We start from the raw sequence: 122,948 nt of genomic DNA, 5'->3' as shown, positions 1-122,948 counted from the left end.
TTGGTCTTAAAATCCTAATGCATGCCAATAAATTGTTTCCCACACCACAATCAGCCTGTAATACAGATAATGATGGAACCATAAATTATGGAATGGGAATGTCTTTGCAGCATTTTACATGGGATCTTTAATCATCATATTTTGCTTTCACCACTCTTTTTATATTGTGATACACAGTTCAACAGATCATCTCAGTGGGATAAAACACACAGCAATCACGAACATTTTGAAAAAAAGTCCAAAAGTCCTAGTAATATACCTTTAATAAGAAAAGTGATAATGTGGAATTCTTTTTTTCCAGCCCTTTTTTTTTTTTTTTTTACAAATTACAGTGATGATTGCCATATTTCTCTCCTGTAATGAAACACAGGGCATGAAGCAGAACGTGGCTACCAGATCAGCACAAGCTTGATCCAGCACTCCAGGATGCAGCCAAGTTTTGGTGAAACAAAGGTTACCACAGCTTCCAACACCCTGCTGGAAATCAACGTGGCCAGAAAGCAGAGTCAGCACAGAGCGCTAAGTTGATTTCCCTGCCCTGAGAAACAATTCAGTCCTAAGGTGGATGCAGAGATGGTATTGTTGGTTCATGCTGTATGAGTCCTTCAAACCATACAACCCCATAGGTCAAATGTTCCTACTCTAAACTGCCCACAGGAGCAAATTATAATATTGTGATATAAACTTAATTCTAAACATGTTGTTACGGCTTTGAAACAGTTTGATCTGGTTAGGTTTAGGCAACCACACTACTTACCTAAGGTTAGGGGGGAGTACATGGTTCGACATAGAAAAATATATAATAAATGGAGCTAACTACTAGAAGTAAGGTATTATGTAGGTAAAGTAAAGCGTGACGTAGATGTGACATAGATGCACAGGTGCAAGTTGCATAACATCAAATAACAATGTTGACTTTGGGTTTCACACGGGACATGTACACAAGTCTCCTGGGTCCCCTCTACCAGCCCTTTCGCCCTGTCCTAACTGGATCTTTTAATTATTCTTTAAACACAGTGTCCTTTATAATCAATACAACCACCAGAGGGTGCCTCTAACTACAAAGCTGGCGGCAACCTCTGGGTCTGAGCAGGGAGGCAAACCAGGAAGTGCCTTAAGCTGCATTCTACAAAAAATTCCAGCAGGTGGTGCTAAGTTTGGCTGCAAAAGCATTTCTGTCCATTAATTTCAATGCAAAATGAGAAAACTTTTCACTTGATTTATTACCTCAGAAACAACACTATAGTCTCAATCGCTAGTAAAAAAAATCTTCTTCAAGACAATTTGATGTTAATAGTGTAAATATTGGACCCATTTAGAAGAAAATAGAAGATAAATAATCACATGATTTGGGGCGTGGCTACCTTTGATTGACAGGTCACTAACAAGGCGAGCTGTCATCAGGAGAGAAGCAGAACAATGCGTATCCACGGCAACATGTCAAAAAAGTTATATATAACGTTATATAGATATAAAAAAGGACGTTTACCGATTTGGTCTCATAACTTTGAGGCTTTCACTTTTTTTTCTTTTCACTTAATGACAGTTTATTTGAACGTATGGTCTGCTCCCTGTATAGGAAACAGGATGGTGACATGTGTAATGCTTCCAACAGGCAGTCCACAGACCAATGGGTGACGTCATGGTCACTACGTCAATTATTTATACAGTCTATGCTAAAAACATACATATGGAGCATTTTAAAGTGCTGTACAAACGACACCTGGGGTCGTTGAAAGAGAGCAGTGTCCTGCTGTAGCACTGCGACAAAGAAGTCTGTGTTATTAGTTATTACAGTAGAAGTTGATCTGAGACCGTCTGTACAGATTGACTGTGTGCTTTATATCGCAGCCATGTGATTTATTGTTTGGATGAGCTTTTCTATAAGACTAGGTTGATTTAATCATGTGACCGTACCCGGATTTGCCAACAGGTGTGGTCAGAACTGTGCACTGCTGCACCCTTATCCACACCTAACGGTTATGTCATGTCGTACTGAATACCCCCTGGGTAGGGTGAGAGTGTGAGAGTGTGGGGGTCGCCCCTGACCTTTTTATTTCTCAATGCTGAAGGTTTGCAGTTAAAAAAGACTGATTGAGAAGATTTTGTTTGGAAAAACTGAAATCAAATCACATCGAAAAGTTTCTTAAATGCTATGTATTAATGTTACTGGCATCAATAAAATCATTGTGAGGGATTTTCTTAAGGAATCATCGCTCAGATTCTTCTCAGTGATCGTCCATATGGCGTATGGATTATCCTTGGCTGTCCCATATTTCTTCCTGATTCTCCCAAGGGAAGTGATAAAATGGGAATAACCTGAGTGGAGAAAAAAAAGTAATAATTTTGAAGGAAGTGGATTTTCTAATTATATTTATATGTCGCCGTGGAGACATAGAGAATCCAGTAATCCAGGCAATGCTGTGCTAATAACCAGTGTGGGGAAAAAGGCTGTGGTCGTTTGGGGACTATGTGTGAGGCTGCACGTATGCCGGCAGACAGGGAAGGAGGAGCAGAGGCTCTGTGTGTGTGTGTGTGTGTGTGTGTGTGTGTGTGCGTGCGTGCATTTGTGTGTGTGTGTGTGTGTGTGTGTGTGTGTCTGTGTGTGTGTGTGCATGCATTTGTGTGTGCATGTGTGTGTATGTGAGAGATTAGATGCAGATGATACATTTATTGTCTGTTGGAGGTTTCAGATAATTGTGTTAAACAGTGTTACAATTACATTAAAAAAGAACCTTGCATTGTGTGTGTGTGTGTGTGTGTGTGTGTGTGTGTGTGTGTGTGTGTGTGTGTGTGTGTGTGTGTGCGTGTGTGTGTGTGTGTGGGTGGGTTAGTATATGGGTGTGTGCCTGTGGAGTGTGGTGTCAAGTCACGTTTATCTTCATGTGATGATGTCACTGACCGCCTGACAGGTTTTCCACAGATTAATTTCCTCTGCTCTGGCAAGACGTCCAGTCTGAAGTTGACAGACACACACACACACATTACACAGAAACACATTTCAAAGGATAAAGTTGGTGATACTTTTCAATACTTTTCACTTAGTGTACAAATCCCTTGAAAAGTCAACAGCAAATGTCTCTACTGACAAGTGGAACTGACATTGCTTGTGTATTAATGTGATTTACCTTCTCCCATTGTTGTCCAAACCCATTTATAACACATCAGTGAGCCAAATTGTTGCACTGAGTGACATGTTCCTTTATTACCACCATGAACACACACTGTAGTTTATTTTGACTCAGTCACACATACCCTGTCCTGCTGCCACAAATACTCACTATAACACCAAATGTGGTGTCACTAAAAATAGTCCCAATCATCATCATGGGATTTGTTACCAAAAACAAAATATGTTTAAAGCAGCTGTAAGGAACCTTTATGTTGTGTATGGTGTGTTGGTGCCTGTGTACAAACCGAGTGTTTCCATGAGCACCAGAATGCTGTTTGAAACATTGTACTACAGCAGGGTCACTTTGACACTATTATCACTTTTCACCCAAGGCAGTTCAAGGGCTGGTTCGGAGGCGGAGCCTAATCTTGAACCAGTTCCTCGACAGCAAAGAACTGCCTCTCGGCCAGGAGAACTGGTTCCAGAGCAGCACCAACTCTTTGCTGGTCTCAAACCACAAACCGCTTACGTCAGGGGCTGGGGCCGGGATTATCGTGACCAACTTGACCAACTAAAACATGTATCATTCCTATTATTTTATTTTTTTAACTGCAATGTGATTGATATGTGATTAGCGGGCTAGCATTATCGGGCTAGCATTAGCTTACAACAAAGTCTAACATTAACATCTTATGTTCAGTGTTAATAAGAAAGTAATCGCAGCTCATAGCATTCTAGACGAGCAGCACAAATGTGTTTTACATGTCGTGTTTGTATGCCAATGAAGGCTCGCAAAGCCAGGAGCGACATTTGTAGAGAGATGATGTAGTCTGCCATTGTTGTTATTATACTTTCTGAGAGAGGGAAGACATATACAGATGTTTCCAGTGATGTGCAAAACATAGGTTCACCTTGGTAGAAAAAAGCGGTATGTGGCATTATGCCCTGCTCAGTCCTGGTTCTGGTTCTCCAGTGCTTCACTTCACTTCCATTCAGAATTCAGAGTTAGTATTTGCAAATCACAAACGTTCATCAGTAATAATATTAACCTATCCCACCTGCCCATACAGTTTAGGGGTAGGGGAAGGGTTAGGATTAGACCAAAAGAAAATTTGAGCCAAAGCTTGTAACAGAAGAACTATAAATACATGTATGAGGCTTCATCTGAAAGGTACAAAAAAAATACATTAGTTAAAAAAATGAAATTTAAAAAGTCACAAAGGAATAGCAAATTATCACATTATCTTTTATCTACATTTTTTAGACAGTGTTCTGGAATAAAGAAACAGCCAGTGTTCTTGCTGACACTGTAATGCTTTTAAGGTAGTTTGGATGTTTTGAAGTGGGGTTGTATGAGGTACACAGTCAATGTATTACCTGCAATAGATGATGGTCTGTGTGTCCCAGTTTGGAGAACCAGACACTCCAGCAATGTATTGCTGCAGGCGGGGCAGCAACAAAATGTATTTTAACCACCTAAACAAAGGCCCACACTAAAAATGTTACACCCGTTTATTTAGAATATGTCCATTCATTTTTATTGCTATCCACAGACCAAGACTTTTTCCCAACCTTACAACTTCCATGATCCTACGCATAAGTGCACTTATTTGCTTTGCATACAGATCAACTGTTTTGTTCAGAATGGCATATCAATACGGTTGAGTTCTACAGTTCTCCAAACTAGGAACATGCAGACCATCATCTGCTACAACCCAGACTGTATAAAAATGCAACCCCACTTCAAAAAATCCAAACTGTCCCTTTAACACACTACTTAGCTACTGTGTCAAACTCACCCACCCTAACAAGCGAACAAAATGTTTAGCAAATAAGAACCACTTGTGTGACAAGGCTTTTAAACCATAATGAATGTTATGCAATCCTCACAAGCCACAAAATACTGAGAAGCTAAGCTAGGTAATAACTACTTCCGTTTGTATGTTTATCATTACCATAACCGTCAAATAAAATGAAAATATTCATTTGTTATCCAATTTTAAAGATGGATAGAAAGAACACTGCTGGGTCTTTCATGCAATTCGCCTATAATTTGAAAAATCTGGAATAATGCAAACTTATCCTTCAAGGGTGGGTTTTTTACACACCTTTCCATGCAGTCACATACACAGCAGCTGCATACCAAAACTTGAACCTCTTCCATATATACCCATGCCCTCGCCCCACAGTATACGTTCTCTCATGGCTTCCTTATTATATGTTACATAATAAAGCTATTTCAGCAGCCTAAAATATATGACTTTAAAATGCAGTGATCCCTCTGACCCTGAAACCTGTGAACCTACAGAATACCTAAATTTACACCTCACTATTACAGTCAATCACTGTAGAGCTGCAGAGTTGTGGGGCAAGCGGTTACGTCCCTCCTCCTCCAGACTATGTTTGACACAACATGCCACTGCTGTGTCATGTCTAGTGTTCCCTAACATGAGCTGTCTCAAAGGTTCCCACAGTGGAAATATGTGGCTTGGATTCCACGTGTTTCCACCCACACATTAAAGTCTAAAACTGTGATCAGTGTAAGTAAATGATGTTTGTAACTGATAGCAGCCAAACTCATCTTCCTCCTGTGGTGGTGTATTATGAAAACCACAGCCTGTTCTCTGTATACATTCAAAGTAAATGAAAAATGACAACAGGAATCCGTTTGTGGTGCTCTGTGTGTGTGTGTGTGTGTGTGTGTGTGTGTGTGTGTGTGTGTGTGTGTGTGTGTGTGTGCACTTTTGCTTGTACATTCAGTAGTTTCATGGATCAGTATGATTGCATTGTGGTTTTCCCAGGAGCTCATTTCAAATCCCTGCCCTGGCTCACTGGCTCATGTTCTTGCTCAAGTCAGTGACTCACTGCCATATTCATGTCTCAGCAAAAACCACCTGACACCAGGTAACTATAGAGCGTGATTCCTGAAAGCAGAGTGAGAATGTAACTGGGCCAAAGGGTGAAAACGCTCTCGCCAGTTGATAAAAAATGAAACTACACTGGAAAGTACCTGTTTGGCTAAGGGCCATCATTGAGCATTTTTTAAGTTAAATAATACTTGTGGTATATAATGTTTCAAGCCTACTTTAGTTGAAAGCAATGCCCACTGCTGTAGAAAAAAAAGGCTTGTAGCAGCATCAGAAGCTATGTCCTATTGAATTCCTATTGAAACTGTGTTTGGATCCTGCTAAATGTGTCAGCTACGGGAGCTTGAAAAAAGTGATATGAGACACTAAATTGACTTACTACTCTGGGAGGAGATGGACCTTCAGAGATGCTGTCAGACTGCAGGCAAAAGTGGCCTAAATCTGAGTTTTTTTTGCTCATATCTGACTCAGCTCCTTTGGTGTACAGCATAAATGAGCCTCTCATATGTGGTCCTAAATCAGATACAGGTCTGATGTTTTCGAATGCGACCTGAGTCTGAACAGTCACTTTTACATCACTCTAGATTGACAATCACCACAATTCTGTGCGTTGTGTGAATTGACAAAGGCCAGACCAGATATCCTTTTGGAGGCGATCTCTGTTTATTCTGACAGATACAGCAAACAAAAACAACTAAAATCAGTCCTGCCCTCAACTTCAGCTCCTACGCAAATGTACAAAAGTATAGAACATTTAAGTATAACGGTCGATTTAAGGTAAACGAACATACACAGGGAAAATGCAGCTTACCTCTCCCATTAACAGTGACAAAAGGGGAAAAGAGGAGAGGTCAGTGCGACGGCCAAATATATATACAGTAGACGGACACACAAAAATGACATGGGTCACAGGAGCTTAATGTAAAACATTCCACAAGGAGACTAAGGAAGATAACATGTCAGGTAAGAACTATATATACAGATTTGGGGTAATTATAAAACAATAAATCACAACTAAATATTTACTCTCTTATTTGCAATAGTTCTGTACAATTAGCCTTGTTACATATGTTCGAAAGCATATTGAAATAAATGGCCGAGCGAGCCACGTCATGATCCAACCACTCCTGACTCCAACCCCTCATCCACACACACCTCTGTGCAGCCAGAGCAGCAAAAAGCTATTGTTAAAAAATGTTGCTCTCTTGCTCCTCATCCTTCTTCTCATTTGTAATTTAGGTGAAAATGTTTTCTCCCTGACTGAAACTATTGTGAGGAAAAACATCTGTTGGCAATGTAATGTTGCATGTCTACACCCCATGTTGTGGGCTTTACTGTATATCAGCAGATAAGTGGTTTAGTGTAGACAAACTGAGTCTCAAACACAGTTGTCAGTCATGTCAACCACATGAACTGCAGTCAAACTGTCAAAGCAAACTCGACTTCAAATTCTGCCGTTTCATTTTGTTTGCCTTTTCCAGTTGCCTCCCTACTCCAGCTTTTCGGAGTTCCCACGCTGCTAGAATGGAGTCAGATAGCAAACAATTTTACTGTCCAAAGTGTTGATGTAAACATTGTCAGCCTTTTGGAATCAAACAGCCAGAGCTTAGCTTTGACCCAGGTTAGAGTTTCATATTGCTGAGAAGGAGCCTTAAAGCCTTGAAAGCAATCTCTAGTTCTTCATTATCTAGTTCTTCATTATCTCAGTGTTACAGCCCAAACTGTTGTCAGCTGACAGATAACCACTGTGCACACTGTTCTGTGTATCTACACTGGGCAAGTCACTGATATTTTTTTACACACATTGTATCAAACCATGCAAGCTAGTCATTCAATCGTAGTCAAAACTCTTTATTCAACCTGTTATCCAGGCTGAACTGCTGATATAGCTAATGTAGAAGTCACACATTGTACTGCTGAATTCACTATAACATTTTTGTTCTCTCGTCAGTTCTTTTGAATCGCCAGAAATGCATTTTGTTAATTGCTAACGATTCCAAAATGTGCTAAATTTAGCTAGACTGGGTGCTCAACAGTGGATGAACAATAATGATATTTAAAGTAGGCTATTCCTTTAATTTAAATTATTAATTCAACCAGTCAGACCATAGCAGGGCAGACACAGAGAGGCAACCATTCAGGCTGACATTTACACCAACAACATAAGGTCACCAATTAAATCTAACTATCCTAACCTAAGCCATATGAAAATGTTATTTTCATCTTTAGCACATTGACAGATTGATTTGATGTTTAAGCAAAAACCTCCAGGCCCGAAAAGGGAAACATTGCAGAAGTATTCTTTCTCTATGGAATTCATACCGGTCACATCTGCATACACCCCAAGACCAATGCGGACCCTCAAAGAACACACGTGCATCTGTGTCGATCCGCAGCTGTCCACAGACCCAATGAGACTTCAGTGCGTATGAAATTCTCACTTGATTTATTACGTCAATAAACATTCTCCAAATTAGTTTATGGTCTCAAGTTAATTAGAGTATTTTAGAGTATACATTTAGAGTAAAATAGATGATAAAGCAGGGTATGCTTTCAGGTTCTAAGATACTCTACTAAGTGGTTTCAGCTTAAAATTTTGACCCTTTCACAGTGTGTTTTAAGTTTATGAATGTCAATTGTAACATTTAGGTCGCCTAAAGATGTTTTGTTCGGTGTTTGGTTTCTCACTTGTAAGGAGTTAGCTGTTAATTTTATGCAACATGCTAACAAAGCTAGCTAGCAAGCTAGTGCTAGCACTAGCTCATAACTTAGCTCCACCCTTTTGTTTAAATATAGTCACTTCTGGCTCAAAAAATAAACCCAAAATGGCGACAGCCAAAATGCCAAACTCAGGACTTCAGAACAGCAGTCCACAAACCAGTGGTGACGTCATGGTACAGTACATATGTCCACTTATTACAGTCAACGGGTAACTTTCAGCCTAAATTAGCCTAGCAAAGCAAGGGAAGCTACAAGTTTAGATTTGTCCACAGTTTGTCCTCTTTCACACTCCCTTAGTTGTCAGCAATAACGACAACTCTTAGCTTCTGTACTTTGTGGATGTTTAGTGGAGCTGACAAAGCCGTGAGTCACTCTCAATATGAACATCAGCTGCATTCCAACAATGTCAGATGTACATACAGGAACATCTGACCTTAACAGGTGTTTCAGTCCGAAGTATATGTCAGGGCGTGTGTTTGAGATACAGTATATCAGTTAGTTACATAAAGGTTGGCCCCGAGTCCTGTTGTGTGTTGGAATGTAAATGTTATGACAGTGAAAGGGGGTCAGTTGGATCCAGAGGCCTCTGTGGACAGGTGCGTGAGGTGAGGACAGTGTCTGCCTTCTGTCTGTTTACCAAACTCACATCAATAGTCACTGTGTAGTGTGAATCTGGTAAAGTGTGGTCGTCCTTTCCATGAATAGAATATTTGTGGCCAATTAGCCTTTTAAGGATGAGAGAACAGATAGTCCTGCTATGACCTAGTGGAAGAAATGGACAAAAAGAAACTGACATCATCTGGTTTCCCCTGAGTCCTCCAAACACCTTGATGGAGCCATTTAGAGTTACAGCCCAACTCTGGTTTTAATACGTTCTTGTTATTAATTGTTTGTATGGTCCACAAATTCCACTCTCACTTCATGTCCAGTTGAAGTGCACAGCCATTTACAGCATGAACCAAATTTCAGCCAAAAGTCAGCAGCTATCAAGAGAACATGGTCATCCAGCTGCTTAAGACACAATATTTTTTACGACATTCACATTTGAGTGGTCGTTGGTTGCATACAGGTAAAAAGAAAGTACCCTTTTTTAGAAAAAAGGTCCTGTGTTCCCTTTTTTTCCTGAAAAAGGGTCATATGCTCCCCGCAATCTATCAATCTTTACGGTAGACTCTCAGCATGGCCAGCAGGCCTACCGTCACATGGCCCACCTTAGCTCAAGAGCCCAAAAAAAACTTAAATTTGCACAGCAGCTACTTTCTGGTTACTTTGCAGTTCATTTTTTGGCTTTTTAAATAGGGTTAGGGTCAGTTAGGGTTAGGGTTAGGACTATTTGCCATGGAATTTGGCAGTAATGGTGGAAAAAGTAACAGACTGGGGATCATAGGACCCTTTTTGGGAAAAGCAGGGAAAAGGGTCCTATGTTCCCCAGTCTCATACAAAGAGGGGAACATAGGACCCGGGGAACATAGACACGCTCCCCTACTTAGTAAGCTTGTTTTACTGTGCTGCTAAACCCGGTGGCTGTTTCAGAGGTGGCATTCAGAGGCTTGGAGAACATGACGGGGTGGCTGATAAGTTTAGATCTGCCTCTGCTGCATGAGGAGAGATTGATTAGTATCAATTATTTTTACCTTTGAAATGATAAACAACTGTTTTGGAACAGCCCTATAACAGAAGTTCTGGCAGTTGCGGACCAATAGCAAATGAGTTGGGGAGACCAAGCTAGATCTTATTGGACAAAAACAGTCAACTCTAAATCAATAGTGTTGCTTCATGTTTTCATGCTTAATAATATGCTATTAGCAGGTGAATTTCAAGTTATTGTTTTTGTCAACACAAACCTACATATATCCCCTTATGAAGTAGCTTTTGGTTAATGTGCTAGCAAACAGTCACCTATTTATCATTCAGCAGAAAATGATCCACCTGATGCATATAAGTCCAATATTCACTCTTCTTTTAGCTTTGTTTTTGGTCTCCACCAGCTGCTATCTGTCTCTTTAGCTGTTGAATGTTCCACTTTGTTCACCAGCTAATTTCTACTAACTGTTTGTCTGTTGTTTGATGCTGGGCAGGTAGTGTACAACAAGCTTTATCAGGGCTTTTTCACCAAAAACAGCTACCTGCTGCAGCTAGAAGAACACATTGATATGGCCTGTGAGTGAACCAAAACAGTAAAGTTTTGGCTTGTTAAACCAAAACAGTAATCAGTAACAGTTAAATTGTCAAGTACCTTGTTCTTTTGGATACTGTGTCAGTTTATGGAGAAAATAATTGATAATGAAAACTTTCATTATTTTCAGCCCTAATTCTACTCTACCCTTCTTTGTTAATTCCAAATGGTAAAATACATTCACCTCTTCACTGTAAAAAAAAAAATAAAAAAAAAAATCTGTTTAATTTACGGTAAAATACCAGCAGCTGTGGTTGCCAGAACTTCACCATAAAAAATACAGTGAGTGGATTTTCTACTGTAAATTTAAATGTAAATATCAGGGGGGAAACTGTTATTTAGACTGAATAATCCTGCTTTTTCAGGGTAATTGTGTCTTTGTGACATTATGGTATTTCTTTATTAATTTTACAAACATTTTAAAAAATATTTTTACAATTTAAGTTGTGTACTATTCCTTGATTTACAGTAATTAAGTGTCTACTACAGTAATATACAATTTTAAATTTTACACCTCATTTCTAATGCAATTTGACAGTGTTTTACAGTAGTTTCTAAAAAAAATTTTTTTACAGTGTTCTATACTAGATGCAAAACCATTATATGAAATACAGTATCCTACAGTATGTGTTAAAGATGTAGTTAGAATTCGAACAGTGCACGCCCTGTAATTTTGACAAGAGCAGACCTGGTTGGCCTGGATGGAATTTGTTTGCAATGTCCTTCTGCTGGAAAATCTCTTGAACCTTTTCAGAAAGATGAAGACCTCCCAACTTGACTAACGAGGTGTACCTTAAAAAGTGGCCACAGAACTTGGGCTTACTATCCCTCCCCATATATATCTTCTTTTACTTCCCCTGTGTCTGATTTACACAGAGTGTCTGCAGGATTGCATTCCACTTAATGCTTTGGAACATTTTGCTGCTCTCGAGTTTGTACAGATCTGTCATGTGTAAATTGTTGTTGGGTATTTCTAAATTTTCCATTAGGCAACATGAACCAGATCTGTGAGATTCCACTAGTTTAAAAATCACTGCAATAAGTCACCTATCTCCAGTCACTTGGTCTGACCAATGCTTCAGTTAGTGGTTAGCGTAGATACAATATGCTTTTGACTTTCAAGATGATTTATCTACTTTTTATTTTTATAACACTTGGATGTTAGCTATTTTGCTGGCCTGGAAACTGAAATGAATACTTCTCTAGTCTTTATTTCATGTGACTCCAATGAGAGCCAAGTGTAAGCCTAAATTGTAGATTGTAGATTCCCTGGTATGTGACACAGATTCTTCTGGCTGGCATACATCAGCTGCAGGCAGGGTGACATAATTTGTGCTGTTGGACTTTTTGGTATTTGTTATTTACATAGTGATAAAACGTAAGAGCAAAGTGATAACGAAAAAAGAAATGGGAACAAATGAAATATAGACAGGAAAGGAATGCATATTTCTAGTTTTAAAAACCCAGAGAAGGGCCTTTCAAAACCATTAAGACGTGCCCATAATAATAATAATAAAAGGTCAATACTAAGAACAGTCTGAGCATTAACAGGAAACAGAAAAAAACAACAAAGTATAAAGGGGGACTAATGGATTACAGATTACTACACTGCAAGAAAAGAAAAGTTGGGTGAACTCAAAATTTCAAGGCAACAAACTTGGATAAAATTTTAAGTTGGACAACTAAACTAAATATTTTAAGTTTTGTTTTTGAGTCTGCTCAACTCTGAATTCAGATTTTTGTCAACTCAACTGCAAGTTGTACTAACTTACAATTTTACATTGTAATAACTTTTAATCCTTACTTCTGCTAAGTTCTGCAATGTGACGATTGTAACGCCTCTATGAAATGTCAGCTAATGTTGCGACCACAATTTTGAGTTAGCATTGATACGCTAATGGCTACTCTTGTAGCTGTAACAAGCAGCGCCGCTAGCATTAGTTAGCCGCTAGCATCAGTTAGCCGCTAGCATCAGTTAGCTGCTAGCTTTTGCTAATGACCGAATTTAACCGCTTTCACGCATTTCACAACAAAGAAATAAGAGTTAGCATAACTTGTTTTTGAGCATACAACTGACTTCCTTTGTTGTGCTAACTTACGTTATTGCCCTAAATGTCAATAATTTATATTTCCAAGTTTAAATCACTGTTTTAGGCCAAAAAATACAAGTTGGCTTTTTTTGCAGTGTAGGTGGATTTTAAGGGCGGTTTTGAAATAGGGGAGTGTGTGGGAGAATATCTGATGTGATGGGGCAGCAAAGAAGAAGAAGGCCTTGTCCCCCTAAAGTCCAGTGTTCGGATTGGATGAGAGGAGTGAGGAGGTTGGTCTCAGCTGATGTGAGGCTGCAGGTCGGGGTATGTGTGTTTAAGAGGTCTGTGAGGTAGGAGGGGGCCCAGGTTGTGGAGGGCTTTGTAGGTGATGAGGAAATTTTGAATGGGATTCTTTATTGAGTGAGCCAGTGGAGGTTTTGGAGGACTGGGGTGATGAGATCTCTGGTATGGGAGTGGGTGAGCAGATTTGCAGCAGAGTTTTGGATGTATTGTAGCTTGTTGAGGATTTTGTGGAAGATGTACTGTACAGAATTCTGCTGCAGTATTAGAGTTGTGAGGTGATGAAGGCATGGATGAGCCTTCATTAACTCATGACTTAAAGGTATGGATGAGCATTTCAGCAGCTTATAGGAGTTCATAATCTTTAGTAGTAATATTTTAATCTCTGTGTAATGGGACAAGATTTTTCAATCGCAAGCAATCTGGTTTCCATTATGAGGTCTGTCTGTAGTCCATTTGTAGCCTGAGTATTAATAACCAATCAAATAAGCAGGTTTTGGTTACATGCAGGTAAATATTCCATGTGGAGAGCAGGAACACATCGTCCAAAATGCAATTTTTGAACCTGAGTGTGAATTTATCTGCTTTTATATATCCATCATAAACTGGCTACTTGTGAAACAATCTGGTTGTAGATGTCATCTCTCAACTCCATCCTTGCATCTCAAGTTGCTAATCAGACTCTAAATAATAAGCCAGCTGTCAGGGCAGGCGACCAGAACTCAAACACAGACCAGAGGTACGAGTGATTACGGTGAATTTATTAGAGGTTCACAAAAGACAGGTCGTGGTGAGAGTTGCTGGAGATTCTGATGTGACTGAGTGTGGGAATGGGGTCCGGACTCCAGAGCTCTCGGTTTTGGCTGTGCTTGCGGGCTGGACTGGGTGCAGGCTGGGGTGAGACAGTCTGAGGTGAAGACAGAAAAAACAAGTTAGATACAGGTATTCACTTAAGAGTTAACTTCAATATTGGCTGGCGTGTCTCATACGAGCTGATACGACAATCCGGCGGGGACTGGAAGGTCGGTCTGGTCTTTATAGGAGAGTTGATTGTGGGATGAGGAACCGGAGTGCAGGACTGGTGAGATGAGTTGCAGGTGTGTTGGCTGGAGTTGCAGTGACCACGCCCACCAGCGGTTCATTCATGCAGCTGTCAGATCACCTTGACCCATCTTTCCCAATGTTTCATAAATATGTCTAACTTTAGGTTGAGAGAAAAAGTTACCTTTTCCATAGTATATATATCTATTGTCACATCTATCCAGTTATTAATTGTAGGTCCAGTCTGCAACATCCATCTTTTATTTAGGGCCTTTTTTCCAGCTCCCAGTAATGCACCCATTAAATATTTGTCAATGACACTCAATTCTCGGGGGATATAACCTCAGTACATGATTCTGAAATCAAATGGTATATGTGTGTTGAAGATATCCTGTATTGCTTTATGTATATCTTTCCAGTAACTTTGTATGTTTGGACAATCCCAGAACACATGGTAATGACCTGCAGCCTGACATCCACTGGGGATTACCATTACTTTGGTGCACCTTCATGAGTGATACATGGTAGTGATAAAATATCGAGTTACATTCTTCCAGCAAAATTCCTTCCATGCATGGGATTTTGTAATTTTACATTAAATGTTATATCAAATAGGATGCTAATTTTGGTTACAGTGACAAACATAAAACAATATGTACTTACCAGAAAAAATGAAAAGCTGACTTCTTGACCTGTCTTTTTGCACAGCAGAAGAAGAAGAAAACATGAACAACAGCCAAAACAAGTTCATAGATAGATAAATCTTAATTGAAATTAATTTAAAATTAATTGAACTTTAAATCTTAATTTAAATCGACACATTGCACTGTGGTTGTGACTTGTCCATCAAAAGGTAAGTTACACACGAAAGCATAACTTGATCCATCGTCTATTTTACTATGATTTACAAAGTTAACATCATGCTGAATTTAAGAAAACTTTACACTAGCAATTGAGAGCATAAATATATTCGGAAAAGATTTAATAAAGTAATAAAATAAGTGAGAAGTAGGGTCATTTTGTCATAGACTTCTATACAATATCATTTTTGCAGCAAGTGGAGTCACCCCCTGCTGGCCATTAAAAAAAAATCTCACTATAATGTGTGGTAGAATTGTAGACCATAAAAATTGAGTGTATTAACTTCCTCCTCTCAAAAATGTGGCCTTTTTTTTTTTTTACATGGCCTCACCTTATGGTACAAAGTCAAACCCACAGGACTTTATTTTAGATTCCATGCAAGATCCCAAAACACTGTTTCCAAGTTTCTAAAACACTGTATGTCTGGTTTTATAGGGTAAGTTACAGACAGGATATCACAAATTTGTAATTTGATGCAATGGATCATCTTAAAAAAGTAGATGAAAGTACAGTGTTTCATTCTAATATCTTTTCTGCTTTGACGTAAGCTCCTGTCACTCATTAACTCTGTCAAGTCATACGACCTTTACCGCTAACGTGGCTGCTGATGTCCTGATCATATCATTCTCAATGATTCATTCACCTTTTCTCCACGCTTTCCCCCATTAGATTTGTTAGTTTGTCATGCAGTGGCTTGTAATGATTGACTTCCTTTTGGAGATTATTGGGTCAGAACAGTTTGGTCTAGGCCAGGGGTCAGCAACCTTTTCCATGAAAAGAGCCATTTTTGGCCAAAAGACAAAGAAAAATCCCTCTGAAGCTGCATCTTTGAGCCTTATAATGAAAGTAATCTGCCAATTTCTCACTGCAAATCAAGCAAATCACTCAGTGTGAAGCACTAGCAAGTAATTTAACTCTATGGATTCTTGGGCTATTTTGTTGAATCCTTTTCATGTCTTTTTGTGTCTTTGTATGTCATTCTGTGTCTTTTTTGGTCATTTGTGTCTTTTTTGTGTCTGTTGTGTCTTTTTTTTTTCATTTTGTGTCTTCTGTGGTGTTTTTTGGTCATTTTGTCTTCTCATTTTGTGTCTTTTTTTTTGTCATTTTGTGTCTTTTTGGTCATTTCGTCTTTTTTTTTGTCTTTTTTTGTCTTTTTTAGTCCTTTAGTCCAACACTATCATGCTCAATAAAGAACTTTAAATGTTGCAAATGTGAACAAATGTCATGCTTTGGAGCTTTTGGTGACTCCAGAGGGTTAACAAATCTGTCTTTTCTGTTGTAGCTAGTTTTGGCAAAAATTTAGAGGATAGGGCGAAGGGCCATATGGTCATAGGCTATGATGCACATTTCAGTCGACTAAAATATAATTTTCCCCCGTCTATCGGGTACATATTTTTTACAATTGGATAATGGAAGAATCACTACAATGATGTGTATTGAATTGTAGACAAATTCCACATTTTTTTTTGTCAAAGCAACAGGGAGCCACTGCGAATGGCCTGAAAAGCCACATGTGGCTCTGGAGCCTCAGGTTGCCTACCCCTGGTCTAGGCCACAGTACCACAGTAACATGGAGGAGGGTGGAAATGATTAGAGAGAGTTTTATAACAAATATACTGAATCACTTAATTAGCATTTTTTGTGAATTTTGTACATTTTCTTGTGAATCTATCATGTATGCCTTTATGGGTTTTAGAAATGCAGACACACACACTCTTAAATCATACTCCATACTCCATCACATTACAGTATAGTTCTTTATTTTACAGAGTAAAGGACATTGACAAACAGTTACATTTTAACTACAGTTAAGACTTTCCTACCATAAGGTCATGTTTAAGGAGCACTAGAAAATGTGAGATAAATAGTCTTTGGTGACAAACAGATATTAACATACAAAGATAACTTAAATACATAACTTTCTTTAAATAGTTTGGCTGAATATATATATTCACAGGTGCACACGACGTTCACAGTCATCCTGACGCCACATGGAGTGCACTGACGTCTTCAAACACACTCGCAGACAATCTCAAATGCAACATTTACAAGAGGAGCCATGTCAAACTTTTACAAGTTCATTACAATGAGTGAGATTCAAGTTGTGAGAAACTACTGACACGTGTTTGCATTTAAAGTGCTTTCCTGTGACCCTACAGGAGATCATGTGACTTTCTGAGGCCGACCACATATCTTACAAAACTAACAGAAACAGTTTACACACTGCACTCATTCCTCTTTGCACCAGAGAAGCTCTAGGTGTTTCTACGGGGAGGTATTCGCGGTCGTGCACAGTTTGCTCACGCAACTTAATGTGACGCAACTTCTGACGTCACAAAAACATACTGCGCAAAAAAAAAAAAAAGGAGCACAATGGTCCAGAGCGCAGATCAAACACAGGAGATAAGTGTCTGATAGGCCACATACAGCAGCTCAACACATAAGCACACATAAAGTGTGTCTGAAATAGGACATTTTTAAAAAGTAGACAGATCCACCAGGATTTTTCAGCGTTTGAAAAGCCTTTTTAATGATCCGTCACGAGACATCGATTAGCTCCATTACAGCAGAGAGAATGGCATGTTTCACCTCAGCAAGCCTTTGAACAGATTAGATTTAAGACTTAAGAACCACTGATTATTACCCTGTGACCTCCATGATTACAGACAGATGAGAAACAAGAGCCGAGATGGGGCTGAGAGACTAAATGTAAAAAAGAAAAAGGTTGATGAAAAAGGAAAAAGACACAAGTAAAATCAGAAGATACAGATTAAGATATAAAATAATACATTATTATATGATGTAGATCACATGTAAAGTCATTTGATTTGTCAAGTATTACCAGGTATTTGGTGGGTTTAAACTAATGCTCTTCAGAATACCAAACTTTCAATTATATGCAAAATAAACACAAGATATTATCATCTAAATGGGACAACAGTTTGCTATGTATTCCTACTATAAAACACTCTGCACGTTAAGATCAGGCTACCCTAAAGAAAAGTCTTGGAATAGAAGTTTAGAAGTATGTAAATAATATGTATTTAATTGTTTTTTGCCATAAAATGTGAGTTTTATACTTCTGCTTGCATATTTTGGAAAGTTTAAGGCTTGTCAAATTTTAGCATGCATGGTAAGTAGAGCTTGACCTCAGTTATTCTCAGTCCATCGCACGCCCACCATTTTAGAGTGGGACATATATAGAGAAAAGGAAATATATTTTTGACTGTGTTTTGCTTTTTTGTGTACATATTTGAACTTGGGCACACCTAGCATTTTGGTTGCTGTGGTGTCTCATAAGAAACCCACAATGTAACAGTAGAGCTTTTAGCCGCCTTAAGACAAGTTTAAACCCATTTAAGTTACAATCCCAAATTCCAAAAAAGATGGCACGCTGTGAAAGGTGTAATAAAAACAGAATGCAGTGATTTGCAAATCCTTTGCGACCTACATTCAGTTGAATACAGTACAAAGGCAAGAAATGTAATGCTCAAATTGTAAATACGTACACTCATTCTGAATTTGTTGCATTCTGTTTTTCTTTACGTCTTACGCAGCATTCAAACTTTTTTTAAATCAGGGTTTTAGTACAACAAGGGTCCCCACAGCAAGAAGCGCTGAACTTTATTTCTCCATTGTTCTGCAACATTAAGTTGACTTACTGCTGGTGTATTTGCCAACTTTTAGAGATTTCCACCTCTAGCCCAACACAGAGGAGTTGCATGGACTGTTGTCTGTGGGGCTCCCAGCATTAGAAAACAGCATTAAAATTATTCAGTAACATGTCTTTTCCAACTTAATAGTCTATGTTACTTTAGGAAATGTAAAGTATTTTCATGAATGGGTTTACGTTTTCTTAAAAAATGTATGCAACGCGGTTCGTATTATATCTTACAAAATAATAGTCGCTGTTTTAAACCTGTGATGGTCACTGTTCAAAACGCGCTTGTAACATGGTAATGGGAACTCCTTGGGTAAATTTAGTATAAAAAAAAATTTTTTTAGGGTTAGGAAAAAAGAAAAATTTCAGTCTTAAAATAACAAAAACGAACACCTTGGTTTGTGCCTTCCAATCTTACGGGGATAATTACGAAATTCAGTGCATTACTTTTCATAGGATTAACTTTGAAGAGCCTGGAAAATACCAAAATATGCTTGAAGTAAGGGGAAATGTGTGCATATGTGTGGAAGCCTCATGCCTTGCTCTTTATATTTATGTATAAGCACTGCATGTGCAGACCGTGGGAGGCTGAGGGCCCCCCCTCCTGCTGTGGCGGTACATATGCCAGAAGTGATTGGGTCAGTTTTATTAAACTGCTGTCAACCCAAAGTCCCGACTTGCAAGGGGAACTTATGAATCACGTGAAAAGGCTAATATTTCAGACTTGGCCTCTGGCAGGGAAAATGCCAGCAGTGGGACGACGGAGCCCTGATCCATGGCTCCAAGGCTCACTAAGCCCCCTACTGTGTTGGCCACTAGGCTACTGTAATGCAACATTGAAACTGATCCTTTAGGAAATGAGTTTCTGCACACATTCCCTCCAAGGCACTGGATGCTGACCCTCTTCTTTCTCATTCTCAGTGTGGAGTTTATGTGGTTAAGTCCTGACTCAGAATGCTCTTAAACTCGGGTGTGACCCGAGTGCTGTGGCTGGTTTCAAATGTAAACTGTGGTCCTGGAACAAAAGCTCCTGCTGAGTGATGAATTCTCAGTTCAACTGAAAGTGTTCATATTGTGAAACAATCTGGGAGTTCCAAGGTTGACAAAAAGGTGGGCTCAAAAAATGGGGTAAAAGGGTTCATTGAGTCATTTTCGTGGTCATTGGTTGTGACAGGGCTCCGGCTCTGTGTGCAGGTTGAAATCCACATTAAGGGCTTAAGTGTTTGATCAATGAGTTGCGGAATAACCACCGCTGGGGAGGTCAGTTGGCAGACAGGACCAGGCCACTGGAAAGTGTTGAGGACAAGCCTTCACTCTTATATTAACAGGATTAAGACGTCAAACTGAGGCCTCTTGGCTTCTTTTGAGCGTTCAGGAGGGTGAACCAAAAAGACTTTGACGAGTCCTTCAAAAGCTCTCAGGATGGTGGGAGAACTCATATTGGATGTTTCAAAAAATGAATCAGTCAGTCATGATCTTGAACTTGAATCTTCAAATCCATCAATCCACACAAAGAGAAGAGTCATTTATGGGGAGTTTAATTGTCATTTTGAGACAGATTAACAAAAGTTATGGACTACATCAAACTGTAATGCAAAGACTACCAGTAATACATTAAAAGATAAATAAATGGAGATATAGACAGACTTGCTGTGGGTGTTTGGGGGAATCAACTCTAACTAACTCATCCATAACTATGGGGGCTCCTGGGGTTGATGGGGGATGAGTCTTCTCTGCCGCTCTGACCAATGAGCTGATAGAGCCGGTGGCTGAGGTTCTGCACTTGGCAGGTGCCCAAGACGCAACCTACTCTCATCAGCTGGGCGTGGTGGGGGTTGTGGTGACCATTCCGTGATCCCGAGTGGGCATGTCGACGAGCTCTCAGCGCCCTCCGCTCGGTCGGTGCAGCCTCAGCGGGTCGGGCCCAGGCCAAGCTTGGCGAAGCTGTTCTCACTCCTGAAGCTGGTTGGTGTTTCAGGAACTCTGGCAGCCATTTTGGGGGGCGGCTGGGGGCTGAAGAGGGGACGGCGATGTGGACCTGGATTCCTGATGCCGAGGCTTTATCCTCTCTCGGGTCCATGAGCTCGTTGAGGAGGTCCAACCTGAGGAGAAGACACAAATCATTTGAAAAATTGTCAACTTATAGTAGGGCTGGGTGAAATTATATAAAAAAAAACATAAAAATGTCAAATATATTTTTCAGTTTTGTCTTTATCGCAATAGCTATGTATGTCAACCAACCAACAATGCCATTGGTTAATAACCTTTATGTCTACATTATGACAGAATGAGGCTTAAAAAAAGGGTTCTAAAAAACACAAGACTCTTAGTCATGCAGGCCATGTCAACATTGTTACTATAACAACTAACTTTTGTCAGGGTACAGGTAATTCTGCAGAAATCCGATTAACTGTACAAAGCAGCTTTGATAAACAACCCATTTTTGCCTGCTGTCTGAACACAGCATGGCTCTTTGCACAGTCACCCATTCACGTGGACACCATGCTCATCTCCTAATGTCCAACATAAAAGGTAATGGCTTTTCACATGTTCCCTAAAACAACAGGTGCTCCGAGTCTGGCGCTCTTATTACATTACACAATCAAAATCTGCACCTCGCTGCATTTTAATGCCCAGCTGGGTTTCAGCAAACGGTAACTATGGGAGATTTAGCCTGGCCAGCCGTGTCTTAGTGGTGCTGATGGGCTCAAGAGGAGGACATTACAATCTCAGTTGAGGAATAGAACAAACTGGTTGAGTTAGATTTGCATTTCTTTAAGGATTTTATAAACCTTACTGTGCCTTTCGTCAAAACATTATACTATAAGTAGAACTGTAGGCCCAATGGACCCACACTATGTAAAGGGTCAGTTCATCCCAATTCTAAACTGTCATATTTTCTCACGAACACTAAGTAGTATCTAGCCATGCAGATATTTTTGCATTTTAAACTTCTACCACCACCCTTATACAAAGGAATGGACATTTAAGGGAACTCAAAACAAAAACAGTTATAATAGGGACTATTTTTTCCAGTTGAAAGTAGTTCTGCCATAATCTGTTGTCAGTGAGGACTTATGATTGTGAAAAACTTCTCAAGAATCTTAAACCCCTGCCAAATAAAACAAAAACTAAAGTACAAAAGTACACATTTACATAGAGTTAGATTGAAATGTGTGTGTCACAGACATTGCAGACCCTTACATAAAACAGGTTCTGAAGAGCAGTGGTCCAGTTGGTACGGGCCGTTCAGCAAACACAACGCCCACCAACCCGCCATCTGTTCATTGTTTGCAAAGAGAGTCACTTCTCTCAACTTGAGCCTGCAGCTCATCGCTGAACTGTCACCACTGTGTTTGTACAGCACAGTGTGACTCAAGTCCCTAAATGTTGACCCATCACCACTGCTGAAGGTCGGGGACGAAGTAAATAGTGCTGTTCACTGAGCAGCCAGTGGATGAATAGGATGAAAATGTTAAACGTTGGTAATAGATTCTTCTTTTGTAATGAGGTTTAAATACAGCATCAGGGCAAATATATCTGCCGTTTGCTTTTCTCAGTCATGGGAAAATATCTTCCACTGCCTCAAGTTTGGCATTGTTTCATGTTCAGAGAGGCAAAAGCCACGGTTGATCTAATTATAAAGAGTGTGTTCCATTTGTGAAATGCTGACTTGTGTTTCTCACCATGAACACTCAGTCTTGACACACGGTGAGAGGTTTAGATGAGAGACATCACAGCAGATGGCTACTGTTACAGTTAGTGCTGTGGTGGCTTTGGGATTCCTCTGTGAAATGTGGAGCTTCTAGTTTATTCAGCCAGTTCAGCTGCTGGCTCAAGGCTTCCAGGTCTGGTAGCCTGGAGGTGACCTGCTGTGTACCAGTGGCAGTGGCTGAATAAATAGTTGCACAACGCCAGGCCACAGACGGAGGCGAGCACTATTTCCAGGACAGGCTTGGTGTGCCATGGTGCCACATCACCAAGTTACACCCACCTGGTCTGCAGAGGGAAAGTGGCATTTGACTGCAGTGCAAAGCTATTCACAAGGCAGCAGTGGTGGCCCTGCACCAAATTCTTATTCTGACTTTATTCTTCGAAATCATACCGAACTGTAATCTTCATTTATTTGGATCCTCAAGTTCAAAAGTTAAAGTAAGAGAAAAAGAAACCAATGATGTCTTAAGCAGAAACACATACCCAGGGATTCAACTCAACTCATTGAACAATGTTTTCTGTTTTTTCACTGGCTAAAGTTGTGAAAAGTGTTATTTTTCTTTTTTTGGTACTGCCATTTGACAAGCTCTCCATCACTCACCCCGGCAAATAGTGCTTGGTCCCCCCCTCACAACATTTTTACAAAATTCTAACACAAATCCAGTAAAGGATTCAGACAAGATCAGACTTGCAGGTCTGCAACTTGATCAGCTCTAAAGTGAACGGCAGCAGTACAAGGACCCTGTGATCGTGCTACAACAATTGCAGAGGAGAATACTTCCTGTAAGAGTAAGAATAAAGGAGGCAGATCGTGTTTGCTCTTTCTAAAAGGTTAAATGTGTTTGTGGACAGGCTGTGGGTAGGATGTCTAATGAAGGGTTAAGCCAAGGCCAAGCAGCTCCAGCTGCCAGGCTTTTTCTTCCAGAAGTAAAAGGAATCTTGAGTTAGAGAACTCTTCCACTCACACATTTGATCTCATAAAATAATCCAATTTGTCTATTCTGAGCCTAATCCCACAACTCCATGGTAATGGAGATCTTCATGATTGGCAGACGATCAAAGATATCTGAGCTACTTTGCCTTTAATTGTTCAGGCCGCCATGGTTTCTCAGCGCCTTGCATGGCCTTAGCTGAAGGGCTTAAACTAAAATTCCTACTGACAGAAGATGACTTCTTAGGATTTTTACAGTTTGATAGAAAGCCAAGTCAGTCCCTTTGTGCTACCTTGTTTGGTTTTTCTTCTCTAATAACCTCACAGCATTGCAACCTTGCCAAGGTGAAGAATCAAAGCATGATAATGGCAAGCTTCAGCTACCAAGCCCTTCCTACCGCCAACCCCAACCCTAACCAGAGAGAGGAAGCCCTCCCTAACCCTCAGGGCTGGGTTATGATAGAAAATGTTTTTCCATAGAACGTGTTGGAGGGATTGGGTAACCACTGTTGGCTGTGAGTGTTTGATTGTCAGTTTTCAGAAGTTACAGAACGTATAGGACACATCCCCCTCAAATTTTAACATTCGATTGGAACAAAGGATTGACATTGTATAAGGAAGAATGTCTGGTTTGCCGCACCCATTAAGGAACCCATTGCAATGTTTCTCAAATGGTGCTTTAAGTCCCTATTGGAGGTGGAGGGAGGGGTTTGCAAAGCCTTTCAACCATCCAAGTACGTCTGATGAAGTTACCTTAACCATAACTCCAAACCTAACAATAATCCTGCAGAGGGAACGCCTTCCCTAACCCTAACCCTGGGCGTCAAGCTGATCCATGAGTCAGGTGTGCCCCTGCTTGGTAGGAATGAAAACCTGCAACCACGCCAGCCCTTACATGGATCAGTTGGACACCCCTAACCCTAGTACCACGCCGCTGAGGGGCTGAGGCTTACCAACGGCAGCCTTAATCGGCAGTAACATTGGCACATTCATTGGTAATCTCCCAATAGGTAACAGTGGGGAGATTGTTCTTAGCAGGAAGCAGGACAAAAATAAAGAAAAGGTGATTTATTCCAAACAAAACACTGGTCGTGTTTGTTTTCTGGGTCAGTTCTGCTTTTATAACCTCTTCAGTCGAACGCAATTTACTTGAAAGAAAAAGTAGACTTTGCAGCATACTTTCTACAGACAGTAAATTACACAGACAGGATACCAAGTTAAAAACTATATGTCTGCTCTGAAACCACAACATTGTGATGTGAGTAGACACAACACTCGCAATTACTGCCCTTAGAAGCCACCTTTGTTTGTTAAGCCTGTTGATCCACACTCCCACTATAAGCTACTCCTCTTACATGCTGTACATATGTAAAGTATGCATGCGCATATGCCACCATAGCGGTGTGGCTCTCCGTGCAGAGCGGAAACCTGCTCTTTAAGGATGTGGAAGGTGGAATTTAGGTCTTAGCCATTAATCCACAGTGGAATTCTCCGCCTGCTTGGTCACAGCTTTCAACCTCCTCAACTTCAGTCTGGGTTTGGTCAGATTGACAACCCATGGAGCCATACGACTGTTTATACTGTACATATACCTCAGCACTCAAAGCCAAAATTCCTGTTTACAAGACATATGAGAAGAGACCTCCTGAGATGATTTACAGCAGAGGCAATGTTGGTTTCAATCATTCTGTAGCATAGAAGGGGTTTCCTGAGAATGTATACACAATAAAGAGAGAGTAATGTTCTTGTTGTTTCTTGATAAGGTTTAAACATGTCAGAATATAGATAGCAAATCCAGAGGATGGACCCAAAGCCAACTGCATGTGCAGACTGTCTCAACAAACATCAACAAGGCAGGAAGCCAACCCATGTGAGATGAATCAAGTCTATTTTTCAGGTAAATATTATGTTAAGAGTATCTACGTTAGATCCTACACCAAAAAACAAATCCACGTGAACAAGAATGGGTTAATGATTTAGTTAAATCGTTTTGGGAAAAACATGACTTTATTTGGCCTTGACAAAGGTCGAACAAGCTTGTGGCCACAACATATACACACAGACTAATTTGTCATGTCATTGTACCCTGGTCCAGACAGAGCAGAGGCAGAGCTGGTCTATGTAGCAAAAGCTCAAACCGCAAATCTGCTTTACATGTCTTCCGTCTCAAAGCAATGAGCTGCTTCCCACTTCTGGAATCTGTATTGTAAAGCCACTTCGCTGCTAAAGCCATATTTAACTTGTTGTTTGGCTGTGGACCCCGGCTATTTTCCTTTACAAAAAAAACTTCAAGACGTTATGTAAAACGACAATGAAGGGTATGCGTTCGTCTGATCTCAGGAACATGCAATTTTTTCCTTGTTTGGAAAAAATCTGTCAGGCATTGTTGCAGCGTCTTAATGGGATTTTGTTGTGTCCTTATCAGGACACATAGGGACAACTTGGACACAGACGAAGAACAGGGAAAGAATGAAAGACATCTGAGCTCAGAAAATATGACTATGTTTCTGTCTCGAGTTGGGAGAAATGTAGAGTAACGTTTGTTATAACCATGCTGTCAGCATGTGATGGTAACAGAACAGGATGTGCTCTATGGAGAGAAGAGGGAGAATTTAAAGTCCTAATAAAAGCCAGACGGGACATTTATGAGAGATGTGCAAAGTGATGAATGTGGAGTCTTGTGGGGCAGTAACTTGGAGGGGTGGGGGGTCTCTCACTGTGTTGTTGAGTGAAACTATCTGTGGAGACTTGATCTGTTACAGTGCTAAAGGCCTTATAAAAATGACACTACCCAACCTCAGGCTCTCAGTTAGTGTATTTACATGCTTAACAAAACTGTGATCTTCAGGCACATGATTTGAACTAATTCCTCTCATGGGATTTATTTACGATTTGGTCAGGGTTTAGTTGAGGTATTACCAGGGACAGACAGTAACAAAGCACATTAACTTGACCACTGTACTTATGTAAAAAAAAAAAAAAAAAGTCAAGTATCTGTACTTTACTTGAGTATTAGTTTTTGAAAACATGTGATATTTACTCCGCTACACTTGAAAGACAAATTGTAATTTTGACTCCACTACACTTCTATGAATATTCTAAAGCACTTGTTTCTTTAAAGTCAGCAGATGAATATTGCTTTCTAAAATTCAAAAGGCCATACTGTGTAGGGATTGGTACCAAACTTGTATTAATTAAAGCCGTAGTATTGATACTGAGGTTAAGAAGACTAATTAGAGTGTTCCTGTCCATCTCCGGTCTGATGCTGTTTAATGTCCCCAACAACCACTGTCGTCTCATTTAACCACTTGTTAGAAACCGCCTTTTTAAGGACACGTAAAAACCCCAAAATTCAGAAGTGGGGATATTTACTAATGTATTTTATGGTGTACAACAAAACGCGACATCTCTTCAGCTTGTGTTAACCACAGACCTTATTTCAGACATCAAACCCAAAACCCATTCAAAATCCTCACTGAGTTTGAGTGGTTAGACCCCATGGCGCTAAAATGCTAACTTACTTCATGGTTTAAGAACTCATACATGTGGCGCCCTATTGAGACCATGTATTAGGGAGTTAAGTATGGCTGAGCAATAATAATAAAAGCGATATTGTAATATTAAAAAAGTTATCCTCACAGATTTTAGATATCATGTTTCAAAGTTCCATTACAGAAGAGATGTTGTATCAGATTACTTTTTTACGGGCAAAAATGTGAAAATAAGAACCATACATAATATAAATAATAATGTTCCAGCTGACAATATCACAGCTGCCCCCAAACACTACCAAAACACCAACATTTGCTTTGTTTACTCAAAAACATATGCATAAACAAGAAAAAAATATAAGGGTCGGCCTGTAGGGGCCCCATGCTTGCCTTTGTCCCGGACCCCCACATCACATCACTGACTCACCCTTCCACTGAGCCAGCAGCTGTGGGTCCAAAACCCACCAGAAGGGGGCATTCGCACACCAACTCATCCACATCCCTCACTGCTCCTAAACAATGCAAATCCACAGGCGTATTGCATCGCTGGCAGGCCTCCCTCTCACATTAAGTAGGTAGACAGTGCTCTATGTGTGTTGAGTGCCACTTAAGGGGTGGAAAAGTACAGGTGCTGCCCAGTGCCTGTTAAGATCCTTTACAAAAGTCTATGCTGGTATTTCTGGTCGCGTTGTATGACAAACGGGTTTTCCCACCTTGGAAATAAAAGTTTTCCGTCCAGAATCACAGGGAGATGAAACAAAACAGTTACTCATGTGACAGCTGCTGGGGGGCAAAGTGAGAATCATCACAGCTATATGCCAATAAACTGATATTCAGTCAAGTATGGGTCGCATTTACAGGAGATCTGCTTTAAAATAAAGAAAATGACCAATTTTATCTCTCTAACCTTATGACTGGTTAGTTTAACTTTAACCCACTTTAAACTTTACTGATAGGAAGTGGAGAGCCTTCACTAGGAAATACTACAAACACAAGCAGGTCACTGTGAACTTTCAACTGTTACAAACACTGTTAGGCTACCAAATTCTTTTCTTCTCAATGTTTTCAATAGTTGTAATGGTTTTTTAATATGAAATAGCCATGCCTAATACAGTCACTCATTCTACAGCTGATCTGTCCTCAAGAGGATCTTATCTCAAGGAGAGAGAACGTTTTATTGTATCATGGCAGAGCCTTTGACCTTGCAGACTACATTATCCTCTATCTGCCCGACACAACACTAACTTTCACTTACACACACAGTAACCCCGATGTGATTTATTACACAGGCTACAAGCTAAATTCAGCCTTTCAGCAGCTGTGTGCAAATTAAAATGCATTTATTACACTATGACATGGAAAAAAATCAACTTGAAATAATAAGTTATCGAGAAAAATATTTTTCTGAGTGCCACATTTTGTGTTCAGTCCTAATGTCCACTGACAAACTACAAAAATGTGTCTTAAAATAGCAAAAGCCTGATATTTTAAGCTAACACCTCCTTATATTAATGTGGAAATATGTGCTGTATAAACACATTAAAGGCTACTAATATATATATATATATATATATATATGTTCAAAATCATATAATACCTACATTTATCTAATTTACATTGAATAATGGATATAACACTGTGCTTAAAACCCCCAACCAAGAAGTTCAAAATGAGTCAGTAACTTCCTATTAATACCAGATTTAACCATCAGGCTAAATTTTACCTGAAGTGACCAAAAAGGAACAAAAAAAAAACCCCCAATAAATTAGAGAAGTTTTGGGTTTTTAGAGAAGTTTTTGCAGTTTAAAAGCTAACGTGTATTTTTTAAGATAATATCCTTTTTAAAATGTGATACATTTAACGTTACGCATTAAAAGCTACAGTCATTTTTTTTTTTTTTAAACACGTTAAACATGATTCAAGGTTAATTCCAAATTCCGCCATTAATGCTGAATTGAATTCAAAAAGGAATTTAACACGTCAAAGCGGCTCCCAGCAGGCTAAGTGCCCATTAACACAGGTAGCGCAAGGATATTTAAGCAAAGCTGTAATGCGGCTCCAGGTGCGTTTATCATGTACGTTAAATAGTCTCATTCCGCCAATCAGAAGCGCGGAGCGGGTTTTGTGCTCAGTGAAGTAGTTTCCTAATAAAGCGGGTGTCCTACCTGTTCCTGTCGGGACGCTCCTCTGCCGGCAGAGCCAGCAGCTGCTGGAGGGAAACCAGGCTGATGCAATACACAGCAAGCGGGAGAAGGGACTGCATCTCCGGGCCAACTTTGACTCTACACCCTCTCAGGAAAGGAGGGGGCAACCACACGCACTGGGCGAAGTTTTAATCCCAGGAGTGGGAAAAAAATGAAGAGAAAAAAATAATAACAATAATAATAAAGCAAAAAAAAGATCCCAAAATGTTGATGTGGGAAGAAGATATCCAAGAGTGGCAGTGGATATTGTTGCAGAAACCTTTGGAGAAAAAAAAAAGTAATGAATGGTCAATGCATCTGTTGCCCATAGACGACAGTAACAAAAAAAAGGTGCGCCTAATGAATCTACCCACATTGCATTCATTTAGACCGTTCACTGCTATCTGCAGTAAAAAAAAAAAAAAAAAAACCCAGTGGATTCTTCCTCACAACTTTTGCCTCTTTTTTTCATTACCCCCATTAAACCTATGCAACACATAAAGACTTCTTCTGAAAAACCAAAATGCAACTTTAACCCATAATGCAATTTATAAACTCTTAGATTTGGTGAATAAACTTACTTTTAATAAAAGTAAAGAGAAATCTTACCTTCTTGGTAGTTATAACTCAGAATGTGGGTTTAATTGTAAGGTTTTTTCCCATGAATGAAACGTGTTGGTCAAGATCAAGTTCTCCTGTGAAGCTGAGCGTCTGCTGACATAGTGGATTTAAATAGTGAGTGGGCGGAGTTTGCCTCAAGTGCCGGTGGGCAATTTTTCAGAGGCAAAGGTGCAGTAACATCATTATCTGCCATGCCCGCGAAATTCTGCATTGATGTGGTTGGCAAAGATAAACCCTGGAAGTACTTTACTTACACAATTAGGGCTCTAAAAACTCCTGAAAAAATTACTATGGTATTTCTTTGATTCAATTTGGAAAGATTGTATTTAAAACTACAAGCTCCATGATTTTAGTACGCCAAGTTAACTATAAAAATAGCTCTGAGCAGCACAGACTCACTTCAAAGTCTCGGGACTATTATAAAAATATTGTAAAGACATCATAGGGGCTATCAAAGATCACTGTAAATGTAGCCTACTCAAACACCACAACATCATCAGTTCCATTAGGAATGAGGTGTATATGTGTGGTTTTATATTGTAGTGATATATTGTGAGTTCAATGTAGGTCACTGTAATTGAGCCCCACAGAAATATTATAAGGCTCAGCTTAAAAGCTCAGAACAGTGGTGCACCCAGGTTGTCTGAGGGACAGGGGCAAAAACAAAAATAAAAAGGGCACCAGCTGCATGTCTTGGGAGACCAGCATGCACAAACTTTTCTAGCATTTAGGGCAGCCTATAGTGCTGCATATAATATCTCAATTTCAAGGCCAACGGCATCTGTTTTCTCCATTTTAGGGTACCCACTCGTGCATTGCAATATATTTTCTTCACAGAGGGTACTCGATAGGACATTGCATCTAATTTTCTTTCATAAAGGACACCCTATAGGGCATTACACACTCACATTATTTTGTAAAGGACATGCTGCATCTTTTTCTTTAGTGAAGAACACCCTAGAGGGCAGTGCATCTCATTTTATCCACCATAGATGTTTTTAACATTGGAGCCCCTCCCTGAGTCCACCAGTGGCTTGTAATGTGCTTTACACTATCATCATCACCCATGTACATTCTCATGAAACAGCCCAATTTTCAAGAATTTCTTCAGCATTTGGTCTTTCTGACCAAACCCTCCTCCTATCTCTTATCATTGCTCTCAGCCACGTGTGTATGTTAGATAGAAGGAAATGCAGTCCCTTCATGAGGCTTCATTGATACATTTCTTGAGCTGAACATTTCCTTCACACAGTTTATTGCTGTCATCACTCAATCAGAAGTTCCTTGTGGGAAACAGATTATTATATTTACATGATTCATCTGGTGCTGTAACCAGGTAACCATTGTTGATCACTAGGGACTTTTACTATTTCACTCAGTAGATGCATATGCTTGTTGCAAGAGTTGGAGTTTTTAATGTCACTAAAGTTCAGTCTCAGCTCCTATTAAAAGTATATACTGAAACACAAAATTGTCCTTTACATTCTAGAGCCCTGGCTTCAAAATTATAATTTTAATATTTTCTACCGAGTTTAACCTTTTTGTCATGTTTGCCCTATAGAGCAGATGTATGTTATTTACTGGTTTCCACTAGGGTTATTGCTGCTGTATTATGGAAAATGAAAAATATATCAGCATTAATATTGTTGCTAATCATTGACATATCTCAGACTATGAAAAAAAAAAATCCCCTTTTTTATTGAAAAAAAGTGGCATTATAAAAAAAAAAGTGGGATTTAAAGGGTTAAAATGCTGGAAATGAATTTGATTGTTATGATCAGGACTGAAATTGGTAAAAATGAAAGTAACTGAAAGTTGTTACCAAGCCATGACTGTATCATTATTAGTTGTGTTTCCAAACATAAGCAGATATGTCACAGGTCTGGACAAGTACCTCACAACTCTGTTTAATGACTCAGATGAATCATATGCAGCTTCTTCCATCTCATTAGTTATGAGTTTTTGTTCTGTGTCCAAGCTCCCTCCTTCATTTTTAACTCAGTTGACTGATGTAGTGACACACTTGTGACACATGATTCTGCCTCAAATATGATTATGCAACATTTATTTCCAAGAAAGCGTGTCGAGCAGGTTGTCAACAGTCGAGTTGAGGGGACGCCTCTCCTGCTCCTGGAAGGAAGTTGGCATCCAAACAAAAACAGAGGCAGAGACTCCATGAGGAATGCAAAGATGAGATGTTTGTTATTTGTCTTCTTGCTGATGCAAAAATCATCCCATGCTGATCTAAATAAACATCAGCAGTCCTGCCACAGGACCTTTTTAAATAAAAATGGGATGCTTAGCTCTTTGACTTGAATGTAATAATAATACATTTTGGTAACAAACTGAGGCTAAATCTGGGAATTCACAGAGCAAAGGAAGTTATTTAACTCCTTGAAACCATTAAACACAATTCACAAATCCATGATTTGTACCACTGAGAAACATATACTGTGTAAAAAAATAATGGCTGTAGTCATCTCCTGTTGGTGACATTTTTAAGCAACCACAGTGCATTGTGGTAGAAACCTATTAATCATAAGGTAGCAACGAACTGAAGCATATTTTGCTTTATCATCTATTTTACTGTAAATGGGATCATTATTTACAAAATGAACATCTAAAGAAGACTTGCAAGTAGTGATTGAGACCATAAACTCATTATGAGAATGTTAAGTGAGGTAATAAATCAAGTGACAAGTATGCTCATTTTCTCATTGACTCCTATAAAGTTAGACTTATTTTTGCAACCAGAGCAGTTGCCCCCTGCTGGACATTAAAGAGGAAATTTATCATTGGCTTCACTTGGTGAGAAAATGGTCGAAGTACCATGAATTCCTCACAGTTCTGTGTTTGGTGCTGTATAATTGTTGCCAACTATTTTAGCCTTAATGTGATTTGTGATCCATGCATCGCGTGTAATGTGAGGCGTCACGTGAGTGATATTCACTCGGACAGATTCGTCAGTGATAGTTGCCAACTTCTCACCCCTGCTGCTATCGCCTTACAGCTCCGCTCAGATCAGGCCTTCCTTTGATGGTCTCATGTAGTTTCTCAGCAGTTATAATACCATCAGAGTTAGTGCCCCAGCATGACCGGCCAGTGACACATTAATCCAGGATTGGATGTATTGAAAGATCCCTATCATTAGCCAGTGTTGGTCATGTCACCAATTCATTACTATCATTTTTGTTTTTCTTAAAAATGAAAAATCATGTTCAGAGTAATGTTCCCAGGTGTGGTTCTGACTTTATACATTTGGTGAAAACATATTTTGCATCACAAATATGTTCCTCATCAAAGTCAGCGTAAGGAGGACTTCAGAGTGGATGGATGGATCCAACGAACACGGTCTTTGACATGGCTGGTCATGTTCTGTGTGAAATTGAATCACAATTAAATAGCGTACTTAACTCACATCATGTATGGAACATATTTACGCATGTCTCTTAAGTTACAGAACAAACATACCTATTTTTAACCCAACCCAGTTAACCCAACCCCAAACCTAATCATCTTACCTTCCCAACATTAACCATGTGTTTAAAATCACTGGTTTGGATGTTATCATGTAATTGAATTGGCCTCATCACGTTATAATCCTCACAGGTATGGGTTATTAGGGGCTTGCGCCACCTTCAAGTAGGTTAAGAAGGCCATTATCAGCCCAATAAATGGGCTGCTACATTAAAATTAATTGTTAGGCACAAACCTCAGTTTATTGCCAAGTAATGTTTAAGGATTTTTATCCAAACCCTGATGTCTGTACCTAAATCTAATGACATACTTTGTATTTTCTCAACTTAAACTGAACGAAACTGAAAGTGAAATGCAACAATATAACAAACAGACATTGAATGGGCTGATAACAACCACCTCAACCTACTAGAAGGTGGAGCAGGCACCAACTAACCCCGACCTTTGAAAATACGTCTCCCTTGAAACGCATTTAAGAGTGCAAGAGTTTTGTTGTATGGGAACGTCATTTTCAGGATACAGGGGTGCAGCACTATGGATATGTTCATATTGAACATTGCATATTGCACATTGACCTTTACTGTTACCTACAGTACTGGTACCTACCTGTTGATTTAGCTATGATGACACAATGATTCTTGATGTGTTTCCCAACACAGACAGCTAATGGTAACTCATTGACCACTCAGACTTGGCTGTGGAAACAGGTCACTCTTTCCATGATTCTGACCCATTTATGTAATAGTTCTCTGGCATGTGACAGCAGACAGTAAATCAGTACCCACTGGGCTCTGAACACAGGCTTCCCGACGGGTTTGATCTCTCAATCGTGCACTGGTTTAACTTTTGTTTTAGGCGGCAATTAGCGAACATGACAACGTCCTCTGTGGAGCCGGCCGACGCGAGCGGTTTTAAAAAGAGCCTTCATCTGTTCCTTTGAAACTCTTCCAAAAAGGAAAAGTTGGGGGACTTAGTCAAGTGATCAAAGAGGGACCTTTGATTGATTGTGCCGTCTTCTTTGTCTTGTCTTTGTTAGTGTGACTCTTTGCATGGGTGAGATTGGGACATAGCCTGCTTTAAAGGTTGCGTAAACTGTGCAAACAAGCCGTTGTCTCATTAGACGTGATAAAAGCAAACGTCGACCTTAGTGAAGCCAACTCTGACTTGCATTTAAGTTCATTTTAGTGCAGAAAGTTTGTGGCTTGTTGCTGTCCATGCAGGTGGTCAAGTTTCTGCTCCAGCACATTGATGAGCTGTGTTTGGTGGCCTTAACCAGCTACCTGCTAGCCACATCCACGACAACGAGACACCTCAGGAACATTTTGAAAGTAAATTAACATACAAACCCTGATGATGTTGGTGGTTGATGTTTTTTTATTTAGATTTTTTTTCTCCATTATCATGTCTACATGCTCCCGGTTTTACACTGCAAATTATTTGGTTCTTACCAAGATAAAAAAAAAACTTAGATTTAGAAGTGTTTTTTTAAGTGTTCAACATGCTTATTTCTAGATTTATCAATCTTAATTCAAGAAATTTTGTCAAGTTAAATTATCTATCCATGCAGCAAGGTAATTTCCCTCAGATTTAGTGTTTTTAAGTTGTTTTTAGACATTCTTTTTTTTTGCAGTGTATTTATACACTATATGTATGAGAAATTCAACAAAAACACAGTGACCAAAAATGGGTCACAGAAATACATAGTTTCATTAAAAATACATAAAAGTTCTCTTATTTTTGAAACAGTGGGAAATAGTCCATTTTGTTGGGGACTATTTTCAACAGTTGATTAATCCAGGTGAGTGTTTATACCAGCATGACTATGATGTGGGAATGCGTCAGAATAAACATCAGTGTTTGTCTTCATGGCAATGAAGTGCAACAGTGTGGCTCACTGATGTGTTTTAATAGTTGAATAAGTTTTATATATATATAATATTAGCAGAGGTTTATTGTTACATAATAACAAAAAGAACAAAAGAGACACTTTTTTATATTTCTGTCCAAACATGTATAAAAACAAAAAAAGGGATCAGTATCACATGGTGACGACTGAATCCAGTCCATTAATTATGGTGGAATGCAGTTGAAAGGTCTGAAAATGCTACTAGGTCTTACGTTGTTTTGTTTTTTATGTAAAAGTGATGATAGTTTGTTCTGTTCTTATCAAAGTAACATGGACACTGTTTCCATGAAGATATGTTGCTGCTGAATATTTTTAAAGTAATTGACTCACTTCAGTGAGCACCACACTTTCTTTTTCACTTGCTGTTTAAAACCAAAACTATCTGCGTGGCAGGATACCGCTACTTTTGCAATTTCAGGGAACCAACACTTTAATTTTGTTAACAGCTTCAGCATGTGTAGAAACGTGAAAAGGCACATGATGCTGAAGTGTCCTGGCTCTGACTTGAGGTGGTGAAATCAATCATCTCAGAGAGATCTGAAGTGGCTGAGCTGAAGGATTTCATATACAAACACACAACACCTGCAGGTTTGAGGAGGACTCACAGGGGAGAACGTCTGGTTTCTCCTGTTTATGAGGAAACCACCAGCTCATGTATCTAAAAAACACTTTATCCTAAGTGCATGTTTTTCTTCCTTGCAGCACCTGATCTTGCTTAAAACTGAATGTTTTCTCAGGTCTCTTTTTCAGCAGACTGTTACATCCGCTACAGATCCTTCTGTTTGTACTGTTTCTTACTCCTCGCTGATTATTGAAAACCGCATTTTACAAAAACAGTGCAGCAAAAACTTCTTCTTCTTCTTCTTAGTTTATTTAGTTATGATTCCAGCGAAAAAGACCACGCCTTAGAAGCTCACCCTCCATTTATTACGCAATTAAGTGACACAGTCAGAGATAATGGACATAAATTGCAGCTTTTCTAAAGTGATTGAAATATCTGCGTCAATATATCTGTTTTGCCTTCTGTTGTGGGTATTTTGGACTGAACTGAAGCTGGTCTGGTTTATTCCATCTGGAGCCACAGTGTGGTAGTCTAATGATTGCTGCCCCCTAGTGAACCTCATGTTACATCAACAGAATACACTGTACAGCAGCTCCAGCTGAGAGTGACTCTGTTGTGATGCTTCCCATGAGGATCTGCCACAGTTAACCTCCCAAATACAAAATAAATATAATTTATAAGTATATTTAGACAACAAAACCAAACATTACAGCAGGGCATTGTCTTGAATTTTTTAAATAATTGTTGTACAAGTTGCTGCTAAATTCCTATGAAGAATCCATTTGGAGACATTTTCCCACTGTCGTGCTGTTAGCATCCTCTTGGCTGCATCACTGAACTTTATTTACTTTGCTTGTTTGAGATGGTGTACAACAGAGATTGTTTGAACGGCTTGCTGTCTCCGTCCGAGTCCTCTCAGTCAAGTTTGTTTGGCATGGCTGCTCACCAGTGCAGCGGTGTGTGGGAGGAGGGAGGACCTCAGAGGAGGGAGCTAACAGGACAGTGTTGTGCCAGTTTTGTGGACAAATGAGGGATTGGATTTCAGTGTGGGAAAGATGATGGCAAAGGACAGGAGTGGCTGATAACAGCAGAGCTCCCAGAAATCACAGTGCCTAATGAAGGAAACTGAGCTCACATTTGTAGCAGTAGTTAGGGGAAAGAACCTTGCCCTTTCAACATGACAATGTCCTGTGCACAAAGCCAGCGCCATAAAGAAATGAGTTTCCTGGTTTGGTATAGAATAACTTGACTGGTCTGCACAGAGCCCTGACCTCAACCTGTCCAACACCTCAGGTCAAATTTGACCCAAACTAGGATGAATAATGTTTATATTTACAGACATATACAGTCCCCTTATTTCAGCCATTCACCTTTTACTTTTAGCAAACTATCTGACAATTTATTCATACTTTTAGGTAACTATTTATTTGTAAGTGATAACCATTTATACAGAACTTTTAGCAAATTTTTGAACTGTTTTAGTACTTTTAATAACCATTTCAGCAGCTTAGCCAATAGACCTAGTTCCAGTTAACTATTTTAATCATTTACTTTTAGTTATCTTATCTTATCAGATACTTCGAGTTAACTATTTGAACTGTTAAACTATCCATCTCTTTTCACCCAATATTTTAATTGTTTAGTTAATTAAGCTACCTATTTCAGCCACGTATTCAATAGAGCTGCTTCAAGCTAGCTATTTCAACCATGAGCTAAATATTTAAAATTCTTAGTCAGTACTTTCAGTTAACTATTTCAGCTGCTTATCAGATACTCCAAGTTAACAATTTTAACTGTTATATCTCTTTTCGCCAATTATTGAAATTGTTTAGTACTTAGTTAACTATTTCAGTTGCTAGCTTTCCCCAATAGGGGTCATCCCTATGGGTCCTATGTTCCCCGTTTCTCCCAGAAAGGGTCCTATGTTCCCCACTGTTGCGGGGTTAGGGTTAGGGTTAGCTCGAGACCTGCAGGTTTGCCACCCCTGACCTAATCTTTCCTCGTCTAGGCCTATTTGCATATGCGTGTCAAACAGCACATAGGCCTACATAGGCCTATTTGCCATGGTTTGGCAGTAATGGTGGAAAAAGTAACAGACCGGGATCATAGGACCCTTTTTGGGAAAAGCGGGAAAAAGGGTCCTATGTTCCCCAGTCTCATACAAAGTGGGGAACATAGGACCCGGGGAACATAGACACGCTCCCTTTCAAAAGGACTTCAAGCTAACTATTTCAACCATACACAAATTATTTAAATTGTTTAATACATTAGCTACCTATTTCAGCAACATATCCAATAGGCCTACTTTAAGCAACTATTTCAACCATTTATTACCATTACATTTAGCTAGTTTTTTTATTTGTTTATTCAGTACTTTTAGCTAACCATTTCAGCCGCTTATCCAATACTTAAAGCTAACTATTTCAGTTGTCCATCACTTTTAGCTAATTATTTTAACTATTTAGTTCAAACTTTTTGCTTAACATTTTAGTCACTTATCCAATATCCCTATTTCAAGTGAACTATTTCAACCATTTATCCATTACTTTTAGCTAATTATTTCAACCGTTATATCAGTACTTTTAGCAAGCTATTTCAACCATCCATAACTTTCAACCATTTATCCATAGGTCTTGTCTACTCTTAGCTAATCATTTTAACGGTTTAGTCAATACTTTTAGCTACCAGTTTAAACATGTGTCCTCGCTTACTAACTAGTTTTCATACACTTTTTAATCATCATGTAGTGTTCAGGTGTTACAGCTGACTTACTCAACACCAACACACAATATGCCTTCCTTTAAGACATTTCTCAACACCACCTGACTTCAGGAAACCAACGACTACACTGGTATATCTTTGCCTTCGCAAGTCAAAACCTTTCTACTGCCCTGTGTTGCACTTAGACCAGAATAACTTTCAGGTTTCACACCCCCACCACCCTCTTTCCTGTCATTTAATCACTTTGTATTTCATAGTGGTCCACGCTTGAAATGAATGGCTTCCCTTTTGGTTAAAACATGACACTGACATCACTGCTTGTTTTCCACGAACTAAAGTTCCCAAAAGCCCGCTTTGACCGCAGCTAGATATCTGATAAAAAAAAATATCAGTATATCATAGGAATAAATATAGTCATGCAATTTGTTGAATTTTTTTAAAAATCTCTCAGTGTTGAATAATACCACACAATAGTCCACTTCAATTCCAAATTTGATGAACCTGAAGTATATTCTCAATCAGAGTCTTGTTATGGCAGGTTATCAGCCCAATTGAGACTAGCTTAAAGTTATCTTGTAGCTTCTAAAATATTAAATAACACATATTCACCTTTAAAATAAAATGTTACACTCATGAGCAATAAATGGCACCCTTTCTCTTTTGATTTTTTTTTGTGACAGACTGTCACAGACAGTCTGTTAGCAAATGTTGGCTAATGTTAGCAAAGTCAAGCTAGACATAACTATGCCTATTCATGGTTTAAGTGAAACAATGAAGAGTCAGCTCATTGACTTTATGACTATTCTGTAATTTTAGCACTGTTACACAATGTTTTAGCTCGGTCAGGCCAGTGAGTGATAACACCTTTAAAGCCTTTAAAGAAATATAATTTTGGGAAATGAATGGAATTTTAATGTGCAACAAGGGTTGTTTACGCTATTCAGAAATTTGCAGTATAATTTTAACTTGAAACAAATAATACTTAATATTTAATGTTATAAAAAAATTGAAGCAAGAGTATCCTACTCCTCACAGGAGCACACAATTAATTTCAAACTGAGTTTTTACATTTAAAACTGGCAGTTGTAAATGCATGAAGATTAGTTCACTACTCATGTTATCAGTACTACTCAGCCTGTGGAAACAGACTTTTTTTTTAAATATTCTGTGCCTCTAGAGAAGCTTGCATTATGACATGAAGTTGGAATTAATTTTTTTTTTTTTTTTTTACCTCTTTCCATGTAATGATTGTGACAATGTGATTTATTCTTGACAGATAAAGTGTATATCTTCACAAAACTGTATTAATCAATCTCTTCCAAATATATCACAATAAAAAATTAAACTACAATTAACTGAGGATTGTGTTTTAAAAAAATGATTCCAACTTAATGGACGACCATGTAAATGGGCATGGGTTTGCTGTTTGCAAATTTAAAACAAAATAGCTTGCATTACAGGATGTGATGCTTGACAGATGAGGGCATTTATTATGTAGGTTGCATTATGGGAAGTGTAGGATCTAAACTTTTTGATGCTTCACTCAAACAAAAGATTTATAGGCACATGAGACATAACCAAAAACCGACCCTGTCATGATTTTCAATCTGTGGTCATCTTCCTCAGGTGTTATGTGTAAAAACACAAATGTTACAAATCAGGGTTTACAGCAGTTTACTGTACACACAACCCTCTGCCACATTGCTTTTGTCTTTGCAGAAATAAAGGAGGTCTGATTACAGCAGTGAGATACCTGACACCGGGAGTCTGTGTTTGTTTATGGTTTATCATTCACCACAAAATATAGTCCAGTTCCTTGCTTGAGTGTTACTCAGTGGAGAGACAGTATCAAATTAAACACTGCTGTGACTGTAAGCATCTGCTTGTCTCCACTCTGGGGAATTATACTTAATGGGTGCATGGCCTGCTTAATGAAGCGTTTTCATGTGCTATGCTTCACCTGCACTGAAGGGAAGTTGACAGCTGGAATAGCCCCATGAACAGTGATGTGCAAAAGGCCTTCAAACCACTTCCTCTGTGTTGGTTAGTCTGCAGGAAGTCACATGGTTGTTGCATCCTGCAGAGAGTGACTGTGTGCTCTGATTGGGCTGTAAATACAGAATCAGTGATGGGACGGGCATCTTGCTGCTGTTTTCTAATTTATTCTTAGAAATAAAAGTGAGGAAAAAAGAAAAACCTAAGACAATAACAAAATACTGAAATAGCAATGTTCCTACATACATTTGCGTTCAAATCTTCACAGTGAGTGGAGCTCTGGACCTGTTCTTCCTCTTCTTGCTGCATATACTGATTTCAATGCATGTTGGAAAATCATAATTGCACATGGACGATCCAATAAAATCATAATTGTGTGGGCAAAGTTTGGATTATAGTGAGCTCAGTTGTATATTTGACACTTGGGGGGATGTAGACTGTGTTAGCTTCTGACAGAGTCAGGCTGATCAAAGTTTTACTTGAGTAAAGTACTATACTATGGAAACTACACTTTACACTTCATGTTATGCTTCTGTGGTGAAAGAATTTACTCCTTTTCAGTTTCAGTCTCTTTGACTAAATAACTTTTAGTCCTCTTGTATCAGTATCTTCTCTGCACACGTTTCCACTTGAAGGTCCAATATTGTAAAAAGTAAGATTGCCATGTCTTTTTGATTATACAGCATGTGAAATGTAAACACTGTGAAAGGTTTTAAAGAGTCAGGCACTAAAATGGAAGGGTGATTACAAGTATATTCAGAAACACAGTGAGAGAATTATTATTTTTTTTTTAACATCAAAGCATGTAGACGTGTTCTGGTAGAAAGCCTGATAATAAGCATAGCTCGTCCTTTTTACTAATAACTTGCACATTTGCAGAGTTCATGTTTGTCTAGCAAAGACAACTTCATTACTGTGTGTATTCTTGTCCCGGGGGGAGAGTCTGAGTGAGACTGAGCTGCTCTTGTCTTTTTCTGTCTCTATGTCTCATTTGCCTTCTGTCTCTCTGGCAATTTGTCAAGTGTGGTTCAAGGTTAAGATACAGTTAACGCCAACTGTAACAATACAAACCTCAGCTGTGACCTCAGCGTGACTCCCTGAAAATAGTACTCACAAACCGGTTTGAGTTGCACGTTATCTCCTGTTAGCATAGCTTTGGTTGTCCAAGTCTGTGTTTCTCAACAAACAGCTCCTCCGCTCACTCAGTCTCGGATAACTGTGTGAGAAAAAGAGGAAGACAAGTTGTTACAGAGTGTTGGGAAAACAAAGCTCTTAAAGAAAAATGTGGCATCCCATGCTCGGGATTGTTTTCAACCAGACAGTGATAAGCACTTTAGGTCAAAGGTCATGATGCAGGAAGTGTTGGAATTCTCTCGAGGCTGTTACAGTGCTGACAGCCAAGGACAGGCTACACGGATGTGGGCCTTCCTCACATCCCACTGACACATTATCTGCCAGTCCAAAGTGACACTGCAGCATCATGCCAAGGTTTTCTCTAACCTGACTGAGCATCATTCAAGTGTTTCACAGACAAAAGTTCACTATAGTTTCCTAAAAGGCTGCAACCAGAACAAGGATTGTCAGTTGGGAAACATCGGAAATTAAAGAGACGGATGTTGGAGTTTGGGAAATTGTTTGGCAGCAGAAACTTGTATTAATGCTGCCCAAGCAGTTTGGTCAAATCCATCTTCTCGACATTTTAAGAAGCTTTAAAAGGATCTTCCATTAACCAAAGTGGTTTGGCACTGTGGCTATGTTTTTGGATGCCTATAAAACTAAGGACTCAATTAATGGATGAATTTTAATTCTGGCCTGAACTTGCCTTTAAATGACTACATGTTTCCAACATTCAGTTTACTAATTCCCAAACTTAACTTAAGCAGAGCTACATGATCCACATTAGAGGTGGATGTTTCATTAAAGCCCTGGCTACAACACTAACAGATATATTACAGTCGAGCTTTTACAGACTTGCTCCAAACCACATCCCTTCTGGCAATGTCAATAACAAATGCACTCAAACAAATGAGTTTATGACTGGACCACGTCATCTAAAATGTCATTCTTGAGTTGTTAATTCATGTAAACATGGAGGGCTTTCCCCAAAAGTCATACATGAATTCACCCACCCACTAAACAGCCATTACACCTACAAACTGTGGGTTCAATCTCTTCTCTGAAGTGCATATAGCAAACAAACAATTAATCCCTTCTAGTTTGTGGCAAGGCTTTGACTTAAAAATACTCTCCACCAAGCCATGTGCTATGAAAGTGCAATGTAAGCATACTCAGCAATATGTTTCTTCAATGATAAAATTAAGCCACACCTGTTTTAAGAAACAAATATATTTTTAAAAATCATGATTTTTATAATTTAAAAATATTATTATAATTATAATTTCTATTATTATTATTATTATTAGTAGTAGTAGTAGTAGTAGCCCTTGTAACCTACTTGTGACTTACAAAACAATGATTTTGTCCCTGCCAAACATTCATTATTCATCTTTATTTATTAGATAAGTAATAAGTGTAAAACAATAAAAAATGTAATACATTTTGAATGTGTCAAATTTAACTGACTACTCAATAGCTGACCTTTGCAAGCAATATACTAATGGGGTTATACATTATTTTATCAACAGTAATTTCTCTTCTGAGAGACCCTCAGAAATTATATCACTATAGGATTTAAAGCACCTACGTTATTTCCTCTTCTGTTTGGGGCAACAAGAGTCGTCGCCACATTTCACCCCTCTAGCGACGTAATTGTTAGGTTTATTATAGGTTTTGGTCAGACTTTTGGCCCCTGAGCTGGTTTGGCTCTTCACACGGGACATTCCTGCCGAGCGGCCCCTCCCTGAGGTCCCTCAGTGCGCAGACTCGCGGCTCTCCGCTGTCAGGGCACGGCAGACTGACAGTATGGCGGCGGGGTGCAGCTGGAAGGATGCTACTGTCGCCCGTCATGTGTCTGTCGCCGGTAGGACGTAAATGGACAATTGACGGCAAAAAGAAAAGAGGATTTAGCGAGAAAGGCTTGTCGCCGTGAGCTCCAAAGATGGCCAGGCTCGCCGACTACTATGTAGTGGTCGGTTACGACCTCGACAAGCGAGGTGGGTACTGGAGTTAGCCTCTCCTGCTAGCTTTAACGGCGTATTATTAGCTGTGGGTAAACAGGAGGCGGGGAGGGAGGCGGGGACGGGCCGGGCCGCCGCTCACAAGTGACCGACGCTAGGTGCTGTCAGCTGGCAGTTAGCCTTCAACTTTAGGCCGAGGTCGCACAGGCCTTACGGGATTAGTGTGCTTAAACGCTAGCCTGTCAGCTGGTATCCCACATTTGTGACGGGGGAATACAATGAATGCACAACTCCACTGCAATGTTTAACTCTCAGGCATGTTTTAGCTTTAGCAAAATACACGGGCTTACTCTGTTGACAGCAAACTTGGGCTAACTTTACTTGCTAAGAGCTAACATTAGCCGGGCTGGCTGCTTGGTCGGCTGTGACCTAAGACGGATTTATTCACAGTTTCAGCTACATCTTCCCCATTTGTCTACCATTCACACATGCTAATGCCTTTAAGAAGTGGCATTTTAAAATCAGAACTCCACACAGAATGAGCTGGACTGAGAGTTGTCAGTGATGTGGCTGCAGACTCCTGAGCACTTAACTTGGGACAGTCACACTACGAAAACCCTGCAGATTTCCACTTGTACTTCATTTTCAGCGTGATTTTCAAACTGGAAATCGATGCTTCTCCTCAGCGGAGTTGCTGATTGTTTTCTTTGTCTGTGTTTTGTGTGGATTAACCCAGATCGCTTTGCCCCTCCCTGAGCCCCCTCGGACCGGGGTTTGGACCGTTATCTGAGCCCCCCCTCCCTTCAGCTGGAGCCTTGGCCTAGATCTGTGCAGTATAATGGCCCGTTTAATCATGAAATATTCAACCCGCATATCCAATGAAAGCATGCAGCTTGTAACGTGGTAGAGTCTTTTATATAGAGTGGATTTTTGCCTATCATTTATTCATAAGAGGCAAATTGTAACATGACAAGCCCTCTGTGGCTAAAAGCAGGCAGAGAACTGGCTTTTATCTTGATGATGCTGGAGCAACCTACATCACTTTTCTCATTGCATGAACGCACTTATTGCACCTTGTATTTTTTTCAGAAGGGGGTGAATACAGGATGTTATAACGTGGACACTGCAAACGCTGCAGAAACTCCCCTTCCTGTTCTACCCTGCCTCAATGCAATGCAGAGCAGAACAAGCCTGTAAAAAGCATCTGGGAACCAGACATTAAAGCCACAGTGGCTTTAATGGATCAAGGCTCCCATGCCTTGTAAAACCAAACACTTAAGGATGATGATGATTGTTGGCGTTGCCCCACTACTGCTTCCTCATTGTTTACAGTAACTTCAGCCATACTGAAGTTCCTAGGTGAAGGCAGTGTGTTAAACATCTGCAATAGCTTCAATGAGATTATTCTTATCGTTATCCTTATTGTAATAATCTAATACACTGACAGCCATTATTACATTTCTGAGTTTACCATCTGCAGTATGCTTCTGCACAGTCTACTTCTGGTACTGTCTTTTGCTTCTAATTTTGTCTGGTTCCTCACACAACAGTAGCTTTGGTTACAATATATGATCTAATATGATCAAGTGTAACATGCACTGATGCATTTAATTGGAAATGTGTGACGCAAAAAACGATATGTGCATCACATGTTTGATTAGCTCCATGAAGATGGATATCTATCATCTGTTCAGTGCCGTATTTGGCACTTTTGAGTTGATATTCATTATGATGTGAGAGCTTAAATGTTGTATGCAACAACCAAAGTACTTTTGGTTGTTTTTGTTGGTTTTCGGTTTTGCAATCCATTTTTCACTGATTCTTTACAGGCCACTGTGTGTGTGTGTAGTCTATGGAGGGCAAGACAATCCATGATTGGGTCAAGTCTGTCAACAAATCAGAGGCATATTCCTTCTCCTTCTTTGGTTTTGGCAGAGTAGACCATGGCTATATAAAGAACTGGATACAGTGTTTATAGGAGGGCCACATTACTTCCTATGAAAGTTTCTCAGTGGCACATGAAGCCAAAAAGGTTGAACTTCTGTGCATTAAAAAAATACCTGGATCGTCTTTGGCTTCTATGGCTCTACCGCATCTATGGGGTCCATAGAGCAATTGCGCTCAAAACTTTGACCAGTTTGGCTGTCTACTTCCAGTTTAGCGCTCTGCTAACATGAATGGGAATAACAGAATTTAGTCATATGTCTCTTCTAGACTTTGTAACATATAACAATATGTTATTAGACTAAATTAATCATATTCTAAAAAGTGAATAAGTAATTTTGCGGGCCCATCTGCAGATTTAAAGACGTCTCTTTCCTGATAGAATGGGAGAAAGTCTTTTTGGGCTCCATCACATAGTGACAGACCTGGCTCTTGTACCACTTTGTATGCCATGGGTTGGGGTTGAATTTAAACTCTGATGCCCTAGATTTCCAAATTTTTGTGCAAGCATACATAGTTTTTGATTATAATTTTTATTTTAATTATTCAAGCCTTTGTGCTTCATGACTGTAAAGAAAACATTGGCTTCGAATCAAGAATGAATAGTCCTCGGTTGTAAGAATACCAGGAATTCTGAAGCACGGTGGAGTTTCCTCTTGTGTTTAAATATTTCATACATCCTGTGTGTGTGTGTGTGTGTGTGTGTGGTTGCTGGTTGTCACTCATTCAGTGGAATGTTTTGCAAGCGTGGGCACTGACAGGTTTTCAGGGCTGACATCATCGCTGCTCATCTGTCTCTCAGAGCGCCGCGACCAACAGAAACCCTGTGGGTGTTTACAAACAGAACATTGCGCCAGCAGAGCTGTTTCTAACCTACTCTTTTTTGATTTAGGATAGAGCTTTTGTTCACCAAGTGACAGTTTGGCTTGTTTAACAGATGCTAACCCTGGGGCAGAGCCTTGAGTCTACCATTCACCCGCTACATTTGTCTCTATGGTGTCATGTTGCTCACATTGTGCTCAACCTAGATGTTAAATTATACTATCAGTTGATCTTACTTAGAGCCAAGATGGCTGCTTGTGGCTTGGGAAGAGCCCACAGTTGCTGGGGTGTGGTCATTCTCGCAAGGGGCTCTTGAGAAACCCCACAGCATGTCACTGTGTTTTGACAGCGGTTCCTCCACTGCACCGAGTCCCGCAGCAGCTAAATGGATATGCAGTCCGAGGCCCAAACAGGAAACTGGGGAGAGGACCTGAGGGAGAGTTGTGTTTAGAGCGAGAATCCAGATTGTCTCCGTGTGCGTGTCTGAAAACCAGGAAAGGGGCGTGTGTTTGTGTGTGCCGACTGTGCGAGGCGGTCTCATCCAAGACACTGAAGCGACACACTCGCTTGCATTCACACAAACACACACACAGATGCTGACATACAGGCTCTATTGTGGCTCCATCTGTGTGCCTCTGGCGGTGCAGTTTTAGAGTGTCGGTCATTGCAGCAGCGGCCCCCAAACAGAATGCAGAATGGTTGTTTTCAAGTTGGAGTGACAGCTCTGGCACACAGATCCTCCACTGAAGCCCAGCCTCTTCTACACACATAGTCCCACACTTACACACACCCCTACAGCCTGCAGTCAAGTTTGGACCATTCACAACATTGGAGGCCAGTGAGGACACAAAGAAGTGCACCCAGGGCGGACTGAGCATGCATGCATGCATGCAGGCTGTTGTGTTTATGAATGTCAGGTTTTTTCTGTTACTGCCAGGGACTTTTGTCATGATCATAAAAGTGTAACATTGCTAACAATGTGCTATGCTACTGTTATAATCACAAAATGGTTTGATATTTCACTCTTGACACCAGTTTTATTACCTGATTTGTCAGTTGAGATTTGAGTTAATAAAGTGACAATAGACTCACTGACAGTGGTTTTGTTTTCACCCTAAGGCTTGGGTGTCAAACCTTAGTACTGTAAAGTACTTAAAACCGGCTTGTATTTTATCTTCAAGTCTTTTAATGTATTTTTTGATAGAAACTTCCCAATTCTGGACAATTCAAGGCAAAGTTGTTGTCTTCAGGTATAGTTTTTGTATTGCTGGTTCTTTGTAAACAAATGTAACCTGTGAAAACTTATGCTTTTAGAAACTAATTTTGCAAACTAAGCTGGGTTTTGTAATGCACAGAAATTTTTGGTGCCCTCCAAAGAGGTTTTAGCCAGGGGCAAAGAAATATAATAAGCACCAAAATGATAGGAATTGAGAACAAAAATAGCTATTTAAACTCTCTCTGAATGTGTTTGAATATGGTTTTCTCAACAACTAGTATTGCATACATATACAACTTTTATTAACAACTATTGAACGAGGAGAGCATACATTTTATTTGACGTTCAGCAGTCATCTCCTCACTCATCCACAGGTGCTGTATTTTATTGTTCTTCCGATTGGGCCCTGATGCTCTGCTGGCTTTGCTGGCGCCAGTAGCATCTCTGTCCAGCTCTTTGGGCTGTTTAGCTGCGTTAGCCAGCTCCTCCTCCAGGTTTTTGTTTTGCAAATCGACTGTTAAGTGATGACATGGGAAGGAATGACAAACGTTGTGGATGTAGCACTGAATCATGTTGTGATTCATGGTTGGTGCTTTAAACCTCAAGGCCATCAAGGTGTTGTGAGTCGGGATAAATCTGGCAAAACTATTGCCAGATTCAAACTGTTGCTGTAATATTGAAGTAGGGATTTCCGTTATTGTGAAAAGAGGTGACTAATTAATGATGTGCACACAGGTGCATTCAGTAGCTAGGCCTACATGATGAGGCTACATAAAGCTCAGCGGGGAAATAGAAACCTCTCAGATTTAAAGCAAGATGAAGCGAGTGAGTGAGGGGAGGAGAGAGGAGTGTGTGTGATGCTGCCAGCAGTGCCTGCCTGTGGGCAGCCACTTCCTCCATCACTCCAGAGCAGGGCTGCAGCCTTTGCAGGCCCTCCAGAAATAACCCTCACAATCTGCCTTTCATAGGGGGGACAGAGTGCCGCTGGGTCGTGGCTGCGGTGCACTGTGTGTGTATGTGTGCGTCTGTATGTCTGCCATTCAGATGGCTGCCTGAATGTTTGTGGCTGTCTCTGTGTGTTTGCTGCATTGCCATGGCAACGTTTACCCCCCTTTGGTCTGCAAGTTGCGGTTAGTGCTTGTCGCATATTGAGCAGTCTGTGACTTGTCATGATGCTAATAGTTTGAGGTGAAGGTAGCAGGAAATATTTTTTGTTAAAGCAGCTCATAAAGTAAGATATATCATACTGTGTAGTTCCACATAGCCAGACCTATCCGTCTATGATCTCCAGCTGCAGGTTTAACAGTGGCTCATCCTTAATTTAACCACAACACAGCCACTGGAGCTCTCACGGCCAATTTTGTAGGCACACCTTTGATTTGGCAAAAGACAACAGTGATGTACTCAACCAATGGCGCATAGCTCATACATTCTTCCAACCTTAATATAAGAGCTTAATTATAGCAGTAATAACAACAAAACTAGGTCAAAATCTAGTAGATGGCTGACCACATTTGGTCAATATGACTTTGCTATTTTGTGGGCAATGTGGTAGGAATAGTTAATGGTCGTTTCTATGATTTGAATATTTTAGATACTAGTAATTAGTATCCAGTAGTAAAATGTGTAACATTAGTGAGATGCCCGTCTCATGGCATGTACATTTTAGCGGATGTTTGTCCACTTTATTTACATCTGCACTAGTTTTGCTTAAACACTTATATCTCTCTCTGTCTTGTAGCCACTTGTAGGGTTATAAATTTAATCCAGTACACTGTAAAAAAAGATAAACAATAGCTACTCAACAAAATTGAGGCAACAGACTGCACGCAATATTATTAATTAAATCTAACTATGTTACAAGTTGAGTTAATAACAACTTAACAGGAAGTGCCTGTCAATTAAAAACAGACTAATTCTATTGTGTTGGATTCATTCAAAATTGTCTTGATTTAGAATTACATACACATAAAGATTATATTTAACGTGATCAAAATAAGTAGATTCTATCTCAAACATTTTTACATTAAAGTTACTTAAACAACTGCCTCAAAATCAAGGACACATTTATATTTAATACATTTGATCAAATATATTTAGTAAAATGAAATGACTACAGAATCATTTATTACAGTGTAGAGCCACTGTGAACGTAGAAGTAGTCCACTCAGTCAATCAGTAAAAAATAATTTTAATGATCATAGTTATGCAATGAAAAGAGCAGGAAACATGTTCAAAGTCTTTACAGACAGATGTCATCACGCCACAGCGTCAGGGAGAACTCCAACATTAGATGTTGTCCTTGTCCTGGTGTGTGCATGTGTGTGTTTGTGTGGCTCTATTACAGCAGTCTGTCTGCTGTGCTGAATACTTGTTATTCATGAGGAAGACTGTGGCCCCAGGGCCCCAACGCTGCCCTCATTCCCTCATTCCTACTACCCAGATACAGAGAGTATCTGTGCGCATGTGTGTGTGTGTGTGTGTGTGTGTGATGGGGGTCGGGATGCAGATACACACACATGCTTCTTTACCCATACACAGTCAGCAGAACACTTTTGTCAGCAGAGACATATTCCCCTGTCATTCATTGTATACTCAAATCTTAATCCAAGTGTGTGTGTGTGTGTGTGTGTTACCTAAGTAATTGTGATTTGCATCCCAGGGGGGCAACAAAGGACTTGGTCTTTGCCCTAGATTGAGGGAGTAGGGTAGTATGCACATTAAAAGATTTATTGCAGTTAGAATCATATTTCCTGTTCTTAAGGCGGTCTTTAACAGGGGTGCATTTTAACACACATTTCCAGCACATTGACTATCCGCCTTTTAGGACTGGAAACAGTTTTTTAAGTTGAAATTAGATAAGGAAAAATACCTAAATTATTCCACTAAACATGGCGTGGTGATAGGTGATAGTAGTTTTGTGTTTGTGTGTGTGAGGGGGTGTTGGGGACGCCCTGCTCCTTGGTGCTTTGATGGTTTCCCTGGAATCCCGAGAATTTCTCTGTCCCCTCTCAGGACAAAGGCTGAGTCACTGTTGCTCACAGTCAGAGTGTTGGTGCTCCAGGGAGCAATCGTTCAAATCCCCGAGGGGTGATTCCAGCCTGTCCGGAGCAGTTTTGATTTGAAGATAGGGGGTTGTGAGGATTAGAGTTGGATGTGTGAGGCTTCTCCAATTGGTACTCACAGTTATGTCATTGTAACTTGGCTGTGTCCATATAAAAAAAACTAGAAAGGAATTTTTCTCATACCTCTGGAGCGTTCGTCATCTCTGTCCTGCTGTTTCCTACAGACATATCTGAGCTAAACACACACACTTGACTGTCCTACTATTATTACTAGGGATGCACTAACTAACCTTTTCAATTCCGATACTGATCAGATACCAGCGTTTAATTAATAGGCTTTATGCCTCACTGTGTGCAAATGACGACCATTCTTTTTAGTGTAAAGCAACATCAGGCTTGACATTGCCTTTCCAAACTTTGTAAAACAAAATGCAAAGAAATGTACTGATTTGTTATTTAATAAAATAATAAATCCAGCAGCGTGGTGAAGAAAATTCCTCAAATTTAACAGAAATCACAATTCAATTGTTAACCTTTTAAATGCAGCAACAAATTATTAAAACCTGAAATTAAAATGTCATTATAAAACAAAAATTGCATAAAATTAAAACAGAATGTAATTGTAATCACATAGTGTGATTACTTTTTATTTTGAAAAAAGTGTTAAACTTCTGCTACTGTATTTTGTAGTGGAAGTTAAATCCCTCTTTGCACTTTCACAGGGTAGTGTCCCTCGTTGTTGCAGTGCATCTGACAAAGTTAACTGCTTTTCTGCATCGTGTCTTTTTTCGACCGGTGTTCTGGATTAACGAGTGACTGTGTCATCTGGCGAATTCCAGTTGATCCGTAATAGCGAAATGAAGTGGCATGCAGCTGACGCATGATGTAATACACACATGTGTAAACATCAACATAGAATGCAACTAGAGCTGGGCAATATGGACCAAAAGTCATATCCCGATATATTTGGGCTGAATATCGATATAAGATATACATCCCGATATTTTTAGCGCTAAGTGAGAGCGAATTTTCAGTAAAAGTCGAAGCCAAATATGAAATGTCACAAGTAGTTTTATTGAAACCGTTTATTTAAGAGAACATAAATACTGAATAACAATAGGAGCACCTTTTAAAAAAATTCAAAGCTCCATAAAGTGCACGTTTAACAAAAAAAATATCTTAAATAAAAGCCGCAGCTTGCCTGGAGCAAGGATCACAGTGCAAATTTGAACTATACTGATATATGAGATATGGTCTAATTCCATATCACATTTAAAAATATATCGATATATCTTTTTTTATCGCCCAGCCCTAAATTCAACTGACGAGATCGACCCCATTGTGGCCTGATATTAATATTGAATCAGTGCATCCCTAGTTTAGCCTGCATACGTCTAGGGGTTTACGGGAAAATCCAGTTTAACATAAATGTCAATTAAACAACAATCAATCATATCCAAGGCTTGATTTGATGTTATTAGCCTAAAATATTCATATGTGATTTTGAAAGAAGGCCCCTTATTTTTCAGCAATTATCTCCGTGGTGGCTAAATTAATGCAGAGTGTGACTCGTGATAGAAGATTAAGTCTCATCTTTATTAAGATGGCCTCCTGGTCAAACCTGTCGTTCAGAAAAAAAGGAAATCTGCCTCCCAGACACCCACTGTGCTCTAATCTTACATGTAGCCTGTGATTGGTTTGAATGAACAGATTAAAGGACTGTTATGGTCCCAGACCTGGTTTGAAGTCGATATGACTGAACTGTATTCATGCTTCTCTCCCCTCCCCCCTGACAGCTCTGTGTTGTTTTCTACTGGTTCCTCTGACAGTGAGATATGACCAGAATGTTACATCATGCTGATAGTTGGTCTCAGCTTGATTGTATAGTTTGAACCTGCACATTAAGATTGCTTTTGTAAAGTTTATATTCAGCTTTCACAAAAATATCAAACCGTACTTGTAAATACAGACTTTGTGGTACATAGTGTGCTGTTTTAATTTCGTCACACCACCAACATAACATCTGAGCTCCACATACAGCACTGTAACCCCTTCAGACATGCACGTACATGTTGCAGAAACTTGATGGCACTTTAACATGTTGGTCTCCTGTGTAAGAAAAGCACCAGAGTAAGTTTTACAGGATATAAATGTCACGATTGCAACCTTACTAGAGTAGTAGGAGTGTTTTTTTTATGCAAACCTTTCAACACAGTGGTGGTACAAGTTGGAACGTGCTGTCAGCAATAAAATAAAGGCTGCAGCAGCACAAGGTTCAATATGCAAATAGAGAGGTTAAATGTACATCTTGTTCTGCCTCGTTAATAGCTAAGTCTTATGTTTTTATTACTTACTCGCTTACTGTCTGATATGCACAAAGAAAATAACATTACTTAAAAAAAACTACCAAACACTATGAATGGGCAGTCTTGAGGAAGGTTTTCTTATGTTACATCTGTTTGTTTCAGTTATTTTAATCCCCATAGCCATTCAGGGCAAATACGGTAAAAAGAAATAATCTTGTAAATTCACAATATTCATCAAACAGTACTATTTTGTTCATTATAATAAATGCACATTCAGGAAAATGGTTTTCATAGAGCATGTGAGCAAACATGAATTAAGTGAAAATGAGTAGGTTTGCATTTGCCAATGCTTGCCCAGTCAAACTGGTTCCAGAGCGTCACCAGGTCTTTGCTGGTCTCGAACCATGAACCGATTACGCTGGGGGCTGGAGGGCGGGACTAACGCGACTAACAGGACTTACTAAAATGTGCATTGTGATCAATACCAGGCGATCTGTGCTAGGTGGCTAATTAGACCTAGCAGGCTAACGTTAGCTTACACCAAAGTCTAACATTAACATCTTACGTTCAGTGTTAATAAGAGAGTAATTGCCACCCATATCCATGAAAGGTGATGTAGTCGTTGTAAGCAGAGACATATACGGGCTTATACAGTGACATACACAAATTAAATCGGCTATTGATGGTGCTTAGGAGGGTCGATGGTATGATGGAGTTTTGCACACAATGGCCCAAGCATACCAGAGTCCATACATTGGTGAGGAAAATGCTGGGTAGTCATAGCTGAGAAGAAGTTAGTTTTAGCCCTCTCTCTCTCTCTCTCTCTCTCTCTCTCTCTCTCTCTCTCTCTCTCAATCAGTTGACTTTTTTAAGGTCTCAGACAAAGAGGATTTTACTTTCAACACTTTTACTGAATAACCTGAGCATCATTTGATTTATTTGTTGTGTTATGTTAGCTAATGCTATCACTGACATAACACTGCTCCCTCACAGAACCTTATGTGTCACATTTGACTCCTTCAGTGTTCAGGGGAAATTTTAAAGCATTTATTTGGGGGATTCAAATAAAGTCAGTCAGCTTCAGATTCAGCCTAAACCTAGCTGTCTGCCTCCACTGTCACTTGGTCTGGTTCCTGTTTGGTTATGAGACATCATGCACATGTCTGTTTCTTGGCTATTGGTTTCCCAAGTAACAAGCAGTCATTTCCGGGCCATGTGCGTGGGTGCTGCTGTGGTAGGAGAAAGAGTTTTAAGACTTTTTAAATTGCAACTGCATAAAATCTGGCTAAAGAATAATAGTAGAGCTGATAACAGAGGAAAGAAGAGTGGTTGGGATGTAATGGATTGCTGAGGAAAGACAGAGGTCTGGGTGGCAGAAGATAAGTTGTGATTGAGTTAGCCCACAGCTATCATGTTTCCTGTTGCAGTATTCTGGGGCAGCACGGGAAGTCTTGTTTGCATCTTGTTCTTGTGCTTGCATTTACACCATGTTTCCTGTATGTCATTGTGTCTATAAAACACAATGTAAAATATAGTTTATGTGATATAGATGTAAATATAAATAGATGATTTTACCACACTGTTGAAGGGTCCAGTCATCTCAGGATGTTAAGGCTCATAATGCAACAGGGTGTCATTACTTACAAGGTAAACTGAGTATTAACCCAATGAGATGATTATGTTATAATTTTTCTATACACAGAACCATAGTGTCAAAATACCAGCATTATGGAGGATGAAACCTGCCAAAATAAAAAAATATATGACTTGATAAATAAATAAATGCAGTTAATGCACCATAAATGCACCAAAAACTATATTAAAAATACATTTGGGCATTAGTTAATGTGTAGAATTATGGTTTAATTGAATTAAGTTCTTTATAATTTACTTTTGTATGAATTCCCCAATTGATTGATTTTCCTATTTATTTTTCCTATTATTTATTTATATATTTTTGATTTTCTAAATATTTGTTTTACATTTATTTTTACATACTTGTTTTTGCATCATTACATTTACTTGAAATACATTTTACTTTCCTATTTTCAAAAATTAATAAATTATCTTTTTATATTTATTTCACCTTAATTTTTATATATTTATTTTTGGGTTATTTTATTTATTTTAAATGTATTTTACCTTACTTTCCTAATTTTTTCCTATTATTTAACAAGTAGGATAAAATAAAATGTAATGTGAGGTGTTTGCTCTCATTTAGCTCTCAAAGTGCACAAGATCGATGCATTTTACTTAAAAATGTACAACATTTTCTTTCAGGGGTGGCATGCATGTTTGAAAATATGTGGGGCCCCCCTTAAAGTTGTAAACCTAGGGGAAACAATGATTTCCTTTGTATTTTATCACCTCTAGTCTCTTGAAAGTGCGTCATGGAGTTAACTTTTCACCTATACATCAGAATGCATAGATTGATATTGGTCCTTCACCTCCAAGCACACTTCAGAAATGGCTGGTAAAATTCACATTGTTGTTATTTTGACAGATGCCACAATTATTTAAAATTTCCAAAGCGTCTTTCAATTCATTGGAAGTTAAAATAAAAATATTGCAATGTGTTTTGTTGTCTGCAATTTTAAAGCTGTTTCGGACCAGGATATGGTTTTGTTTAGTGGAAGTTGAATCTGGATGTATTTTAGTTTTAGTGAAACACTGCCCAGAGTGACTGGAAAGTAGATGGCCTGTGTTCTGTGAGCATTGGCAGCTTTCCCCCCTCTATTGAGTCAGTTTGGTGGCTCAGACTCAAGCAGAGCAGCCACCTGTAGCTGCAGAGACAAAATGAGAAGTGAGAGGAAATATAATTCATGGTATTAATCATCAGTCTGTGACATTTGTTTCGGAAACAACCTGCAACCTAAAACTGTAATACGTTTGATCAGTGTAGCTGCTGTGGCCCTCTCTGAGGCCCTCCTGGAAGGCCTTTTTGTTTGGGTGTTCGGGTGGTGGAGAGCATTAGTTTTGCAGGAAGGATGTGAGTTTGCTGAAGAGCTTTTGCACAAAGAAAATGTCCCACATTGTCTCCAGGGCGACGGCGGTTGCCAGATGGAGCACATTTTTTTGTCTCTATTTGGTTCTTAAATGGCAGCTTTAGTCAGACAGTTGGACTGGCTAATTTATTCATGCAGGATTATCATATTTGCTGTTGTATGACACCAAATTTAGCCAGCTCTAAATGTCAAGTGTTACTTATTGATGTGCAGATCCTTATGTTTGTCTCTGACCCCATGAGGGGCCCCGGTCTGTAGATGTAGTGCTGCTTTTAATCAGAGTGACTCACACTTCTTCACATTACTAAGAGTGTCCTGCATGTGTTTGAGTGCCTGTGCATTCACATGTGAATGAATGTGTGTGTGTGTGTAAGAGCAAGCTGGGTGGACAGCCGAGGGAGCACTGTTGGAGGGTGTGGTATACAGCATGCATTTAATGATGTCATAGTTTTGTATCTTGTTATCCAAAAGCTTCAACTCTATGAATGTTTCTGGAGATTTTACGACAGTGGAGACACTTTTTAACATGTAACTTTATTTTTCTGCAAGCTTTTCATGACATTTAGCAAATTAATCGTGAATGTTAGTAGTATCATTATATATTGTTTGTATAACCCTGATTCTCAAAAAGTTTGGATGCTGTCCAAAATGTAAATAAGGTAAATAACGTCAATAGTGTGATCATTTGCAAATCCATTTTGACAAATGAACAATTGAAAACTGTACAGAGGCAATATTTAAGTGTTCAAGCAGATACACTTTATTGTAAAAATAAACTCATACTACCAAGAAAAGTTGGGGCAGGGGCATGTTTAGCACTGTGTTACATCAGTTTAGCACTGTGTTACATCAGCTTAGCACTGTTTAGGAACTGAGATCACAAATTGTTGAAAAGTCAAATTCTTTCTGAATCTTACTTACACAACTAATGTTGCTGAACAGTCTGTGGTCTCTGTTGTCATATTTTTTGCTTCAGAACACATTGTCAATGGAGACAGGTCAAGACTGCAGGCGGGCCAGTCTAATACCTGCACTCTTTTTTCATTTGAAGCCATGCTGCTGTACCTTTCCGCATGAATGGGGCCTTCAGAGATGTGACTGTTTTCTATGATGTCATAACATACCTCCATACCATCACAGATGCTTTTGAACTTTGTGCTGGTAACAGTCTGGATGGTCCTTTTCCTCTTTAGCCCAGTGGACACAACGTCCATTATTTTCCAAAAACTATTTGAAATGTGAACTCGTTGGACCACAGCACATTTTTCCATTTAGCATGAGTCCATCTCAGATATGCTCGGCCCCAGAGAAGTCAGTCCCTTCGTACCCAATCATGACACTATCACCTTTTACCAATTAACCTGTTTGTACATTCAGAATAGGCATATATATACATGTATGAGTAAACCATTAGATGCTATACATTGAAGGTTTATTGCAAGTCCTTTTTTATTTTATTTTATTATGTGCCTTACTGTTACCTTACCTTACTGTTCTCCGTTTGTTAAATACACAAAATCCATAATGATGAAATGTTTTTAAAAAGAGCATATATTTACAGAAAATCCATAGGCTGATAAGGTAAAACCTTAAACCTTAAACCTTAAAGTTTTCAGTTGAATAAGGTAAAAAGGATTAGCAAATGACCACATTCTGTTTTATTTACATTCTACACAGATTCAAATTATTTGGAAATGTAGTTGTAAGCATAATAATTGCAGTATTATAGCACATATTTGTTGCAGCATGGACTAATGCGCGTATTCATCATAAAAAGGCTAGTAAATCAATGCATCAGTAAGATATTGTTTATTTAATTTAACTTCCTCTCTCCCAAACTTTTGCAGGAGCTTGCTTTAGACCGAATTGTATTCCTTGTGTTGAACATAGTTGCAAATCTGCAAAAACTTACTGAATGCATGTGCACACAAAGACACATGGAAACACACAAGGCTCTTTTTCCCCGACTGCTGCAGTCGCCGTGGTAACCGCCCGATGTCGTGTCACTGTGGTTTGCGAGCCTGCAAACGAGAAGCTGTGGTCTGGTTCAGCACCAGGAGCATGACACACACGCTGAGCTACACACTCATTTCAACTCTTGACTGCCATCATTCAGTGATCACATGACCAGGCGGTCTCCTTCCATCCTGTGTCACAGAGTATCTGTGTGAGGAGTCACACATGCACACAGACACACAACCAGTATGTGTGACCTACATTTTCCTCCCCTGCTCCTGCTTTTTTTCTCCCTCGTTGGGATTGTCTCTTGCTCCTGTTTTTTCCCCTCAACCTTTATTTGACCAGGTTATTTAGTTAGCATGTTACTATTTCCGAGAAGTAATCAGTCTGAGTCTCCTGGTTAACCAGTGGCTCTGTTTTGGTTGATGGTGTCTGGCTTGAGCCTCTGATTGTATCTTTGGCATTGGTGTGCATAAAGAAGGGCTAAAAACATTTTTTTTCTGCTTATCATACATTTTAATTGCTGTTTAGAGCAGCCCACACCTTAAAAATCTGCTCTTGTATTATTTTGAGGATGATGACATGAGACAGCAAACTAACGGGTATCAACAGTAAGGATTGGCCAATTTTTCAGGGAAGTAAAATGTCATGTTGGACAAGTAAATCTAGAAACAAAAAACATGACTAGGTCAGAACCTTGTATATGGCTGTCCGTCTTTATTCAATTCGATTTTACGAATTTGTGGATGAATATGAATAATTGATGGTAGTGTCTGTGATATGAGTATTTTGGATATAAGTAGTCAGTATGCTTTTGTCCCAGTAATACAAACAAGTAATAATGTGCTTAGTGATATGATAAACCCCACTCTAGCAACTCACTCATGCATGTTTTTATGCATCAAGTCTATTTTTGTTGCATTTAGTGAAGATTTTTCTCCATAGTCGGCTGTTTAAGACACACATCCAGCAGGATATTTGTGTGATTCAAACGTTTTAACCGCATCCACATTGATTGATCAACGCTTCCGGTCTGTTTATGTTCCTGTTTGAGTCCCCTTACTGGCTGCAGTGGGTGGGGATATAAAATCAATTCATCAATGATATAAAATCAATTCATCAATGCATACAAACATTGCTGATCTCTTCACATGAAGCCAACATGAAAACTATTCAGTAAATTAGTAAATTCTTGCTGTCAGGGAGCCACCGTAGTGAGAAACTCACAGACAGACCGGGAGCCTTGATTAATAAATGTACATACTGTTAAAAAGATCATGATACATAAACATCGGGATATTTGTGTGATTTATAACACCTGTCGATGCAGATTATGCTTCACTTAACACAATGGAAGGATGTATATGCGCTGCTCTTAAGATAAAAAGAAAAAAAACCCACCAACACCTAGGGGAAGAATTGGGTCTACGGGTCCAGTCTGTTTTTTAGCATAATGTTGATGTGCTAAAGTTTTTACACCTGTCCAACCCTTGTATCAACTGCTCTTTTCTGTGAGGTGGCTGAAAGTTACAATCTCAAACATCATGAAAAAAATGGATGGTGGGGAAAAAGAAGGAAATATATATATATATATATATATATATAAAACAAGGTGGTAACAAAATGGCAATATAGTGCAGAAATCAGGCTATCTGTACCGTATTTTACATACATTTAAAAAGTGAACAGATCCCCTTTCATTGACCCCAACAAATGGACTTTTTAAGCTTTGGAAGCCTATAATCAACTTACAACTTTTTGAAATAGCCAGGCTGAACTATTGTGTGTGCCTTTGGATGGCAAAGCAGGAAGCATGGAAGCCTGATTTGGCTGTTACTGGCTGCTGAGAGAGAGTTCAGCAGTGGCAGAAAAGCCTGTTGACAGTCTGCACATTGATTGGGTCTCTTTGGTTGCTCAGCACTGTAGGAACTGAATGCACTGATTGTGACTTGCTGATTGTGTTCCTCACACTGTGAACACACAGCTGCTGTTCCACTCCCTCCAATTCACGAGGTGGATAAAATAAAATAACAAACACAGGACAAAGCAGTGCTGTAGCCTTACAGCAACTGCCAGTTTGGTATTTGGGTGTTTGGTTCTTGTAAAATCTCTCAGAAGTATTCAGTCAGGTTGGTGGTGATTTTTGTTTTGTATTTTTTTCTGTGTCTAGTGCTTTTAGTCAGTGTGACTTATGGTCAGTCTTTGCCTTCAAATATTTGTGATGCTTTTCTAAACAATCACCATAACTTTGGAGACATTTAACGTTGTAGGAGTAATGGACCAATCCATTGGAAGCGTTTGCCTCCAAGCTCAACAGTTCCTTTTTCCAATGCTGGCATGTCTTACAGTTAACTCATTCATGTATGCTGCCGGAAACTTACAAGAAGGAGTCATGACGTAGAGAAAGAAAAGCCGTGGCTTCATTTCACAAAGAAAGATGACAGTGCTGCTTGTAATGTCTTTTAAATGGAGAAATACAAGTGAGTGTAGAAACACCAGCAACATGCTGAAACATATTTCTATCCAATGTGGGCTTAAATTCAAGGAACACCATGTATCTGACACTCTGCACACGAGTGGAACTTGTATGTTTGGTTAGTTTTTGGTGAGACAAAGGCTGTCATTGTCTCGTTACTAAAAACATAAACTTGCCATTACCATCCTTCACCCTCTTCCACCTCTACTGATCTGTCATGTTGCTGGTCTTGACTTGGCCTGTTAAGGATTGGGTGCCGAACTCGGTGCTTTTGAGGTAATGACCGAATTATGTCAGTAATACCGAGTACAGATTCACATTCACTCAGTCGGCACCTATTAAATACCGCATTTGGTAAACAGATTATAAGTTTTAATGCAGCTCGTTACCCGAATGAATGAAAACAAAAACTATGCTGAAAGTTCTCTACCATGTTTATTGTCATTTATGGTCACAGTACCAAATTCCAAGTACCGGTATTAGGTCAAATGTGAACGGTACCCAACCATAGGCCAGTTAGACACTTCTGGCGATCGTTAATCAATCACGGATGGTGTCATTCTCCTGCACGTATAAAAAAGATAATGCTAAAATGTGCTGCCGGATACACTTTGGCGGCCGTTAGTATACCTGGGCAGCCCATCAAGTATAGTCTATGTGTTGGAGACACTGTTGGATGTTGTTGATGAAAGCCTCTTTTTAATTTACCACAACATGTCATAAAGACAAATAGTGGTTCAGTTGGTTTGCATAAACACAGCAGACACTGTGTTCAGCCTTGGAGATAATAAAACGGGTGCATTGACGCTGAAAACCTGTATAGGCCTAAATTTTTCCAAACAGAAAATACATTGGGAATTGATTAAGAATTGGACTGACAAGCTGAATCAATAATGTCATTGGTATCAATAAAATCACATCAATTGCAATTCCTTATAAGTGTGGAATGCATTGTGTTTGCATGACTTTTACAATGAAAGACCATGCTGTAACATCCACACACCTATATATCTACAAATCATGGTCAATCTGAGGTATTTTTGTTGTTGCAGCAGGACATGCAAAGACAGGCTTTCCTGGAGAAATAAAAGCAGGATGAGTGTGAGATTCAAGGATAAAGACAAACTGGTGCCAAAACACTTTTTTTTAAAAGACTACGGCCTGCGGTAGAGTTAAAGATCGTTGTTAGACAACAGGTCCGGCTGATAGCTGGATGTCACGTCCCTGCAAGGCCACTCCACTCAATTCACATTCCTCTCACAGGCTGCAGACTGATAGTGAACCATTGTATTACATCAGCAGCATGTGTTTTGCAGCCATGCCTGCAGGCTGCTCACGACTGCCTCAGCAGCAGTGCTCTGTGCTGAGCTGTTACATTTGTTCACCTGCTGCTTCAACATGAAATTAATTTTATCGTGATTAATCTTGATGGTAAGAGGAGCACAAATTCTTTGTGCGCTGTCGAACAGCAGCGGGTGTTCTAAGTGAACTGAAGTGTTTGATGATGATTTCTGTGTGACCTCTTTAGCCCGTGTTACAATGAGAGAAGTAGATGCTTAATTAAAGATGAGATGCTTGGGTTGTTAAATAAAACATGAATAAAAATGTCACAACTTACCAATGTCGAGCTGCAGGAAACATTTGTCCATGAATCTAAAATACAAATCATATAGTATGATTGGATATGATACGTGTGTGCATCACTGCTGTATGTGAGGAAGCCTGCTGAAGCTTATCCAAGTCTAGAGTCATTTAACTGGATCTGACTGGAGAGCAGTGGAGAGGACCCATATCAGGGTATTTTAGATTCTGCTGCTGTCATTGTGGTCCAGACGTGGTAACTTTTAGCCTAGCACATTGTCAATTGTAATCCCCCCAGCTTTAGAACTCTTTGGAGTGATTAAGATGATGATAAAAAAGCAAAAATTGCAAAAAGGAGCTGGTCTGCAAAAATGATTGTCCACTGATTGGTCAACAAAATATCTGGACAGGTATGCTTATCTAAGGGTGGATGTTTGTCAGATATGAACAGCTCACTAAAGACTGAGTTTGCATTGTGGCAATGTAGGATAAGTATAAAGAGGCAGTCTATTTATGTCATAAGAGGCAAAAACCAACCAACAGAATGTAATCACAGAATGTAATCACACTATGTTCTCACATTATCATTATGTGATACAGTATCTTTTTCTGATGGAGAAATCTGAATGATTTCCCATCATTTACCACTTCAAACAGCTGGCCTTAGATTCTGCAGACACTGTTGAGAAGTTATGCAATTGTTCTTCCCAATTGTTCAGGTTGACATGTTGCACAGTAGCCTGGTGAAACGCAGCTTATCTCTTAGTTTGGTGTTGCAGAATCATCTGCAAACAATTAGGCCTAAGTAGTATTTGTTTAAAGTAAACATTTTCATCACAGCTTTTGTTTTTTCATTTCATTATCATCAGTCACGCATTGGCTGTAGTTTCACTCAGTGCCGCCTTTCCACCCATTCTGATATGGGTGTGCTTATTATGTTCACACTCTGTACCTGGTACAGAAGTGTACCAGGTACAGGAGTGTCACTTTGTTCACAAAATTTAGATTTTATTTAATCATTCTAGGAAACAATCGGGTATTATCACGAACAACAAGATTTCATACAACTTCAGATTCCTGTCAAGTTGAATTTTTACTGTGTATGCAAACACAAGTGTCTGCTTCATATGCTCTGCTGGCCATCATAACAGCTCTGTTCTGCTGTGTTGTCACAGATACCTGCCAGAATAAGACATCTTTATTTGTATCATGCTGTGATTGCTTTTCCTTTATAAAACATGGCATGGTGTTGCCTGCCATTAACCTTAAAGCAGCAATGTGAAGAGCATCTGGTCAAAGACCCAAGGAAGAGCGCCAGTCTTTGAAGCCAATTTTTTGTTGTGGCCAAACAGTGAAATTTCAACTTCCGGGTCTGTTAGGTGATCCCATGAGGCCCCAAAAGACTTTTCCTGATTTAAGTCTATGGTAACGATACCTCTATATTTCAGAATATACATTTCTGAACATCACAACTAAGACCCCGTTTCAACCTGGTTTAAAATGCATCTTCAATGATTGGATCACACGTAGACAGATGAAGCACATGGCCGTTTACACCTGTATGTGTCATGTGTCTCCAAGGGGGTCCAGCTGATCACTTGTATTAATTTTGTTACTACCTACACCACTTCAGCAAAAGCTTCAAATTGCCCTGTGTACATTCATTACACCGAACAACAACAACAACTTGAGTCGCTAATTGCTATCTTGCTAGCAATAGAGTTTCATGGTGGAAATGGGGTGTACACCTTCAAATTTACCATGGCAGTGTTTTTCGGGCAAAAATAAAATGTCTAACCATCGACAGCTAGATAGGCATTGCCAAATGATTCAAAGAATCGTCAGTTCAATCGACCATCAGCCCAAGTCTAGTTGGTCTATTTTGCACAAATGACATCTGTTGCATTTTATCTGATTTGTGCACAGTGACTGTGTAAAAGCAACATTTGCAATTAGAGAAGATATTATGTGACTTTGTGTTAAAACCTTATTTTGATTCTTTCAGAGCTAAAGGGAGAAGGGAATTCTTTTTAAAAACCACTAACACTTCTTACACTCATGTTAAAAACCTTGATATTGTTAACCTAACCTCTTACCTCGACTCAGTTAACCTAACATCTAACCTGCTAGTTTCACTTCACGCAGTCAGTATGTTGGATCGGCACTGTGAAGTTAGAGCTTTTGTCATTGCATTTGATAATGATATCTCTATGTAGGGTGACACAGCTTGTTCTTCAGATAGCGTCCTTATTTTTAAGTATTTAATTTATTATTTCTTTACTCAACAACTTGACTTGTGTGACACAATTATCTAAACATTTTGCCAAACAGATACGAGACATTTTGCAAGCCAGTGTTTCGGTAAAATCATTTGTCGTAGCTGGAATGCGTGTAGCTCCTGTACAAACACTCCTGTTCAAAGGGTTTAAAGCAAACATTTGCATCATAATTTTTTCACTTGGGTGCTACAGTGCACTGTGGTAGCACATCACCAAGTTTTGCATCACACCAGATGACTTTGGCATCATGCCACAAGTTCCTCCAGTCATGGTTCTTGCAGGTGATATGGAGGTATTTCTGCTGTTTGTTCTGGGCCTTTGCTGTCCTGCTCACTGCAGCTGTCAGTGCAGTGAGTGTTACAACTGCAGAGGTTGCTTTTGCTTTTTGTTGCCTGGTGTGTTAACCCAGATAGTCCAGGAGGTTACAGGCTTGTAATTTCATTTCAGTTCATGAGCAAGTTCGAGACTGGCAATGTGCTCCCAAATTGCTTTGGGAATATTCTCAGACTGGTGCTGGCACACACTGCTACTTCAAGTATGCTCAGCTAATAGTAATCCATACTAAGTCATTGACTGTGTGCGGCATGACTCAAGTTCCTCAAAACTAGAAATACACTATATAGAACTATGCATAATTGAGCTGCTGCAGGTGACGGTGTATTTAGGTGGTGGTGTACAAAGCTGTTGTAATGCTGAAATAACGTGTGGCCGACAACAGAGATATCAGCTAAATAAAGTGATTCCTTTTAGTTGCTATCTTGCTGCTTTGCATAGACATACATGCCAAATCTGATATAGTTTGATTGTCGATAGTGCTGATTTAAGCAATAAGGGTTCAGTAGCAACACAGCAAAAAAATTTCACTACATTCTGTAATATTTTTTGAAATGTATATTTCAGCTATATACCCCTGCTCTGCTTGATTTGGATGTCAGCATTTATTTAACATATATAATTCTTGCATTGTGTAGCTTGGTTAGCAAGGGGAAATTATTATTTATTCTGAACAGCTCCTTAGAGTGTCTTTTAGTCCAATGGAACAGGACATTTTTAAGGGGCCACATTTTACAATTAACTTTGCTAAGGTAAATACACTGTGAAAGTGTCAAAGTTGTAAAGAACAAACACACAGTGCACTGTGGTAGTGACCTGTCAATCACAAGGTACACATGCCCTCAAGCATACCCTACTTTATTGTCTATTTTACTCTAAATAGGACCATAACTTACAGAAATGAACATCACATTGTATTGAAGAAGACTTGAAACAAGTAATTGAGACCCCAAACTCATTAGGAAAATATTTACTGAGACAATAAATCAAGTAAGACGTAGGCTGATTTTCCTATTGACTTCCATACAGCCTTGACTTCTCTTCTTCCCCTGGTGGCCATTAGAAAAATAATGCATGTTTAATACACGTCTGCATTGGCTTTACTTTTCAGGCCTGGAGGTCTCTCTAGTTACCCATTTTTGTTGCTGTTTTGTGTAAATTACTTCTGATTGTATTCTTTCAGTTTTTTTTTTGTTTTTTTTTGTTTTTTAAATGTAATTTTTTGGGCTTTTTCATGCCTTTAATGGACAGGACAGCTGAAGAGAGACAGGAAGCAGGGGGCAGAGAGAGGGGAATGACACGCAGTAAACGGCCGTCCGATGCGGGACTCGAAACGGGGCCAGCTGCAGTGAGGACTGTAGCCTCTACACATGGGGCGCCTGCGTAACCCACTACGCTACCGACCACCCCAATTCTTTCAGTTTTACGCCAGTCACATGATGGCAATGTCATCAACACGCCCACCTGCTCACTGTGAATTCTCCAGACAATGACCTTCTCTTTTCATACATTGGCTCAGTTTGACAGTACACAGACTTTGTACTAGAAAGCTGGCAGGGTAAGGTCAGTTTAACGTCCGGCCCAACTGATTTGGACTTTTTTTTGTTCTCACAGACAGCTCCCCCGGGATGTTCAGGGTTGCAGTGCATGTGTGAAAGAGAATTGACTCTGAAAACTATAAAAGCACAAAGAACACAGCAGAAAGGACCTGGTCTGGGTCTTCAGTGAGGCTTGGAGCAGCAAGTTGAACTGCTTGGTATTGTAAAAAAGAGATACATTGGGATTTCAGCGGCATGAAGTACAAATGGAAACATCTTTGTCTTTTTCTGTAATTTTGATTTGCGTAACTAAAATATTTAGAAACTGTACAGTGGTTGTAATTAGTGTTGACCCTGGCATAGTCACTATCTCGCTCTGTGCCTTCTCATTTCTCTGTGTAATTGCTGGTGTTGTGAAGTCAATTGAAAGCCTTTAAGTCTTGTTTACATTCCATAGATTTCCCATGTATAAATGCACATCTTCTTAGCATAATTGGATTAGAGCGAAAATTAGCCTCTTGTGACAAGGAGACACTTTTAGCTTATGTTGGTGTATGGAGTGAACCGGTTTGCGTTGAGGGCTTTTTCAGGGGAAAAAAGTGTGTGTGTGTGTGTGTGTGTGTGTGTGTGTGTCCATGTCTGTGGTTGTCAGGCCGGCGTGTCACTCCCAGCAGACTCATTTTCTGGCCCCTTCATACACTCCTCCCTCGGCTGCAGGATGTCCTGCTTTAACTGGCTGAATAATCCCCACCCTGCCTGACTATTGGCTGATACTGTGTCTGTACCAGCCTCGCTCTGCACTGTCACATTCTGTGTTTTGTCATTGTGTGTGTTCCTTACACACCTACAGCTTGTCATCCGCTGACAACACATTGTTAAAAAACATAACATAAGGACATACCACTGCTTTTTAAAATCACCATCTTCGAGAAGGTAGCTGGGAGGTGACGTGGGGACTGTCCCAGCATGCATCAGCTCTGCTGAACTGCACCAGATGATTCATCATGAATCACATGTTCATAAGAGTCATAACAAGGGAAATAGTTTAATTTTTTTTACAAAGAGATTGTGATTTATTTTGAGTATGTGTAATAAGCATTTTGCAGCTCTGTTGTTTAAAGTGGTCTAAATAGGCTTTATTTTTATGTTGACTTTAGTCAAAGTAGACATGACTGATGAATGAATGTAACCACTAACACTCAGTTATGGTATTTACACAGACTTAGCTATGTGAGGTTAAAGGTTTATCTTGAACCAATTCAAGGATACTATTTGTTTACAAGAGCACATGGCACTCAACATTTTAGTTCTGTTACTTTTAGGTGACTTAATTGATAGCCCTCTTCCTACTAGTATGAAGAACTACGGTGCAAAAGTGCCATAACAAGCTCTGCCGCCATTACACGTTAGGACATTCATACTGCTTCCACAAAGGCGTACCAAATAAAATAGATAGTTATCTTCATTCAGACTACGAATTCCTCTGTACTCAGACATCCTTAAGAGCGGGCAGCGAGACAAGGGCCAGTCATCTCAAAACAAAAAGGAAATTAATTAACCTCTTATCTTTGATGACTTGATCCCAGAGCACCACTCCCACATTGCCATATCCCTAGTTTGCAAGGGAGAGCGGAAGATTTTAGCTTTTCCCTGTGTGTTTTGGGAGCTGGCCTACTTTCTGTTTGTGTATTGTCTCCGTGTGTCTGTGCTTCTGTTTTAGTTCCCTTGGTAAAGCCCACATGCTCTGTTGTTTTCTCTCAGGCAAACTGTCCAGGTTTGGTCTAAATGCTGTTGAAACCCTCTCCTTTATATAGCATGGAATAATATTTTGTTTTGTACACTTCAATGCTAGATTTACATCCTTTGTATTGGGGGGGATAAGGGTATTCTCTGTGTGGATGAATGCTGCCATTAAGCAGCCTGCAGGGCTTCAGATGGATCCAGGCTGAAAGACGGGCTTGTGGTGGTTACATAAGTCGGCCTTTGTCGTGTCATTGTGCCACTGTGATGAGCCCAGCCCTGGCCAACAGTGGAAATGGCCTCATTAACCAGCAGCAGAGGCGCATTTTAACACAAGCCACAAGGACTCATTTAACAGACCAACCTGACAATACACAGATGTAGTTAATCAGACTTGAGTACTCTGTACTAAAGTTGATCATAGCTACAGATGTAACAGCACTATATCAGGCCAGCTCTGTGTTTTCTATCTTGGTCCAATGTAGGGCTGGGCAATATGGTCAAAAAGTTCTATCCCGATATAGGTAATTTCACATCTCAATAAGGATATATATCACATGTTTTCTGATTATTCAGTAAATAAATTGTCTATATGAAATAACTACATGGTAAAACCTTTTTTCATATGTTCCATACTCATTGTAAGCAAGACAGCACCTCTATGGTTTGCTCCGAGGAACACAACATATGTAAAGAGTAATCCAAATAATGTATACCTTGCTGTAACCCAATTTGTCCGCTATTTCTTGACATTGTGATAAACACATTATAGAAAAATATGCAGAACAAGCATTTTTATAGTGTGCTTGTTATTATCAAATTAGACAATGTCATTTTGTATCAGGGTATCTCAATATTTGTTTAATATATAATTATTTTATCACAATATGATGCCAATTAAAGACTTTTTTGGACTATTGTCCAGCCCTAGGCCGAGGACACACCTTCAGGTCGGACAAGAATTTAGTTTTGTGCGGCCCCATCACAACAGTTGAAACAATTTAGTGTGGCAGTATCCTCCGCACAAACCATCTTGTCACTGTGTGGAGAATGTAACATCACTGTATACCAGTCTTCTGAATGATGGTGGCATGGTGTGGAAAAAAATTGTTTTCACGTGATTATTTTTTTAATTCATAGTTTATTTATATGCCAAAATACAAATGAAAAAACACAAAAAGAAAAAAAAAAGCATGCCAATATGGTTTAAAGAACTAACAGAAGCTTACTTAATGAAACAAACAGACAACAAACAATGTAAATAACATGCACTGACCTCTGTGTTTGTCTCTCTCTCTGTCTCCCTGCAGTGGAGGGTGAAGGTCAAGGTCGCATTCTCCAGCGGTTTCCTGAGAAAGACTGGGAGGACAGCCCGTTCCCACAAGGCATAGAGCTGGTAAGTCAACACTTACAGACATACTGTAGTGAAGCTAAGTGGGCAGAACAAGGCACTTAACCCTGCCAGGGTTAGGGGTTCAATATCCTGGGTAGCTCAAAGGCTGGAGTAGGACACTCTTTCTGTGGTCATTGCTAAGTGTTAGAGGATCACTTATGGATAAGAAGAAGAAGAAGAAGATTACTTTATTAATCCCACAATGGGGAAATTCAACCTCTGCATTTATCCCATCCTTTAGTCTGTTAAAGGTTTTTAACACTCCCTAGGTGAATTCTCAACAATTGTCAATTGTCAACAAGGTAGAGAGTCACATCCTGATGTCACTGTATATGTCGTAAACGCTAGCACCAACTTTAAGCATAATAACAACAATGGCAGACTACATCGTCTTTCTACAAATGTTGCTCCTGGCTTTGTGAGCCTACATTGGCATCCAAACACCATGGCAGTGTTTTTCTGTCAAAAAAAAAATTGCCAAAACATTGGCAGCTAGATAAGATGCCAACTTATTCAAACCATTGTTGATCGTCAATTCAATAAACCATCAGCCCAAGTCTAACTGCAATGGCATTTTGTTGGTTTGTCCGTCAACCTGCATGTTAGTCAAATATTTTGGCTCATAGCAAATTACTTCTCAAATACGAGCCAGATTGCATAATATTTGGTATGGAAGTGCATGGTCTTTTGAAGGTGACTACTGTTTTAAATTCCCCATTGACCATTGATTGTGGGGCCTAACATTGTCTTTAGGGGCCACTAGTTAGGGTTTAGAATTAAGTTTTGAATAATTTGTCATTATAGACACTCACTGCTGGAGCCCTGTTGTTTTTGTAATTGTTGTTGTTCTTCATCTTCTTTTTATTATTATTTTTCTCCACTACAAGTGTTTGTGTAGCAAAAAGCATAAACTCAAAGGTGGATTCATGCAATGGTTAAAAAGGTTGCTGGTTAAAAGCATATCCACTCTGTGAATCAGATATAAAACTAGCAATGTTTACACATGTCACTTACTGGCCAAGTTTAGCCGACTCATCAAGTCGGTGAGGCAACTTAATGAATAATGACCATAACATTATGAATGGCATATCTTAACAAAGAAAACTGCTAATATTGACTCACTTCAGACAACAATGGCAGTATTAATTGCTCCATTCCTTATTGTGCAAGTAAATATTTGTAAAGCACATACCATCATTTCTTTAAACCAACTACATTGTGACTTGAAATGAGACTTTCATGTCTATTCACATTGTTTAGGTCACCATCATATTAAAGTCGACGGAAAGTTTTTGGAATCTGTTTTGTTGCGTTAAAGACAGCCTAACCCTGGATGAATCACCCTGAGTTGCTGCAAGAACATGTGACTTGCTGTCTGATATGTCCCCCAGGTTTATGTGCACTAATGTTTCTCCTTTTTCCCATCACAATCTGTTTCCAACCCATGACCCTGTTTCTCCTCTGCTGCTGTCACCTTTTCATCACTCTAACCACCACCTCCTCTTTCTCTGTAGTTCTGTCAGCCCAGCGGTTGGCAGCTGGTTCCTGAGCAGCAACCTGCTTCCTTCTTTGTAGCGGTTTTGACTGACATCAGCTCAGAGCGTCACTACTGTGCCTGCTTCACCTTCTGGGAGGGCTTGGACAACCCACAGGTGAGACACATTGAAGTGAAAAGCCATTGTTAACTACATCCCTCAAACACATTTTTTGATGTGTCCAGCTATTACCACTGCCAATTTGCTTGACTTGAATGTACAGCCCACTGGGGACTGAACCCAAGTCTCTATTGTGGTTAAACCATTCACACACACCCACATATTGTGTCAAGTTTAAATGTGTGTAAACCAGACCTGAAGTTTTTATCTCAGCCATATGTGACTGCCTTTATATCTGTGGTGCTCTGTGTTCAGCTGCAGAAGGTTGAAGCCAGCGAGGTGGATGAGGTGGATGAGGATCTCGCTGTCGTTCAACCAGCTCAGGTCTTTGCTCCCAAGAGCCTGGTGCTGGTGTCCCGGCTAGACTACACCGAGGTGTTCAGGGTACGGCACACACAACAGCTGCAAATACTCTCACATTTGAGCATCTTTGGTGAAAAATGACGCCAAAATATGGATTTAACAGTCATACTGCCCATCAGTAATTTCATCACTGTAAAAATATATTCTTTAAATATTACAATAGACTGTATAAAATATTGGATGTAGACACTGTGACATTGGTTTTGGACATATTTTGCTTCTTGAAATTTTTGGGTGAGAGGATAGGCCCAGGTAACGGGTAACCAGGTAGAAAATGCTTAGACTCAAGCTAAGAGCAGGGCTAGCTAGCTAGCTTAGTTAACAAGGTACATCCGTAACTGAAAGCACACTGTAAAACTGGCATAGTTTTAATAACAAAACACAGACAACACCGGAAAAACAAAGTCACTGCTTTGTAAATGTACACAGCCATTATATTTATACATTTATAGGTTGTCGTGCTTGCCACCTGTCAATCAGTCTGTAGCCCTGCCCTAAATTATACCCTGCTTATCGCCTGTTTGACTCAAATGGGACCATAATTTATAAAATGAACATTGTGCTGTATTGAAGTGATTGACCATAAACTCATTATGATAATGTTTACTGATATAATAAATAAAGAGAAGAAGGGTCTTTTTCTCATAGAGTCGCCCCCTGCTAGCCATTAGGTATAATGCAGGTTTAATGCACTTCTACAGGCTCCATCCACTTTTATACAGTCTTATGATCTGGTCCTGCGACATGCATTTGCTGACCCCTTGACCTCTGTTTCCCCCCGCCTTGATTGAACAGAACTGTCTGGGTCTGATCTACACCGTCCACGTAGATGGCCTGTCTGTCCCCTTGGAAACGGTGGTTGGGAATCTCCTCACTTGTATCATCCCCATCGCTGGAGGCTCCCAGGTAACTGCTGACCCTTCATCTCCCTATCAGACACACACACACACACACACACACACACACACACACACACACACACACAATGTCACATAAATCAAAGCTGTTGTGAACAGCTGACCAAGAATGATGATAACACCATTCTTCAGTCTCATTTTTTATGCTGTTCCAATTCTTTGGCTTTGCTGAGCGGTACATACTCTTTATATCACCCCATGCCTTGCTCAGCAGTGCAGCTTCTTCAGGCAGCAAGCAGGGTGGAGAATTAGAGCTTGGTGCAGCCTGCGAGTCAACACCTTGTTTCAGCATGGACTGCTAAACTATCTGTGCTAGCTTAGTACAAAAGAAAAGCATTATCTGTGCTTGTAGAGGTTTTGACCCTGTATCCCTTCATGTGTAGATGTATGCGTGTAAAGAGATGTTAAATATACGCACATGCAGAAGTGCTTGTAACGCGCCTCACATGTCTTTGTGCATGCATAATTGAATAATTTATAGATTACTATCTACAGGGAGTCATGAGGATTAAAATGACACTAATCTTCTGTTTAGGGTTGGTTTAATAGCAGATCTCTGTCCCTGAAGGGAAGTATATATACAGTTAACTGTCCTGTAAACACACTTAAGTTCAGATGTTTGAGAATTATTACTGTTAAGTTTTTATTGTTATGGTTTTACTGGGAGATATTCATTTCAAAGCTTAGCGAAACACATGGCCTTCTCTGTGGATCATTAGTACCACTTAACAGTTAGACCGATTCATTACCTTTTGCAAGCAATGTTGTCCATGGAAGAAAACGACAATCCCTCCATTTATAACCAGATTAACCAAAGCAAATGTTTGTGTTTTCTTTTAAAATCATGTCATATCTAAGATACCAACACAATACTTGCCTCCCAGCTTCTGTGATTTTGTTGATATCTTTGGATATGTGTAATAACTCGAGTAAGTGTGAGTAACAGTGGTTTTCCTATGTACACGAATAGCATGAACATGCACCAGCAGCACTGTGTGTTACAGGAGAGCACATTTGGGTTACTTTAAAGGTGCTATATAATACATTCAGAGCATAGCAGGAAACAAGCATTTGCTATATAAAGATATGTGGAGTATAATGGTGTTCTGAGCAGAGAATAAGGTCATACTCCCTCTGTGTGTGTTTTAAGCCGAGCTTCTCCCTGCTTCGTTTCGGTAGACGGACCAAGTGCACATGCATGTTAGTGCCACGAATGGCTGATCGCGGCTGCGCTTCATTGCGCTCATACGACGTTTACTGCAGAAAATGCTATCCTGACCTGTGGTGGTGGGACAGCATTGTCTTGGAAGCATAACGCCCACCCTCTGGTTCCCCCTCAGGTTAACACTATTAGCTCTGTCAGCACTGTTGCCTCGGCCTGTCACAATAACTACAATATCGACTTCTTGTATGATGTATATACATGACCACAATCATTTTGGCTGACCTCAATATGGCCCGTTGTGTTAACATGCGGTTTTGTTTATTCAATAATGTCACCAAGACTTTAGCCAATACAATGTTTGACAAACAGCAGGTTTTACGACTATTATAAGAGCTGGGCACAGAGCTTAAGCATGTTTTCACAGTGCCAAAGCCCAGTGAACAGACATAAAAAACTATGATTTTTACTTTAATTTCTGTTTTGTTTTTCTATGTGTGATATCTTTAAATCATATTATATAATATATATATTTTTTATATTCACATGTAAATATTCTTAAGAATTAAAAGTTAATTGCTCTTTGAAAGGGTACTTGCATTATAAACCTATTGTATCATCTATTATATCAATGGCATAGATTGATCTTAAAATTACAATATACTTTATCGCAAAACTTTTTGGGACAATATGTCATCGAACAAATAGTTATCATGGCAGGTCTACTGTTGCTGTTGTTAGCACTCAGAGTGTATAAAATATGGGTGTAGTCTCCAAGACATCACACATAGGTTGCTGAAGACCTATGGGTGATGTCTCAAACACCCATCTAATCCAAAGAAGGGACAAAGAACATTGTTGGAGCTGAGACGGGCAGAATGCAGCATAGAGCCACATGTGAGGACAGCCACCTGTCACTCAAAACACCCACGTAATTATGTATACATTTGATAAACTATAATATAAATTAAACTGGTGAGTTATATAAAAAGTAATTCTTCTCACAGTTTGCTATAGAGACAAAAAGTGTTTTTGAACCAGCCTCTAAAGTTTATTTCTGCTGTAAAGTTGGGCATTTTTACCTTTGGGTCTTTGGTTATTTACTCCCTCCTTTTGCAGCAAGCCTCAAGTGGCCAGTTAAGAAACTGCAGTTTTTGGTAGTTTCACATAGGCTACACTTTTCAGCCCTGGAGGTTGCTGCATTTTAGCATGGCTAGCGCTGCTCACCACCACCGTTTTGGCAAATTTTTGGAGCTAGAATGAAAATCGATCCTTTTATGTGGATTGCGCACTGGTCTTTCACCGCTCTGCAAATGTACCCAGAGAGCTACTTTCTCAAACATAAAACTTTCTTAAACAGTATTTAACATTGTTACACATCATACAAACAATGTATTACACTGTCACCCAAGCAATATTTTGCTGCCTTATATGTTGTGGGAAAAAAGTTTTCATAACTGCATACCAATAGACCTTTGATAATATCAGTCAAGTGGCATATGTGTCGGGCTCTAGAACATATCCCACCCAGACTGACTCTGAATGTCTTATAAAGCACCTTTAAACATGTTTTTTTTATTATTCCATTTTTCTTTTTTGATTGTCTTTTTTTATCATTCCTCTTATTTTCTAAAAATCACATGTTTTTTTTTTTTTTTAAATCTAACCTTCAGCAAATAGTGACTACATATGCACACCCATGGTGCGCATACAGTAGGAGGTGTCTATTTCTATAAGCACACATCTGTGTAACCCTCCCTCTGTGGTTTCCACATTTGTTCTAACCCATGTGTGTCATTTGTGTGCACCCTACTGTACACTGGTTCCTCTGTGTTACAGATAGATGAGTCCCCAGTTTGTAGTTTAGACAAGGTTCCTCAGGCCCTGGCCTGTGAGTGGCTGCTGGCCTGTCTCCAGGTAACTTTCCTTCCCGTCCTGCAAGCTTCACCAATCAACAGCCGGCTCAATGTTATTGATTCTGTTGATCAAACAGACCCAAGTCGTTTTCTTTTCTTTAAGGAATGTGTTCTTTCTTGCAGTCATTTGAAATCATGCGTGATTGATGGCGCTTCAGCTATTTTTGACCTGCTTTTTTTGTGTATTTTGTGATCAAACAGTTTCCACAAGATCATTTTAACCATTTCAAACATTTCATTTCCTTTTTTTCATCTTATATTTGTTGTGAATCTGATTTGTTGCAGCAATTAATAAGAATTTTAGAACACTGTTTATTTTCAAGTTGTTTCCTCTCTGTCTAACACACACACACACACACACACACACACACACACACACACACACACACACACACACACACACACACACACACACACAAACACACACACAGACACTCACTCACTCCAACCCGTTGCTGTGCAGGTCGTAGTTCAGTTGCTAGGTGACCATATGGGACACCAGATGGCTTCCTACCAGGCAGCACAGCGTCTGAATGAGCGAATCAGATCTAATCTGTATTAACACACATACAGTCCCAAACAGCAGAGGCTAATGCAAGGCTCACCTCACACACACTGACACACACGTGAAAACACAAACACTCATCGGTGAACTGACAGGCTCCCAGTTTGTCTCATCAAACAAACACCAATATATATATATAGAGCACAAACTGTTCTGTTCCTCTGACTCAAGAGGAGGACAGGCCACTTAGAAAGAGTAACACACACTTACACACATTCCTATAACTGTTAAATCACACAGGACTTTTCTATCAGGCTCGCTTAATGCCTGTCATTACCACAGAGTGTGTCTGTTCACGTCAACTTCTCCCAAGCACACACAACAGAATAACTCGAGCAACGTGACACTGAAATCATCTGCCATTAGACACGTTGTCATGGCAACACTGTCACACCAAACAACTTTTGAAACACATAATCCTCTAACCTGCTGCAAAGCCTACAGTATGTGGCACTTGCATGTAACCTTGAGCTGCCTTTTTTATGAACTCTACATTTATCTACAAAAAACATTGCAGCACTGAAGACCGGTTGAGCAGCAGGATGTTACAACACTCCAGACATTTATCTGAGTAGTTTTCACAACCCTAATGTGAAGTGGACTTCAGGCTGTTGGCCTGATGTGAGTAATGCTGAATGACAAAGGTGGAGCAGCAGGGTGGCCTTGTGGTTAAGAAGACCATCCTGAATACAGAAGTGACAAACCACTGAGCTCTCATGCATCCTTCCTCAACACAGTTTATTATCTGCACAGCACACAACCCTGACCCATGGTAGTGTCACATTTCCCCATCGTGTTGGAATACGGTGGATGGAAGAAAGTCACATGGTCATCTTCTCACCCATCAGTGATTGAGCTGTTACAGTAATATGTGTAATTCTGTCTCTAACATTAATGTAACAGAAGGAATTCCAATCCCTGTTTCTGGACACTGTGAGGCACGCTGCCAAGTGCTCTGACTGACAGGATTTGATTTAGGAATAACACATTAGAACTTTAACACATAAGCAAGAGAAAACCCACTTCAAACTGACGGTTGCATAAGCTGTTCTGCTGAAAGGTCATTGCCACTTTCTGTCACAGGACGAGACACACGTTGGTTCTCACGTAGCCTGTGAACTTCATTTTGTCCCTTTACTTCTTATCATTTTAGTGTGAGAGGTGACTTTGGTGTAGAAAGTCTGCTGTTTCCAGTGCACTTTCAGTTTTCAAATAAAAATTTCTTCATAATTTATCACGCCAGTGTTACTGCTACCGTGTGATTTCGAAACCATGTAAGGATGGAGTAGGTCATATAACTAATTTCATAGCTTCCGATCATTTGTAGCATATCTCTTACAAGACAAAAACAAACAATGTGCTCATTAAGGCTCCTCATCTGTACATTCATAGAGTGTAAGTAAAACCTACATGAACTGTACTAGAAAAAGTGACATAGTCCGCATACCCCTCTATTAATGTTGTATATTTAACGGATAATGTACAGTGACTCTGTACACTATCCCACTTATTACACGGCTGCTAACTAAAGAAATACATAATTTGAATATTGATTCATAATATATTTTTTTATTTTTTTTTAAATTATTTAACTGTTTCATCTTAAAAAAATCTGTTAGATTCTACAGTTGGAACTGCATCCATAGAAACATAAACCTTGTAGCTCTTAAATTATTTTTTGGGGGCATTTTCCATTTTTCTGATACAGAGTGAAAGGGTGAGTCAGAGGGTAAGACATGCAGGAAAGGGATCCAAGTCAGATTTGACCCGGGCCACCCTAGGCCTTATACCCCCTCCTCCCAGCAGTCCAAAGCTCCTGTGCTAGTGGTGTAAACACCAACACTCCCCCTTGCTCTGAGCTTCCAGTCCTGGTTACACGGTTGTCAGATTGATTTGATAACGAATCCTCCTATGATCAGAACCTCATCCATAACAACTGTCTATTACACAAAGCAATGGTCTGCTCTTCAAAAATAACAGCCTGTTATTGACCAATCAGAAGCGAGTATTCTACAGCCGTGTAATGAGACGATGAAGCTACCAGTGTTTGTACCGTTGTTGCTCTGTGTGTTGTTGTTTTTTAGGAGTGGAACAAGATGAGTCATCTGTTGCTGTTATTGCACTGCAGAATGCTAAATGATGGCTATACTTTGTTTTGCATGTATGTCTCTCATGTTTAATGTTACACTCACCCTATATATATTTTTTTACACAGCCTTCATCTTGCAGTTCATGTTTACATTGTTATTGTTTGTGCAGCTTACTTGTTTTTGCCATGCTGAGACATCACATGACTGTCACATTGTTGTTATATTTGGGCATTCTATGCCCTCACTCCTGTTGTTTCTAACCTGTGTCTTATCCCACGGGGTGCGTGTGTGTGTGTGTGTTTCTCTGCTGGTTGCTTGAGTAGCCGGGCCAGGAGGAGAGAGAGGAAAGTTTGGTACGCCAGCCCAACTTCATTCTCCCCATGCCACCAATCAGCTCTGAGCTTTTTCAGCTTCCTTTTCTCCACCCATTCCCCTCAGTCAATCCATGCACACTTCCTGTGGCAGGAGAACCAATCAAACTGCTTTGATACGGACTCAATATGTGACCAACAACTGATCATTCAATTCACATTAAGTACATCTGAAATAAATCCGTTAGAAACCATCCCGTTATAAAAAGTCATTTAGAATTATACAGATAGTCTTTAAAAATGATGCAGACCTCTGAGTATTTTCTCTTGCCATGTAACAATAAATTGATCAAACCTGATGATCAGATGTTGGATCACACATTGAGTTGCTAACAACTCACCTATGGTTGCTGACGCTATCGCTGCTGCTGCTGCTGTAGAGAGCATGAAATAATGTTGCACTTTGCCCTCCCAGCTTCACACAGCCATACTTTCTGGGTACATTTAAACCACTTGAGGTGATCTTCTTTCTCAATCAAACTGTTTTGTGAACCCTTGAAGATTAAAATACACCTTGGATGTTGACTGTTGCTCAGTCTAGTCCAAGTGTCGATACAAGTGCTGTCATGTAATTTGGTTTTCTGGAAGGCTTTTTAAGCATCAGATAAAAAAAGTACTACTACTACATCAGAGATCATGTCCCCAAAGGTATACAGTGTCCAGTAGTCATGTGATCTTGCCTCAAACAGCCTCATCCTGTACTGTAATGCCTCCTTGTACTGTATTATTGTGCTCGTACTGTATTGATTTATATTTTTGCAGTCTAAATCATCCCCATTTTCACTCCCGGATACACTTGTTATCCAAACCACACACAAGTCAATATTTATTGGCTTTGTCTTCTGTCTGGAGCAGAGTAACTTTCCAGTTTTACAAAGTCAATTTAGTTATCTGTAACAGAGGACAGAGCAAATCAGAGATACTGAATTTCATCCCTGTAATAAGCAGTATATGTGCTGTGTAAGATCTTAAAGAAAGACTCTTAGTTTCAACCTTTTTTCAGATCTGATAGGTGTTTCTACAGTGGAGAGATTAATTTTATTCCAGGACTTGCTTCATGCCCCTAAATGAATCATCCATACAGATTGATCAATCTTCTTTCCACTTCACATTAGACTGCAGTGGAAAGATCGCCTGCACATGACACCTGCCACGTCGCTGGGGTTTCTCTCTCCCATACAGGCTCATTGATATGGTGGTGCTGGTGTTGTTTTGCAGTAAGGTCGTTGGCATGGAGTCCTGCCCAGCTCCATTTATGTCCTGATCGGCTGGAATGGCTTGTGTTTTTTTGTGATGTACCTGCTAAGCTTCTGGGATTGTCCATCTCTCTGCCGCTGACTCACGCTGCTCACTGGACACGCTCTACTGTGATTAAACCACGCTGTCAAACCCTGATTTTCTGCGAAACAGCATTCGTTCTGTGGTTTTCTCACCTCCCATTTTAATCCTTCTTTTCTCTCCTCTCTCTTTCTCTTAATCTATAGAGGACTATAACGTTAGGTGCTGGGGACCGGCAAGTTATCCAGACTCCCATCGATGACTCACTTCCTGTCAGTGGCAGCAGCGTGGCCCAGCTCTTCAGACAGCTTGGTACGTTTAATTATAATGTGTGATTTATACTACGCCTGTCCCATTTCCAACTTGTTATTATTTTTCTATGATAAATTTATTGAATGAATCCTTCTAGCAGTCAGGCAGTATACTGTCAATACTTTGTCAATTTTTTTCTATAGCTGAAAATTTCTATCCATAAAAAATATCAGATTTTGAAATTCTTTATATGTGTAGAATTTGTTATATTTAATTTAATTAGAGTACCCAGTACTATAGTTAATTACAAGTTAACTTTCCCAACCTTAGCTATTTAAAAAAAAAAAGAATTTTTTTTTAAAGGGAATCTGTTGAAATAATTGTCACTTTAAGAATGCTGGAAATAAATTACAATAATATTTAAAATAACTTTAATGTCTGTCATGATCGTAGTTACGTCTAAAACTTAAAATAAACAGAATGCATTCGTTTGCTAATCCTTTTTGACATGTATTTAATTGAAAACTTTGCTGTGGATTTATAGTTAATTTTCAAACTGATGAACTTTGTTTTTCTAAATATAGACTTGGAAATCTGAATTAAATGCATGCTGCCCACCTTTTTGGGATTAGGGGTTGTAGATCTGTCCCAGGAGTCTGAATTAATTTGCGAATTCTGAGTGTTTTTCTACGTTAGCCAAATAGCAATTTGTCTGCAATAGCAAGCATGTTAATTTTAGCTGAAATTATCCAGCCAAAACCACAATATCACAATATATTTAATGTGTTGTGGTGGGTTGACGTTACTAGACTCCATTTCTAAGATAGCATTAGCTAATTTTGTGCTATATCCTTTGGATTTTCTGGGCAAATCTGTATCCAGTCCTTTACATAGAGTGTAATAAGGCCACCAAGAAAGACAGGAAGGGTCTAAGTTTTTAAGTTACATTACAGTCATTGGCAATACAAATTGTTTAATACATGTAAATTATTACACATAGTACCTTTAACTGAATAACTGAGTTGCACTTTTACTGATCAAAGGTGTGAATGTGAGTTAGGTTTGTGTCCTGGACTCCCTGTGATGCCCATCTGTGCTCTGTTCTCCCTCAGGTATAGTCAACGTGCTGTATCTGTTCTGTGCTGCCCTGACGGAACATAAGATCCTGTTCCTGTCCAGCAGCTACCAGAGACTTACAGATGCCTGCAGGGGACTGCTCGCCATCATGTTCCCCCTCAAATACAGGTGTGATTCCTCTCCTCAGTCTCTCAACACTGTGTCTTTAGATCTTTCTCTGATCCAGTGTCTGATGGGTGAAGCAAAGTAAAGCAGGATGGGTATAATTCTCTTCCTGTTTGTGTCCCTTTCAGCTTCACCTACGTTCCCATCCTGCCGGGGAAACTACTAGAAGTCCTGAGCACCCCCACCCCCTTCATCATCGGTGTCAATTCATTCTTTCGCTCGGAGACACAAGAACTGGTAGGTTCTCGTCATAGATAGAACTGTCAAAAGGTCCGCCGTCCAACATTTGGTGACGCCTGGCCTGTGTGATCCCTCATTTGCCTCCATGATTGTTTTATGGGGGATTTTTGGCAGTGCTCTGAAAGAGAAAAAGAACCAGCTTTTGGGCAGAAAACAACCAGGGAGTCTGTCTGAAGCCGCAGAAAATGTTGACACCACACAGCCATTAACAATCCCAGCATGCACTGTGTGGAAGATAGACTAGTTGGAACAGCCATGGCCAGTCTGAATGAAATGTGATTTAATAAAAACAATCTTATTGTAAGCAGTTAAATGTGAAGTTTAACCCTCATTGACATTTTGTCTTTCAATGGCCGTAGCAGGCTCAGTCTTCATGCTACTGAGATACTATACTAAAGGCGGAAGGAGTCCAATGGTACTAACCATGTCATGATATCTTGTTGGGAATGGGAACAAATTATGCTCTGGACCTTATTTTAGCGAGGGAAAATACATTTTTAAAGGGGTCCCTTGACCTCTGACCTCAAGATTCTTTTTCCCAAGAGTTTTGGTTATGCAGTACAAATGATGCAGAACAAATGTATTGTTTTCATCATTGCATATGTCCACATACTTGTGTCCCTAAACAAACATTGGGTAAGAGTGGAAAGCTGAAATTTATAGATTCAATGATCCCAGTTATATTCATGTGTGATGATGTTAGTCCCCATTGTAGAATTTAACTGTAGTTCGGACATTTTTTAATTTTTTAATCTTGACCTCACTACAAAATGATCTGCTGTTACCTCTGGAGTAATCTGAGCCTCATGAAACTTTCCAATCCAAGCAATCCGAGGATGTGCAGCTTCCATATGTATAATGACAATAAAAGAACAGAAGTGCTTGCCATCCGATCAGCAAAAAATTCAGTTTTGCAGATTTGAAACAAAATCACAGCATGGATTTTTCTGTGGTGTTCACCTAGGTCTTGGTGTCTAAATGTGATATCATAGAGGAATTTATGACTAAAAATTGTTAAATGTAGCATCAAATCTGTGTAACCAAATGGTACCAACCCGAGCATTGCTGCAACAACTTGCAGATGAGACATAATTCAGCATGCCAGTGGCCTTCATATACTAATATCTTAATGTTCAAAGCACATATACTTTCAAAATGTAAATTGGCACCAACCAAACATACTGTTTATTACAGATTTATGACTAGAACATCTTGACAATGTGCTGAGCAGCATCTGAGATTAATCTTCAGGTTCCAGATTTCAGATGATGTACATCACTTCTATGTGACATTTACTGTTGACCTGCTGTCTCCCCCTAAAAAAAAAGAAAGAAGGCTCTACAGTATGTTATTCGTCAATGGTTAATAAACTTGCTCCCAAAACTGACCAGAAAGGCTTTTCAAAAAGAAACCTGACTATATACTTCCATATCCCCTCAGCTACTGTGATATGGATCTGAGTTTTGATTACAATGGAGAGAATGTTTCATGTAAACTCTCACTGACCCAGTAAGCAGTGGTTCATCTGTCTTTTAATAACCTGCCATCTGGCTGTTTGCTACCTGCCTATCCTCCTACATTCTAATACATTCTTTATAGACCTTGCCAAGATAAATTATACTGATATACATGACAATAATTACTGTCTCGCTCTTATGATCAAAGAAAATAATTCACTCTTGTCTTATTAAAGCCTGATGAGAGTGTAATGAACCGTCCCGTTGGAGATGTCTGTCCATATGCTGCTGCATGCCGCCATGATGGAGCCTTTGTCTCTGTTCACAACGACACAGTGTGTTTTGTACAGTAGTCATATGTCTGTTATTAATGTAAATTTAAGGTCAGGGGTCAGAGGTTATTGTTTGGGCAGCCTGTCCTGCTGTCCGACGTGTGTTGTTGTTTGATGGCTAGCATCCTGTAATGAGTAGCTGTTGACAGAGACAACTCTGTCCGTCTTCAGCTTGTGTATCATGCTGCTGCACTTTTATCAACAGTCTCGTAGGCAGAGATGAAAAGCATGTTTGTGTGTGTTTTCAGTTGGATGTGATCATCGCTGACCTGGACGGCGGCACGGTGACCATCCCCGAGTGTGTCCACATCTCTCTGCTGCCTGAACCGCTCCTCCAGCAGACCCAGACCGTGCTCTCCATGGTAAGAACTCCGAACACACCCGTAGTACACACGAGTCAGGAGATGCAGACATTCACAAAACCGTGCTTGTTTTTACCGTGCGTTTAATGCATTTTAATGTATTTTACAAATGTAACAGAAAGGTTTACTTTCAGTGATTTCTTCTGTGTTTTGAGCTTTAGAGGGCATTCACTCCTGAGCTGTTTGTGTATGTGTATACATGTGTATGTGTATACATGGGCAAAATAAAATAAAAATATATACAGTATTATGCAAAAGCCTGTTTTGATAACGGACGCTTTTATTTTGAAAGGCTGAAAAGAGACTTGATCCTGTCAATTGTAAAATATCCTCAGAACTGAACGCTCGGCCGTGTTTCAGTTCAGTGATACTGATACGCAGTCAGAAATAAAATTAGAATTAAAAAATACACAGATCAATTAAAAATTCTTAATGACCATGAATCAATCATCAATTAATTATTCCTATCCCTACTGCCAGCAATACATTAAAGTCCACGACTTGCTTTAAAAAAAATGTCAGCTCTTTCCCTCACATATTCTGTCCAATAGATGAAGGACATTTGTTTACAATGCTGCAACTTTACCAATGCATCGCTGAGTCCAACAGACTCACACACATCATAAAGAATGTATTATCCAGTACTATTCCTGTACTGTACTAATGTGTTCATATCAAACACTTACAGTAGTGCCAGCTTATACCAAGCACTCTACTGCATCCTGCAGCTTTAGTGCCAGCCCATTCGGAGAAATGCTTTAATTTGTTTAAGTGTGTAAACAAAGATTTTCCGGCTTCCTTATTCTCTTATGGATACGTGCAGAAAGCCAAAGGTTCTTCCCTGCTTCCCTTTGTTGCTACTGTTAACTGTGTGTACACGGGTTATATAACACGTGTGTGATGATAGTGTAAAACAGTGGGATTTGTTGTCTCAGGTATGTTAATCATAATGGAGCTGTTACTGGAAGTCACTTGCAGTTTATGATCAATTTACTGGATAAACTAGGAGTCACGATTGCAGTCACGTGTCAGACATAAGGAATAATTTTGATGTGAGCACACTGGCAGTCAACAGTCTACTGCAAAAACTCATAATGATTACCGGTACACTGTTTGTTTATAGAATTATACAGCACTTATAAAAAGTAGTAAAAAGATTTACTGCATTGAATTACAGTAGATATTATTTAGATTTTATGACACTGATTACCAAAGTCAGCAGCTCTGTGAGGCTGTACTAAAGCTTAATGCTCACATCAGCATGCTAATAGTAGAACGTGCTGCTAGCATGGCTAAAAACTACTACTGACATAACTCAATATAGATAAATATAACAATACAGAGAATACAGACTTCCAAGACAGATTACATTTTTTACAGACAACAACTAACAACCCAAAACATTACAATAAATAAATAAATATAAACATAAATTGCAGTGTCCATTATGTACAAAGCTGATGTCGCCTCAATCTGCTTAGACTTAGACTCAGAAATATTCTCTCTAGGGTAAATACATTTGAACTTATTTTATCATAGCAAAATATAAAGAGATTAATTACTAATCATTTCCAGAAGCTCAATTTTATAAAACGGTAAAACACAAAAAAACATTAAAAATGACTTGCTTAAAATACAACCCCGATTCCCAAAAAAGTTGTGGCATAGTAAAAAAAAAACGTACATAAAAGTTTATATAGTTTTAAAAATGTACTCTGTTTGAACATTAGATATATTGTTTGAACAATATGAAGTTTGAAGAGAATGTACAAAATCATTCTGTTTTTATTGTGTTTTTCACAGCTTCCAAAGTTTTTTGGTTTGAGAAAATCACTTCAGGTCAAACATTTAATGTTTGGATCTGCAATGAGCGAAAAAACCATCTTAATTTGAATTATCATTTATTATTTGATGGGTTTTTTAAATTCCTGGTTTTAGGAGGTGCCTAAATCCTGCAACATTGATATGTATATACATAATTATGAATAAATACATTTATTTGAAGCAATATATGCAGATTTTCATGACTATTTTATATGGAAAAAAAATAAAGATTCCAGTTGGGCCACATTACTGACTTACCTAGCACCCTTCATCCCATTTCGCTAGTAAAAAGCGTATATGACACTACAGTTTCCCATGACTACATAACCAATCCTAGCTAGATATGTCCTCTGTTGGTCCTCTGGTTTATGCGGAGCCATGATGCTGCAGATTGTTGTGCAGCAACAGGGAGTCAAGGCTCAGCTGCTGTGTTCTACTTACACTTAACTCAATCAGTTTTCATGAGAGGTCCTGAAACCGAAGGCTGTTTCCAAGGAAGTCTTTGGTGATGGGGCTCTGCCTCTGTCTCCACATTATAAAACATGACGTCAGGATTATTTTTGTTTTCCTGAAAGCTAAACAAATGAGTCCCCTGTTGATCCCTTACTAAATTAGCGAGCATTAAATAATCATGATCAAACACACAATTAAAGTTAATATGAACAGCTGGTGAAATAAAAAAAGTGACAATATTGCTGTGGTGATAAAGGAAGCTTTTTTCAAGATTACATTTATAGTTACAACTTAGATTTGATGATAAAGCCTTTAAAAGTGGGGAATTAATTTAGGTACCTTGAAAGTGCTTGAAGTTCATGCCAATTCATGTACGTAGTGTTAACTGTAAAGTGGATGGCTTCTAGCTATGTTGATTGCACAATGATGGTCAGTTGTGGGAAAATCTATATTTTATAATGCCAAGTCATCCCTTCCTGGATAGTCTGCTGTGTTTGCTGTTGTGATTGCAGCCATGTTTAAACACAATGATTCACTTTATTTGATTTTTGTGTCTGTATAAAATGACTGATGACTTTCTGGAAAGTGCTGGCACAGACCAGAGGAGAGTTTTTGGAGATGTGACGTCACTGAGGCAGAGGGGACAATGTGTTTATTTGGGAGAAGCTCAGCTCAGATATGCCAAGCGTGTGTTTGGATGCTGCGAAGAGCCGAACTTTTGGGATCAGACATGCTCTTCTCACGGACTCTCGTTCTATTTGAAATATTTGTGCCATAATTCATGCATTATCCTGTTTTTGATACTTTAATAAAACAGCAGCTGAAGATCCAGTCTTTTTCTGCAGACGTCAACCCAAAATATCTGCAGTAACTTATACAGTTGATATGCTGCATGATCTGCATAGAAGAACTGAACATTTTATTTTAAGTCACAATTTCTGTATCAAAATTAACAGCATGTCAGTGCTGCAGTTATAAATGGCGTAATACAAACTGCTCCTCAAAACGTGGAAAAATAACGTGTTCACATAATGCCCAGCAATTTATGAGAAGCTTTTATTTTGTTTCTTGTTTGATTTAACTAGTAGAACTCATAGGGATGAAATTCACACTTATGAGTGGATTTCAAAAGTCTTTAAATACATCTCATGTCCTATGAGAGATATTGAGGCTTTTGTATCTGGATTTGAACTTGTAGAAAATAACATAAGAAAACTATAGTTGTAGTGTGTCAAAGGGTTTCAGCTTATAAACAGCAGTTACACGTGTCTATCTCATCTAAATGCATCCACTGTCTCAACATTGTGTTGGATCAGTAGTTTATGATCTGAGATCAGCTCAGACAGCAATCTGCCATAATCTAACGAGTCCTTATTACCTTCCCTGCAGTGACTGACTCTGCCCGTCCTCTTATCTTCTACCACACAAGATCCACCACAGCACTCACCGCTCAACCTTGTGATGTGCTTCTTTTATCTTTCTTTTCAGTTGTTTTATTATCTCTTGATTTATCTATGCTGATGTCCTTTGTTTCTCTTGAAAACAACAAGCCAATTACAAGTGTGACAAGGTGACTTAGTGCAAGGAAATAAACCACAATGTTGTCTTACAGACAATACTGAGGCCGTAAGGATTTTGGGGATAACAGTGACTGTTTACACTTGGTTTTAAAATGTGTCTGGGGCGACCGGATCACAAGTGAATAGATGAGACACAAGGCCGTTTACACCTGTGTGTATCATGTGTGTCCAAGGGTGTCCAGCTAACCACTTGTGTTCAGAGTTCGTTACTACCTACACCACTTCTGCTAGAAGGTGAAATTTCCCCACACACATTCATTACGTTGGATACCAAAAACAACTCGAGTCGCTAGTTGCTGTCTTACTAGCAATATAAACTACGATATGAGTAGTTAAATTTTCTTCTGCCCAAATCGAGATTAGACATCTGGTTTCACTTGCACCCCAACCACGTACATCAGTGCTCCTTTTTATGACCATTAGTGATCTGTCATCAAAACGACCACCAGACAGCCTGCATTGTATTTTCCTGTTAGGACACATCAACAGTTACACTACAAAATAAATGTGGTAGAATGCGTTTTGGACCCTGTTTACACTTGTTTAGTACTGTACAGCGCTGACCACTGGTGATCCAATCGCAAGACATTTTAATCAGTCATGGTTATATTCATTTTGCTGGTAAACCTATTAGAATACTCTGAAAGATCTGTAAAAAAAAAAGTGTTGATACTCGTTCCTGACAAATGATGATCAGGTTCGGTTTCACCAACTTGATATGATATGATATGACTTCAAGTTCTTTTTTTTTGTTAAAATATAATGTGAAAATACATAAAAGTGATGGACTGCTGTCTTTGTTGTGCTACTTTTTGTTCAGTGCTGGGGTTTGTTATTAACGTGACAACACTTGAACACAACACATAAATTAATTGAGGTGGTTAATATCCCTGTGGCCTCGGGTTGGATTTGGACAGAAATCTGTGGCCCTGAGCTACACTCTACTCTAAAGCTAGTTTTAAAACTACCAACCAATTTACAGACAGATGTGTGCAATCCCAACCGCAGCTGTGTCCTCAAGCAAGACACTGAACCTCGACACACTGACTGGGTTATCTGCTAAATGTCTCAATACAAGGATCAGAATAAACAGATCTAATGAAAAGTGATTTTATTGTGAAACCCAGGGATTATCCCACATGTCTGTCTTATAGACTGATTCTGTCAGTGGATGCTCTGTGTGCTCTCTGGCCTCTAACCTGGAGACTCTTGTGGGTTGTGGTTCTTGTTCTGCATTGATGGAATGAGAGCTGGAAACAAGTTAAAGAGAGTTCACTGTGTTACAGTCCTATTTCCTCACACGGCAACAAACATTTCTAAACTGGAGGGTTTCGTGGCTCCAATTGAGCAGGTTTCCTCCCTGGTGGAGGACTAATGACCCGAACAAATAAAAGCTTGTCTGATCAGATCACACAGGTGGGATTGACTGAGAGACTCGATGAGATAACGGCAAAGCTGGAAACCTGATCAGGGAGTTTCTGTCTTTAATTAGTTGAATTTGCTGAAAAGGGAGAAGCTGGTTTATGCGAAGCCATGATGCTGCAGATTGTTGTGCAGCAACAGGGAATCGAGGCTCAGCTGCTGTGTTCTACTTACACTTAACTCAATCAATTTTCATGAGTGGTCCTGAAACCGAAGGCTGTTTCCAAGGAAGTCTTTTGTGATGGGGCTCCGCCTCTGTCTCCACATTATAAAACATGGAGTCAGGATTAGTTTTGTTTTTTCTTAGAGCTAGACAAAAGAAATATTTCTTTTTTTTCCCACTTTTGAACAAGTTTTGACCAAAAAGTTATTACAGTGGTCTGAAGAAAATGCCTCCATTTGAAGGCCTCCAGAGGAACAAATATTAACCCCTTGTCGTTCCTATGTACCACCCTTGATACATCAGATCATACAAGTTTCCTCTTTGCCAAAACCATGTTTTTCTCATGCATTATTTTCACCTATTGCATATGAGTATTTCTGCATTCTGAATCACTAAACAATCTATAAATTGCATGAATTAGATATCACTGGAAAGCTGAGACTCTTGTCGATTCAATAAGCCCAATGTAATGATTATGTTTGTCCCCATAGTAGCATGTTTTATTGCAGTGAGAGCATTTCTTGAAGCCTGAGCTCACTGTATAAAACGAGCTCCTGTGACCTCTAGGATAATCTAAGCCTCACTAGAGACCTAGAGCATTCAGAGGATGTGCATCTTTCCTAGGTATATTGACAAAAGGGGGTTTCTCAGCAGTTTAGAGAACAGAAGAGCCCGTCATCCAATAGCTGAAAATACAGAAATCTCCAAAATGTCTAAAGTTTTTTAAACCAAATCACAGCATGTTTTTTTCTATGTTGTTCCAAAGGTCTTGGTGTATTGATGTTATATTCTGGAGGGGTTTTGACCAGTTTTATCCATTCTTAAATTTAACAAAAAAAAAGGCTAATTCAGCACCTAAAACCCAGACCTAAAATCTGTCTGAATGGAAGAGCGACCAGATGCATCTACCAGAGCTCAGCATCAACTGGTTCCAGAGAGTAGAACGGCTATGAGAGATAGTTGTGTTGTAGATAGTGATTTGATGGTGGCATTTTGTTTGTTGTTGTAGGTTTTGGATCCAGAACTGGAAATCGCTGATCATGCCTTTCCCCCGCTCTCTACACAACCCTCCGCACTCAAGATCCAGGTGAGAACAACACTGACTAACTGATCTCAAAGCAGGAAGTCTCACATTTATATAGAGGTTGTTTAGAGTATTTCTTGTAAGAATTAACCAAATGAATAAGCGTTTTATTAGTGCTGAGTTTTACAGCACTTCTCCTAAATGTAGCCTGTAAAGTAAGCACAGTGACACATTCTGGGCACAGCATCAACTTCTTTTTGATACAAAGCATTTTGAATTACTGCAATCAAAGAGTGAATTATTGTTCCAGCCAAATTCCCCAAACCCTCAACCAAAACTGTTGTCTGAAGTGTCCAGATTCAGTCCAAAGTCCATCCTCTATGTCTTACTAGCAGGGTAGCTTTTTTTATTTTATTCCTGTTGGCATGAAAAGGTGTTATGGGATCAACAACAGTTCAGGATTCTTGAAGTTTTCCAGGCTCTAGGTCAGTTCCTCATTCCATTATTCCTTCAGTTTGTGTGCGTGTGTTAAACTTGAGTGCTGTGTGTGTGTGTGTGTGTGTGTGTGTGTGTGTGTGTGTGTGTGTGTGTGTGTGTGTGTGTGTGTGTGTGTGTGTGTGTGTGTGTGTGTGTGTGTGTGTGTGTGTGTGTGTGTGTGTGTGTGTGTGTGTGTGTGTGTGTGTGTGTGTGTGTGTGTGTGTGTGTGTGTCTGTGTGTGTGTGTGTGTCTGTGTGTGTGTGTGTGTGTGTGTGTTTCAGGATAAGGAGATCCGGGGAGTCTTCCTGTGGCTCTTCGCTCGGCTCTTCCAGGGCTATCGCTGGTGTTTACACATCATTCGCATTCACCCAGAACCAGTGATCCGCTTCCACAAGGTCTGTAGTACACTGAAGTACAAGTACACTGCACAAGATACCAACTCCAACCAATCATATGAGTGTGTCCTAAAGAGAAAGAGAGTCGTCATCTTGTGTGTTCCTAACATCGTGCGTGTCCACAGGCTGCCTTCCTGGGTCAGAGGGCGCTGACGGAGGACGACTTCCTCATGAAGGTGTTGGACGGCATGGCGTTTGCGGGCTTTGTGTCCGAGAGAGGGCCTCCTTACAGAGCCACTGACCTGTTTGACGAGGTGAGTCTGTCAGCTCATTAAGCACAGCTGGACTCTGTTGTGTCTTTTAGTGCTTGACTCACTGAAAATGCAGTTCTGATACGAAAGACTGGCTGAAATTTGAGGTTCTTCTTCATCATGTTTCCACAGCTGGTGGCCAATCAGGGTGAGCGGATACGGCAGGAGGAGACCTGTCCACACAAAGTCATGAACCACGTCAAGGAGCTGGCTGAGCAGCTCTTCAAAAATGTATGTGGCATTTCTCAAGGAAAACCTGTTACTTATGTTTTGTTAGTTCTGCTCTGTACTCTTTTTTTTCTTATCTTTAACCATTTTTCTTTCTGTCCATGTCTGTAATGTCTGTACGGAGGCCCAGTCCAAGTCCGATCTAAAGTTTTCTCTCCTGTGTTTATGACTTAACAAAGTTCTTTAAAAAATGTTTGACATGTGTGAAACGGGTGGTAGGTTGCATTGTTATTTTGCTAGGATAATATTTTTTTATTACATTTTTCTTCAGTTGTAAAAACAGGTGTTAAATGTTGTGACGTATTGCTTTTTTTTTGCTTTTTTTTTGTTGCAAAAATAATTTTGTCTGAAAAGTGTTTGTCTGAAGTGCAGCACTGTCACATTTTCAAAATAGGACTAACAGCATTTATGTTTTCTGGTGACTTCACTCTTACAAGGTCCTTATTGATCCTGACAAATCACCTGCCTTCTTTTTTTTAATTGAGAAAGATTATCCATGAAAACCCTATTTCCACTTTAATTTTCACACTTGAAAAAAGTTTTTTTTTACCTCATTTGCCTTGAGGGCTTCCGTAGTAATAACCAATTCTATGAGACATATCCATGGCTCTGATTTTGCTCAGTTCCCTCTTTTTTTTCTCCTCTCTTATTCCTTCTTTATTGTCTCTCTGTTGCCCCCCCCCCCCCCCCCCCCCCCCCCCCCTCTAGGAAAATCCTTACCCCGCTGTGGCGATGCACAAAGTCCAGCGGCCGACTGAAAACAGCCAGAACAATGCACAGAATCAGACGCCGTTCCCCGTGCTGGACGAGGTAGCGGTGCAGCTCTTCATCGACCATGCTGCAGCCAAGCTCAAGACTGCTCCTCCTGTGGTCAAGGCAGAGCTCAAAGGAATGGTGCCGTCTGGGCCACCACTGGGTGAGGCTGGGTTTATGTGTTGGTTTATTGGTATATTCCAGTTTAAAAAAAAAAAAAATTGAATCATTGGTTGTAAGAAAACTGGGAAAAGCATGTAGTTATATTTTGAAAGAACAAAAATGGCATTGTATGGACAGAAAAACAACAACAGCGGGTGTTGGGTTTGATAGTTGCACTTAAAATGCAATAATAAAATGACATCAACACTAAGTTCTATCACCACTTTCACCACCAACTTCCTGTGTGACCTTTTCACTCTTGCACAGTCTCACAGTGTGTGTTTAATGGACTTGGGTTCTGTCACACAGTGATAAATGAGTGTCTGATCACTTCTGCCATGTCTCCACAGGAGACATCGTGGACAGAAACGGCCATGTGATGGCTAACAGCGCGCGCAGGCTGGAGGTGGTCAGGAACTGCATCACTTACATCTTCGAGAACAAGATGCTGGAGGCCAAGAAGGTAAGAATAATGCTCTACTGCCAGACCAGACGGACAGAACTCACACTGCATGCCTACTGGGCAGAAACACCCTTAAGTTCTTTTTGTTAATGTGTTTCCCTCAAGAACACAAGTTACCTTTGTTGTGTGTATTTTTCCTAACTATGTACTGTTTCCTGTCGTCTGTCCAGTTAATGCCAGCTGTACTTCGGGCATTGAAGGGTCGGGCAGCCCGGGTTTGTTTGACCCAGGAGCTTAATCAGCATGTCCTACAGAACCGGGCTGTGCTGGATGACCAGCAGTTCGACTACATTGTCCGAATGATGAACTGCACCTTACAGGTGAGCCTGCAAAGACTAAGCTATCACCAGAATCGGTGGTATAGCAAAAAGATATTTTTGAGATTTTTCTTCTTCATTGAACTGCCATAAATAATAAGCATGGCAGGAACATGTAGAGATAAACACAAAGTACAGCAGAGGCTGGTCATAAACAAAAGTTTTGGACAAATTGCAATTTTTAATTGGCACTGACTTGATTGATTTTACTGCAAAAAAGAATCAATTTGTAATTTGTTTAGAAGCTCGAGAACTATTACAGATGTGTGCTATTTGCTTATGATATATTCATGATATATGTAGAATACAGTTTTGTCTCTATGGTTTGCACATTGTTGCTTAGAGATTTTAGAAAAACATAGCCTGTATGACGCCTTTCAATCAGGTTCTAGTTGGTCAGTTCATGTCTCATACAGTACCGCTGTCATGTGGTGTCCCACAGGGTTTTGTTTTGGGTCCAATGTTGTTTACCCTTTACATGCTGCCTCTTGGACAGACTATAAGTGGCATCTCTTATTATGTTATGCAAATGAAATCCAGTTATTTTGCTCTTTTAAACCCCACCATTTTAACCAATGGAGGAATTTAAAAGAATGATTTGATTTTTGGATGATTTGGATGGCTGACAACTGCCTCCAGTTGATTATTTTTTGTATCTGTGAAAAGGTACTATACTACTTACTTACACCATTCATTGCTTCTGTCGTTGTGTTCAGGACTGTTCACATATAGATGAACACGGTATTGCAGCCGCCCTCCTTCCACTGGTCACAGCCTTCTGCAGAGTAAGTCACAAAGTCATTCTAAGTCGCCCTGATGCAGTCTGAACATGAATGCTCAGACATTCACAGTGACTTGTCCATTGTCATAACAGTCTCTTCCTGTGTCTGTGTGACAGAAAATGGGGGCAGGCATTACTCAGTTTGCCTACAGCTGCGTGCAGGAGCACATGGTTTGGACTACCATGCAGTTCTGGGAAGCCATGTTCTACAGCGATGTTCAGAACCACATCAGGGCTCTGTACCTGGAGACAGAGGAGGGGGAGCAGCACAACAACTCTGTGAGCACCAATGTTCATCTCCGTCAAATCATGAATGATGATCTATCACATTGTTGTCAAAAGTTTTGGTGAATTTTTGGGAGAAACCTGCCACCACATCTAGAAGCTTAATGAGGCAGCGTCCCAACCTGCTGAGCAGAGTGTCAGTTTTGTCTCAAGGTAATTAATCATGAATGGGACCTCCGTTGATTTGTTCTCAGGAGCAGCAGGACGGGTCGGGCAGCAGGAGGGAAATCAGCGCGCTGGAGCTGGCGTCAGAGCAGAGCCGGCTGTGGCCGACGCTCAGCAAGGAGATGCAGACGGAGCGCGTGCAGAAGGAGGAGAGCACGGTGTTCAGCCAGGCCATCCACTACGCCAACAGGATGAGCTACCTGCTGCTGCCGCTGGACACCAGCAAGAACCGCCTGCTGAGGAGCTCCGGCCTCGTAGACGTGGAGAGCGTCAGCAACAGCTACGTCACAAACAGGTACCAACAGCTGTCGCAGGGACTTAAAGTTCAGTTAAATTATCTGAACTCCAAGCAGTTTCTCAGTTTGGTTTTGCTCCTGTCACATTGTACTCACTGTAGCCTCACTTTTTACTGCAATATAAAGGTTATGTGCCACTATGGAAACAGCAAAAGATCATGACTAGAAGCAATGGCATTGTCCATCAGCCCAACCATAGCATTTAGCCTTTTGTGTGTCATTCAGATCAAACATGAGAACTTTAGCTTCTCTTTCAGCTCATAAAGAGTTCCTCGGTTAAAAATCTACTGTTAAATAGTGGCTGGTGTGTGAGGGTTTCACATTTTACTATAATCAAACATTCACACCTCATAAAGTAGTATTTTCCGAATTTTGTAACATAAATGTTGACAGCACTTTTTCTCTTGCAGTATTGCAGGCAGCATGGCGGAGAGCTACGACACAGAGAGCGGCTTCGAAGACGCAGAGAGCTCCGACGTAGCTAACTCCGTTGTGCGCTTCATTAACCGATTCGTGGACAAAGTGTGTAACGAGAGCGGCGTAACCAACGAGCACCTAAAGGCCCTCCACACCATGATACCAGGTACGGAGGCACCGAGATGCATCACACCTAACTTGAGGGCAAAATCCTTCTCTTGTGTCCTCCATCTTTATGTCTTTGTCTCTTCTGTGCAGATATCGTTCAGATGCACATCGAGACGTTAGACGCAGTCCACAGGGAGAGTAAGAGACTGCCACCGATCCAAAAGGTAAACAAATCCTATTTTTACCTTCCACTGGACAAAGGCCATGCAGAACCCCAGGCAGCCCCGCCCACTCCCCTCTCCACCAATCCCAACACCTCAGACTCACAGTGTCACGGCAGGTACGTCTGTCCACCACAGACAGCACCGTGTGACTCACAGCACCCCAGAGCAGTGCATGCTGGGTGATTGCTCTCCCTTGTTGTGGTGTATGAGGCCATGCAGAGCCGAGTGCCTTCAGTCTGAAGGGTGCTGAAGACTTGTGAGTGGAACATGTTAATCCATATACACTTGTCCATTTTTCTGCTGTGCGGTTGCAGCTGGAGTGCGGACACATGTTGTGTAACAGATTAGGAAACAAGTCACCAAAGTAGTTATTCATTTCTTATCAGAGGTGGAGTTCCCTTGCAAGCTGTCCAGGCCTCCCTGGGGGACAGGAAGTGATGTAAGGGGCCAGAGGACATTTCATACTGTTCAGAAAAGCTCAGCAGGCCTCTTAGTCTGAAAATGCGAGTTCTTAGGATGCTACACACAACAGTCCCTATTTTTAAGAAATTTGAATTAAAATTCACATTGCATAAACACAGACAAATTAATATTAATTTATATTTTATTCTGTGTATTTGTGTTTTTATAGTTTGTAACATCATCTCTGCCAAGGTCCCACCAATTCACATGATGTTGTGTGTTATGCAACAATCATTTCAACATTCGCCTCTGTCTTTGTTTTTGGTCTGAATTTTCCAAACAGTGCAGCTCATCGAGCCAATAACCTCAGCATGGTTGTGACGCATGAGACTTTGTTGAGTGGAGTGTAATATATTAACTGTTGGGCTTCACAGTACTTCTGTTTTACTGTATATAAAAGTTGTAGTGCCACATTTAATTAATGCTGCTTGTTGCTGTATCATAGATACATGTTTTAGTGTAGACTGATGCAGTGGAACATCATGCAGTTTCATGCAGCAGCTTTTTTTTTTTTTAACTTACGAACCTTCAATACGAAACTGTGTCATCTTAAACACATGCTGCAAGTGGTGAGAAGTTTAGATAGATTTTTTTTCTTTTTAGTCAAATTTTGGCCTGAAGGGGTAAAACTATACAGTATTTCAAATTACAATCAGATGGTGACTTACAATCTCCAAGACTTGATGTCCTTCTCTCTGAGGACACCTAGGGTTTACAAGTGATAATTGCAGGTGTGACTTCGTCTTTAGTCATCACTCTTTTCATTGTTTGTTCTGCCATAGTAACTATTTACTCGCAGTGTTAGCTGGGGCCTGGAAAAGAACAAAGAAGAGCCAGAGTCGAGTCTGAGTCGAGTCATCATTACCCGAGTTTGAGTCAAGATCAAAGATTGCCTTAAGTTCTCTATTCTGGCACCTTCAAAGAGCTGATATACAAATCATCATAGACTGGGTCGAGTCACGAAAACTGGGCTTTGAGTCACACTCAAGTCTGAGTCCAGGACTTGAGTACTCTATCCATGTAGTGACTTAACATTTATTGAAATAAAAATCTTATTATCTTATTACATTATGACTTCATTAAAATTGTTATTTGTTTTGTTCATGTTTACTTTTCACCATCTATAATTGATGATTTTAGTGTATCGTGCTCCCTATTTATCCTGCTGGACCTAAATGTCTACACAAGCTTCCCACTGAAATATTAGTCAGACATCCTGATGAATTCTATAGCAAAATGGCAGCTTCATCCATTCATTGTGAAATACTGTAAGTCAGACTGTTGTTATATTGGGCTAAAAAATCTCCCTCCTCTCTTTGTGTTTGTGTGCAGCCCAAGCTGCTGAGGCCAACATTGCTGCCCGGTGAGGAGCTGGTGATGGACGGTATGCGGGTCCACTTGATCCCAGACGGCCGCGAGGAGGCCACGGGGCTGATGGGAGGTCCGCCTCTGCTGCCTGCTGAGGGCGCCATCTTCCTCACCACCTACAGGCTGATCTTTAAGGGCACGCCCACAGACCCACTGGGTGAGACATTATACATTAGAAGCTCCTCCCCTTCCGCCACAGTTTTTTTTGACAGGTTTGAGTCAGTTCTGTGGGTCCTCTAAACCCTGCTTTTTGTCTGCAGTGGGTGAGCAGGTAGTGACTCGCTCGTTCCCCATCGCCTCTCTGACCAAGGAGAAGAGGATCTCAGTCACTATACCCATGGACCAGTTTGTCCAGGAGGGGCTCCAGCTACGGTCCTGCACCTTCCAGGTACTCTCACTTCCTCACCCCTTACAACAAATACCAACTCCTTCCACTCTATCCTCAACTAGCCGTTTCTCTCTCTGTAGCTGATGAAGATTGCGTTTGACGAGGAGGTGGCATCAGACCTGGCCGAGGTTTTCAGGAAGCACATGCACAAGCTGCGCTATCCTCAGCACGTCCAGGGCACCTTCGCCTTCACTGTGGGTCAGTGCGGGAAGCTGGTGGTGGAGCACAAGACCAAGGACAAGAACCAGTCGCTCAAGTAAGGAACCATCTGTGCACAATGAATGGATTTGTCAGAGAAACTAAAGAAGACTTGTAGTTTTACCCTAAGGAGCCATCCATCAGCTGCACCGTCACTGACAGGCTGTAAAATCACTTCTAACATCCTGTGGGCCCATTACACAACCGTAACTCAGCCAGGTGGCACACATGATGATCCACATCTGTAATCAGCTGAATTTACTGCTGCCCCAGCTGTTGCATTCACACCTCGAGGTCAGGAATGTTCAGCCCATATTTCACCAGGCTAAAGGTCATCAGCAGTTACAGGCTCAGTTTTCTTTCAGGTGAACTACGGTACAGTTCATACAGGAAACACTGTGGATCAGCTACATTAACATACATGGCCAGTGGAAGGAGGGCGGCTGCAATACAACACAACCACATTAGCAACGAATGATGTCACAAGGTGCAAACCACAGTCCGACCGATATGGAATTTTTTAGACCGATAATGATTTCAGAGGGTAAAATCAATTGATAACGATATGGTGGCTGATATAGTAATTTTTTTTTAACTGGAATGAAAATAGAACCTTTTTTTATGGATTTAACACCACTCTGCAAATGTACCCAGAGAGCTACTTTATTCAACATAAAACTTTATGAAATCATATTTAACATTGTTATACATTTATTTACATTATACAAACAGTGTATTACACTGTCAGCCAGTTCTATAAATGATAACTGAGAAAATAAAGAATAAATAGGAAAATAGGAATAAAATAAAAAGCTAAATAAACATCATTACTGTTCAGTATCAGTCAATTGCTGACTATTTAAAAATAAAAATAAAAAAAAATGTATAGCTAACACCATTTCTAAATCATGCCAAGGTACATTTTCTGCATTATATATTGTGTAAAAAACAAAAAGTTATAACGGCACATATCGGACAGCATGCACACCGATACAGACAGGCTTTCGATGGGCCAATATCGGCCGATAATATCTGTCAACTGATATATCTGTCGGGCTCTAGTGAAAACCATAAAACACAACTTTGTTCTACAATAATAATATCATAGTTATAATAGTTATATAATCAAACCTTTTTTGAAATACATCTAAAATTTAAATCTCGTCAAATTAATTCATTACCATATTTATCTTGGACTTTATCAGAGTCCACATGTGACAGTGAAGCAGCCCCGCACCAGACAAATGTATCCTCATCACTTTCTCTTCCACTGCTTATGTGATTATCATAGATGGTATAATAACATACTAACTGTCATAACTAGACCTGTTGCTGACCTAAGAGGGATATGAGGCAGTGCGGCTTCTCTCTCACTTTGACCAGTAGAAAGGCGCTCCCTTGTGGTTAATTACAATCAAACAAGACTTTAAGTGAGGGGTGCTGTGCGAGGTTCACAGTGCCCTCTGAAAACGACAGCAGTCATGATAATGAAGGTTATAGTGATAGTTATTTCAGTGGTGTTATTTAAGTGTATTCCATTCAAATATTTGCATGCATATTTTGAAGCATCACATCAGAAAATCATGAAAGTGGCAAAATTGAATAAAATGTAATAAAAATGTGTGATTAAGTTCTAATGAAGCAAACCTTCATCTCCCATGACTGATCATCTCCAGATAAAAACCTGGCCAACACTAGCTGACATTAGAGGACAATGAAAAACCAAACCATTGAACCACATTCTTCGAGGTTCTCTCCTCTTTTCTCTCGTAGATTAGTAAAATGACCAAGGACACTTGTTTTGTTTCTGGTTTGCAACCTCTACTTCGTTTACTGGCAAATAACAACCCCAATACCAAAAAAATTGCGACACACTTTATAACATAAATAAAAACAGAATGCATCAAATTCAGAATGACTTACAAAATACAAAAGATTCCAGGTTTGAGCATTAAAAATAACAAAATGCAATCTGTTTTTAATTACCTTTTTTTCAGTGCCTAACTTTTTTGGAATTGGAGTTGTAAACGTAACCTACAGCAGCAGCATGTGATGAAACCATGCTGTAGCTCAGTTTTTTCCTCCCAAACCAGTTGATGGAAACCTGCTTATCCCATACTCTTTTTGCGACATTTCAGAAGTTCACCTAAAACTTGCTTGTATCGAATGGAAGCATGATTACTGCTCGTTCTATGTGCGTTTTAGCCATATTAGAAGAGAAGAAAAAACATACTAGTTAGTTTAAGGCTTGTTACTTGTTGCCACTGTGTCAGCGAAAAGACTCCAGAGAGAAGACGGATAACCTTTTTGGTAGATTACATTAATGTGGTAAAATCTCATTAAACTACACAAGATTGAGGCTGAACTATTTCAAGGGAAAATACCTTCCCAAAAGAGGACAAACTGTCAAACAAACACTATTCTTAGCTTATGTTACTGCAAACCTGCACCAAACACAAGCCACACAAGTACATGACACATGACAAGTAGTTGAGTTTGTAAACACCACCTGGCTCCCTGGTGATTTGGCTGCATGAACTGAAACAATGTCTGCAGCTAAAGAGAAAGGACTGAGAGTTTCCTCTGTTCTAAAGCCTCGCATGTTGTGTGATTAATGTGCTCGCACGTGTCGTCACCTCTGTCATGGCACAGTGTGAACATATGCTCTCAGGTCTGCTAATTCTCATATGAGTTTCTTGATGGTCTCAACACAATGTGCTTTTTAGTTTCCTGTCCGTCCTATTTGTGATTCGTCTCTTCTTTGATACAGGATTTATTAGGTCAGGTCAGATAATCCATATGGTGGCTGATATAGTGAATTGTTCAGCCAGAACAAAATTAGACATTTCTATGTGGATTTTGCAGATATGATTAAGTAAAGGTACTCAGAAAGCTGCTTTCTTTTTTTCTAATATTATTATACATGATACACACAGTGTATTGCATTTTCAGCCAATTTAGAAATTATAACTGAGAAATAAAAAATAACAATATAAAGAGCTAAGTAAACATCAGTAATGTATGTTCAGTGTCAGTCAATTGCTCCTAAAGAACAAATACACACCACACCATTTCTAAACCCCCCAAGAATAGTTTTCTGCCTAATATGTTGTGTAAGAAAAAGTGTAATATCGGCGTATAACGGACACCATATACGCTGATACCAATAGATGCCTTGATAGGCCAATATCAGCCAATAATATCGGTCAACCAATATATCGTCAAGCTCTACTCAATTAAGTCTCAGCAACCAACTCTCAATCTCCTCCCAACTGTGACCACACACACACACACACACACACACACACTTTGTTTTCTGGAGAATGAAAGGAGCATGAGAAAAGCCTATGAATAATGAATGAGTGGAAAATGTGGCAGCCGTTTTATCGGCCCTGTTGTTTCCATCTCTGCACTGTTGAAACATGTTCATTCAGACTGTGTCCATGTGACATGCTAAACCAGCGACACACCACTGAATTCATGGCTGTCCATTATGCGTCCAGTCAAGTCAGCTCATTGTCAGCTGGACTTGGACACTTTTTGAAATCTAAATGCACATTTGTGTGCTAAAAGGCCCAACAGGAAGTGGATGCCAAGTGACTTTGAATGGGATATAGTGTTGAACCATCACAGTGATGTATTTTTAAAACTTTTCTTTCTCTTTCCTTGTCTTTGCCAGGACACTTTCCAAAAACCTGGTGAAGACTGCCAAGAGGACCATCGGCAGGCAGTATGTGACCAGGAAGAAGTATGCTCCCCCCACCTGGGAGAACAGGAGCAGCTTCCAGTCAGAGCTGGATGAGGATGAAATCTCAGGTAACTCCCGTTTTCTGCTCTTTTAAGGACTTTTCGCATTATATGAAGTTGTGGAAATGATTGTTTTTCTGTCCTGTGTGCCTCCACAGTTTCAGAGGAAGTGGACCAGAGCTCCCTCACCCTCTCCTCCACCATCCGCTCGTCCGACAGACAGACCATGAGCAACGTTGTGGAGCGCGCCTGTTGCCGCGACTACCAGCGCTTAGGTCTGGGCACGCTCAGTAACAGCCTGACGCGTTCTAAAAACGAGCCTTTCAGGATTTCCACCGTCAACCGCATGTACACCGTCTGCAGGAGGTGATTGGAAGTGGAAGACAGAGAAACACAGTGAGGAGTATAGAAACAGTATCTCTTCATGTGTGTGTGTATGTGTGTGTGTTTCACAGCTACCCCGGCCTGCTGATTGTGCCTCAGAGCATCCCAGACTCGACCATCCAGAGAATCTGTCGCTGCTACCGGCAGAATCGCTTCCCTGTGGTTTGCTGGAGGAATTCACGAACTAAGGCCGTCCTGCTGCGCTCTGCAGGCCTCCACGCCAAGGGGGTGGTGGGCTTCTTCAAGTCCCCCAACGCCCCTGCTTCAGGTAAAAATAGCTTTTTGATCATTTATATAACATTGAACTTCTATATTACCAGGGAATGTTGCTAGTTGTTTTGTCTCCTGACGTTATGTCTGTTGACATTATTTTTTAAATGTGGCGTAAATCAGACTCCAGTGTGAACTGCTCACGGTCCTCAACTGACCCGCATGCGCAGAAGAACAGAAGTTAACACACAAAAAATCAGCCACATATTAGCAAAATGATTTTTGCCTGCAGTCTGAGCTAGGCTTGGGCTGATGGTCTATTGAATTAAAAATCAATGATGGTTTGAATCAGTTGGCAACACCTATCTAGCTGTTGATGCTTTGGTGTTTTTTTTTGGGCAGAAAAACACCATGGTGAATTTCAAGGTGTAGATATACCCCTTTCTTTTTTTTTTTTAAATGTATTTTTTTGGGCTTTTTCATGCCTTTAATGGACAGGATAGTTGAAGAGAGACAGGAAACAGGGGGCAGAGAGAGGGGAATGACATGCAGTAAAGGGCCGTCCGATGCGGGACTCGAACCGGGGCCAGCTGCAGCGAGGACTGTAGCCTCTACACATGGGGCGCCTGCGTAACCCACTACGCTACCGACCACCCCTCATATACCCCTTTCTAACTAAAGAACCGGCTCATGGCCAGGAAAACTGGTTCCAGAGCGGCACAAACTCTCTGCTGGTCTTGAACCACAAACTGCTTACGGCAGGGGCTGGGGGCGGGATTATCGTGACCAACAAAACAAACCAACTAAAACATTTATCATTCATTTTGTTTAACTGGAATGTCTGGGCTAGCCTACAACAAAGGCTAGCATCAACATCTTGTGTTCAGTGTTAATAATAACGTAATTGCCGTCCATAGCATTCAAGACGAGCAGCCAGGAGCAACATTTGTAGACGATGTAGTCCACCAACTTTAACCTTAAAGTTGGTGCTAGTGTTTCTAGGAAAGCGGAGACACTGACAGAGCTGAGGGGGCAGGGGGGATGATGGAGTTTTTCCACACAGTGACCTAACCCTAATCTGAATGTAGCCTTAGAGCTCCTCTAGTGGAGGAGGTCATGATGACAAGCTGTTACTTAATGATCAGGATACTACCTGGAAAGAATTAGAAAGAGAAAGTTATTTATGTGAAACATTTGTGTTTGTTGAAGTGTTTCTTCTGCTCTCTGCAGTGCCCTCCCAGGCCGACTCCACCAGTCTGGAGCAGGAGAAGTACCTGCAGGCCATCATCAGCTCCATGCCTTCTTACAGCGAGAACAGCGGCAGGAACACACTCAGCGGCTTCACCTCCACACACATGAGCACGTCCGGTGGGTGGACTGACACACTGACATGTCTCTGTCACTGGGACTGTGGGCTCACGCAGCTGATGCTCTCTTATGTCCACAGACTCCTCAGACAAGCTGAGGCAGCCCAAGATAGGCGCCCTGATGAAGCAGGTGATGGGCGCCAAGGAGGACGTCCCTGGAACCTTCAGCAGAGGAGGTGAGACACGTCCTTGTGTCCCCACGTTGTCCTTTACTGTCTCTGTTAGCTGCAGTTAGTCTGTTACAGTCCTGGTTTCAAAACAAAATGTCTGAATTGTGTTATAGTTTAGTTTGTTACTGAAACTGGGACTGGACCTGGAGGATGATGAATGAGTGAATGCATGAGTGTGTGTGTGTGTGTGTCTGTGTGTGTCTGTGTGTGTGTGTGTGTAACCATCCTCCATTGTGTGGCGTTGTTGGTTAACTGGCCGTCTCTGTCGTTTGACCTCAGCTCTGGGTCAAAGGGCGAAAGTCATCTCCCTCTCTCAGCCCAAAGTGTCTGGCAAGGCCAGGAACAGTCCTAGAGGTACAGTAGGCCACGCCCCCTCCCTCCACTTCCTGTCTAACCAATCAGATCTGTTTAACAGTAGTCCGTGTGTTTGCCGTGGTTCCTGATAGTGTGCTGTCTCTGCGGACTAATGGTCTGTTGTGAGTGCATGCTGCTGCTGCAGCTCTGCCGCCTGTCTGACGTCTTGTTTGTTGTTTCCACTTTGATTCTTCTCTCTGTTGAATGTCAGCAGCAATCAGAGTCCACTCTGTTTCACAGATCCTGTTTACACCTGGTTTTAAAATGCTTTTAGCTGAGACATATCGCAGGTCCAACTTCAGAACAGGTCATCTGTCAGTTTTACCCTAAATGACCCATATGAGTGTTTCACTGGTACAGAGCAGAGCGTTCTAACAATAGCACACATCATTATACAAAAACATAAGGATCGCTGTTTTATTGAATTTAGGCTACAAAACCCCTCTCTAGGTTTAGGGCCAAAATAGTTCCTGCTTAGGCGTTATAACAGACAGTTTAAAAAAGAAATAAATACATGTAAATGCCAGAAGTGAAGTAGTGACGAGGTCGACGTGACTAACAGAAGTGACATAGTGACAAAAACGCGATGCACGGAGGTTAAGTGATGTTTGAATCAGACCTTTTACTTTTGTTTTCACATGGGACAGGGTCACTCCTGGGTGGTTAATTCAACCCATCCACCTAGCCTCCCTCCTTTTGTGCTTTATACTCCACCTTGGCATCATTCATAATTACGACGGCCGCTAGATGGCGGGGGAGGACAGTATCAAACGTAACTACGGGTCGTATTAAGCTTGTACATACGACCTATTGGGTGGTTTTAAAGGGGAGGACAGTCTGGCGGTTCACTGCTGTGTCTATCACTCATCTCCAGTCGAGCATTTATGTTCTGATTTTGTTGCCGCCTACACCACTTCCACTAGAAGATCAGAGGGCCCAACATTAACTCTCACAAGTCCAGCTTAGAGGTCGTTTACGCCTGTATTTAGCACTGTCTACTTGTGATCTGACCTAGTGGAACACCCTAGAAAAATCCAAGCAGTAATTTGGTATTTGCAAAGTACCCCAGTATGTACAAATATTAAAATACAATGCGTGTACAAACTGCACTGGAGTAGGATAAATTGTGCATGACTGAAAATGGATTCTCTGGGTACCCACGAGTCTCCTTTTTACAATCATAAGGTCAGACATCAAGGGACAGATATATAAACGGCTCTGTCAGTTTTTCCTCGCCAAATTTAGCCTACTTTTAGCTTAACTTTGGGGCGTTATTTCCCCCCATTCTCGACAAGAAGTTATGACGTTGTTTTTTTTTTTACAGCCCCTGGAGAAAAAAAAAGGTGTCCGAGCCCACTATTGGGTCGATGGAGCGCTTCGGGATTAAAACCAAGTGTAAATGGGGTCATAATGTAGCTGTCACTGAGCTGGCCTGGGTCGTTTTCAGGCATTTCTGCCTTGTTTTCCAGCATGGCTGTTAGTAGCTGTGGACGTTCTACACATCAGTGTGTTTTAAAGGATCATTCCGGTTCTTTAATGGCTGTTTAACATGCAGAGGACTTCCACATTTCCTATTATAATTCTATGTTCATGTCATGGTCCTTTAAAGATTCTACTTTATGTGTGTGTGTGTGTGTGTGTGTGTGTGTGTGTGTGTTTATGGCAGGTAAATGGGGCAGTATCCGGGGCAGCGGGCGTCTAAGTGCCTACAACCCAGACGTGGGGACGCGGCTGGCAGGGAAAGAGTCTCCACAGCCCAACGGAGGGCCGAGCGAGGCGCTGTTCCTCCGCCAGCAGAAGGCCTACCTCTACATCATCGGAGACAAGGCCCAGCTCAAGGTAACCACTAAAGTTTATCAGTTTGAACACTGACTATATTGTGTTTGCACCGTTTTTAATTGAATATGTAAAAAAGTGTCTCAACTTCTTTGGATTGTGGTTGTAACTTGGATGTTGTTGTGTTCAGGGAGGGAAGCAGGACTCGTTCCAGCAGTGGGAGGTGGTTCCCATCGAGGTGTGTGACGTGCGGCAGGTGAAGAACAGCTTCAAGAAGCTGATGAAGGCGTGCGTGCCGAGCACCTCGACCGCAGACCCCAACATGAGCTTCCTGCGCTGCCTGGAGGACTCTGAGTGGATGGCTCTGGTTAGTGGGCTTCCTGCTTTGTGTGTGTGCGGGACTTTCTGTGTGCTGCAGTGTTACTGACCCTGTGTGTGTGTGTGTGTGTGTGTGTGTGTGTGTGTGTGTGTCTTTGTGTCTGTGTGTGCGTGTGCGTGCGTCTGTGTGTGTGTGTAGCTCCACAGGGTGCTGCAGGTGTCGGTGCTGGTGGTGGAGCTCCTGGATACGGGATCGTCGGTCATGGTCAGCCTGGAGGACGGCTGGGACGTCACCACACAGGTTTGACTGACACCCAGAAACGCTTTGACCGAAATGTGTTGTGTGAGCGAGGCTGACATACTGTGTGTGTGTGTGCAGGTGGTGTCTCTGGTGCAGCTGCTGTCTGATCCGTACTACCGTACGTTTGACGGCTTCCGGCTGCTGGTGGAGAAGGAGTGGCTGTCATTCGGACACAGGTTCAGCCACCGGGGAGCGCAGACGCTGGGCAGCCAGAGCAGCGGCTTCACCCCCGTCTTCCTGCAGTTCCTGGACTGTGTGCACCAGGTGGGTCTGCAGGGCGCCACGTCGCCTCTCTGCCTTTTACAGCTCCAATGCTGCTGTTTGGGGATATTGTAAAGCAGTGTTGATCCTTAAAAGGAGGACAGATAATAAGACAGAGCAGGAAAAATCCTAAAAACACAAAAAACTATTAAACAATTAGACCAATGCACACAAGACAATAGATGTGAATTTTTTTTAAAAGAAACAAAATGGCAAAAAAAAAAATGTAAAAGACTTAAAAGCTATATAAAAAAATTTAAATGAATATAAAACATATTATAAAAGTAATGGATAAAAGTCTAATAAAAATAAGTATAAAAATAATAGTTATTATATATATATATATATATATATATATATATATATACATATGTGTGTGTGTGTATATATATGTGTGTATATATGTATACATATGTGTATAAATATATATGTGTGTATGTGTATATATATATATATATATATATATATATATATATATAAATAAAATCAAAGACAAAAGTTAGAGAAAAAAACAGATGAGAAGACAAATAAAATCTGTAATAACAATAATACTATTAATAATAGGGTTAAATAGTGAAAAATAAAGGGTCTATACTGTTCAGAATCACATGAGCTGAAGATCAGAATCAGCCTAATAATACTGGTAGGTTTATTTAAAGATAGCACTTTGATTCATTAGTCCATGCAAAAGGATCTATAATGATATATCTGTGTTTTCCTCTTACTATATATATTCCTAATGCTCTGTGTGAGCGGCTTTCCTTCCTGTTTTGCTCATCAGTGACGTGTGTTCTGCGCTCTTATCACATGCAGGAAGTGGCCCTTCATTTAGCTTCAGTGGCCCCGGAGCTGTGACCCGGCAGTCTCTCTTAAATATTCTACTGTCAGATGAAGCATGTTGTGGTTTTTTCCGCTCTCCATTCAGCCTCTGTGCTCAATGAAAAATAGCACATTAATAAAGGACAGGAAGAGGGACAAGACGTACAAACACAAAGTTCCCTGTCGTTCTTGGAGCAGTACATGTTGAACCCAGCCCAAAGTGTACGACTTGGGAACCAAGTCCTCATCCCTTTTGTACAGACGTCTTGGAAGGCAAACAAGAATTTTATTTTGACAGGATAATTTTTCTATTGTTTTTTTTTTGTGTCATACAGTTATACAGAATAATGTCAACTTTTTGTGTTGGGTAAAGTTGGAAAGATATTCACAGATTGGTCGTTCCTGTGTCAATAAGTCACCAGAGGAACACTGTTTTCTATCCAACTGTTAGATAAACTGCAAGCTTCAAGCTGATTTTCATCAATGTCATAAAATAAGCAAAAATAAGCACAATATTTAAGGGTGTAGTACTAAAATCCCTCTGCACATATATGAGCTATCCTTGGTAGTAGCTGCTAAAACTGTTGTTTTGGGGAAATCTGCTTTTATGTAATTTATGTGAAGTTTTTAGACATATATTAGACATATTGAGGAAAATCAGGTCTACTTTACCCAACTCAAATAGTTGAGTTTATTCTCGACATTTACATTTTTTTCTTCAACATTGCATTTCAACTTTATTCTCATTATTTCAAGTGCATACTGGGTTTTTTTCCTCATCTCATTATTTTTTCTGTCCTGCCTGACCCTGATCATCTTCTGTAGTTCTAAAAAGGACTGAAAGCATCACAGATCAAATATTTTTCACCAGTTTTTATACATAATTTTTTTTCTCCACAAGCCTGAATTTTCTGTTCTTTTAAGCCCCAAAAAACAATGTAACCCTGAGCTGTGTCTCTGTCCTCCACCCTCAGATCCACCTCCAGTTCCCCATGGAGTTTGAGTTCAGTCAGTACTACCTGAAGTTCTTGGCCTACCACTATGTATCCAACCGCTTCCGCACATTCCTGCTTGACTCCGACTATGAACGCATCGAGCTGGGTAACAACTTTTCTGACTCACAGTCATAGATACAGTGTGTGTGTGTGTGTGTGTGTGTGTGTGTGTGTGTGTGTGTGTGTGTGTGTGTGTGTGTGTGTGTGTGTGTGTGTGTGTGTGTGTGTGTGTGTGTGTGTGTGTGTGTGTGTGTGTGTGTGTGTGTGTGTGTGTGTGTGTGTGTGTGTGTGTGTGTGTGTGTGTGTGTGTGTGTGTGTGTGTGCCATTCTGACAAGCCCTGTGTGTGTGCAGGAGTGCTATATGAGGAGAAAGGAGAGAGGAAAAGCGCTCAGGTGTGTAAGTCTGTGTGGGACTACATTGACAGACTCAACAAGAAAACACCCGTCTTCTACAACTACATGTTCTCTCCTGAAGACGACGAGGTGAGGACAAATGTTCACTTCCAAGTGCTGAAACAAAAGAGTCTCATCAGTTTGTCAGTTTAAAGTGAGTAATTGTGTTTTCCAGGTGCTGCGGCCGTACACCTTCAACTCCAACCTGAAGGTGTGGGACTTCTACATGGAGGAGACTCTGTCAGAGGGGCCCTCTTACGACTGGGAGCTGAGGGGCCGACAGGAGCGCGTGGCGGAGGAGACGCCGGAGAAGCCCGACAGCAGCGGGCCGAAATCGCAGCGGCGCATCGTGTGGCCGTGCTACGACAGCCTGAGCAAGGCGGTGCCCGACGCCATCACCAAGCTGCTGCAGGACCTGCAGAGCCTGGAGGCCGAGCTGGGACAGACGTCAGAGAAGTGGAAGGACACGTGGGATAAAATGAAGAACACACAGAGGGCCGAGGCCAAACTGGAAAGCAAGGTGAGATAGGAGTCTCTTTAAAAAAACCTCTCTGTGTGGTTTGGTAGCCTCACGTTAGACAATCGCTGGTGTGTCCCCGATTCAAGGCGGATCTCAACAGATTGTCCACCCAAACGCTGCTGTAGTGTGACGGGTTTACAGATCAGTGTTACCTACTGGATCACACTTAATATTTACAACTTGAACTCCTGTAGGCTGAAAGGAACAGTGATGGAATATTGAGCAGAAACCAGCTAACGGCTAGCTGAGTGGTAGAAAACACCCCAAATATATTCACTTTTTGATATAAAACCAAAAAAGCAGGATATCTTGTGATTTGAGTGATTGAAAACAGCATTCTGTCATATTTGCATGTAAAATGACTTTAACCCCTTGTCATTTGGACACAATATTGGGGGGGTTTTGGGCAGTGGATTTTTAGGGAGACAGCAGGTCAATAGTAGAACTGGTGTAAAACATCTGAAAGCTGGGAACCTGAAAACTAATTTGAAATGCAGCTCAGCAGTCATAGATCTGTTATAAAAATGACTAAATTTTATATATGAAGAGGAAACTTGTGGGTTCCTGTAGAGCCCCTTGTCATTTACATATCTTGTGGTTAGAGGGCCACTTTAAAAATCACCCTGTCCTCCTAAAATAGCCTAACTTTGTTGCATTCCCGACGTGATAATGTGGCATGGTTGGTACCAGTGTACTCTTAGATCTTCTAGGTTCATATGATGTCAATACCTTCTCTGTAGTCTCAAAACTGAGTCCACTAGAACCTCAGGAAGGGGTTTTACTTTTTTTATAGTGTCAAAGAGCGTCTGTTGACAGTGACTCCTCCAGTGACATCAGCACGCTGTTTACATAATAAAACACAGAGCTTTGACGTACATTCTCACAGTAATCAGCTGTGTCACTGTCGTCATGAATCAGTCTTTTATTTACTGAACACTGACTGACAGAAAGTTTAACATCAGATTTAAACATGGAGACAGATGGTGGGAAAGGTTGACATCTTGTGGTGATAAAGCAGAACACAGTTAAGAGTCGGGCTGCACCTAACAATTCTTTTACGCAAAATACATTTGGAAAACATGTAATTTATATTTCAATATTCTATTAGAGCATCCTCTCTCGAAAACAAACAAATATGAGCATTTTTTTCCAACAGTCTGAACTGGTAATCTGTGTTTTACAGTCCAATATAAAGTCTCTCCAAAATAAAATAAAGGCAAGAGCTTGTTCCATTCAAGTAAAATGAATGTCGTGCAGTGTAATCTACATTGGCAATCAAACAATATAATAATGAAAAACTAGAAAACAGTAAAAAGTAAAATTCAAGTCACTTTTATTACCAGTAACAAAGTCAGAGTCATCCTGCATTAAAAATTGTGAAATGTAAATAACATTTTAATTTTTATTCTAACAGAAATAATTATAACTATTATTTATTATTTGCAGTCTTAACTGGTAATCTTTGTTTTACAGTTCTGCATACATTTAAAAAAAAAAATTAAAGTGAAAGGGGGGGGGAAGCATCGTCCCGTGCTTTTTTGCCATTAATGTTCGTCATGTAAATCGACGTATTAACGCAACAGACAACGTTGATGTGTCACCCCTAGAACCTAGAAGATCCAAATCAAACACTGCGGACCATTTTGAAAGTAAACTTAAGATTTTAGTTTTGTACTTTGTTTAGTTTGGTACGTAAAGCAACTTGCAGAAAGCCGGAGATGATGAGACGCTCTCTCCTTCCTCCACACAGCCGTCGTTCTCCAGCTCCTTGCTGATGGCGTCCAACCTGAGCCACCAGCGGCGCTCTCAGGGCGTCTACCTGCAGGAGAGCGGCGTGGGGTCCTCCATCAACCTGGCTCTGGACGGCGAGGCCAGCGCCACCTCCACCCCCGTCGCCGGGCGACCCAGCACCAGCACGCTCTACAGCCAGTTCCAAAGCACGGAGAGCGAGAACAGGTCTGTATGACGAGCTGCAGAAAACACACACCTCATCAAGAAAGTTACACACCTAAATAAAGAATTATAGCTATGGAGTCGGACAAATCCTTTGTTTTCTCCCATCAGGAGTTTTGAAGGCATCCTGTATAAGAAAGGGGCTTTGTTGAAACCATGGAAACCACGGTGGTTTGTGCTGGATAAGACCAAACATCAGGTACAGGTCCTCCCCTCACGTTATGCTGTATTTCTTTTCTTTCATCCCTGTCTCCCTGTCCTGTCCACCTCTGTCATATTATATGTGTGTTTTAAGTATACGTTTGGACGGGTTGATGGCTAATTTCGTCGTCCTAGTACTTGTTAGTCTGTGCAGTGACAATTAGGCGATTCTGATCCAAGCCCACACATTGTTGGAAAACCTCTTGTCTCTAACCCTGCATGTCCGTCCCCAGCTGAGATACTACGAGACCAGGCAGGACAAGGACTGTAAGGGCGTGATCGAGCTGGCCGAAGTGGAGTCAGTCATCCCAGGAACGCCGACCATGGGCGCACCGAAAAACATCGAGGAGAAAGCCTTCTTTGATGTGAGATTATACTTTAAACTTTGGTAATATTCACGCATTATTCCGAGATGGTTCCCCCAGTACTAAGAGCTGTCGTTACACCACCAGATAAATAGGAACCTTACTGTTTTGTGGCACATCAATCAGTTCATGTGTTTATTTCTAATTAGCTGAGTCAGTAATAGATTTGATCTGGCTGCCAGCACGGTTATCATAGTTAACGAAAACTAGAATTGAAAAAACATTTTCGTTAACTGAAATAAAAATAAAAACTAGAGTTTTTTACAAAACGAAAACTAACTGAAACTGTGTTTTGTGGTTACAAAACTAACTAAAATTAACTGAAATATTAGTGAAAATGTCCTTCGTTTTCGTCTTTGTCAAATTTTTTTCATACATAAACCTTTTTGGTTGATATGAAATCTATTTTAATTTATTTGGGTTTATGACTTAATGAACTTATTGGGGCTGAGATGGATAAGACAAAGGAAATAAAGGCAACATTTATTGTGACTTTTTTGAATCTTGCACCCAAAAAAACCCATTACAAAAAACTAAAACTAACACTAAAACTAATAAAAACGAAACTAAAACTAAACATTTTGAAAAAATAAAAACTAATTAGAACTAGCAAACTCACTCTAAAAAGGAATTAAGACTAACTGAATTTGAAAACAAAAAATCACGAAATTAAAACTAAAACTAATGAAAAAACTATTATAAACTTGGCTGCCAGTGTTGGTGGCTTTCGCAGCAATTTGAGCACACAAATGGTTTTGTTCAACAAGTGGTCCAAAAATCCAAAATATAAAAACACATTTATCCATTTCAATGACTTTCTGATCCATTAATCAGTGAAATATTTTACACATCATATTAGTTAGTTTAAATTAAAGGACTGAAACTTGCATTTAAAGGAACACTTCATCCCAAAATGAGTTGTTAGAGCTTGTAACTGCACACAAGAAAAGTTTCAAAATTATTTCTGGATTCTCCATGTCAGATTCTGTTTTTGAGTGTTTTTTCACTTGAGTGCCATGGAGTTCCATGATAGTGGAGAGAAGGCTGAACCTTTTATTGAACAAGTTTTGCAAAAGTGTCACAAATTCACATCACTGATGGTATAAATAGGTTTGATGCAAAATGGCAAGTAAAAGCAAGTATTTTGCATTTCGTGTCATTTATTCAGCATGTCCTCCGTGTGTAAAGGTCTTTTTATAAGTGTGCTCAAATTGATAAATTATGTAATAATTCTAAATCTAAAGTTTTTTTTTATTTGGTAAGAAACAAATTATTTGCAGTTGACTCTGCTCGGTCAGTTCATCGCTGCTTGCAGCTTTAATTTATCTTGTTTTAAGAGTTAATTTCTTATTTTAAGCGTTCAACATGCTTATTTCTAGATGTAATAATCTTAATTTAAGAAATCTTGTCAAGTGAAATTATCTGTCCATGCAGCAAGATACTTTCCCTCAGATTTAGTGTTTTTATCTTGTTTTTAGACACACCCCTTTTTTGCAGCGTGGTCAACCACGTTTCTTTGCATGTTTATAACATTGTATTTCCGTGCAGACAGAATTAATGAACGTCTCTTCATGTCCTCTTTCAGCTCAAGACGACCAAACGAGTGTACAACTTCTGTGCAACGGACAGCTCCAACGCACAGCTGTGGATGGACAGTGTTCAGAGCTGCCTGTCAGACGCCTAGAGAGGAGGCGGGACTCTTTACGGAGCAATGCAACCAGGAACGAATGAGCAGCGCTGCGGCACCTGACGGACACCTCTGCCGGCCGATCCCAGCGGAACAGGGAGGGGGAAGGGGCCTTTCACCACTTAAGCTCTGTTCTGTTCGCTAGTGTTGAACTAATAACCTCGCGTCACGACGTTTCAGTGTCTTTGTTATAAAAAAGAGAAAAAAAAAGAAAAAAAAAAAGTCCCCGAAGAACCACTCGCTGTCGTCTCACCACGTAGCTGCAGCCTCTCACCCCGACAGTCTGACCACTATGTGCGCTGGATGTCTGCATACACAAAAACAATGCCTATTAATTGTTCTGTGAGGCGTCCTGCAGCTTGGACCAGCATGAAGATCTTTCCAGACCCTCCACCTGTAAACCGCACCCCGCTGTCCCTCGTACTAACCCCGCTCGCCCCTTAACACGCTCCGGGGAGGAATGACGGAGGAGCTGCAGTTGCACGCACAGGACCCGTCAGACTGCTTCGGAAAAAAGGATCTAAAAGATCGACTGGTGGGTTGACGGACCAAATCAACCCTGAGGAACACATGCTGACAGCAGACGCTCTTCCTTCCTGTCCTCAGAGGTCTCTGTTCACTGCCTGATGTAGCCCATTCGCAACGGTTCATGAAGGATTTCCTTTTTTTTGTTTTGTTTTTTTTTTCTCTCCAAAATCTCAAATTCTTACCCGAAAGAGATCAACGCTCATCAGGCGATGATGATATACTGTGAAAGCCATGAATCAGTCGCAGAGATCAAACTAGGAGAGCCAGTGGGAGATTGGAGTCTGTCAGGTATTGAGTGTGTCGGTGAACTGTCACTGAGAGTGTTTACAAAGTAGACAAAAGTTCCCTCACTAAGCTAAACTCTGCTCTTCACCTGTGTGTGTTTTTAATCAGTACAACCACTATTAACATTCAGATTTTTTTAAGGGATGCTGAAGGAAAAAGGAGGGATTTATTTTCTAGTGATATCTTTTAATAAAACTATCTATAGAAGGAGATCTGGAAGGTAGGAGATGAAGAGGAGAATGATATTATGGGATGCTTCGGACGGAGAGGCTACAGTCTTTAGAGAAGGACATTGACTCGCCACAGTGCTCCACGTGTCAGAAACTGGATGTTTGGTAAAGGAAAATTCAGATATTTTTCAATGTAGGTCTTATTCTCATGATTGTGTGCACCACTTTACAGGAATACACAAAATATATTTCAAATTGGACTGAAAGCAGACAGATTACCCCTTAGATTAGCTATTGTGGCTAACTGGATGCTAATTTCGTAATCAAAGGTGACCAGCTGGCATACCAAACCAGCTGCATGGTTAATGTGTGGTTATGGTTAATTAACAGGCAGCTGTTTGGATCCTACTGCAGTTAGCAACAATCGTAAGTCCAGGGGGCTACTTTCTATTTGTTGTGTTTGGACTCTTACGGCGTACTCACACAGGGCGCACGGTCAATTTTCACCTGCGTTAACTCGTGTTAGTTTGATTACAGGATCACATTTGTGTTATTTATGTTACTTGCGTAAGGCGTGACAGTAGCCGTGTTTCCATCAACAAATTTCAATGCGCATTTTGAAGATTCACTTAAGAAAAGCTTGATGAAAACACCAAAATTTGAAACAACTTTCGAAAATGCGCCAGAGTTTTTTTTTCTTAAAGTTCTGATGTAGCGAACATTTAACTCCTGACTGATCAGCTGTTTCTGCTCTGCCGGTCAAGACGAGTTGACAAAGAACAACTAGAAGTTGCCCAATTGAATTTAATTCCTGAAGACTTCTCTCCATTTTCCCTCATGGGTGGCCAAAATTGTCCGATTAGCAACCCTTTTTTTTAAATTATTTTTTCGCTCTCGCTCAATCTCTTCTTCTACTACTGTTTACTGACCGATTAGACCACAGCAACACATCACACTGCCATCTTCTGACCAAAATACGTTTTGTTCATTTGATCTAACCCAGTTGGTGGAAACGTCCCTAATTCGCATTTCCTTTAATGTGACATTTCAAAATTTCGCTTTGAAATTAGATTTGACTTTAATGGAAACATGGCTAGTAAACAAAGCCACCATCATCAACTGTGGCTGAAATAACCAGCAATGCTGCTTTGTACCAGTTTTGAAAGTCTAAGATACGTTGGAAAACCAAACTCTGTCACGTCTGGTTTAATAATATCATCCGGAGGTGCACACAGCTCAGTGATTTTCACCATCGAACTGTGTCTGTTATGTAGCCAAATTAAACCAATTTACCTGTGATTTAATCGCAATAAACATAAGTATGCCGAAATAACTGCAATATGATGCCGATGTGTAAAAAGTCTGAATTCCTGCTTTGTCAGGGCTGTGAGCAGCACGACAAGCAAACAACTCTTCAAATGCTTGTTTTTTGAATGGAAACAAGCATTTCAGTTGATCAATCCGAGCTATGCAGTGCAGGAGAAGCTAAATGCTGACAGGCGTCATGCAAAGTTTACATTTTTTAGCTTGCATGAATACACTAAGATGTTAATATTGTGTTTTGCCGCGCTAGTGTAAATTTTACATCTTTGCACTGACTTTGTAATTGCACCGCATGAATAAATTGGCATCGCCATGGTGTAAACACGCCATTAGACAAGTGTGAGAAATGATTTGTGGCAAATTCAGGTTAATTTGGAACACTGCAGGAGGGTCCACTGCTTAAGAAAATCTCAGAAGAAAATGTTCAGAATTTTTAGTGCATAAAGTTTTATTTTGCTTCATATGTAGGAGAATTTCCTGAACTGTTCGTCATAATGGAAATAAGACTGGTTGAAAAACAGCAGAATTTTCCTCTAAGGATGCTGGGACATGGAAAGTCATCTAAACGTGTGTGTGTGTGTGTGTGTGTGTGTGCGTGCTGGTGACATATACTAGACACCATCACATTCACTTGTGCTCAGTGTGTCACAGGACTGAAGCTGTTCACTCTCACTTCCTGTTTCAGAAGCATCAACGGTCCACTGTTCCCTTCAGTGCTGCAGCGTGTACATAGAGCAGGCTACATCTGTTAGAGAGTCGTAGAGACACAGTACGTTTAGCTGGAAGGTTTCAAACATCAAGTCACTTTTTATTTTATGTCAACGGTTTATCGGACTGCCCCCCCCTCACCTCTGTCCTCCACACACAACCACTCTGACCCACACGTGTTAACTCAAACCCTGCTATGTAAAATACGGTTCTACTGCTGTCTTTGTTGAACTTAAAATTTGAAATTGTAGATTTTTTTTGTGTCTAATAACTCCTTTGTATATACTACTCCAGATTTGTATGTAACGTTTATGGTAGTAATTTATTTAACTTGTCTCATCAGTAAGAAAGTTCCTGAAGCACCACTTTATTTTTAAATTAGGAATTCAATGTGCCATTTGTTTATTTCTGTATTAATGTGACTAATGCTTTTTTTTTTTTTTTTTTTTTTGAAAAATGTACAAGTAAACCCTCAATGTCTTTTTTTGTTTTGTTTTGTAAACACGGTTGTCCTTACACAATACCAACCAATTAATGCAAGAGTGGAAATTGTGTGTTAGTGGAAGAGGAAGCCTCTGGGTTGCTTTTTACAAGCTGGTTGGATTTGACTGTTGCTCGCTCACAGTGATGGGATGTTCTGGATGTAGCTTCCAGTCACAATAAACGTCAGACAATACGTTTTCTGGTGCTGGGTTCTGCTGCTACTGTAGCTTCACGTCTCCTGTATGGTTCATTAGATAGTCAGTGACGAGAAGGGAACAAGTTGGTGTAATCCACTGAAGAATATTGATCATGTCAATTGTTCATTGAAAACGCACAGTCTACTCAAAAATAGTTTAGTAGTTTTTATACATTTGCTGTTTTATTTTCCAAAATGGAAATGCTGTTCTTGACACCAGCTGTATTTTGCTACAAGGATTTTAATTTGTCCCCTTTGTTAAAAATGTTCACTGAGTTAATAAATCAAGTGAAAAGTAGGGTAATTTTCTCATAGGCTTCTATACAATCTGACTTCGTTTTGAAGCCTGTGGAGTCTCCCCCTGCTGGCCATTAGAAATGATGCAGGTTTAAGGCACTTCTGAATTGGCTTCTTTTCATAAAGCTACATGAACGTCGTCTTCTCGTCATTCAGCTGACTGAGATTTTGGATGCTACCCAACATAAAAATAAAAAACATTTAAGAAACTTTTTGGGGGATTTTTGCTTGAAAACAAACAACTGTAATTGATTAGCAATAGGTCATCAAAATAAGGAAAATCAGCTGGTGTCAGGTTGCTCTTTAAAGGTCCAATGAACTGAAACCCCTCCCCTCTTTATATAAGCGTGTCGGAGAACCTATAGAGGCCTTTAGGTGCCATTAGTGCCACCAAATTCAAACTGCCACTCCAACATAAAAATGCAAACAGGAAGTAAGTTGGCATTTTAGCCGTATGGTCTATCCTCTCAAACTCGATGAGGACTTTAAATGGGTTTTTGTTAGATACCTACAACATAAAACACATTAGCAAATTCCCCCACTTGCTAATTTTTAAGTTTTTACATGTCGGTTGCTAACACAAGTGGTTGTCAGGGACATTAAACACTAGTCCACCTTACAGCCTCTCGTCATGTTTTTCAGTGCTCTTTAAGGCAAAGATAATAAACAATTAATTAGGTTTCACTAGCGTGTCAAAACTGCTGTTTAGCTACTCTGAGACTGTCTGAGGCATAACACTAGTGATGTTAAAGTCATGCAACCATGGTGTAGTTCACCATAGCATAACGTTAGCTTCTTACTTCTGTCGGCTGAATTAACATTTCAAACATAACAAAAGTGGTGTTCATTTGTGAAGAATATCCTGCTGAACAAAACATGTAAGCATCAGAAATGTGTGTTTGCCACAACGTTTATTTTCTGCAATGATCCAAAATCCAATGCAAAAATCCCGTAGGTGAATTCTCAATAGACTCCATGGCGATGCTACTTCCGGGTTGGCCCACAAAAATACATAATTTCGTGTCCTCTCTATAAGGGCTCTTTCTAAGCTAACGAAACATAGTCTCAGGTGATTGGACAGTAATGAAAACATAACTAACTGTATTTCTGCCAATAGATTCCCCTAAATCCTAGAAACTTCTATTTTAAACTAAAAACAATTACAGCCAACAACTAGGAGCAGCATTAGTCTATTCTCACTAAATATTTAATGGCCTCCTGTTTTTTTCTGTTGCAATTCCTCGCCAATAGCTGCCTGATCCATTGCATTAATAAGCTTGATAACAATGTTAACACCATGATGTGGAGCTAAAGTATCTTGTGGGGTTTTAACTGCCGGCTGATCGACTGAATCACTGCTGTGTTGGTTATTACAGACTTCAGCATCCATAAACCATCATGATCATACATCGTTAAGTTTCAGGTGACCTTGTGCATCTTAAAATAATCTTCCCCTGAAGAACAGATGGAGCAAAGTGACAGCAGGAACCACTGCAGCAGCCAGAACCCGCCTGTGGGAACACTCGGTGTCCTTGTGTTCTGACTGCAGTCTGCATCCAGTCAGACCCAGAGCATCTTTTCACTCATCTCTCTCCGTGGTAACGCTCTATAGCAGCTCCATTAACCACAACATGACATAATCCTTTTTATTTATTTTTCTTTATTTTTATTTTTTTTTTTATTAGAAATGACTCTGAGCCGGGTTATGTTGTCAATCATGTCAATATAGTTTTTAGAATCCAAATAAAAACTGTGGGTTTAAATGTTCATCTGTGTTGTGTGTATTGACTATTTAGTAACAAACCACATTCATTTTTTTATTTTTCTAGAGGTTCCTAAAATATATAGCTTGTGGTGGAAAAAGTAGTAATACCACACTGTAAAAAACTCCACAAGTTAAAGTCCTGTATTTAAAACTTAATTTAACTTAAGTAAAAGTACAAAAGCTTGTTGCACAGAATAGCCTCATTCAGATTGTTTTTTACATTCTAAATATATTATTGGATTATTAGGGCCTCGGGGCAATCGCACCGAGCACTGGTCCCATACAGCAATAGCTGTAGGGACCAGTGCTCGGGGCACTACTGTTATACTGTGGATTTTTTCTTCTTCCTCTTCCGGACGCAATTTCGTCCCGCTACTAGTCCTACAACTTGAAGAGTTGCAGGACAAATTATATATCAAAACGTGCGGTTTGATCGGGATTGGTGTGCTATTACTTTTCTCTACAGAATACGAATTTTTCACGGCGTAAGTCGCGAAAAACTGCCCAAAATTTTGCATTGAAATGAATGGGATGGCCGACAAAAAATGAGCGAAAAAGAACAATAATTGGAGATTTTTTAAACGTCTACTTCTCCGGCATAATTTCACCTAGAGACTCCATTTAAACTTTAAACAGTAGACACAAGTCTTGTGTATCGGTGTATTAATCCACGTTTCGATAGGTCATATAGTTTTTTTATCAATCCCTGTTCAATGACCATGATCATTTTTGGAGAAATTCTGAGATTATAATGGGTGTGTATTGCACGGAATGTTCGTACCACAGTGTGTGACATCATTGCCAGAGTGTAGAGGGAGAGAAAAAACTGTCAAAAAATAAATTTGAAAACTGCGCTCCAGGCCGCAAATTCCACTCTACAGAAATAATTTATACATAGAAACGTAGGAAAATTTGTCTTCTCACTCACAATCCTCTGGTAAAGCTGTCAGAGTTATAGTTTGGGCGCAGAACGCACAGATGCACCACCAACATGCACCAACAGCCTCATTGGCTCCCATATTAAAAAATGCAGGGAGATGTAACAGTTTTTTTAGATCGCTCTAACAAAGCTATTTTTTAATTTTTCTTAAAAAAAACGTGTAGACGTTCAGGAAGAACTCGGGACGCTCAAAGTGAAGACGGATCAATGATAGGTATTATGGTTTTGCCAAAAATGCTTTCTGTTCAAGGCCAGAAATTCCAGTCCACCTCTGGCTGCTGTCACTCTTTCATTAACAGGCGGTGTCAGTTAATTCTGTTGATTGCTTTGATCTGATTGCCTTTGATCTTTGATGTGATTACAGTTACAGATACACACACACGCATGTAAGCGCTCACACTCCTCACACATGCATACACATGCTTCAAACACACACTCACTCTCTCCCTCTCTCACACACACACACATACATTTTGAGGTTAAAGGGCATAGTTTGAAATCTCTGAAGAATCTCATCATAGTGTACACACAGTAGCCCCCATGGCCCTTTAAGAATTTCCCCAGAGGAAATTTTCTAGTTATTATTGATGCATTTTATAAGCAGCATTACATGACATCAAGGTAGGGTTCATTTTTACTATTTAATATACTGTTATGTGATTTATTTGTAAAAATGTGTACAATCATTTTGAATTGATCATGTTTATGTTAAACCTCGACCTGAAAAGTTACCAAAGCTGACAGCCAAATGTAGTGGAGTAGAAGTATTAAGTTACATAAAACAGAAATACTCAAAATTGTACTTGACTACATGTACTTAGTTACATTCCACCACTGGTGGGAACAAACATTTAGAAATGTTCTTCATGCTAAGATACTTTGAGATATTTAAGAATTCTTATCATAATTCATGCATGGGTTGAATTCAGCAGCTTTAAAAGACCATACCAATTATTTTTCCTTCTTGCATGCCACAACCCAACAGTGTGTATATTCTACATGACAACTGACTTTGATAAAGTAATTAGGGGCGTCCTGGTGGCTCACACTGGTAGAACATTACCATTAAGGCCAAGTCCTTGCTGCGGCGGAGCAGGGTTTGAATCCGGCCTGTGCTCCCTTTGCCGCATGTCCTCCCATCTGTCACCCCCTTTCTATCTGTCACTTTCAATAAAGCATGAAGAATACCAGAAAAATAATCTTTAAAAAAAAAAAAAAAGATAAAGTAATTTGTAAGATATTTGTATTCAGACAGCTATTTGTGTCCATTTCTTTTGGTATGTTTCAGACTATTGATTTACACAGACTTGAAACGTAAAGCTACATTCATTGATTTTCAGCCATTTGGAGGCAAAGTACCAAGCTTTAAAGGGATAGTACAGGACTTTGGACATTGTATGAAATACTTTCTGGTAGTGTAGTGGATGCAAAGCTATTAGCTGACTTTCTGAGCTTCGGTGTCAGAATTCTGGCCGGTTCTGATCGTAGAATAGCATACTTTCTCAAGAAACAAAGTGGTGCCAAGTGAAGTTAGTCTCCAATATGCCCGAGGACCATTGTTGTGTGATCTTTTAGTGTACATGTAGTTTTGTGGAGTAAAACCTTGTGGTTTTGTGACCCTGCCAGCTGGCAGGAACTATCAATTCTACGATCAGAACCAGCCAGAACTCCCACACCAGAGCTCTGCAAGTATTTCATACAACTTAATGTCCAAAATCCCAAACTATCCCTTTAAATACTAGCATATAATCACATATGAAGTTAAGATTAATGATGCTTTGGTTTGTCAACACATATGTCATGTTTGTCTCCCTGAAAAACTCACTGACAACACTAAAATGGGTCATAGTCAATATTTTGAACACATGCATCTTTTTGTGTCATTGCACACATAATGATTTAGAGTGGAGCAGCTAAAATGCCTGAACCCTTATTAGGATATTAGATATGACTAAGATGGATTCCTTATCTCAGGTGAGCTCTTAAGTCCCAACAAGTTGAAGTTCATATTGTAGTAAAATATGTTGTAAACAATGGCTGCTGTGAATTAAAAAATATAACAGCTTCATCAATACCAACTGAGATGTTTTAGCACAACCCTTTTGACTGAAATCTTTGAGGCTAAAATGAACCACACACGCCCTGAATTGTGACTGTGTGAGGGTTTGACTTTTTAATACAACAGTCCCATCTTTATTTTAGTTGAATCAATTTATTTTAAGACGTTTTAAGGAATCCCAGGAACCCTTAAATGTACATTGCAGCAAGTACACATTGCTACAACTCTATCTCGATTTATCATTTAATTTAAATGAGACCATCGTGAATAAAATGAACATCATGTTGTATTGAAGGAGACTTGAAACTAACACCAGAAACTCATCATGAGAATGTTCACTGAGGTAATAAATCAAGTGAGAAGTATGCTCATTTTCTCATAGACTTCCATACAATCTGATGTCGTTTTGTAACCGGTGGAGTTTCCCCCTGCTGGCCACTAGAAACAATGCAGGTTCAAGGCACTTGTGCATTGGCTTCACTTTTCAGGGCCAGAGGCAGACATGTATACCGTTTATGGGACTAAACAGCTGACTGAGGTCTTAAACACTGTCCTTCTCTACTTTAATCTGAAGCAGCACCAGTGGTGGAATGTAACTAAGTACATTTACTCAAGTACAATTTTGAGGTACTAGAGTTTTTTCCATAATATTTGCCTTTATATTTCTACTTCACTACATTTTGAGCCAAGTGTGATACTTCCACTATATTCAGCTGCCGGCTTGAGTTACTTTTCAGGTCAAGATTTAACATTAAAAAAAGAATATAAATTTAATTATTAGACTTTTTTAATTAAACCTCATAACAGATTAGCCCTATCTTTACCAAATTAAAACGCTGCTTACATAAATGCATTAATACTAA

General features: G+C 40.0%; 2 protein-coding genes across 5 annotated transcripts; one reads left to right on the top strand and one right to left on the bottom strand.

Moving 5' to 3' along the window:
* Positions 1-16,851: 16,851 nt before the first annotated feature.
* Positions 16,852-29,786, bottom strand: adm2a (adrenomedullin 2a). Its single transcript, XM_059326214.1, has 3 exons — positions 29,698-29,786; positions 29,071-29,368; positions 16,852-20,871 (listed from the first exon to the last, which is right to left on the bottom strand). The coding sequence occupies exons 2-3, from the start codon at positions 29,166-29,168 to the stop codon at positions 20,454-20,456; spliced, it is 516 nt and encodes a 171-aa protein (XP_059182197.1). The 5' UTR covers positions 29,169-29,368; positions 29,698-29,786; the 3' UTR covers positions 16,852-20,453.
* Positions 29,787-43,290: 13,504 nt separating this feature from the next.
* On the top strand, positions 43,291-117,021 carry sbf1 (SET binding factor 1). 4 transcript variants are annotated; one of them, XM_059325424.1, is made up of 43 exons: positions 43,291-43,483; positions 69,022-69,107; positions 70,619-70,756; positions 71,015-71,143; positions 71,918-72,028; positions 75,041-75,118; positions 78,096-78,125; positions 79,628-79,733; positions 80,786-80,918; positions 81,044-81,152; positions 83,193-83,306; positions 89,758-89,835; positions 90,531-90,644; positions 90,770-90,898; positions 91,028-91,126; positions 91,832-92,039; positions 92,389-92,501; positions 92,672-92,821; positions 93,535-93,603; positions 93,717-93,878; positions 94,079-94,344; positions 94,756-94,928; positions 95,021-95,094; positions 96,889-97,081; positions 97,185-97,312; positions 97,393-97,568; positions 101,190-101,326; positions 101,416-101,623; positions 101,713-101,909; positions 103,082-103,219; positions 103,299-103,394; positions 103,668-103,742; positions 105,409-105,581; positions 105,709-105,885; positions 106,036-106,137; positions 106,216-106,401; positions 108,192-108,318; positions 108,565-108,695; positions 108,781-109,125; positions 110,876-111,081; positions 111,190-111,277; positions 111,513-111,644; positions 113,230-117,021. In XM_059325424.1, exons 1-43 carry the CDS (start codon positions 43,429-43,431, stop codon positions 113,326-113,328), a joined length of 5,838 nt encoding a protein of 1,945 aa, XP_059181407.1. In that variant the 5' UTR covers positions 43,291-43,428; the 3' UTR covers positions 113,329-117,021. The 4 variants fall into 4 exon arrangements, with proteins under 4 accessions (XP_059181407.1, XP_059181409.1, XP_059181408.1 ...); XM_059325426.1 differs by lacking the exon at positions 75,041-75,118; XM_059325425.1 differs by lacking the exon at positions 103,668-103,742.
* The last annotated feature ends 5,927 nt before the right edge of the window (positions 117,022-122,948 follow it).

Source organism: Centropristis striata, chromosome 22 (genome assembly GCF_030273125.1).
Source record: "Centropristis striata isolate RG_2023a ecotype Rhode Island chromosome 22, C.striata_1.0, whole genome shotgun sequence".
NCBI lineage: Eukaryota > Metazoa > Chordata > Actinopteri > Perciformes > Serranidae > Centropristis > Centropristis striata.
Note: the sequence above shows the minus strand (reverse complement) of the source record. Positions and strands in the feature narration are given on the sequence as shown.

Bases quoted from the DNA above. Each gene is read 5' to 3' on its own strand.
- adm2a (XM_059326214.1), bottom strand. From the start codon at position 29,168: ATGCAGTCCCTTCTCCCGCTTGCTGTGTATTGCATCAGCCTGGTTTCC. The intron at 20,872-29,070 runs GTAGGACACCCG...TCTTCTCCTCAG, and splicing joins GAGCGTCCCGACAGGAACAG to GTTGGACCTCCTCAACGAGC.
- sbf1 (XM_059325424.1), top strand. From the start codon at position 43,429: ATGGCCAGGCTCGCCGACTACTATGTAGTGGTCGGTTACGACCTCGAC. The intron at 78,126-79,627 runs GTACGCCAGCCC...CTTAATCTATAG, and splicing joins AGGAGAGAGAGGAAAGTTTG to AGGACTATAACGTTAGGTGC. The intron at 92,040-92,388 runs GTGAGGCTGGGT...ATGTCTCCACAG, and splicing joins GCCGTCTGGGCCACCACTGG to GAGACATCGTGGACAGAAAC.